This window comes from Colossoma macropomum, unplaced genomic scaffold, assembly GCF_904425465.1.
Source record: "Colossoma macropomum unplaced genomic scaffold, Colossoma_macropomum, whole genome shotgun sequence".
Classification (NCBI taxonomy): Eukaryota; Metazoa; Chordata; class Actinopteri; order Characiformes; family Serrasalmidae; genus Colossoma; species Colossoma macropomum.
The window spans coordinates 1,268,266-1,408,236 of NW_023496051.1; the positions used below are offsets into that span (position 1 = coordinate 1,268,266).

At 41.3% G+C, this 139,971-nt stretch overlaps 4 protein-coding genes across 6 annotated transcripts; 1 reads left to right on the plus strand and 3 right to left on the minus strand.

Annotated features, from left to right (window-relative positions):
• Positions 1-10,886: 10,886 nt before the first annotated feature.
• Positions 10,887-69,734, plus strand: tp53bp2b (tumor protein p53 binding protein, 2b). Of its 2 annotated transcripts, none has more exons than XM_036565215.1 (18): positions 10,887-11,203; positions 37,130-37,277; positions 38,690-38,803; positions 46,387-46,463; positions 47,186-47,287; positions 49,595-49,757; positions 50,982-51,157; positions 53,790-53,954; positions 54,453-54,627; positions 56,676-56,807; positions 57,915-57,994; positions 60,257-60,647; positions 64,337-65,016; positions 66,587-66,724; positions 67,768-67,901; positions 68,016-68,182; positions 68,322-68,521; positions 69,022-69,734. In XM_036565215.1, the coding sequence occupies exons 1-18, from the start codon at positions 11,195-11,197 to the stop codon at positions 69,061-69,063; spliced, it is 3,093 nt and encodes a 1,030-aa protein (XP_036421108.1). In that variant the 5' UTR covers positions 10,887-11,194; the 3' UTR covers positions 69,064-69,734. The 2 variants fall into 2 exon arrangements, with proteins under 2 accessions (XP_036421108.1, XP_036421110.1); XM_036565217.1 differs by having other exon boundaries at positions 54,456-54,627.
• An 8,249-nt stretch (positions 69,735-77,983) lies between these two features.
• On the minus strand, positions 77,984-103,876 carry gtpbp2b (GTP binding protein 2b). Its single transcript, XM_036565207.1, has 12 exons — positions 103,485-103,876; positions 97,086-97,112; positions 95,398-95,582; positions 92,293-92,404; positions 88,994-89,191; positions 88,006-88,180; positions 87,134-87,353; positions 86,017-86,152; positions 85,558-85,616; positions 83,857-84,028; positions 80,852-81,016; positions 77,984-78,835 (listed from the first exon to the last, which is right to left on the minus strand). Exons 1-12 carry the CDS (start codon positions 103,692-103,694, stop codon positions 78,641-78,643), a joined length of 1,854 nt encoding a protein of 617 aa, XP_036421100.1. The 5' UTR covers positions 103,695-103,876; the 3' UTR covers positions 77,984-78,640.
• A 1,878-nt stretch (positions 103,877-105,754) lies between these two features.
• LOC118804565 (epoxide hydrolase 1-like) lies at positions 105,755-116,805 on the minus strand. Its single transcript, XM_036565065.1, has 8 exons — positions 116,638-116,805; positions 116,024-116,204; positions 113,522-113,734; positions 113,118-113,247; positions 111,980-112,194; positions 110,527-110,635; positions 108,777-108,902; positions 105,755-105,962 (listed from the first exon to the last, which is right to left on the minus strand). Exons 1-8 carry the CDS (start codon positions 116,803-116,805, stop codon positions 105,755-105,757), a joined length of 1,350 nt encoding a protein of 449 aa, XP_036420958.1.
• A 6,813-nt stretch (positions 116,806-123,618) lies between these two features.
• cbx6a (chromobox homolog 6a) lies at positions 123,619-138,529 on the minus strand. Of its 2 annotated transcripts, XR_005007001.1 has the most exons (6): positions 138,271-138,529; positions 137,680-137,723; positions 134,888-134,953; positions 128,588-128,654; positions 126,647-128,330; positions 123,619-126,554 (listed from the first exon to the last, which is right to left on the minus strand). XR_005007001.1 is itself a non-coding variant. In XM_036565144.1 (5 exons), exons 1-5 carry the CDS (start codon positions 138,337-138,339, stop codon positions 127,119-127,121), a joined length of 1,458 nt encoding a protein of 485 aa, XP_036421037.1. In that variant the 5' UTR covers positions 138,340-138,529; the 3' UTR covers positions 123,619-127,118. The 2 variants fall into 2 exon arrangements, 1 of the variants encoding a protein (XP_036421037.1); XM_036565144.1 differs by having other exon boundaries at positions 123,619-128,330.
• Positions 138,530-139,971: the final 1,442 nt, after the last annotated feature.

Genomic DNA, 139,971 nt, shown 5'->3' on the forward strand with positions numbered 1-139,971 from the left:
AATACCATTAACTGATTTTATATACATATATATTGTATATACACACACATATAAATGTGTGTATGTAGGTGTATGTATATATATATATGTATATATATATATATACATCTTGTCGCAAACCTTGAGTAAGAAACCCCAACCACTCCCCCAATTTTCCTAAATTAAAATATTATATTTTAAAATGAATTGCTTCTGTCAATTTATGGCTTAATGATTTCTCTTCATTGTAATAAGCTGCGACAAAAGACTCAATAAAAGAAGAAGATTCTTTTCTTAAAAGACACTTAAATATGCTTTTTCTTTTTTTTCTGTTTTTCTTTTTCTTTGTTTTTTTTTTTGCTAAATGTAGTGCACAATGTAAATGTCTTTGTTTAAAATATTGGAAAACATTAAAACATAAATTTTATCCTTTATATTTGCACAGGGCCACATTTTGTGTTTTTTCTTTTTTCCAGTACACTACATTCAGCAAATACACAGTAACTGTGTGTGAAAATGTGCAGGAGCGTGATCTCTGTAGAGGATGTGTTCATTTATCTTCACCTAGAAAATCAACAAAGCATTTAAATTGACCAGAGGTGCCTAAACTTTTGCATATGACTGTAGATGCAAAACCACCAATACATCTGCAGTGGATAAGTTTGTTTGTTTGTTTGTTTATTTATTTATTTATTTGCTTGCTGTTGGAACAAAACCTCGTATCTCCAAAATGGTAACTTTACAGGAGAGGGAAAGAACACACTTTACTTTTAATATAAGTTTATATATATACATACATATATATATATATATATATATATATATATATATATATATATATATATATATATATATATACAGACCTTGAATCTCCATTTTTGTCATTTTCACTTTTTGACATACATTGTATGTAAATTTCATGATGAATGGACTAAAAGAATCAGCCCAAAATGACTTGGAAAAAAGTCTGGTTCCATTGACTTACATTAAAAGTAAAGTGTGTTCTTTCCCTCTCCTGTAAAGTTTTGAAGATACGAGGTTTTGTTGTGACAACAGCGATATACACACACACACACACACACACACACACACACACACACACACACACACACACGCACTCATATGGAAAGGTTTGGGCTTGCTTGGTCAGTGTTCATGCTTTTTTTATTTTCTAAGTGTATGTAAACACATCCTCTACTTTAGCACGTTTTAATGCACAATTACTGTTTATGTGCTGAATTTCACATATTGGGGAAAAGGAAAACATTACATGTAGCGTATGCAAAAATTATGATCTATTTTATGTTTTATTTTTTTGCAATATGTTAAACTCAGCAAATATAAAGAAACTGTGCACTAAAATGTGCCAGAAAATGCCATAATTAAGTTGGTCGTTAACTTATTTTCATTCAGAAAATCAGAAAGACGTCATTTGACTGAATGTGTTCAGACTTACACATACGAGTGTAAATCTTTCTGAAAAGCTGTGCTTGTGCTGTTTATGCGCCAGTGTCTCTCGGTTCTGGTGACTCGGCCTCCTGTAGCACACCTGACTCGGCTCATTACTGCCTGATCGTTACCTGATCAATCTGCAGAGCCACAGCAGGAGAAACAAAAACCTGTGCAGTGCATGTAAGACTGCAGTGCTTCGGTCACATCTACTGTTTTATTTTTTCATATTTGTGTTGAGCCTGTTGGTGTGATGTATATGATTTTAATCTAGATCAGGAGTCAGGAGAACAGATAAGGTTCTGTGTGAATTTATCTCTTCAGCATAAACATCAGATATCACATATTTGCTGAAAAGGTGGAAAAAAGTGTCAAACGTGCCCGCATCTGACCAGCGAAGCAGAAAACTGAAACAGCATAAAAAGACAGACAGACAGACAGACAGGCAGACAGTTAGACGCAGGGGGCTGTTTATGCTCTTAGCTCTGTCCTGTTTGAGCCTGATGTCATCTGGTGCTGGTCAATAACATGGCCTCCTGCTGAGCTCACATCAGCTCAACTGTCACAACATGTCTGGAGCTAGCAGCAAAAAAACACCGTCTGGAGGCCGACTGGTGAGTCCTAGAGCTTTAATCCGGCCTGAAATTTTAGTCCCAACTCGAATACAATCTTGTATCCAAGTCTGACCCGACAGCATGACCCAAGCCCAACAGAACCTGACCCGAACCCAACAAAATTGTCTTAACCCAAGCCAAACCACATCATCATGTTCCGAGTCCCAGCCTGACCAAAGCCCAAATTATGTCCAAGCCCGACCTGAACCACATCAAGCTATAAGTCCGAACTTGACCCAAACCCAACAAAATTATGTCTGAACCCGACCTGAACCACATCAAAAAGTTCTGAGTCTGAATCCAACCAAGTCCAGCAACATTATGTCTTAACCCAAGCTAAACCACACCATCAAGTTCTGAGTCCCAACCTGACCCAAGCCCAACAAAATTATGTCTGAACCCGACCTGAACCACATCAAGTTCTGAGTCCCAACCTGACCCAAGCCCGACAAAATTATCTCTGGACCCGACCTGAACCACATCAAAAAATTCTGAGTCTGATTCCAACCAAGCCCAACAAAATTATGTCCGAACCCGACCTGAACCACATCATCAAGTTCTGAGTCCGAACGTGACCCAAGCCTGACAAAATTGTATCTGAAGCACATCAAAAAGTTTGAATTCAACCTGAGCTCAACAAAATTATGTCCAAGCTCGACTCGAACCACATCATCAACTTCTAAACCTGAATCCAATCTGAGTCCATCAGATTTATGGCCAAACCTGACCCGAACCACGCCGAGTTCTAAGCCCGAACCTGACCTGAGTCCAACAAAATTATGCCCGAATCTGACCCAAACATGAGACCCCAGTGTGCCAGCTTAAAAACTGTACTGTAAGGTAATTAAAGCAGAGATGGATAATCAAGAAAGGAGTAAAACTAAAGCAGGTGGAAATACAGGAGAAATTCTGTTAAAAGTGGTCGCCGTGCTGTGAGAACCTGAACAGGAAATTTCAGATCTGAGCTCGACACATATTTGAAAAATTGGGTCCGAACCCAGTGTGAGTAATCGGTTCTGTCCAGTCTGGACAAATATGTTCAGTACATGATAGCCACAACACCAAAACCAGCTCTCTAGATACTGTTCAGGAGCTGTATTTACTATTATTATTACCAGAGTATCTCTGATTTTAGTTCTGTCCCAATCCATCGTGCTTGGAACTTTTTAAAGATGGCGATTTCTTGCGTCTGCAAACATTATAGACCTCTGAAGTTGTGTGCCACTCCGGGTCTTAACAGATTTTTCTTTGGGAAAATGAAGCTGATATATTTTTGTACACTTTTCCTCAGTTGTCACCAGATTCTCTGAAATACGAGGTTACTGAGCAGCTGAAATACAGACAGTGCTACATCTGTGCTACTAGCATGCTAACACACCCACACACTGAAATGATGTCACGGGATATTAAGACGACTATTAAATCAAAACACTATTATAAACTATTTGAAATGTGAGCTATAACTGCTAAAGCAACTTTACTGCCATGTTTGGTAAAGCTTGCTGGTTTGTGTGGGGTATTTTGGTGAGGTTTCCAGTTAAGATGTCAGTTCAGTGAGCAGCGGTGTTAGTTAGCATGTAGCATCATTCGTATTTCGACCCCTTAATGACCTCGTAATGCAAAGGATCCAGTGATATTTGGTGGAAAATGCCCATACGACAAAACATATCAATGGTAAACAGCAGCAACTTTTAGAAATCCATAGTTCCCACAAAACACTCCAATAGCACTGCTGTGTCTGATCCACTCGTACAAGCGCAACACACACTAACACACCACCACCATGTCAGTTTCACTGCAGTGCTGGTAATGATCCACCACCCAAATAATATCTTGGTGGTGGTCCTGTGGGTGTCCTGACCATTGAAGAATAGGCTAACAGAGCAGTATGGAGAGAAACAGATGGACTACAGTCTGTAACTGTAGAACTTCAAAGTGCACCCGTATGGTCAGTGGAGCGGACAAAACATTACTTCACAAACATATCCAATCCAAACAGTCCCACTAGGCCAAGAACAAGCAGGGATCTGGCTGAAGATGGAGGTCACTGTGTCACTTGCCTGTGTGACCAAGAAAGACCACTAGAGGGCACACAACATCAGTCCAGGTAGGGCCTGCTACTTCAGTAGTGCTGGAGAGAATATCCATAGATATACATACCTAGATGCCGTGTTGGGTCCAGCCAGGCACGTCAGCAGCGCCACCATTTTTAGGGAGGTCAACATCGCTGCTGGACTGCATTCAGTACCATAACAGAGCAGCAGTTTAATAAAGATACTGTCCAAAATTACACTGTTTAAAGAATATTACACTCAGAAAGTTGGATTGGATTATATAACGGAGGGAACGCAGTGATCCACGCTCATGTCTGTGTGATGAGTATTGTTTGTGTGATGTTTATGTAGATATGGCCGTGTGGTTAATGAGGCACAGAGAACCTGTTGATGTGATTGTTTTTCCTCTGGTTTTATATTAAGCTTATTTCATTTAATAGTCTATTCAGGGGATCTTAACTTTATGTAGTAGTTATTTATTTACAGTGATGGTTAAAGCTGTGTAGCTGGGTAAGTACAGCATTCCTTAATCCGTGTAGATATTCATAATAGATTAGCGTTAGAACCTTCTTACACCAACCTGAAGTGAGCTTCTTATTTGTCAGCTACTTGTTCAAATTTTCCTGTTCCACCTTAAATTCAGGCACCAGAAAGTGACTGCTGCACTATTTAAGGTGGAACAGGAAAATTCGAACAAGAAGCTGACGAATAAGAAGCCAACTTTAGCTTCGTCCTTCTTACTGTGTTTTGGGGGTTTATTTTATTGTTATGTGTATTAAGATTAGAAGTGATTCACTCATTGATGGATCTGCTGATGTGTGTGAGTTTGTGTGTTTTTAACGTCAGGTGCAGACTGAATACTGTCCTACTGGTTACAGCTAATTATCACGATCAGTTATTAAAGTAATAAAAGCTACCGAGAGCCGTCAGTGCAGACTAGATTAATCTGTGTCTGAGGATTATAACAAAACAAATCTGGTGAAAATCGGTTGAGTAATAAGGAAGTTGTGGCTGATTTAATCCTGAGACTCTTCGTCTCTCAATACAAGTGAGTTTGTTCACGAGCGGATCTTGACCTCTCCAACATGGCGGACACGCAAACGTATCGCCTCAGATAGAGAACAACAAACAACGCTGCATCTAGGTATGTACATCTATAGGACTATCCCAATTTCATCAACCTCTGAAATGATTACAATCCAGTTTCCAGGTTTGCAGTTGAATTATTACTCTCCTCTAGTCAATACAAGATGGCCGTCGAGTCCAGGTTCATCATTTTGCCTGAGCATGTTTGTTTCCGAGAGTCCGAACACAGATATAAATGAAGACAATATACAGTCAGTCACACTGCTCTTTCCACCACATCAATCATGGCTGTCCAAGGTCAAGAGCGATGGAGGAAGAAGGCAGGAGGGAGGGAACTGAGAAAAGAAGGTGGAGAGATGGAAAACAAGACAAGAAGGCAAAGAAGGACATGACACCATGCTTGTCATTGTGCACTGAGGCCTCGTTATGTTCAGCTCTATACTGTGGCCTCGGAATCCCGTTCATTTCAGGGATTGAGAACTATTGGTAAAGAACGTATTGGGGTCAGTTTTGCACTGTAGGGCCAAATGTTTCTGAGCACAGATGGTTCCAATGGCATTTCCACCTGAACACAGTTTGGCATGGAATACTTGCACACGTATGTTTCCACGGCACGGTTAGCTCACCATGCTCAGTGCAGAGCCGCTCGCTGGAAGAGCTTAGTGATGAATTTACTGATTGGTACAACTAACACTGTAAGACACACTGTAAATATATTCAGGCTTAAAGATGAACGCTAAGCTACATGACACACTTTGGCCCAATCCCAAAAAAAATAAATAAATAAAATAAAAGTTATTAACAGCTATTCGCGCTGCTCTGTAGGCGATCCGGCCCATCTTCAGTGATAGCAGAGGAGGGTAAAGTTCAGCTCCTCACTGCTGGGCTTTAGTTACATTTAGGGAATCATGTGCCTTTAAACAGGGAGATACAAGACTATTATTTATTATCGCCCACTGCTAATTCTTTGGTGATATGAAGCTGAAGTCAGATATTCACCAGCTTCTTGTTCGAATTTTCCTGTTCCACCTTAAATAGTGCAGCAGTTACATTCTGGCGCTTCAGGCGTCAGAACTGCTGGACTATTTAAGGTGGAACAGGAAAGTTAGCTTGCTAGCTACCGAGACATTAGCATGCTATTAGCCATTTTTATGCCTGTTACAAAGAAAATGACCATAATGCACTGAAACGACATTAAACTAAGATAATACAGTGGTTATTGTTATTTTTAACAGAGAAAATTCTCACATTTGTGTGTTTCTTTGGTCTCTTGTTCAGCCGTCTTGCCTGTTTTTCTTTTTTTCTTATAACACTCTGTTCGGAGTCTCTGAAAAACTGTTTGGAGGGCCATGAAGCCCCAACACTTCACCCTACCCCTCTATCTCAACAAGAATTGGGACACCCTACCCTTAGACGTGAACCCGCAAACAGAGGGCTAAGGGCTCAGTGGTAGGGCGAGGGGTGAAATGGGATTGGGCCTTTGACCGTTCTCAGGACCCTGTGTTCTCATGGTTCTATTTTCCCAAGGCTCTATGTACACAGTGATGTACATGGAGTTCTATGTTCACAGGATCCTATATTCCCAGGGTTCTATGTTCCCAAAGCTCTGTGTTCCCAGGGCTGTATATTCCCAAAGTATTATGCTCTCAGGGCTCTATGTTCCCTAGACAATATGTTCCCAAGGCTGTATGTTCTCAGGGATGTATGTTCCAAAGTTCTATGCCCCAATGCTCTATGTTCCCAGGGCTGTATGTTCCCAGAGTTCTATCCTCTCTGGGCCCTATATTCCCAGGGTTCTATGTTACCTAGACACTATGTTCTCAAGAGCCTATGTTCCCAGATATCTATGTGCTCACATCCCAATGTTACCAGGTGTCTATGTTCCCAAAGTTCTATGTTCCCAAAGTTCTATGTTCCAAAGCTCTATGTTCTCAGGGCTGTATGTTCCAGGGCCCTATGTTCCATAGACACTATGTTCTCAGGGCTGTATGTTCCCACAGTTCTATGTTCCCAGGGTTCTATGTTCCCTAGACACTATGTTCTCAGTTCTCAGGGCTCTATGTTCCCAAAGTTCTATGTTACAAAGCTCTGTGTTCTCAGCGCTTTATGTTCCCAGAGTTCTATGCTTTCATGGTCTATCTTCCCAGGGTTCTATGTTCTCTAGACACTATGTTCTCAGGGCTGTATGTTCCCAAAGTTCTATGTTACAAGGCTCTGTGTTCTCAGGGTGAGTTATATGTTCTCAGGACCCTGTGATCCCAGGTTTCTATATTCCCAGGGTTCTGTGTTTCCACAGCCCTTTGTTCCCAGGGTGCTCTGTTAATTGTATTTGCAACATATTGATGACCTCCATAGGGGTCACTGTAGTGAAATGACCTCCACAGGGGTCACTGTAGTGAAACGATTTCTGATCTAAAAATGATTTTCTCTGTTCTTACATTTACACTCTTCTGTGTTCACAGGCTCAAACACATCAACAGCCACTCTGATCAGACGCCATTCAAAGACTCCTCGGTATCAGACGCTGCACATTCCGTCCATGCTTCTCATACCACCCACTCAGAGTAGAGACCATTCACATCATATTAGTGATATCACCCACCTTAATGAGAGACCACTCTGTCTGTTCTCTATTCCTCTTCTCCCAAAAGGAGGCCAACAACTGTAGCAGCTCCTTATAAGGGTTTTAACTGTAATGCTTTTGGGAAACTGGGCCTTGATCCAGGTGAAAGCTGATCCTGGATCTGCAGGAAAAATGAATTCAGATCCATATGAGAGTCTGATACTCTGATAGTCTGATGTTGCGCTTATACTTAATTGTTTTGGTGGCTTCTCTTTAACCTCCTGGATCTTCTCAGGACTTCTCGCCTTTGTAAAGAAAAGCACCATAAAAACGAAATGAAAGCAAACTGAGTACAGGATAAAAGAAAAAAAATCCGAGCTCTCTGACACGATGGTTCACACTCGTTTAGCTAAGTGACTCAAATCTGTCATGAACCGGCGTCCTGAAATGACCCTCATGCGCACATCCTACTCAGTAACGTCACGTGAATGAATCACGTTCATCATCAGCACAAACTAACGAGCAGAACGAGCTTCGCTGAGAAGATAATTAACCCTGATCAGCTCTCAGCTTCATTATTAGAGCGAGATGAAGGAGAAAAAGGTGAGATGAGCTGCTTTTCCACCTTTTACAGGCTTTAACTTCTGTTCGGCGTTGTTGCCATGGTAACGCTGAATGATGGCTCACGCACAGTGGAAAAAAAGCAAATGAATTCCGATCTGAGCGTCACATTAAGGTCGCATGGCCATGAATCAGATACATATCCGATCTAGGACCACATATGAAAGGCTACGTTCACATTAGCAGGTTGAAGTGGCACGAATCCGATTTTTTGCCCTAATGTGACTCAGATCTGATGTTTTCAGGGCTGTGTGGACACGCAAATCAGATCTTTTCAAATCCAATCTGAGGCACTTTCATATGTGGTCCTAGATCAGATACCTAAATGAGTGTGAACCATCGTGTCAGAGAGATTGGACGTGAGCAAAAAATCGGATTTGAGCAGCGAGGCTTGTGATGTGAACGTACCTAAAGTGGCTGAAAAGAGTACTATATGGCACCAAACAAAGGTTCTGGTATTGTTACGATGTCAAGCTTGTAACAGCAGAAGAACCCTTTAGTGCTATATAGAACCATTTACAACACATTCTACATCAACGTGAAGAACCTTTTCACCATGCGAAGAACGATTTAAACATAAAATGGTTCTATATATGACTAATGGTTCCTAATTAATAAAACCATTACCTTAACTAAAGAACCCTTAAAGAACCATGTGTGTATATTCCAAATCTGCTCCCAGATCCTCAAATCCTCTTAGTGAAGAGGGTTCTATATAGTACCAAAAAGGGTTCTTTGGCTTGTAACAATAGCGGAACGCTTTTTGGTGCGATATAGAACTCTTATTAAAAAGCGTTCTATATAGAACCATATACAACACATTCTCCATCAATCTGAAGAACTCTTTCACCATACACATCATACACATTTAATCATGCAAAGGGTTCTTTGAGTGTTCATGGTTCCACATAGAACCATTGTATTTGCTAAAGAACCCTCAAAAAAACATCTTTTGTAGGGTAAAACAGCTCCAACCACAATAAAAGTCCAGAGAAGCTGAAGATCTGGAGATGCTCGCCTACCCAGATGTGTTATAGAGCATCTTTGATCATTAAAAACTTACTTCGAAACACTTCAGCTTTGGAATTTTATTTTTATTTTAGGGTATTAAATTTAGTTTTCTAATTTTATTGTAATTTTTAGCTATTATTGGTAACATTGGGTGCAAAACTCAATCTATTTGTTATTTTATCTCATTTTATTATCTGTCAATTTTCTTTTCAATTCATTTAATTAACAAAAAACGGGCCCACCCTTATTTATTTATTTTCTAGTCAAAAAACGACTTATTCTATTTTCAGGAGATATTTTTTGGGGAGATGTAATAAAGGCCAAGTGTGAAGAACACATGGACAAAATGTGATATTAAATTTAGTCGTTGAGGCTTCTGTGGAATTTTCTGTTAAATGTATGTTTTCTGTATTTTTCCCCCCAAAGCTGAAAAGTTGATAACCGAATGCTGGCGGTTTTGACTGGGAATTAAATAAACGAAAGGAGACTTTTGGATAGAAAAAACAGTTGTGAAAATGTATTTATTTATTTATTTATTTATTTATTTATATCTGCATATGACCAGATGCCACAAGATGTAGAAAAGTTGAATTATTTTTAAAAACATACCTGAAGGGTGTGTCCTACCCCACCCACCAATAACTTGCAGGAACTGGCTTTTTTTGACTAGAAATGAAATAAATGAAAGACGGTCTCTGACTTTTGGATAGCACCTGTTTTACCTGTGAAAATGTTAGACAAAATTGCAGTTTCAAAATTGTATTAATTAATTAATTTATTTATTTTTGCATTTTCTGCATATGACAAGATGAAAAAAAATGTATATATAAACGATTAGCAGCATCATTATTAAAAACATACCTGAAAGGCGTATCCAGCCCTGCCCACTCCGCAGGAAAAAAGTAGAATTATTATTAAAAATATACCTGAAAGGTGGGTCCAGCCCCGCCCACTCCGCAGGAAAAAAGTAGAATTATTATTAAAAATATACCTGAAAGGTGGGTCCAGCCCCGCCCACTCCGCAGGAAAATTAATAACATGCAGGAAATGTCTGTTCCCTACGGAGCCCCGTTGGTGACATCCTGTATAAATAAAAATAATGCGTGGCCACGACTTAGTAAGGCGTGGGAACGAGATCCTAATGCGTGGCCACGACTTAGTAAGCCGTGATCTCGTACCCACGCTTTACTAAGTCGGCCACGACTTATTTTTATTTATACAGGATGTCACCAGCGGGGCTGGAAATGAACTAAATGAAAGGTGGTCTCTGACTTTCGGATGGCACCTGTGTTACCTCTGAAAACGAAAATTACAGTTCCATTGTTTGTTTATTTATTTATTTATTTTTATTTTACCTACTTACTGACAAGATGTTATACCTAAAAAAGTAGAATCATTACAAAAAAAAATAAAAACAGAAATGAAGGGCGGGTCCTGTCCCGCCCACTCCTCCGCAACCCCGCCCACCACCCCCAGCGTGCGTGTGGGCGGGGGTTCGCATGAGTGGAGACAGCGAGCCGCTCGGGCTGAGTCTCGTAATTACTGCGCTCGGCTTTCGGTGCTAATATTTTAGGAGGACGAAGTGGCCGCAACAGGTTTACAGACGAAAAACTGGAACTGCAGAGCAGCCAGGCTGATAGAGAGAGAGCGATCGGGAGAGGAACGACAGGACGGGAAGGAGGAGGAGGAGGAGCGGAGGATTTAGACCGCAGAACATCCCACACTGCGCTCGCTCACTCGGAGGAATATCAGGGGGAGAAAGCTCGAGGAGCTCCAGCTCCGGCGCTGAGAATCTGCGAGAATAAGAAGACTCCAGTATGATGCCGGTGAGCTCACACGCTGTAAACACCCGCGAACCTGCTGACAGAACGCGTTCATCCTCTTTAAATGCTTTAAACTTGGCTGTGTCTTGTTATCTCGTTTACATCGCGTGTTAAGTAGCTTACAGACACGACGCGGCGACTTCTACGAGGGGCTTTTCCCTCACCGTCTAACGTGGAAGCTCGGAACCAGACGTGCGTGAGAACGTTGAGTACAACGCAGGAAGGAAAGGCGATGGAAAGAAAATCTATTTCGGCACACGTCACTCGTGTTTATCTCTTCTCGATCCCGCAGTCGTGCTCGCGTGGAAGACGACAGGGCGCGAGCTGTGGGCTCGTTGTTTTCAGCACCGAGCCGTGCCTGTAAGCCCTGCACGCGCTAAGCTCTGCACAGGTGCATGCACGGAACACCTTGAACCGTGTAGGGTTCAATTTTGGGTTTTAGAGCTTTATTAGACGTTCGGATCATGCAAAAATACAAGCAGGGGAAGGTGTTGCATCCCAACTGTGGCTGTAGCAAGTGTACATTGGGCTTTCCATTGTATAAGCGTGTTTTCCTCCCGGGCTGTGTATGTGCACTGCATACATTTGCCTTGTCTGGATGTGGATGCAGTGAATGGTCACCTGCAGAGCTGTGTTGTGCATGCATAACGCCTCTTTCCCCTGAAACGTGTCCAAATAGACCCCCAGACTGTCTGACCAACGCCATTCAAGTGCACTTCATTGTGATATGGCTCTAATAATCAGTGGAGTCCCTAGTTTTTATATATATATATATATATATATATATATATATATATATATATATATATAGGGTTTATATGTATGTACATGCATATATATGATGCTCCACTACTGTGTCTATCTGTAAAGCGTATCTGAGGTTTTGATCCAGGATCTAATTCCTTTTTTTGATCCTAAATTGTCCAGTACTAGCCTTGGGAACACCCATGCCTCACAGTTTAGATGCTCTGAAACATCTGACTGCAATGGCTACAGCATGTAAGTACAAGGCATACATGAAAATGCGCCAGGATCGTGACTGAAAGCCACTGGTCTTCAGTACCACACGAATGCTGACCAAGGTCATAGCTTGTCCAGCAGAAAATGAGAGCAGAAGCCTCATCCTTGTGGGCCACAACGCTTCATGATATGTCAAATGTAGGAAAATTGGTATACAGTTCTACAGTTACAGACTGTAGTCCATCTGTTTCTCTGCATACTTGGTTACCCTGTTCTTCAATGGTCAGGACCCCCACAGAGTGGTATTATTTGGGTGGTGGATCATTCTCAGCAGTAACACTGACGTGGTGGTGGCGTGTCAGTGAGTGTTGGGCTGGTGCGAGTGGATCAGTCGCAGCAGTGCTGCTGGAGTTTTTAAACACTGTGTCCACTCACTGTCCACTCTATTAGACACTCCTACCTTGTCAGTCCACCTTGTAGATGTAAAGTCAGAGATAGTAATGATGCTACTAGTGCTCAGTGTTCTTTTAGTGCTGACCAACTTTATACTTAATATCCACAATTTATTAGGATAATGATGATATATTGTCATATTTCCCACATCTGGAAAAAATATTTGAATTATATAGACTTCTATAACCATCTGTACTACTTTTGCTTCCTCATAATAATGTTCACAGCATGAATTCCAGGCTAGTTTATGCTGATCTGGTGCTGGTTCTGGGCACCCAGCATGGTCATGCTGGTTGACTAGCGTACCAGCATTCAAAACACAATATTTGCCAGTTTTGCTGGGTGACCAGCTATGCTGATACATACTATATTTTCTACCAGGGGTAGTATTTATCTGAATTAACTATATGATTCTTACAGGAGTACTGTAGAAATGCTTATATGGATCCTTTTTATCAGGAACATGAGCTCAAACGCGCTAGTTTGAAGAGCGCTAACTCAAGCTGCCTCAAATATTCAAAAAGCCCCACATGAAAAATGCAAAGTGGGGCAATAGACGTCGCGTCTACACATGGGTTACTGAAATAGCCACTCTGTGCAGTTTATTTGAATGTTATGTTACGGAAATACAGTTTTAAATGTGGGTAATTTCGCCTCTGTGTTGCTTCCTCTTGCTATTGACTGTAGCCCTCAGCTTGTTTATTACTCTATACTAGCATTTTGGGGAAGCTGTTTGGGGACAGTGTTGTAAAAAAGCACCATACAAATCAACTTACAATAATTAATTGTGGTTCTAGACCACTCTTAGGGTGAACAAATGGACCCCTGATAGCATTTAAGCTGTGCGCTGTAAGGGTGTTGTGTCTTTGCTATGGACACAGTTTGCTTTCTAAAATTAGCGTAGGCGTGTGGGGACACGTAGGACAATGCTCATACTCCGGACTGGGAATCAGACACTGTATAGAGCATTGAGACTGGGACTGGGTTGCTCTAGGATGAAGAGATTAGCAGGCTTTAGCATTGTGGGTCATAAGAAATCATTGTCAAAGCATATATATAAAGAAATAGTTTGTTAAAACAATAAATTTACTTCATTTTCTAAGTATAGTTTGATCAAAACGTGTTTTGGTGTCCAAAGTTTACATGTTTAGTTTCGTACTGGAGCCAAGAGGCTAATTTAGCCAATATTTGAGGAGTTTCCCTGGATCCTATATTCCCGTAGTTTTTAACATCCCAGATAGCGAGCATATATCGGTCCGCTGGTTTGAAAAGGTCGGCACCCCACTGACCGTTTGCCACTGCTGGTCCACCCTCGGACCACCCAGATTACTGTCCTCCATAGAAGCTGTACCTAGTTTTTAATCCCCTCAAACAGATTTTAAATGCACAGAGACTTTTCTTTTAGAAAATAAACTTATAGACAAATGTTACAAACAACTGAGAGGAAAAAAATAATGACTAGGCCTAAAATAGAATGATTTTATAGAAAACGTTGCTGACACTGTGCTGGATTAAAATGATTTACTAAACTAATTTACAAAGTGTAACTAAAGATAACAGTGAATTGGACTCTGAATGGAAAATGAGCGATGATAAATGAAGTTTTGCCTGTTGTTCTGCTTAACCGCTGGTGGGCCGCCCAGAAAACGCTGAGGAAAAAGCCAGTGGACCGCCAGCTCTGCCATCGGCGGGCCTACAGCGGTCCACTATCCACTCGCTATCAGGGATGATACGTTATCTCAATATAATACATTAAGATAACCTATGAAGCCCCTAAGGTCATGGTTAGGGTCCTGGGGTCACTGAAGGTCATACACAGTAGAACGATGAGCATATTTGGCGTAATTAGTGCTCAGCTAGGCTAAGCAAGGCTTACCTCAGTGAGCTAATTAGCTAGCTAAGCAAAATTTGTAATGCGAGCCATTTTTCTGAGACGTCAGAGAGTAGCGTGCTTAAACTTGGTGAATAATCAGAATATCAGAATATGCAATTTGGTAAAAATGACAGATTTTTCTTCAGAGAAAATTGATTGAGGCTGTATGGGGTCTCGAGGCTGTATGGGGTCTTGAGAACGCTGTTGTCTCGTGCGTTTTTAGCTCAACTCAAATACACTCGCTTATTAGAGATGTAACAGTACATTTATATTGAATTGTAGTGTAGTTTATCATTGAATTCACGTTATTGTATCACTGTATTGTGGCTAGCATGTGAGCTTGTGGCTAGTATACTACTTCGGTGCTAACATATTAGCATGCTAGAGCATGGATAGAGCTTTAGAGCCCCTATAAAGCACCGCTTTTGTTTATTATACTTTTATAAAGTCAAATGTCGACTTAACATCAGACACATTAGTCTCTCTTTATTATTGCTGTATCGGAAAATGATTAAATCTAGACGGCACTGTAATGAATCGGCTAATGAACTTTGTGAATCATTAGCTTATGTGGTTTCACTGCATAACATATTGTGGACAAAATGGAGGACAGTACAAACAAAATTCAGGCTTTAAGATGCCTGCTGCTACTGCCTTTAGCTAAGCTATAAACTCTGTCCATTTTTATAGATCAGAAAACATATACAAGCTGAAATATTCCTTAGGATCCGTCTCAAGCGCTTCATTCGGATATTTATGGATTCACATGTAGACTATTTCTCTGAAATGCCGCGTGGTCTGCTGGCTGACTTCTACTGAAGAGGAAATGCTGCTGAATTTGACTATTCAAACTCATAAGCGAGTCTGTTTAGATTATGTACATTTGATTTCTGACAGAACTGTTCCTTTAAGAGGGGTCTGTTCCTGTTTGAAGACTATGCTGGGCAGTGGTGGCTATTTAAATATACCTTTTGGACCACATATTGTCCTCACAGAGTGCTTATATTTATCTGGAAGGAGGAATACATTGTTTAGGCTGGAAATTGCTCAGACGGACTGCCATTGTGGTGAAAAAAGTAGAACTGGGGTTTCCCTGCTGGCTGACATTAGAGAACTAGCCTTGCATTGTTTCAACCTGAGACATTGTTTAAAAATGCATTTGCGATGACTGGGTATTGTTAGCACTTCCCTAGGGCAGCGGAACAGCTGGGCCGTGCCGGTCAGGGAGGGATGTCCCGTGCCCTGATGGTGCCTTCCTCAAGCCTCAGACAGCCACTTAAGCGGTCAGCAAGGCCCTGAATCTTAATTTCGTGAAGTAGTAGGCTTGACATGACAGCTGAATGGACGGGTGTCGTGCACAAGGCGGCTAAAACGACGTTAGTTTGTCGTAACTCGATTTTCAAAGCCTGGCCGGTTCAGAGGCTGCTCATTAGGAGCCATTCATTTCACTCGCAGGCCTGTCACGTTTATTATCATAGCAACATCTTAGCAAGACCTTAGCAACCACCAGGGATACCATAACAACAGCTTAGCAGCCACCTGACCCCATTTATTTGAGCTGACCGTGATTGAGCTGACATTATTTTCCACAATTTTTAGGCTTTCATCGTGTTTCTGCCACAAAAAACAAGGTTTTGAGCTTTGCGCTGGAGCTACAAGGCTAATGTAGCTAGCAAGTAAAACATATACCCAAGCAATTAGCATCGTGCTAACTGGATGTCTGAATCATCACACGTTTGCCTCAAACCGCATTGAGTTTCTGACATTCTGTCTACTCTATGATATACAGTGGCAAACCGTAACTATTAGAGCTATAATGCTAATTTCTTCTAGCGCCCCTATGAGATTTCTAATGTGGCGCTAAGCTAGCATTGTGTACATGAGTGTTTTTTGGCTGTTCTAGATTAACCACGGACATTTGAAGCATATAAAAGTCACTGGATATGCTTTATTTCAAGCACTTCGTCATATTCTTCATAACTTTCATATTTCATAAGCTGCATTCAAAAGGTGGGGGTCGTATGAGAGCTGTAACTGTCTTCTTTCCAGTCAAATAGATGGGTGATGTAATTGTAAACCCTTATAATAAAAGAAGCTGAATTCACAATTTGTTTTTCTACTGAAAGTCGACCCATTTTTCCACAAATCTGGGCTATAAACTATAAACAGATGGCGTCTCTTCAGTGATCTGCTCTGTAAAAAATTATTTTTATAAAAAAATACAAAGAGCTTCTAAGATTTTTGGCTTCCAGCAGTAAATTGTAAACATATAGCAATATGTGTATGATCATAAAACACATTCTGTTAATTTGAGGGGAGCTTTTAAAATAAAAAAAATAAAAAATGACATTTATTTCATGCAGTTACTGAATGATTTGCCTTACGATTTGGTTATGTAAATTCAGATGGACAATCCAAAATATACCCTGGCGAATAAGAGGTTAAAGCAGTTTTGCTTAGACTCTTTGAGTATAGATCTACCGCCCCTTTCCATTCCTAACAGCTAACCGGAACCTGGCTAGGCAACAGCTGTCAGTGACATATCTAGATCTTCCGGAAGGAACCAAATTGTCTGCACCCAATGTAAATTAAAATGTGATGATTTGTCAACTCTTAATTATGTTGCTAATTAATCTGATGCGTAAGGCCTTCAGTCCAGCTCGTAAAGTTTGAACCAATAGGAGAACTTGCTTAGCTGTATATACGGAGTTACCATGGAGAAAATAATTACTGATTGGTCAATGATTGGACAGTCTCTCATTGGTATTTCAAGATTTTAACCCTTTTGTTTCCAACCACAACTTAGCAATGAAACAGGAGCATTACTGTAATACTGTTGATTCTGTTTAATAAAAATGAGCTAAAAATCACAGGCGTGTATTTTTTAGTTCCCAGAAATCAAAAGGCCTTTTACTGAAGGCCCACAAGGCCCTGAGGATACATTATCTATAAAAAAGTTAATAATATAATGATAAATATATAATATGTATTACATATCGCTGTTGTCGGAGGAAAACCTCCTATCTCCAAAATGGTAACTTTACAGGAGACGGGAAAAAACCTACTTTACTTTTAATGTAAGTCAATGGAACCAGACTTTTTTCCACGTTGTTTTGGGCCGTTTCTTTTGATCCATTCTTCATGAAATTTACACACAATGTAAAAAGCAACAGGCATTTTCAAATTAAGTCAAAAACTGAAATACAACAAAAATGGAGATCGAGGTCTTCTTCCGACAACAGCGATATATAATATCTATTCCAGCAGCACAAAGTACAGTATAGAGCAAAACAAGAGCAAAGGTATTACTGTACACTATTATCCAGATGCATAAATAGAAACCGTGAAGATATATAATAACATATACTAAAATAACCATAAAATATAGTGTTCAATACAAAAATAAGTAAATAAAATTACATAAATATTACGCAGGTGACATCGCAGTGGTGCATATCAGGTCCAGTGAATGAACCGAGTGAGTGTACACTGTAAATGATTACATATGTTAATAGCTGTATATGCATGGATATATAAACAAAGTGGCAGCACATTATGCAATGTGTACAAAATGGCAGTGTATAGTAAAGAATAGAGATATAGCTCAGTATATATATTGTATTATACACAGTGTATAATATATATGGATGTGTATTTTTACCCTGTGATTATTCTTGCACTGTAATAGTGGACTAAGATGGACCAAACCAGACAATTACTTTGTTAATCTCAAATATTTATACAGTCATTAATCTTCATCTACAGTATCCTGGTTATTCACGACAGGCCTGCTCAGCCATTGGTGTTGAAGTCTTCTTCGCCAGAGGAGCGTTCAGCCACTTAGGTGACTGCAGAAGGCAGGTTACCGTAGTTACTGTTACCACGGCGACGCGGCACACAACAACACCCCGGCTACGCGGGGCGAACCCTTCTGGCTCCGCGGCCGGGAAGCGAAATACATTTCATTATAAAGCTCTTTGTGGTATTGGATATAAGGCCGGGTGCCCGAGTGAGAGGAGTCAGCTCCCTGTGAAACAGAGTGGAGTCAGTGCAGTGGAGCTGCTCATATACTGAACCAGATCACAGTGAGCCAGTTATCTGAATGGGGCACGACATCATGAGATACTGTTGATTAGTGAATATTTCTTTCTTTCTTTCTTTCTTTCTTTCTATTTCTATTTCTCTTTTTTCTTTCTATCTCTCCCTCTCTCTTTCCCTCTCACACACCTTTACTGTCCACCTTCCACCTTTCTTTTTGCTTCTGTCTCTTTTCTCGTTCTTTTTTCTCTCCCTCACTCTTATTCTCATTTCTTTCTTTCTTTCTTTCTTTCTCTGTCTCTCTCTCTGCCTTTCTCTATTTCTCTATTTCTTTTTCTCTTTTTCTTCTCTCTCTCCCCCTTCCTGTCTCGCTCCCACCCTTTTATATCTTTCTTTCTTTTTCTCCTTTTTCTTTCTCTCTATCTCTGCCTTCCTCTCTCTCCCTCCCACCCTCTCTCACATCATTACTCTCCATCTCCCACGTTTCCTTCTTCTTCTACCTTGTTTCTCGTTCTTTTTCTCTCTCTCTCTTTTTCTTTTTTTTCTTTCTTTTTCTATTTTTCTCTTTTCTCTCTCTCTGCTTTCCTGTCTCTCCCCCCCCCGCCTTCCTGTCTCCCCCCACTCTTTCTCTCTCTCTGCCTTTCTCTATTTATCTGTTTCTCTGTTTCTTTTTCTCTTTTTTGTTCTCTCTCTCTCCCCCCTTCCTGTCTTGCGTCCACTCTTTCTTTCTCTCTGTTTTTCTTTCTTTCTTTCTTTCTCTCTTTCTTTTCCTTTGTTTCTTTTCTCCCTTTATTCTCTCTCTCCCACCCCTTTCTTTTTTCTCTTTCTTTCCTTCTTTTCTCTCTTTATTCTTCCAGCCCTCTTCCTTTTTCACGTTTCTCTCTTTCTTACCCTCTCTCTCTCTCTCTCTCTCTCTGTCTCTCTCTCTCTCTCTCTCTCTGAAGTTAGTCCTTGAGAGGTCAGCAGTGGACAAGGGTAAGCCCCGATCCCTGCATCATGTGACTCTGTTTGGTGTGGGGGCCATATGGTCTCTCACACACTCACACACACACCCACACACACACACACACACACACACACACACACACACACACGCACACAGTGGAGTGACAGCAGGAGCGCTCCTCAATCCAGCTCAGCTTTTCCTGAGATCTGCTCAGCCACTGCGAGTGGAGGGTGTGTTTATATTTAGCTGTTCCTGGCTGGTCCTCTGCGGAGAGATCCCTGACTTAATGAAGGAAAACTCCTCAGCCTGCTGTTAAACTCTGCTGCCCGTTTACAGCGTGACAGACCCTCGTTTGTTATCAGGCTGAATTATTGATGGCCTCTGTGTGTGTTGGGTTACTGTTGTTTATGTTTCCATAGAGCTTCTCCTCACCTCTCCTGAAGAGGATTCCCGTCTACGTGGTGATCCCCACAGACAGCACTGGGAATTATGTTGGCAGCGCTCCTCCTTTTATTCCACCAGTCAGCCAAACTTCTCTTATGTCACCATCATACAACATCTTAGCAACCACCGGTGATACCATAGCAACAGCTTAGCAACATCTCAGCAACCACCAGGGGTACTATAGCAACAGTCTAGCAACATCTTAGCAACCACCAGTGATACCATAGCAACAGCTTAGCAACATCTTAGCAACCACCAGGGGTACAATAGCAACAGCCTAGCAACATGTTAGCAATCACCAGGGATACCATAGCAACAGTCTAGCAACATCTTAGCAACCACCAGGGATACCATAGCAACAGCTTAGCAACATCTTAGCAACCACCAGGGATACCATAGCAACATCTTAGCAACCACCAGGGATACCATAGCAACAGCTTAGCAACATCTTAGCAACCACCAGGGGTACTACAGCAACAGCCTAGCAACATCTTAACAACCACCAGGGATACTAAAGCAACAGCTTAGCAACATCTTAGCAACCACCAGGGGTACAATAGCAACAGCCTAGCAACATGTTAGCAATCACCAGGGATACCATAGCAACAGTCTAGCAACATCTTAGCAACCACCAGGGATACCATAGCAACAGCTTAGCAACATCTTAGCAACCACCAGGGATACCATAGCAACATCTTAGCAACCACCAGGGATACCATAGCAACAGCTTAGCAACATCTTAGCAACCACCAGGGGTACTACAGCAACAGCCTAGCAACATCTTAGCAACCACCAGGGATACTAAAGCAACAGCTTAGCAACATCGTAAGAACCACCAGGGATACTATAGCAACATCTTAGCAACCACCAGGGGTACTATAGCAACAGCCTAGCTACACCTTAGCAGCCATCTGGGATATCATAGCAAAAGCTTAGCAACATCTTAGCAACCACCAGGAATACCATAGCAACATCTTAGCAACATCTTAGCAGCCACCTGGGATATCATAGCAACATCTTAGCAATCACCAGGGATGCCATAGCAACAGCCTAGCAACACCTTAGCAACCACCAAGGATATCATTGCAACAGTCTAGCAACACCTTAGCAACCACCTGGGATACCATAGCATTAATATACCTTATATATTGTAATGATAGTTAACAGCTGACCTGTTGCGCTGGTCTATTATTTTATTTACCGTTTAATTGCGTGGCTTCATATTTATATTTTTATAGAATTATATTTATATTTTTGACTGTAACTTGGTGACTATCATCAGTTAAACCACATCCTCTCACTCACAGTGAAGTAACAGTGAAGTAATGCAGTAATACAGACCAATGATTAGAAAGCTGTGTTGTTCATTGTAATATGACTTTTATAAGACGTTGACCACACAAATGGTCATGATTGGACCATGGTCTGGAACATGTATGTGCTGTTCCATTGTGCTTGCATGATACAAAAGGGAAGCCCACGTGATTGACAGTGACTATTTGCATACCGTGACCTTTTACTGTGTCATACTGCAGAAGCCAATATTACACGAATGATATATTGGAGAGTTGCAGTGCAATCAATTCCAGAGCCACTGAGCTGAACTGAATGAAATTACTCAGTCCAGTTCAGTTCAATCTTATTGATATGGTCCTTTTTAGACACTGACCCAGAGCAGAAACACTGAGAAGAACCAGAACTCGCTGAATAGTGAAGCTATGATGCGAGTGGGACAGTTTTAGAAGGAAAATTAAAGGAATAGTTCAGATCAAAGTAATTTCTAATAGACGTGCAGTGCTTTATGGTCACGTTGTAGTCAAGATTGCAAGATCTGAGTCTGAGTCAGGACCGAGACCGGGACACATTGAGTCCGAATGAGCACCGAGACTATTAGTAGTTGAGTCAGAGTCAAAATCAAGACCAGGACACATCGACTCTGAGCGAACACCAGGACTTTTAGTAGTCGAGTTGAGTCAAAATCGAGATCGGGACACATCGAGTCCGAGCGAACACCGAGACTTTTAATAGTAGAGTCAGAGTCAAGACCGACACAGGGACACACTGGGTCCGAGTGAACACCAAGACTTTTAGTAGTTGAGTTCGAGTAAAGACTGAAACTGGGACACATTGGGTCCCTGTGAACACCGAGACTTTTAGTAGTCGAGTACAAGTCAAGACCGAGACCGGGACAATTTGAGTTCGAATGAGCCCCGGGACTGTTAGTAGTCGAGTCTGAGTCAAGACCAAGACCGGGACACATCGACTCCAAGCTAACACCAGGACTTTTAGTAGTGGAGTCAAGACCAAAACAGGAACACATTGAGTCTGAGTAAACACCAAGACTTTTAGTAGTTGAGTCTGAGTCAAGACTAAGACCGGGACACATCGGGTCCAGGTGAACAACGAGACTATTAGTAGTTGAATCCGAATCAAGACCGAGATCGGGGCACATTGAATCCAAACGAACACCGTTTCTGCCATTGTGGTGGCAAATGACGTCCCACAACTTTGGAACCATGGAAATAAGCTAACAGTGAAATAAGCTTAACACTCATTACAGACTAAGTTTATTTCAGTGATTTCCAGTCATGTTGTGCATAAAAAAACAGCGGGTCGCACCGGTGACTTCACGGATGCCGGAGTGTTATTTTTGTATGAAACAACTACAACCCCATTTCCAAAAAAGTTGGGACGCTGTGCAAATTGTTAATGAAAACAAAACGTGTCAGTGGTGAAACGATTGTGTCAGTGGTGCTACTCATGAAACATTAAGTGATTTTAAAATTTAAATAACAACATGGGTGCGCTGTTTGATTTTCTGTATACAGTGTGACTTTAAAGCTTGAGTGCCAGGGGACTGTATTTTAGAAAAGCTCAGATTGTCAGTGCTGTTCCAGGTCAGTGGTGTTACAACAACTACTAATGTCGCCCATTAGCACTTGAATTGCATCAACATTTACACTCCATTTGCCACCACAATGGTAGAAAGACCCGGAAAAAAGGTTTTTTCGAATGCTTAAGTTAGGATTTGGGAACATTTTACTAAATGTGATGGCGATTTGCGTCCATATTCAGCATTTCAGCCTGTATTACTGCAATATTAAAACAGAGGTTTGTTAGATTGGGCTGCATATTAATAGTAGCATATCAAAGCTTGTGTTGCTTAGTCTGTACTCTTTGTAGGTATGTATTACAGTCGCGACGTTCAGCCGTTAAAAGCCATTAAATCTGATTTATTTACGCAATACGCAGCACATATTTGTCTCACGGCGCTGCTGCTTCCGTGTCCAGCAGTGAACAGGTTTAGGATTACATCATATCCTGGAGCTCTATTCCAAAAGAACTCAGCCTGTGAACAAAGACTCGCACACAGGCCATTAGTTATTTCACCTCTGCTTGGGTGAAGTAGGTTATGCAACCGCCTGGAGAGTCTGAGCTGCTGGTTTTCCGTTGAAAGATGTGTGCATGTTCGTGTCCTCTCAAAGTGGGCTAATGAACAGTGGCCTAAAAGCGGAAACGGGGTCCGTTTAGCCCAGATTAAGCCTAGCAGGAAAAAAGACGTGGGATTTAACAGAGTTAGATGGAATTGTTTCATAACACAGATGCTCAGAGATACAGTCTTTAATATTCTACACTTTTATTTAAAGAGTTTGAAATGTGCACAGTTGTCTCCTCATCCCAGCCTAGACGTCTTCAGTTTTGCGCTGGAGCTAGGAGGCTAATGTAGCGCTAACAGGTAGTGGAAGCTAACTGCGTACCTAAATCATAACATACTTGGTTTAAACAGTGTTGAGTTGTTCAGTAATCTCAAAAGGACCTGCTCATGTGGTTTCTGACACTGTATAACATACTTTTATCTCTGAAAATGAACAAAAGGACAGACAAATTGAAGGCTTGAAGACGCTGCTACTGTTTTTAGCTATGCAGCGTTCTTCTGGCCAGAAACCTTTTTTGTCCTTTTGTGTCAAAAACCACAGATAAGTCGAACAATTCCTGCACAAATGGACAAAAATATGTTGTGTAGCTGAAAACAGTGATAGCAAGCATCTTCAAGCCTAAATTGTATGTTAGCCGTGGGACCTTCTTCGATTTAGTTTGATTTTCCTCTGTTTGTCATTTACAGCCAGTGTTAGCTTAGCTGAATTCAATCTAGCCTTCGTTCTCCACACTTGTGAAGTCCATAGGCCTGTTTTACTGTCTTGGTTTAAACTGAAATTAAAAATAAATAAAGAAAAAAGGTCAAGTAATGTTGTAGTTTTACATTAATCCCTCTTTTCAGACTTAAAGATAACTATGAATGTTACTGGATTAGCCTGTTAGCCTGTTAGCAGCTTGTCAAGGTGGTGGGTAAACCAGGCAGTGTTTTTATGGGATTTTATTCTGGTTTTATTGTTTTTACATGATAAGTGTGGCTTATAAGCTTATAACTGGAAACACGTGCGCCATTGAAATCGTTCATTTTATCGTCCCTGCAGCTGTTCGGCTACGCCAAGTCTAGGTGTGCGTGAGTTTATTTTCTCTGCTGGGAAAAACATGCATTCTAAACTGATCTAAGCTTGTCTAAACTGGTCTAGCCTGGTCTGGTGCCAGTCTAGGCTGGTCTGGTGCAGGTTTAGGCTGGTCTGGTGCTGGTTTATACTAGTCTGTGCTGGTATGGAGCTGGTTCATGCTGATCTAAGCTGGTTCAATGGCCTGTGTTGGTATGGTGTGGGTTTATACTGGCCTAAGATGGGTTATACTGATTTAGAGTGGTCTGGTGCTGGATTAGGCTGGTCTAAGATGGTTTATGCTGGCCTAAGATGGTTTATACTGGTCTATGCTGGTACGAAGCTGGTTTATGCTGGTCTAAGCTGGTTTATGCTGATCTGTACTGCTTTGGTGCTGGTTTATGCTGATCTATGCTGGTCTACTGTTGGTTTATGCTGGTCTACACTGGTTTATACTGGTCTGTGCTGGTATGGAGCTGACCTATGCTGGTCTGGTTTTGGTTTATCCTGATCTACGCTGGTTTATAAAAGTCTGTGTTGGTATGGTGTGTGTTTATACTGGCCTAAACTGGGTTATACTGATTTAGGCTGGCCTGGTGTTGGTTTATGCTGGTCTAAGATGGTTTATAAAGGTCTGTGTTGGTATGGTGTGAGCCTATACTGCCCTAAGATGTGTTATACTGATTAAGACTGGTCTGATGCTGGTTTAGGCTGGTCTGGTGCTGGTTTATGCTGGTCTAAACTGGCTTATACTGGTCTGTGCTGGGATGGAGCTGACCTATTCTGGTCTGGTTTTGGTTTATACTGGTCAAAGCTGGTTTATAAAGGTCTATGTTGGTATGGTGTGTGTTTATACTGGCCTAAGATGGGTTATACTAATTTAGGCTGGTCTGAGCGGGTTTATGCTGGTCTAAGCTGGTTTAGAATGGTCTGTGTTTGTCTGGTGCTGGTTTATGCTGATCTGTACTGGTCTAGTGTTTGTTTATGCAGGTCTAAGCTGGTTTATGCTGGTCTAAGATGGTTTATACTGGTCTATGCTGGTCTGGTGTTGGTTTCTGCTGGTTGTATTTAGGATAAGGGGAAATTGTAAATTGTAAGTATTTGTTAAACTGGCCCAGGTGCGTCGTTCAGATGAGAACAGACGTAGACTTGCTGTGTAAATACTGAAGAGCCTCGTGCTCTGTCTGCTGACGTCTTCCAATGAAGACAAGCCTGCAGTGGTGAGTTTGACTATTCAAACATGCTGTATTGCCACTTTGTTTAACCCTAGCCACCATGTCAACAGTGTCTGGTTACACCTGTGACTCAGCGCTGGGGCCATTCCTATGCCATGTGTTTGTTCAGAGGCTCTGACAGCAGCTTTTAGAGAGCTCAAGACTCCATTTAAGAAAAAATATATATATTTTTAGATTATTTTAGTCAGCACTGAGAGAGTCCTGAAATGGGTGTAATGGTTTCAAAACAGTATTAAACAATCTAAAAACAAAGCAGTGAACTTGGGGGCTTATGCTACAGTCGTGTGAAGTTTGCGCACACCCCAGTCATATAAGTGAAAATAAGTTAGCACATACTTTACAACAAGACTTAAATATGCCATTTTGTGCTAATTTCTGTGCACAATTTGTATTTATATAGTTTAACATATTGGGAAAATAATAAAAGCTCAAATATAAACGTGCCATAACTTTTGCACAGGCCGCATTTTATTATTATTCTTTTCTCCAGTATGTTAAATTCAGCAAATAAACAGTAATTATGTATTAAAATGTGCAAAAGTGTGTACTCTGTAGAGGATTTATGCTTATTTTCACTTCGACAAAAGATGGAATTCGACTATTCGGGCACCCATACTTTTGCACACGACTGTATTTAGGAGCCCATACTCAAATGACTGAGCTCTTTTTCCTGAAGGCACTTATAAATTGAGAAGTGAAGCACACTGTCAGTGACCAAACTAGGCATGGGGGTGGATCCTATCAGAATGAGTGGGCGGGGCTTATGTTATTCAAGCAGACATGCTGAAATGACTTTTTTCTTATTGCTTATAAATTCTAGCAATTTTTTTCTGTGTGATTTTTTTTTTAATGTAGGTAGTATTGTGCAGCATGGTAATGTATTTTAGAAGCAATTTGTGTATTGCATAATAAAAGCTCTGTAAAAATGCATTTTTTTTAAACACACTAAATATTTTGAATAATTCAAAATTGTGGGATTTTTTTGTTCTTTTTTATTACATTTTTTGCCAAACCATCACTTTCAAGGGCTGTAAGCAGAACAACCTCACACTCGGAACAGAATGACCCTCAGGCTTTTCCGGGAAGACAGTCCTTTTGCGGATTTGTAGAGCCGCTTTTCAGGAAGCCCCAGCTTTGTCCAGCAATGCTGGGGAGCTTTTCATGCTGCTAGCCTTTGACCCATATGTCCTACTTACACGTATCAGGCGGAGGGGGATGGGATGAAACATACTCACCACACACACCAATATTTTATTGGGACCAATATTCTCCCAACAAATTCTGTAACAAAAGCGTGGCATATTTTTCATCATAATTCATTAACAATTGAAAACTAGTAGGGAAAGATGAGGGCTGTCACAATTACTCGATTAGATCGATAACTCAATTAACAAAAATCATTTATTAAAACTTACATTCTCTATGAAACGGCTTAGTGAGTAGTAATTTGAATGATAAACAGGATAATCGTAGGATATTGTAAAGCCGTGTTCAGCTGGCTGAAGTTTCTCCAGAGCTGTTAGAACTTAATTTTCATCATTGAAAGAGAGGAAACCCACACCAGCAGGATCCCACTTATGTACATATGTTTGTTGTTACAAATTGTATTGTGTTTAAAGTGGAAGTGTGAATGAAGTAAAAAGTTTAATTTTAGGCCGAACAGCTTGTCATACAGCTGCCTCAACAGGCTCCTCCAGTAATATTTCAGTGTTTGGCTTTACCAAAGGATTCACTGTCAAACAACATACATGGTACAGAATATGCTACTTGAGTGTGTGTTTAAAATGCTTCAAGAGCTGGCCTTGGGGAGGCGCTCGGTTACAGATTCAGTTATGTTCGAGGCTCAAATACTGAAATCACTGTTTGGGCATTTGTTACGTTACATCATGAGAAGACGGAAAAAATATGCATGCTAACAAATTCAGTTCAGTGAGACGGTTTTGCTTGTATTTACAAGCATGTTATACTTTGCTACTCTAAAACACGAGTGCTTTAACGTGAGTGCATTGACAAGTGTGGATAGTCAAGGACGTGGTTGAGAACATGGTGTAGCGCAGCTTTGTCGCTACCTAGGCTAAATAGCTGGGGTTAACTAGGACCTCCATGGACCCACAGAGCAGGTACTTTTTGGGTGGTGGATCATTCTCAGCACTGCAGTAACACTGACGTGGTGGTGGTGTGTTAGTGTGTGTTGTGCTGGATCAGACACAGCAGTGCTGCTGGAGTTTTTAAACACTGTGTCCACTCACTGTCCACTCTATTAGACACTCCTACCTTGTCAGTCCACCTTGTAGATGTAAAGTCAGAGACGACAGCTCATCTGCTGCTGCACAGTTTGTGTTGGTCATCCTCTAGTCCTTCATCAGTGGTCACAGGACGCTGTCCACAGGACGCTGTTGGCTGGATATGTTTGGTTGGTGGACTATTCTCAGTCCAGCAGTGACAGTGAGGTGTTTAAAAACTCCAGCAGCACTGCTGTGTCTGATCCACTCGTACCAGCACAACACACACTAACACACCACCACCACGTCAGTGTTACTGCAGTGCTGAGGATGATCCACCACCCAAATAGGACCTGCTTTTTGAGGGTCCATGGAGGTCCTGACCACTGAAGAACAGGGTAAAAGGGGGCTAACAAATTATGCAGAGAAACAGATGGACTACAGTCTGTAACTGTAGAACTACAAAGTGCACCTATATAGTAAGTGGAGCTGATAAAATGGACAATGAGTGTAGAAACAAGGAGGTGGTCATAATGTTATGCCTGATCGATGTAACTAATCATGTAATTATATATAAATCATTGAATGTATAGCAAACCAAAAGTAATGAACTTCTAAGGGTTAAAATGTCGACATGTCGGCAGCTCGAGTGGGACGTGTTGTGGAGGATTAGGTTCTGGGAAGCGAATACTAAGTCACTCCATTCATTATATCCTAAAGCTCCGAGGCTGAGAGATAAAGTACGTGGGAAAGAGGGTGAAAGCTGAATCTCTTAGACGACTTCTAAAACAGTCCTCTGTCTTTTTCTGCTCTAATACAGTATCCGAGATCATGAGAGTGTTCCGAATGGACCGCATTGATCCAGAGGGCTTATAACTGTCCAGTAAAGTCCCAGCTAATCCTCCTGACCATTACTGACCATTCAGCACCATTGGCATGTTCACGACAAGTTTAAAGCCCCTTTTAAAGCTATTTGATCAACTCTTTTACTGTTAAAATGTGCTGATAGCGTTTATCGCCCTTGAACATCGATGAATCTTGGGCACCCTGTCGCCTCTCTTGGGTTGAACCTCCTCGGACCACTGTCGGTAGATACTCACCGCTGCTGACCAGGAGCATCCCTCAAGCCTTCCAAGACTTTCAGAGGTGTCTGGTTAGAACAGTTTGGCCCTCAGGTCTTCATAACTGCCCATTTCTACCACGTCCAACCTGTTGACTACAAGACCCGGCTGTACTTACCGTCAGATACACCCCAGACCTTGGACTGCGCCACTGTTACAAGATTATCAGTGTTATTCGCTTCAACTCTGAGTGGCAGTAGGTAAACCTCGGGGCCTTTTCAGAGATGGCGTAATGGAAGGTTTGTGAGTTCAGACCATGCCTTCAGAATGGTGGTGGTAGTATGAGGGAGAGGGGAGAACTCTGAGAACTTGGGCTGGAGTCAGACCCCCCTCATAGCTGTAGTAGGACTGATGTAGGACTGAGGAACAGGGAGGAGATGGGGTGGCAATGGGGATTGCGAACCCTTCATCATGGGAACGGAAGGAGAGAATATGAATTTGTAGGGCGTTAGATTGAAAGAAAGAAGGTTTTCATCCATGCCCCCCCCAAACTTCAGTTATATCATAACTACATATAAATACATATGTATAGTTTTTAGTTTATTTTTATTTAAAAGAATTGTGCTTGTATTTAAACTCTGCAAGTTTTAGAGTGTTACTCTTGTTTTAATGTTAAGGTTAGGATGGAAACAAAAGAGTTACGTTTTTCAAATGCTCAGAAGAAAAATTGGCCAATCAGGAGTTGTTGTTCTCTGTGGTATCTAGGTAGATGTAGCTAAGTGAGCTCTCCTATTGGTTAGGACTTCAGGAGCTGAAGAGAAGGCCTAACATGTTAGACTCTCAGCATAATCACGAAGCGACAGAGGAACCAATCTTGCTTTGATTTTCTTATGGATGGGACCAATTTGATGAGAAAAATGGCATTCTGGAAGTTCTAGACATGCCAGAATGTGACTGCTGCATCGTTTAAGGTGGAACGAAAAATTTGAATAAAAAGGAAAGTCGCTAGGGTCTGTTACCATGGTTACAGATCTAGATCCAGTGCCCAGATTAAAAAATCAGTGTGTGTTCAATAGAGGAGCGCAAAGCTTCTCAGATCTGCAGCTGTATGTGAGAACAGACGTTCTAGAGGTCAGACTGGGTTACATTACGAATGCATTAGCCCTACATAGGGGTCATATTTTAAAACCAGCTACTGTTTGAGGAAATATGCCAGCAGCAGATGTTTTGAAATTGCATTTGGCCCAGTGTTGCCCTGAACTCTCTCCAAAGCTAAAATGCTGCACTTTTAATTAACAGTAAAGCTGAATAGCAGCTTTTGTGACTATGATTTGGGTCGGTCAATGCAAGGCCTCCCAGTTGAGCATCTCAGAATTGCCCAGTGCTTTCAAGAAATAATGTTATCATGCCCAGTAGACAATGAGCAAAATATTATGCTTGTGTCTTTATAGTTTATAAGATAAAAATGTTTTAAAAAGTTGCCATTTTTCACCAAAAGTGGCATAAAAAGGTGCAAATTTTGGGAAGATTTGTAAATAAATAACTACTACATAGAGTTAAGATCCCCTGAATAGACTATTAAATGAAATAAGCTTAATATAAAACCAGAGCAAAACAATCACATCAACAGGTTCTCTGTTCTCACCAACCACAGGTTCTCACAATCAGGTTCTCACCAACCACACGGCCATATCTACATAAACATCACACAAACATGAGTGTGGATCGCTGCGTTTCCCTCCGTTATATAATCCTATCTCACTTTCTGAGTGTAATATTCTTTAAACAGTGTAATTTTGGACAGTATCTTTCTTAAACTGCCGCTCTGTAATGGTACTGAATGCAGTCCAGCAGCGACGTTGACTGCCCCAAAATGGCGGCACCATTGACGTGCCTGGCTGGACCTGAATCGGCATCTATGTATGTATACATATGGTCTGTATCTTTCGCTGGAGTTGGACATGTGGGACCATTCATTACAATCTTTAGGGGCTCTGCCGTGTCTTTGTAAGGGCCTGCTGCTTTTAGTGGCTAGGTCAGTTGTCAACACTATACAGAGCTAATAGGGTGGACAGTACTGCGTCCAGAGAGAAGGCGGTGGAGGATGAATTAATACTGTATTAAGAAATTAAATGATGAGAAGAATCAAAAGATTGACAGAGAACAGGCCTGCAGCAGCATGTAGTTACTGTACAGCTACTACTATTATCATTTATCATCATGTTTTTACTTCGGTTATTTATCTCTTCTACATTCATACTTTTTCATACCCTCTGTATCTATCGTCTCTCTCTCTCTCTCTCTCTCTCTCTCTCACAAACACATTCACACATAACCTTCCAAAGATCCACGTATCGGACAAAAACGGCTGAAGTCACCCTGGGTTACTTTTTGAACGAGACACATAGGCTGAGTTCACATTAGCAGGTTGAAGCGGCACAAATCAGATTTTTTGCCCTAATGTGACTCAGATCTGATGTTTTCAGGGCTGTGTGGACAAATCTGATCTTTTCAAATCCGACCTGAGGCACTTTCATATGTGGTCCTAGATCAGATACATATCCGATTCTCTAACTCTCTCTCTCTCTTTGTCTCTCTCTCTCTCTCTCTCTCCTTTTTGTCTTTCTCTCTCTATCTCTCCTTTCTCACTTTCTCTCTTTTCTCTTTTGCTACTCTCTCTCTATATATTTTAATCCCTCTGTTTATGTCTCTGTCCATCCCTCTCTCTCTCTCTGTCAGTCTCTCTCTCTTTCTCTCTCCTTTTTGTCTTTCTCTCTATCTCTCCTTTCTCACTTTCTCTCTTCTCTCTTTTGCTACTCCTCTTTTTCTCACTCTATCTGTCTACTACTCTCTCTATATATATTTTAATCCCTCTATTTATCTCTCTGTCCATCCCTCTCTCTTTCACTCGCTGTCTCTCTCTCTATGTCTCTCACTCTCTGTACCTCTTCCTCTCTCTCTGTCTCTCGCTCTTTATAACACTCTTTCTTTCTCTCTCTTCCTCTCTCTCTCTTTTTCTTTCTCTCTGTCTCTCTTGCTCTATCTTTCTATCTCTCTCCTTTCTCACTTTCTCTCTCACTCTCTGTAACTTTCTCTCTCTTCTCTTTTGCTTCTCCCCTCTCTCTCTTACTCTATTTGTCTACTACTCTATATATATATTTTAATCTCTCTATCTCTCTGTCCATCCCTCTCTCTTTCACTCTGTCTCTCTCTCCTTGTCTCTCTCCTCTCTCTCCTTTTCTCTCTCCTCTCTCTCCTTTTCTTTCTCTCCTCTGTCTTTCTTTCTCTTTCTGTCCTTCTATTTCTACCTCTCCTTTCTCACCTTTTCTCTCTCTCTCTCTCTCTCTGTATCTTTCTCTCTTATTTCTATTTTGCTTCTCCTTCTCTCTCTGTCTACTACTCTCTCTGTCCATCCCTCTCTCTTTCACTGTCTCTCTCTGTGTCTCTCGCTCTCTGCAACTCTTCCTCTCTCTCTCTTTGTCTTTCGCTCTTTATAACTCTCTCTTTCTCTCTCTCTCTCTCTGTCCTCGCTCGGCCCATCTGTCGTACCAGCCCACGCACACCCTCACACTCTGCTGCGTGTCTTCACACTCAATCAGCGGTGATAATAACTGGGCTTGTGGTGCGAGTGCGAGCGCCGTGCTGAGAGCGTCCGATCGATCCGGCTCTCTGTCGATGAGGATGATGTTTACTTCCGCTCTACCGAGGACGTTTCACTTAAGGGTGAATTCTCAATTCATTAAAGGGCCATATCAGAGAAAAAGCAGAATTCTCCTTGCTTTCTATAAATAAGAGTTTTCTAAACTCTATAGACATGGTTAAAATTCTCGAAGCGTGCCATCACTAACAGCCCATTTCTGTTCATCATGGTTGTGATGTCATAACCATAAACCCTGTTACAAACAACCTAACCTTCCAAAGATCAACGTTTCTGAAAGAAACTGCCGAAGTCACCCTGGGTTACTTTTTGAACTAGACACAAAGGTGCTGTTCACGTTACCAGGTTAATGTGACCAACCAAGAATGCCTTCAAGCCTCTTGTAAAGGCTACGTTCACATTAGCAGGTTTAAGTGGCACATATCTGATTTTTTGCCCTAATGTGACTCAGATCTGATGTTTTCAGGGCTGTGTGGACACAAATCTGATCTTTTCAAGTCCGACCTGAGGCACTTTCACATGTGGTCCTAGATCGGATACGTATCCGATTCATGGCCATGCGACCATAATGTGACGCTCCGATCGGAATTCATGTGCTTTTTTCCCCACTGCGCGTGACCATCATTCAACGTTACCATGGCAACAACGCAGAACAGAAGTTAAAGCCTGTAAACGGTGGAAAAGCAGCTCATCTCACCTTTTTCTCCTTCGTCTCGCTCTAATAATGAAGCTGAGAGCTGATCAGAGTTAATGATCTTCTCAGCGAAGCTCGTTCTGCTCGTTAATTTGTGCAGATGATGAACGTGATTCATTCAGGTGATGTTACTGAGTAGGATGTGGTCATGCAGGTCATTTCAGAACGTCGGTTTATCACATTAATGACAGATTTGAGTCACTTAGCTAAACGAGTGTGAAGCATCGTGTCAGAGAGCTCGGATTTAAGCAAAAAACGGATTTGAGCAACGAGGCTTGGAATGTAAACGTAGCCAAAATGGAGCAAAGGTTTTGGCACCCCAGGAAACACTTTTTTGATCTTTTATGTTCCTCTACAGAGAACAACCTGCACATTTTAGTGCACAGTGACGTTTAAATACATAAAATGCAGCCTGCGCAAGAGTTATTTTTATATTTTATGATTTATTTAAACTCACACTAAAATTGTTCTTTAAAATCAGCAGAAAATGCCTTAATTAAATAGGTTCCCTGTACAGGATGTTTCTTTCACTCAGAAAATCAACAAAAAATGATTTAATTGGTTTTTTTTACTTGTTTAAAGTTTTAAAGAAAGGTTGGAAAATGGTCAGGTAGAAATGAATCATGACTGCCCACACAAACACTGAAAGTGGACATTTAATTAAAAAATAAAATGCTGGAAAAATTTAGCACACAGGCCCTTTAAAAGCTTTTCCAAGCGCAGATGTTGCCAAGTGTATAAACAGTTCTGCCAGTAATTCAATAATTCAGCATAAACAGAAAGCGAAACCATTATTTATTAGGTAGATTTTATTTTTTGCTGTAGAAATATAATTTGAGATGCTCCTAAACTCAAACTCCTCCCACCACCACCATGCTCCCGCTGTACATCACACAATCAATTACGACCTCTTTTTGTCTCCGCTGACAAATCACCCCTCGCTGTGTTTTATTTTTGGGTCCGAAAACCTCTCAACATGACGGCCATCTGCGATAGCCTGTGTCCGAGCCAAGAGAGGAAGCCGCCACGTTTTCGGCCTTGTTTTAATACAGCGAGCTCACGGAGAGATACCGGAGAGCCGTGAGCCGCGTTCGAGTGGCCTGTTCTAGGAAATGGGTTTCTTAGATGTCTCGAGTTCACATTTAGGCAAACTTAAAGGGGCATTCTGGCCTCAAACTGGCCCATTTTAATATGTCTGTTGTGTTGTGTGGTATTGTTTGGCACAGCATTGTAGGGCTGAAAGATTAATCGCTTTTAGATTGAAATCGCAATTTAAGCTGCAGTTTTAAATCATAGCCTACACTCTTAAAAAAGAGAGTTCTTTAAGGTTCCCCAAAACAGATGGTTCTTTAGTAAAGACAGCCATTCTCTATAGAACCATGAACACTCAATGTCCCATTTGTATGCTTAAATGGTTCTCTGCATGGTGAAATGGTTCTTCAGATTGATGTGTTCTGTGTAGCACCAAAAAGGGTTCTTCTGTTGTTTACAACATCAAGCTTGCAACAGTAGAACATTTTGGTGCTAAAATAAACCTTTCTCAAAAAGGTGCTATATGGAGCCATCTATAACACATTCACTATAAATCTAAAGAACCATTCAAAGAACTTCTTAAGCATGCAAATGGAACATTGAGTGTTCATGGTTCTACACAGAACCATTGTCCTTACTAAAGAACCCTTGAAAAACCATCTTTAAGTGAGCACAATAGCAAAAATTTAAGTTTTAAGAGAGGAAGCTGCACCTAATAAGAGCTTATGAGCTGCCTGTGGATGAGTTAGACCAATCAGAGGCAACCAAACCTCCATGTGTTGTGACATCACAACCACAGCTTACTGGCGGTTTGGCACAGTACGTTCAGGGGTCGAGCCTCAAGCCAGAAAAGGTGGACATTCTGGTTTTCTTGGCCAAAATAAATCAGGCCTGAATCTCAGTTTATAGAAAAAAATCACAATTTAAATTGCAGTTAGAAAAATCGCGATTAGATATTTTCCCCAAATCGTTCAGCCCTGCAGCATTGTGTCCCTCAGCCTCGTCAGTTTGGCAGAATTTACGAATGTATCCACTTATTCTTATGCCTTATGATTCTTTGAGTAACCTTATAAATAGAGCAGGCAATATGTTAAATGCTAATGACGTCCTGACATGACACAAATGTGGAAATCAATAAAAATATATCAAATCTTTATTAATGGGATGCTTGAAAGCCACGCCGATGTTTGTAATCGATCAGTCGACAGAAACCTGAACCTGCAGGAGAGAAATCCAGAAAAACCTATTTCGCCTACAACGATTACACACGCTAATAAAGTCACGCTAATAAAGTTTAAACTCATTTAAACTTTTTAATTATGTTTGCACCAAAAGTCAGGTGGAAAAACCATAAAGCAATGCTGTTACGCAGCAGTGCCCAATGTAGAAGTCTATTTTTAAACCAGAGCTACGATGCTCCTCATCAAGGTATGTTAGCCTCAAGCTAGCAGGTTGAACTCTGCGCTATAATAAACCGGATATTTTAGCCGTAATCTTGAAACACAGTGGTCACGTGAAAATAAAGCAGATATAATTTTTATTTATTCCTTCATCATTGTTCTCCGACTACAATACCCAGGATGCAACCACTGGAAGTCCCTGTGGTGTCATCCTTACTGCTAGCCTAGCCACTGAGATATGGGCTAAGAAATACAACCAAGCTAACGTTAGTGTAACGTTTACCTCAGTTTTTGAACAAAAGCGCATTGAAAACAGCAGTTCCGTCTTTATTCAGCACAAAATAGACACCGGAGACCAGTTTTTTACCCTTTTTTCCTCAAAAAAAGAAGCTAAACTGAGGTAAAGTGTCTACGTGGTGAGGTAGACCTTGCTAACTTTAGCTTAGTTTTAGCTTAGCTTTAGTTTTAGTTTGTTGTGCTCCTCATGTCGAGTCATTTCTGACGTTTGAGTAATCAGATTATAAGCCTCTCTATTGTAATGATTTGAGAACTACTGAAGCACTGAGTTACCACTGCGGTAAGATGTTCAGCTTCCTAGCAGCAACGTTAGCCAGCAAGCTACCTGGCTTCCTTCTGCGTTAGCCAACTGGCGGGAAACCTTCACCCCACCTTCAAGATACGTCATCTACGGTGGATTTTCTTATTTTAGAGCAGAACATCTCACTCGAGACCCCTGCTGCACAGCTGTAGAGAAACTGTAGTGATTGAGTGACTGAATGATAGACTGAGGGAGTGATGGATCCATGCGGGTGGGATTTGTCATTGGAGACAGTAGGAGGTCATATTGATTGTATGATGTTCAGTAGGATCAGTCATGCTAATGGGAGCAGATAGTAGAGAGGGTTCAGTCAAAAAAAGACATTTTTAACAAGAATACACATCGTTTTTTTAGGTTCACGACATTATTTGATTTATCTGAACATTAAATATTATAGGCTTGACCTGCTTTCGGACCCCAAGAGATGGGCTCAAGCTGTAACGGAGATGACTTTTCAAGGTCAAGTTCAAGTTCACACATTAAAAAAAAAAACAATGTATAATTCTGTTTTGGTGTCTACCGGGTCTTCCAGGTGGTTGTTAGGAGTCACATTTTCATTTGGAGCTTTTAATATTTTTTTTGAACTCCAGTTTTGTTTTTTTCACCTTTGACTTTCTCTTTCTTTATGCAAGTGGCTTATCTCATATCTCACAAATATCTCCTGAAAAATGAATAACTTGTGCTTAATGGCTGTTTTGAATAGAAATGAAATACATAAAGGATGGTCTCTGACTTTTGCACAGTACCGTCGATAAAGTCACTGGATCACCACAAAATAAGCAGAGGAAGGCAGAAGATCATGTGCTGTATTCTGTTTGTGTGTGACAGATGTTCCTGACCGTGTACCTCAGCAACAATGACAAGCACTACACAGAAGTGCCTGTTACCCCGGAGACACTGTGTCGGGACGTGGTGGACCTGTGCAAAGAGCCCGGCGAGACGGATTGCTACCTTGCGGAAACCTGGAGAGGTTCAGGTGAGTGGCCCCCTGATATTACCACCAGTGTTTATAGAACACAAAATACTGCGGTCCCCAGACACAAAATCCTTCCTTCTTGCTATTTTTGGCTGACTTTAAAAGAATTACACAATTTTCCACTAGATGAAGTCATTTAACAGTGACAGCAAGCAGGTTTAGTGTGCAAATTTAGCTTTTTTAGAATTATAGCTATGCACCTCACATTGCTAGCAAACAGTAAAAGTCAGTAGTCACCCAAATAGCTTGTATGGTCCCAAGAACACTATACCCACAGTCACGTATGAAGGTAAGAGCATCAAGATATGGGTGGCTTTTCTGCGAAACAAATCTTTAATCTCCTGAGTTGAAATCCCAGTGAACATTTACGGAGGATTTTGAAATTGCATGTCTATCAGAGGGACCCTCGTAACCGTAGGTAATTGTGGATGGTTTGCCAAAAGGAGCAAGCCAGAACTGTGCCACAATGTTACCATAGAGGTCTCTAAGCTATAATTGCCAACAATTTGTTTTTTTGTTTTTTTTTACTCTCAAAAAATTACATTTTTAAAATCTTTGTTTATGCTTGTAAATACATATTTTTGGTTGATATTTATATGTACAAAGTCAAAAAACATTATGTGTGATTTTGTGATGATGCATTGGAAATATATTAAATAAAAAAAACAAAACTGTATTTAGAGAAAAGATTTGGGTGATTATTGACTTCTAGAATAGCAATGTTAGCTTCTCAGCTCCAGCGCTAAGCTAAAGAAGCAAAATTTGGACTCCAAACACTTCTTGGCTGCATCTGGATTAAGTGGAAAATTATGTAAACTTGATTTTATATTGCCTGTCAAAAGTTTGGCCTTTCAAAAAGTCATAATAAATAAAATGACCTAAAATGACTTTGAAAATGTTTTCAGAGTTGTGTTTGGATACACGCAACTGACTTTATGTATCTAGTTATTACCCTCCTATTCTGCATACACAGTGATCTACCTTTAGGCCACACATTTCCCAAGAGGAACTTTTGGAATCGGTCCATTCTGCCAGCTGGCCTGGGCAAGAGTGCTTTGACTAAACAAACGCAAATGGTTTTCAGCTGGAACTATCTAAACAGCATCTTTCACCATAAAGTTTCCCCAAACAGATCAAGGCCTGGTTTCCTGAGCCCATCACAGCATCTCAGTGACCTTAACTTTTAGAGAAATGTGTACAAAGTAAACATTCTTTCTTTGTTGGTTGTAATAGTTTTTATTTGTGCGAATATTCTTAAGTATTTTAGGTTTAATGCCACAGCCCACCATTTTCTCGCCTGTCATGATGTCAGCATTCATCCTCACTCACACCTTTTAAGTGTTTAAGCCACCTTCAGGCCAAAAGGGTTTAAATATGTGCTTTTAACAATTTGCCATCTCTTTTTATAACAGAGCGTGTGATTGGTGACAGTGAGAGGATGATTGAGGTGCTGCAGCGCTGGGGGCAGCAGAGGGCTGAGGTTCGATTCTTCCTCCGCCACGATCAAGCGCCCAACCACGAAACAGGTGGGAGACACAAAGAGGGGAAGCAAAAAAATACATTGTGGTAGCGCTGTCAGCTCAGTTGACCTACTGTGGGTTTTTGCTCAGGATGTGAGATTTAAGGATTGTGGTTTGTAAGTTTGAGTTTAGAAGATTGAGTTTAGAGGTTAGGTTTGAGAGGTTGACCTCGGAAGATTAAATTTGAGAGCTTGGGAGGTTTGAGGGAGTTTGGGCGTTTGAGAGGTTGAGTATAGGTAATTGAGTTTTTCAGAAGAGTTTGGGAGGTTGACTTTGGGAGACTGGGAAGTTGATTTTGGGAGGTTGAGTTTAGGGAGTAGCGTTTCAGTGGTTGAGTTTTGGGGGTTGACTTTTCAGGCTTAAGTTTAGGGACATTAACTTTTGGAGGTTGCAAGGTAGAGTTAGGAAATTTGGGAGATATAAAGTTGATTTTGAGAGGTTGAGTTTAGGGAGCTGAAATTCAGTGGTTGAGTTTTCAGGGTTGAGTTTGGGAGGTTGGAGACTGATTTTGGGAGGTTGACTTTGGAGGGTTGGGTTTAGAGAGCTGACACTGGGAGGCTGACTTTGGGAGACGGGGAGGTTAGTTTTGGAAGGTTGAGTAGGGAGTTGAGTTTAAGTGGTTGAACTTTGGGGAGTTGAGTTTTCAGGCTTAAGTTTAGGGACATTTTCAGAGGTTGAGAGGTAGAGTTTGGGAATTTGGGAGATTGTAAAGTTGATTTTAAGAGGTTCAGCTTAGGGAGCTGAAATACAGTGGTTGAGTTTTCAGGGTTGAGTTTGGGAAGCTGATATTGGAAAGCTGACTTGGAGACTGGGAGGTTGATTTTGGGAGGTTGAGTTTATGGAGTTGAGTTTAAGTGGTTGAACTTTGGAAGTTGAGTTTTCAGACTTAAGTTTAGGGACATTTTTGGAGGTTGAGAGGTAGAGTTTGGGAATTTGGGAGATTGTAAAGTTGAGTTTGGGAGGTTGAGTTTAGGGAGTTGAGGTTCAGTGGTTGAGTTTTGGGGGTTGAGTTTTCAGGATTGAGTTTGGGACATTAACTGTTGGAAGTTGGGAGGTTGAGTTCGGGGAGTCACACTTTTAGTGGTTGACTTTTCAGGGTTGAGTTTGGGAGGTTGGGGGATTAATTTTGGGAGGTTGAGTTTAGGGAGTTGAGTTTTAATGGTTGAGTTTGGGAGGGTACCCTTAGGAGGGTAACTTTGGAAGGTTTCAGAAGTCTGGGAAGTTGAGTTTGAGAGGTAGACTTCAGAAGGATGGGAAGCTGACATTGGGAGATTGACTTGGGAGGTTGGGAGGTTGACTTTAGAAGGTATACTTTAGGAGGTTGACTTTGGGAGGTTGAGTTTGAGGGGTTTAGCCTGGCAGGTTGAGTCGTGGAGCTGAGTTTAGTTTTCAGAGTAAACGCAAGGAATGAAAGAGTGGGGAGCTGGGAGATGGATTTGGGGGCTAGGTTTGGGGATTGAGTTTGGGGGGTTAAATGTGGGGGATTGAGTTTAGGAGTTTGGAGTCTGAGTTTTGATGTTTTGGAGAATGCAGAAAGTAAACATTTTATGGTTCATGGCTTTTGGTGACCCTAGTTAAATTAAATCACCCAACAAAAGGTTAATTGTGACAGAGGAATCTTCATTGGTGTTGCTTTTATGGCCAAAGCTAGGCCCACTCAGTGTCTAGAAAAATGGCTCAATGCACCCTGTTAAAATTCAGGTGCTGAGCAGTGGCCCTGGGATGTTTAATTACATGCATGACTGGAATGGCTGTCTCTTCCGAAGCTCTATTCATAGAGGGCGACATGCAATATTAGCTGTCTGTGGACGATCTGCATGAGTGTTTAATGAAACAGGATTTTGTTTAACCAGGAAAAATCTACTGAGGACATGTTCTCATTCAGGCAGGCTGTGTACAGCCATATGGAGGTTGGACCGCATCCGGACGCTGTGCATTGCCAAGGCAGTCATCCATTCAGTCACACACTCGCATGCCAGACAGTGCGGAGTCAATATGGGTACAGCTATTTGACCAACAAGGCAGCGGAAGGAGGGGGTTTACACAGATTATATCGCCAGGTTATGTCGGGATGCAGTGTGTTAATGCGATGGTTCAGCCAAAAAACATTTTTACACAGTTTCCCTCTTGATGCTGATCAACCAAGACATGTTTGGTGTCTCAAGTTTCCTTCTTTAGTTTAGTACTGCGCTCAAACCGTGTTGAGCTGTTAAGGAACATGATGTAAGTCTGGACAAATTTGAGGTTTTTTTTGGCTATTTAGTGTATTTTGTCCATGTAGCAGACATGCTAAGATATATCTACATGCAGTCAGAGTTGAAAATCCATTTCGGACTTTTAACTGACTTGGACTTTAGACTAAAATCCTTTTGCTTTGAGTGACCCTTTACCTTAAGTGTGTTTATTTTATTTAAACAAATGATAGAACTTTCCATTTTGTCACTACCAAAGCAATCATAACACTACCGAAACTTTACCAAATGTTTCAGGTGTGACTGTTTTGTGACAATTTTAGCTCATTTTGAGCAGAACTCAAAAACATGGCCAGTACATGACTAGCAAACACAGCTGTGAACAGTTATACACACATAAAGTCTTTATATTTTTCATTAAAACACAAAAGATTACCTAATTGCAAAAAAAATGTTTCGGGACTGACAATTCTTCAGTAGTGATTTCCAGACTTTGGGACACATTTACTTCAAAACAGTGGGATCTAACTGCTCACCATGTGGTCATGAGGGACAGGGATGCAGCCTCACTTCCTGCTCTAAAATGCAGTGGCGTGGCTAAAATAAGGCCCTGCCTACAATCTAAAACTCTGTGTTTCGGTAGTGACATGGAAATTGGGGACAGCATTTTTTGTTTAAAAATGAAACTCATGATGAAGTATTTTCACTTTAAAAGAAATACAAAGGATGTTTTTTAAAGGAGAAAAAAAACCAAAAATATTTAGTGTAATTTTCACAAGTTGAAATTTACAGGTTTGGGATATGATAATTTTATATATATTTAGTTTCCCAGATAGCGAGCATATATCGGTCTGCTGGCTTGATAAGGTCGGCACCCCTACTAACTGTACGCCACTGCTGGTCCACCCTCGGACCTCCCAGATTACTGCCCTGCATACAAGCTCTACCTAATCTTTAATCTCTTCAAACAGATTTTAAATGCACAGACTTTTTATTTTAGAGAAAAAACTAAGACAAATATTACAAACTGAGAAAGAAAAAATAATGACTAGGCCTGATATGAAATGATTTTATAGAAAATGTTGTTGCTGAAACTGCTAGATTGAAATTACCTACTAAACTACTATACTAAGTATAACTAAAGAAAAGAAAGAAGGAAAAAAGTACATTGGACTGTGAGTGGAAAATGAGTGATAGTAAGTGGAATTTTGTCTAATACTATGCTTAACCACCAGTGGACTGCCTGGAAAATGATGAGCAAAACACCACTGGACCGCCAGCTTTGCCATCAGTGGGCTGACAGTGGTCCACTATCCTCTTGCTATCAGGATTATGTCTCAATTAATGCTTTGGGTTTAAATAGATCATAAAATAATCCTTTAAAATATCTCAGGTGTGAATATTTAATTGTTATATATATATATATATATATATATATATATATATATAGAGAGAGAGAGAGAGAGAGAGAGAGAGAGAGCTCTGGAATAGCATTCTAGAGAATATTAGGAATTCAAGATTGGTGTAAATCCAGATTAAAAAATTTGATTAGCATAGCATCTGTGCCTAATATTGTGGCTTATTTTTGCCTATTTTCGTCCCTGGGCCCAGTAGCTACTAGGATAACACACACAGGCGCTCTGAAGTCCTTGTACTGAGGGGGTCATCTGAGGGTAATGAGCACAGACCAGCTCTGACCACTGTGTGTGTGTGTGTGTGTCAACCCACACCACCCTCTTGTGCCAAGCACTAGGATGTACATTACACACACACACACACAGCTGGATGGGTCAGCGCTTCCATTTCATTTCGTTTCCAAGAAAAAACAGAGTTTATAAACCAAACATTAAACTCATACTTACACATTAGCTCAGTGTTGTCTAAGCACCTCCTGAGGAAAGTGCTGTGGGTGTCCAGATGAATTTCTGCTCACACTGGGCTGGTGGACAGTGTCCACTACAGCTGTCGCTAGACTAATGCCCATTTCCATGAAAGCTAGAAGGCTTTGGCCTCGGTCATAAGCCGCTGAGAATCAGAGAGTTTGTTTTAAGAGCCGTCTGTTTGCAGGTTTGCTAATGCTTTTAGCCTTTTACGCAATGAGAACAGGCCGAATGCCTCAGGATAAAGAAGTTCAGGACAATAAATATGTACAGAATTTTCCCCTTTTCCTCCAAATGTGATTGATCAACTCGGACACGTTTGGTATCTGAAGTTTACTTCTTTAGTTCTGCACTGAAGCTACGAGCCTAATGTGGCTAACAAGAAATGGAAGTAGGCTAATATGCTACCACTGTTTTTAGCTGTGTGACAGACATTTCATCCATTTTTTAGATGACAGTATGTCGATTATTAGATTATTTATCTCAGTGTGATTTATAATATATAGTTCAGGCGATGATGATCAGTGTGGAATAACCATTGCCCTGAGGATAGTGGAGCACTGTTGGCCCACTAATGGCAAATCTGGCGGTCCACTGGCGTTTTGCTCAGCGTTTTCCAGGCGGTCCACTGGTGGTTAAGCATGGTATTAGACAAAATTCCACTTAACACTCATTTTCCACTCACAGTCCAATTTACTAATTTTTCCTTCCTTCCTTTCTTTAGTTACACTTTGTAAATTAGTTTAATAAATAATTTTAATCTAGTTCAGTTTCAGCAGCAACATTTTCTATAAAATCATTTTATATCAGGCCTAGTCATTATTTTTTTCTCTCTCTCATTTGTTTGTAATATTTGTCTAAGTTTATTTTTCAAAATAAAAGTCTGTGTGCATTTAATATCTGTTTGAGGAGATTAAAAACTAGTTAGAGCTTGTATGCAGAACAATAGTCTGGGTGGTCCGAGGGTGGACCAGCAGTGGCAAATAGTCAGCGGGGTGCCGAACTTATCAAGCCAGCGGACCGATATATGCTCGCTATCAGGCTGGCTGCTAGCTACATTAGCCTCATAGCTGTACTTTCATTCAATTTGAAATTTCAGGTAACACAGTTGTACTTTCAAGGTGACCTTGTAAGTTGCCACAACATCATCATTTTCGTCTTCATATGATCTCCAGGAAATGTGATTGTCAAAATAATAATGTACATTTTTCATAATCTATCATGAATGAATTGTTTTAAGCATTAGATGTTAAACACACATTAATGTCAAACGAATAAGAGTTTTGAAGTATTTTGATGATTATATTTAATGTAAAGTGTACTTACCCAGATAGCAAGCAGATATCAGTCTGCTAGCTTAATAAGGTCGGCACCCCACTGGCTGTTTGCCACAGCTGGTCCAACCTCAGACCACCCAGACTACTGTCCTGCATATGAGCTCTAACTAGTTTTTAATGTCCTCAAACCGACTTTAAATGCACAGAGACTTTAATTTTGGAAAATAAACTTACTTAAAAAATACTAGGCCTGATATAAAATGATTTTATAGAAAGTGTTGTTGCTGACACTGTGCTGGATTAAAATTATTTACTAAACTAATTTACAAAGTATAACTAAAGAAAGGAAGAAGGAAAAATCAGTAAACTAGACTGTAAATGGAAAATGAGTGATGATAAGTGGGATTTTGTCTATTACACTGCGTAACCACTGGTGGACCACCTGGAAAACGCTGAGCAAAACGCCAGTGGACCACCAGCTCTGCCATCAGTGGGCCGACAGTGGTCCACTATCCTCCTGCTATCAGGGTCTGGTGGGCTGGGATAGCCAAAAATTCTGTTTTCTAAACAGATTTTTATTAATTTTCTTTTAATTAAAGAGGTTTTTGTGAAGGAGATCCATGTTTAAACGTTTTACATGTGTGTTCACCTCGACTGGAGTAAATAGCCTAGCTATTACTTTAAAGGCTCCTATTAGCAGTTTTTCTAGCTCTTGTACGCAGTGAGAACAAGCGCTAAATGTCTTTTTTCTCTAAAAAGATTCTCCAGCCGTGTCTTTGAGTGGTGTCAAGTTTCCATGAAAGATCCTCTGTCACCATTAAGCCACAAAGCTCCACTGTTACACAACAGTGAAAGTGATATCAGTCCTGTGCGTGTAGCTTAGCGGCACTTCATTTTTTTCCCTGTCAAACAGAATTATGGACAATTACAGTAATCCTGGTTCATGCTGTACTGCTCTGAAAGCCTCGGTCTTGTGTAATCGGCCAATCTCTGATTAGCCCCCCTGCAGGCCTGAACACTGTGTGACTGTGACCCACGTTTTTCACTCACAGCCAGTTTATCTAGTAACCCACATTAGCAGTGGCGCTAACCATGCTGGTGAGGGAGTTGTGTAACTGTGTTTGCTGTAGAGGGTTTTTTTTTGGGCTTTTTTCTCACCTGGTCACTCAGCCATACATTGTCACTTGCTCCGTGGAAATCCACAGTGCATGACCTGTGCTGACAGAGCCATAGTGGAGGCCGAGTGAAGGCGAGACCGATGCTAACTAGAATCACAATGTTGAAACAGGCTGGGGAATCGAGTCTGGTGGCACAACATGTGGAATAATTTGATATAAACTTAGCATCCACTTTATTAGAACCGTTTTACCTCAGAGTTTGTTCGATAATGAAGTTATTCAGCTTTTTTTTCAATGAACGAAGCTTTAGCATTAGCTAGAAAACACTCGCTAATATAGCCTAGTTGGGTATTTTCAATGGAAATTCCATTGATTTTTTTTTTTCCATTGAATTGTAATCATAATTAAATCATTAAGATGTGGGAACTCATTCACAATGATTTGAAGTAAAAAACTCAGTTCCAGAGAAACTTCACTGAAACTTTACCACAGTGGTGGTGATAGGAACCAGACCTCCTGAAGAGTTTAATGCCTCTAAAAGCTCCCTCACAGAAAGTTATTACACAAATAGGTTCTAAATATTCTGCCTGGTGTCTGAGACATTATTTTATGATAGGTTTACAATTTTAGGTTTTGGCCTTAAACATTTTTTAATCCATTCATGGTGGAACAGTACATACATGCAATGTGCTGTGTGCAAAAGAGTCCTTATTTTTAAGATTAACCACTATTTTACCATCATCGACGTTAGATGAAGACGTGTACTTTCACTGGTGGTTTTGGATAGTAAGTATGTATTTGTGTTGTAGTCTTGGCGACACCTGGTTCCTATCACCACCATTGTGAAATATGAGTTGTTTTTCTGCAGTGAACCATTTCACATCAAACCACTCTGAATGACTTTGTTCACAGCTCAACCACTGAATTATGCAGAAATTCAGTGAAATTCACTTTTAAACGGGAGTTGATAGGGCTGAACAACATTGACACACCCTTAGGCCAACCTCAGTTTATTTATTATCAGTCACTTTAAGCACAAATTAAATTCCAAGCATATATTTTCTTTCTCTCTCTCTCTCTCTCTCTCTCTCTCTCTCTCTCTCTCTCGCTCTCACTCTCTAGGTGGTCTCAGAGGCCCAGAGCTTTTGCTGAAGAGGAACACTGTGAAATTGTCCGCAGAGAGACATCTTGAGAACGGGGTGAGTTTGGAAACCCTTTTTATAATAATATTTGACTCTTTAGGAGACGATTCAGTGCACCATGATATCATATATTTCACCACAATATGATAAAATTAGATTCTATACATATATAATAATACAGTACAATACGCCGTGATACAATACAGGGTAATTCAAAAAGATCCGATTTCAGAATGATTTGTTTCACTTGCAGTACAATGCAGTGAACTGTAAATGGTGTAAATGAGCATAAAATTTATTATGTAATTTTGCAAGTACTCAGTATGAACCTCCTCCAGATGTTCAGACAACATCAACGCCGTAGTCAAACTCATCCCATACTCGATTGAGCTTGTCAGGTGTCAGTGCGATTTTGGAGATCATCCGGTGTCGTTGGGAGTGGCACATAAACAGAATCCTTAACATACCAACGCAAAAAAAAGTGATGCTGGTGATGCTGGTGACCTTTTTCTTGGAACTGTTGGTACCAATGACGAACGCTCTGAGCTTTTGGAGGTTCACTGCCATACTGACAGTCAGAAACTCTATGACCCCCTCTTTCAATTAGATTGTGATTGGTTCCTAGACGCCTCACGGTTGAAAAAATATGGCGCTTTGAAATCGGATGAATCTTTTTGAATCACCCTGTACAGCACAATACAGTACAGAACGATACGCTCTGATACAGTACCTATTCCTACTTTCTGTACATACAAATATGGATGTGTTGCTTTTTGTAGATTGTCCCCCCTCGTATGGACATCACTCTGTCAGAGCTGCAGGAAATGGCATCGAGGCAGCAGCAGCAGATAAACGCCCAGCAGGAGCTTCTGGCTAACAAGGTGCACTTCTCGCCCTCGGAGACAGTGGGAGGGGCTTTTCCCCAAAGTGTTTCTAAAAGGCTCAGAGAGATTTATAGCATTTTTAGCTCCTTTCTCAGTCATAATACCGTGTTCAGACAGCATTCATAAAACCTGCGGATAAGCTTTCTGCGCTAAAGCACAATGGCTGAGAATGAGCCATAACCTCTACAGCCTTTTCTTTAGTTCTCCCACTGACTGGGCTGAAGATGGATTCAGTTTCACGCTGCTGAAATCATGGTGTGAACTGTTACACTTCATTTGTCTCATTTTCCATCACACTGTAAAGGGGAGATCCACCGATTTTTCAAAAATTCTGCAGAGTTCATTGGTTGACAGAGTCATTCTTAACATTATAGAGTTCATTGCACCTTTAGTGCACCATTTTACTGCTTATTTCACCTTTAACGCCACAACATTTTACTGCTTATTTCACCTTTAACGCCACAACATTATACTGCTTATTTCACCTTTAATGCCACAACATTTTACTGCTTATTTCACCTTTAACGCCACAACATTATACTGCTTATTTCACCTTTAATGCCACAATGTTATACTGCTTATTTCACCTTTAACGCCACAACATTATACTGCTTATTTCACCTTTAATGCCACAATGTTATACTGCTTATTTCACCTTTAATGCCACAACATTATACTGCTTATTTCACCTTTAACGCCACAACATTATACTGCTTATTTCACCTTTAACGCCACAAAATTATACTGCTTATTTCACCTTTAACGCCACAACATTATACTGCTTATTTCACCTTTAATGCCACAACATTATACTGCTTATTTCACCTTTAACGCCACATTATACTGCTTATTTCACCTTTAATGCCACAACATTATACTGCTTATTTCACCTTTAACGCCACATTATACTGCTTATTTCACCTTTAACGCCACATTATACTGCTTATTTCACCTTTAACGCCACAACATTATACTGCTTATTTCACCTTTAACGCCACATTATACTGCTTATTTCACCTTTAATGCCACAACATTATACTGCTTATTTCACCTTTAACGCCACATTATACTGCTTATTTCACCTTTAACGCCACAACATTATACTGCTTATTTCTCCTTTAACGTCACAACATTATACTGCTTATTTCACCTTTAACGCCACAACATTATACTGCTTATTTCACCTTTAATGCCACAACATTATACTGCTTATTTCACCTTTAACGCCACATTATACTGCTTATTTCACCTTTAAGCCACATTATACAGCTTATTTCACCTTTAATGCCACAACATTATACTGCTTATTTCACCTTTAACGCCACATTATACTGCTTATTTCACCTTTAACGCCACATTATACTGCTTATTTCACCTTTAATGCCACAACATTATACTGCTTATTTCACCTTTAACGCCACATTATACTGCTTATTTCACCTTTAACGCCACAACATTATACTGCTTATTTCTCCTTTAACGCCACAACATTATACTGCTTATTTCTCCTTTAACGCCACAACATTATACTGCTTATTTCTCCTTTAACGCCACAACATTATACTGCTTATTTCATATTTAATTCTATAGAATTATACAACTTGAATTACTTTTAATGCTTGATTCTAAAGTTTATTTTACCTTTAATGACATTATATAACTTTTTACACTTTTGATGCCAAATATTACACAGCATAGTGCAGCTTTAATGCTATAGCATTATGCTGCTTATTTCATCTTTAATGCCTTAACATTACACAGCTTATTTCACCTTTAATTCCATAATGCAGTTTATTTCACCTTTAATGCCACATTATACTGCTTGTTTTACCTTTAATGCCATAATAAACAACTTATTTCATATTTAAAGCTATAACGTTATACAACCTAATACACTTTTAATGCTTCATTATAAAGTTTATTTTACCTTTAATTCCTTAACATTATGCAGTTTATTTAATCTTTAATGCCATAACATTTTACAGCTTATTGCAACTTTAATGGAATGACATTATATAACATATTACACTTTTAATGCCAAACATTACATAGTTTATTGTATCTTTAATGCAACATTATACAGCTTTAGTTCAATAACATTATACAGCTTATCGCAGCTTCAATGTTGTAACGTTATACAGTTTACAGAACCTTCAATGCCATAACGTTACACAGCTTATTGCACCTTTAATGCTGTAACATGGCATTAAAGGTGCAATAAGCAGTATTTTTTGTAACTGCAGGATCTGAACATAAGCTGTATTTTTACCGTGGCCTCGCTGCATTTGTTCATTCGTGTTGCAGGAGCAGCGGCTGCGCTTTCTAAAGATGCAGGAGCAGCAGACGTCGGAGCAGGAGAAGCTGCGGCTGCTGCGAGAGAACGCCGAGAACCAGGAGGCCAAACTGCGGCGGGTCCGAGCGCTGAAGGGCCAGGTGGAACAGAAGCGCCTCAGCAACAGCAAACTGGGTCAGAACCTCCAGCACAGTACACACGGTCGGGGGTGGGGGGGTTAAAAGATAGAACGTTACAGGCTGTGGCTACAGAAGTAGTGAACCTTTAATATGAATTCAAGAATTTTTTAATCTTTAAGACAACAAGTAGTTTTGAGCAGCCAGTGTGGTGGCAAAGAGGGGCTACACTGAAGAATCTATAATAGAAGATTTGTTTGTTAGTCGCTGCTTAACTGCCGTGTGTTAGTTCATAGTTTTGATGTTTCTGGTGTAGCAAAAAACCAAGTGTAGATATTTTAGTCTTGTATTTGAGGTGGAAGCTCTGACTTGACTGGCTTGATATGATTCTAATAGCATCATTAATGAGGCTTAGCCAGCACTGAGCAGTTCATCAACTTCAGCAAATGAGATTTACAGCTAATGAACTGGAGAGAAAGTTTCATCATTACTGAAAACTCCCTTATTCTCTCTTTTTTGCACTTCATTTTTGCAAAAGAGGAAGGAAAGAAGGAAAAGAAGGAATTAATCAATGTTAAAATAGCATAACCACATTGTTAAAAGATCAAAGGAAAGTGAAAAAACAAGAGTTTCCAAAACTGGAAACTAGCAACCACCTGGAAGACCTGGTAGACACCAAAACTGCCCCCATCAGATAAACAGCACTTAAAGCTTTCATCTCTGAGAGAGAGGAGAAAATCAAGCTGCTTCAGATCTGAAAACATCCACAGGTGTTTCTGTCCATCCTTCCACTGTGAGAAGACGACTCAGCACTGTGGGTCTGAAAGGATGTGTAGCTGTTTGTGAAGAACCTCACTGAGAAAAGGAGACGGACAGATCAAACAAAGAAGCTGAACAATGGACTGACCACTCCAGAGTCCAGACCTCAACATCACAATGTGTTCGAAAGTGTGGGAAAGTGTGTGAGTCTCCTGAAAAGAATGGACGCTGCAATAAAGGCAAAGTGTGGATAAAGATTATAAAAAGCTGATGTAATATTTAGTGGTTGAGGCTTCTGTGTAATTTTCTGGTAAATATGTTTTCTGCGTTTTGCTGTCACTGAAAAATGAGTCATTTGTGCTTTTTGGCCGTTTTGACTGGAATTTAAATAAATAAAAGGCTTTTGCACAGTACTGTTTATATTTCACCAGCCAGATTTATGCAGTCATCTTTGATGGGTGGAGTCAGGAATCTTTCCTCTTACTCTTTCTCTCTCTCTCTCTCTCTCTCTCTCGCCCTGTAGTGGAGGAGATAGAGCAGATGAACGGGCTGTTCCAGCAGAAGCAGAGGGAGCTGGTGATGGCCGTGTCCAGAGTGGAGGAGCTGAGCCGGCAGCTGGAGATGCTGCGCCAGGGCAAACTTGACGAGAGTGGACACAGCTCGGCCGGGGAACTCGAGCGACTCTACAAGGAGCTGCAGGTCATTGATCCGTCCACTGAGACACTCTGATACTTCTCGTCTTCCTTGTTCACTCTTTAACTGGTTTATTTCAGCTAAGTTCAGTTAGATTTATTGGGGTAAGCATATTTAGACAAACAGTAGCTGAAGCATCAGTGACCGGTCCATTCTCTGAAAACAGCTTTCATTGTTACTGTTGTGAGATTAGACGAGAACCCATAGATATACATACCTAGCTGACGCGTTGGGTCCAGCCAGGCACAAACGACGGCGCCGCCATTTTGGGGCGGTCAACATCGCTGCTGGACTGCAGTACCATTAAGCTTATTTCATTTGTTAGTCTATTCAGGGCATCTTAACTTTATGTAGTAGTTATTTATTTACAGTGATGGTTAAAGCTGTGTAGCTGGGTAAGTTACAGCATTCCTTAATCCGTGTAGATGTTCATAATAGATTAATGTTAGCACCTTCTTACACAAACCTGAAGTCAGCTTCTTATTTGCCAGCTTCTTGTTGGAATTTTCCTGTTCCACCTTAAATGGTGCATCAGCCAGGTTCTTGTTGGAATTTTCCTGTTCTACCTTAAATGGTGCATCAGCCAGCTTCTTGTTCAAATTTTCCCGTTCCACCTTAAATGGTGCAGCTTCAGGCACCAGAAAGTGACGGCTGCACCATTTAAGGTGGAACAGGAAAACTCAAACAAGAAGCTGGCGAACAGGAGCCAACTTTAGCTTCGTCCTTCTTACTGTGTTTTGGGGGTTTATTTTATTGTTATGTGTATTAAGATTAGAAGTGATTCACACATTGATGGATCTGCTGATGTGTGTGAGTTTGTGTTTCTCGCGCTAAACTCGGTTTTTAACGCCAGGTGCAGACTGAATACTTTCCTGCTGGTCCGGACGGCTAATTATCACGATCACTTATTAAAGATATAAAAGCTACCGAGAGCCGTCAGTGCAGACTAGATTAATCTGTGTCTGAGGATTATAACTAAACAAATCTGGTGAAAATCGGTTGAGTAATAAGGAAGTTGTGGCTGATTTAATCCTGAGACTCTTCGTCTCTCAATACAAGTGAGTTTGATCACAAGCGGATCTTGACCTCTCCAACATGGCGGACGCTCAGACGTATCGCCTCAGATAGAGAACAACAGACAAGGTTTATCTGCGTATGTTTTTCTATGGAAGGACCATTCAACCTGTAGCACACAATGAATTTAAAGTGCATTATTCATTTTAAATGATATTCATTGTGTAATAAAGGTCGCAGTGTCCCGAGTTCAGTAGGCTACACACTTAAACAAGAGTTTTTCTCAAGGGTTTTTTTACTAGAGCTAATGGAACCAAGAGTTCTGTATAGAACCATTTCAGGCTTAAATGTTTTCAAAAATAGCACCAAAAGGGCTCATTATTGTTACAAGTTTGACATCATCATTATCAGTAGCAGAACACTTTTTGTTGCTATATAGAACCATTTCCGAAAAGGTTCTATATAGAACAATATGTAACACATTCCCCATCTGAAGAACCATTTCATAATGCAAAGAACCATTTTATAGAAATACAGCTCTATATATTCCATTGGCTCTACTAAAAAAACCCTGATCTTCTTTAAGTGTGTAGGGTGGTGGCAATGGCACCCCAGGTGGTTGCTAGGATGCAGCTTACATGTTGCTGTGGTATCTCAGGTGGTTGTTAGGCTGTTGTTAGGTGGTGTTCCAGGTGGTTGCTAGGGTGTTTAGGGTTGTTAGGTGCTTGGTGCAAATGTGTTAATAGGTGATAAGAGTGGAATCCTAGGGAGTTGCTAAATGGTTGTAGTAGTGTTCCAGGTGATTGGTAGGGTGTTGCTAAGTGGTTGCTCTGGTATTGCATGGTTGCTTGGTGCTTGGATTTCTGTGGGAAAAACTTAGGAAGAAACAGTTGCTTCGTTTGATGTCAATATTTTGAAATTTACAGGAGAAGTTATCAGACAAAGCAATTCAAAGAAGAATAGCAAACATAAAACAATATCTTAGAAACTACGCAAGATACCATAGCAACCACCTAGCAACCTCCTCACAAACCCATAAAAACACCTAGAGTGTTGTTGCTATAACCGGTGGTTATTCTGGTGTTGCTAGCTGGTTTGCAGCGATATTTCAGGTGGTTGCTAGGGCTTTGCGAGGTTGGTCCTCAGGTTATCCAAGGTCTTGGCAAGGGTCTTTCTAGGTGGGTGCTAGAGTATTCCTGGTCAGTGCTAAGTGGTTGCTGTGGTACTTCAGGTGGTGCTAGGGTGTTGCGAGGTGGGTTGCTATGGTATCCAAGGTGGTTGTTAGGGTGTTGCTATGGTATCCCTGGAGGGTGCAAGGCAGTTTTCATGCTGTTAGAAGTAGTTGCTAGGTTGTTATTGCAATGATAGCCCAGGTGTGTGCTAGGATGTTGATAACCAGTTGCTATGGTATCCCAGATGGTTGCTGAGGTGTTGCTAGGTAGTTGCTATGGTATCTCTAGTGATTGGGAGGGTTTTTTAGGTGGTGGTACCCAAATTTTAAGGCAGAGAGTGTCATCAGTGTGTAATCTCAGGATGTTTACATTGGCAACTATTGATTAAAATATTCTCTCTCTCTCTCTCTCTCTCTCTCTCTGTCTCTCTCTCTCTGTCTCTCTCTCTGTAGCTGAGGAATAAGCTGAACCAGGAGCAGAGTGCTAAACTGCAGCAGCAGAGAGAAAGCCTGAGCAAACGCACACAGGAAGTGGCCGCTATGGACCGTAGAGTGGCCGAGCTTCGCGAGCGGCTGTGGAAGAAGAAGGCCGCTCTGCAGCAGAAAGAGAACTTCCCTGTGAGTGGACAACACAGTGCTGCTGACCACGTAGGGAGAGTACAAGTTTGTTGCAGGGAAAAAATTATGAATGATGTAATGACATACATTGAAAAGTCCATAAAAATGTTCTTAAACGCAAATATTGGGGGGGAACAAGATGTTCTCATTTTTTTCTCTTTCAATTTTTTAAGTTATATAAGTTATGTGTTAAGTAGCCTGTCAATATCATTTATATTTTACAGCCAGATTGCTTGCTTTTTTAGTTGAATAACTCATGAGAATAAGTAATATTTTTGAGAAAATATGTTGTCATTTAGAGACAGTAAATCAAAATCTTTAGAAAATAATTCAATCTTTGACATATTAAGTCAAATATTAAGTCAAAAATTGTAGAAATTTTCCAAAGTCAGTGTTTTCGATATATTCTGGTCTGCTAGCACTCACGTCCATAAGACTTACTGAAAATGTGCATTTTCCTTTTTCACCTCCCTCTTTCTCTTGCTCTCCCTCCTCCAGCAGCCAACTGACGGCCACAGCTCTCAGCCTCCTGTCGGTCAGTCCAGAGTAGCCGCAGTTGGGCCATATATCCAGTGCCCCCCTCCTCCACTTCCTCCCAGACAGGAGGTCCTGATAAAGCCGGCCTACCCAGACGGCACTGCTACACTGCCCAAACCACTGGCCAAACCCACCGGTACGCTCCACAGCAGCGCTCTTCACTCCCAATCACACACACAGATACGGTGCAATGGTTAAGTAACAGTAGGGATGATCAGATGGCGATTCAGATACATATATGAGTGTCCAAACTCATATTGTTTACTTATTCGCATATTTGAAATAAGGCTTGTGCAGTTTGGAATTCAAAAATGAAATAAATAGTTTTTAACAAACAGCTGATAATGCAGCTCATCTTAAAGGGCAGTTCAGCCTAAAAGAAGCTTTAATGATATTTTCTTGTGTTACGCAATATTCTGTAGCACAGCCCTCGTGAATTTATATCTTTTATGTGTTTTTCATCCATCCATGCTGTCCCACTACAATACCCAGCATGCATTACGCATCATACAACCACTATCCTGACTGCTAGTTTAGCCACTAGAGGCTAATGCATACAGAGCTGATAGTCAGATCCTTAGCAGTAAGAATTTGTAAGAATATTATAATGTAATAAAAAATTTATAAGATTCTTAAACTTGTTTCTAGACATTTTCGACCGAAGTCATTTTATTTCGTGAAATTTTACTATAATAGTGGATAATGTTGCTTGTTTTAAGGAACAGTGCTTGAAACAAGTGAAATGATCTGCCAATATTGAGAGATACTTAATAGAATGTTGCTTGGTGGTTGCTATGGTATTTCTGGGGGAGGCTAAGTAGTTGTAGTGGTATTTCAAGTGGTTGCTAGGGGGGGTTGTTAGGGTGTTACTATAGTATCCCTGGTGGATACTTGGCAGGTGGTTCCAGATGGTTGCTGTGGTGTTTGTAGGTGGTTAATGTGGTTGCTAGAGTGTTGCAAGGTGGTTGCTGTAGTGTTCCAAGTGGTTGTTAGTGCTGTTCGTGGATGCAATGATATCCCCAGGTGTTTGCTAGGATGTTGCTATGGTATCCTAGATGGTTGCTAAGGTTTTGCTCTGTGGTTGCTATGGTGTCTATGGTGATTGCCAGCATTAGTACACCATTAAAAGGAAGGCAGGGAAGCATGTGTGTAATGTCACAAAAAACAGATCTCTAATTTAAGATTTTATGTTTTTTGTGATTTTGTTAATATTTCTCATTGTTAAAAGATTATTATAAGGTTATTTAATGTATTTCCGGACATTTCTTTACTTAAGTCACTCTATTAAGTCTATTTAGATTACAGCTTAATTGCCTTGTTCATACCAGTCTGTCTTTGTGTAGTTGTGTCATCACATAACAACATGGAATAGTCTATTATAACCATGACTTGGGGGGCACATTAAAATAAATATAAATAATCACTAAGTAACATTTTTAAAATGTCTATGTACACCGATCAGGCATAACATTCTGACCACCTCCTTGTTTCTACGCTCATTGTCCATTTTATCAGCTCCACTTACTATATAGGTGCAGTTTGTAGTTCTACAGTTACAGACTGTAGTCCATCTGTTTCTCTGATACTTTGTTAGCCCCCTTTTACCCTGTTCTTCAGTGTTCATGACCCCCGTGGACCCTTACAGAGCAGGTACTATTTGGGTGGTGGATCATTCTCAGCATTGCAGTAACACTGACGTGGTGGTGGTGTGTTAGTATGTGTTGTGCTGGTCTGAGTGGATCAGACACAGCAGTGCTGCTGGAGTGTTTAAACACTGTGTCCACTCACTGTCCACTCTATTAGACACTCCTACCTCGCCAGTCCACCTTGTAGATGTAAAGTCAGAGATGATAGCTCATCTGTTGCTGCACAGTTTGTGTTGGTCATCCTCTAGTCCTTCATCAGTGGTCACAGGACGCTGCCCACAGGACGCTGTTGGCTGGATATTTTTGGTTGGTGGACTATTCTCAGTCCAGCAGTGACACAGATGGACTACAGTCTGTAATTGTAGAACTACAAAGTGCACCTATATAGTGTATATATATATATATATATATATATACATAGAGGCTATTTTAATTGTAATTTATCACTTCTATTGTCATCGTTATTTCCATGTAAGTGTTGTGCCACTGTAAACCCCTCCCTCCTTTACCGACGGCTCCTTCCCTTTTTCACCCTCAGGTCTCCAGGCAGGCAAAATCTCCAAGCTCTCTGACTGGAGCTCCAGCGCTGAGGTGAGCAGTGTGGGCGGGTCCCAGCGTGGCCACGCCTCCACACTGCCGCGAATGAGTAGCCACGGCTCGACAGAGAAAGGTACCAGCACACACACATAAACAAACACGCTTAGAACACACAGTGGCAGAGGATGCTTCATGAAGCACAACTTATATCTGATCAAATTCAGTCGTCAAGACGTGTTTGGTGTCTGAAGTTGTCAGAAGATCGAGAGTTTGATGCCCGGCGATGCCACAGAGTCCCAAAAAGCATATTCTCGCTCTCTTTGGGGGGTAGGATGGTCCTCCCTCTCCCACCATCATCACCAGGCATCTGTTAGCTGACATAACAGAATTAGCGGTTAGCAGTCTCCTCCAAGCGTGTTGAGCTGTCCAGTGACGTTGCGTTAGCGGCAGTTTAAAAAGATGTGGTATGTTCACATGTATCAGAGGACACACATGCTAGCCTTCATCCTCCACTGTACACTCTTTTAAAAAAGATGGTCCTTCAAGGGTTCTTTAGTAAAGAAAATAGTTCTGTATAGAACCATGAACACTCAAAGAACCCTTTGCATGATTAAAGGGTTCTTTGCTTCATGAAAGGTGATGGAGAATGTGCTGTAGATGGTTCTATATAGCACTAAAAAGGACGATGTCAAGCTTGTAACAACAGAAGAACCCTTTTAGGTGCTACAGAGAACCCTTTTCAAAATAGCTTCTATATAGAACCATCTATAGCACATTTATGCACATTCTCCATCTGAAGATCCTTTAATCATGCAGAGTGTTCCTTTGAGTGTTCATGGTTCTATATAGAACCATTTTCTTTACTAAAGAACCCTTGAAGAAACATCTATTTTAGGAGTGTATGACACACTGTTATCTATAAAAATGGACAAAAGTACAGACAGAATTCAGGTTTCCAGGTCTGTTTTTCGCTATGCTGCCTACATCTGTCCATTTGATGGAAAGTTGTATGTTATGCAGTTTGTACAATCATCCAGTTACCTTGTTAGCTACATTAGCCTTGTAGCTCCAGTGCAAAACTAAAGAAGCAAACCTCAGACACCAGACATGCCTTGGCTGAGCTCCACTTGGGAAAACTGAGAAAAGCTCCCTGTGTGCAGAATGTCCATTCAGATCTATACTGTGGGCTGCAGCGGTCAACAGTTATGCAATGCTAACAGTGCCTTCCTCGTTTGTGCAGACCCTGAAGCTGATGTGAAGCCACCACCGCTTCCCTTACGGAAGAACCAGAGCAGTGAGGACCTCCTGAGGGATGGGCAGGTACTACACACAGACACACACACACACGCGTTTGTCTTGCTATACATATGAGGACATCCATGGACTGTTGATTTTTGTGTTACTGTAGCTATGTAACAGTACACCTAAACCTAACCCTAACCTTAACCTCAGTATCCAAAAGGCAGTTTTTCTGCTCTTTTAGTTTTCAAATAAACAAAGTAATTGTGGTGAAAACAACACATGCGCCAGTGAGGACCAGCAAAATGTCCTCACTTGAGTAATAATTTAATATGTTCCTATCATAGTGAGGACATGGGGTCCTCACAAGTATAGCACTACAAGAACACACACACACACAGATGAGATGTTCCTTTCCTTTGAGAAATGACCATCAAGCTCCATGCTGCTTAATGCCCAACTACTTAACTACCTCTGCTTTTGAAGTTACAGTCGTATGCAAAAGTTTAAACACTTTGCAGTCAAATGACGTTTTTGTTGATTTTTTAAGTGAAAACAAGTGAACACATCCTCTACAGAGAACACACTGCACATTTTAATATACAATTACTGTTTATTTGCTGAGCTACATTTCATTTTTTTTCTTTTTTAAGATGTCAAATTCAGCAAATAAACAGTGTTTGTATTAAAATGTGCAGTAGTGAGTTTTCTATACAGGATGTGTTGAATTATTTTCACTTAGAGAATCAACCAAACGCTATTTGACCAGGGGGTGCCTAAACATTTGCACACAACTGTATTTAACATGTTATAGAAACAGTTTTGTCTCAGGATTAAGCCAGATTAATGATTCATCTCACAAGACTAAACATAAGTGTACAATGACGTAGTAAACAAAGTCATTGGCTTTCTGCAAAATCGGTCTTCATAGAGTAACGTAGAGACACAGTGACTACGACACGAATGTAGCCATTTTATTTACTGTCTGACAGAGGTGTGGACTCGAGTCATATCACTTGGACTCGAGTCACGAATTTGCTGACTTTAGACTCGACTTGAAAACCGAGAAAGACTTGGGAAAGACTTTGACTTCAACACCAGTGACTCGGACTCTGACTCGCACTTGAGCGTCGTGACTCGAAAAGACTCGTGAAAGTGGAAGAATCGTGGAGAGTCTGACTGCAGACGGCTACACTGTCGGTTACTTTTCATATGAATGACTTCGTTTCCTGCCGTTAATTGAATGAACAGCACCGTCGTCAGATGTCTGTCACTGTGTTTATGCTCGGTTTATTTTATTTTGGAAGACGAGAGACGCGCTAGAGCTCAAGTTCACCTCCATAAGCTGGAAACAAGCGTCAGCATCAATTTGCCTTCAGCACTTTGCTGTTGTCAGAACAAAACCTCGTATCTCCAAAATGGTAACTTTTCAGGAGAAGGAAAAAACATACTCTACTTTTAATGTAAGTCAATGGAACCAGACTTTTTCCAAGTCATTTTGAGTCATTTCTTTTAATCCATCCATCATGAAATTTACATACAATGTAAAGAACAACAGGTATTTTCAAATTATGTCAAAAACTGAAAAACGTCAGAAATAGAGATACGAGGTTTTCTTCCGACAACAGCGACTTAAACTCTTACTGGAGAAACTTAGCAGGCGAAACAACTATTTTCCCCATGGTAGCAGAACAAAAGAAACACAGCGTCTCTGTTTGACTGATTTTAACAGCTTCTGCAGGTAAAACAAGTGAAACCTTCACCACAAGGCTGAAGTTGACTTGTTATACGCCAGCTTCATATTGGAATTTGCTGTTCCACCTTAAATGCAGCAGCAGGTAAGCGCCAGCTGCACCATTTAGGGTGGAATGGAATTCAAACTCAAATAAGAAGTTGTTGGCGAAAAAGTGAACTTCAGCCTCGTCATTCACCATCATTTAGTTGTCTTTTCTGTAAACTTTGTTCAGCTCAGTCGTTTTGGCTTCTGTTGTCGCCTAAATTCAATTTAAACTAGCGGCTGTTTTTAGTTGGCAGACCTAGTTTGTAATTTAATCCTATGCACCCAATGTTGCCACAAACACTTTTGATGGATTTCCTTATATTTTGGAAAATATTCAGAATATTCTGGTTCTATATATATATATATATATATAGATGCTAAAGCAGCTGCCCATTGGCTTCTGTTATAAGTGTGGTTGTAATAGGCTTTCTGTTCTCTAGGTACAGAAGACAGTACTGTGGTAATCGACTGTAATGCAGCAGATAGAAAACTGTACCTTTAAGGGCTTCATTCCCAAACTGCCCTCTGTAACAAAGCGTTGTGTTTCTTGTCTGTCTGTCCAGTGTGTTGGGAAGGTGCCTCCTCCGGTGCCCAGCAAACCAGCAAAGCAGTCCAACTTCACTAAGCCCTGCTTCAGCACCGGCACTTTCCCAGGCAAAGCCAGAGCAGCCCCCCAGCTCACGCCACCATCCACTCACAGCCAGAGGGCTCAACTGCCCCCATCACATCATGGCCTGCCCTTGCCCCTACCCCCCAAACAAGACACCCTGCCAGCAGCCACCGTGCGCCCCTTCAGTGTGGAGGGGTCAGCAGGGAAAGGAGCCGTCACCCCCCCGACCCTCCACAAGCCACAGACGCTGGCGGCCAGCTCCATCTACTCTATGTACACACAGCACAGCTCGCTGGCTAAGGGCTACCAGGGCCAGAGCACGCTGACCCGCTCCCAGCCCCGACGTGAGTACTGCCATCTCTGCTAACACCACAGAGTTTAAGATACAGTCAGCAGGCAGTGCTGCTAATGCTGCTAACACCTCAGAGTTAAAGATACAGTCAGCAGGCAGTGCTGCTAATGCTGCTAACACCTCAGAGTTAAAGATACAGTCAGCAGGCAGTGCTGCTAACAGCTCACACCTCAGAGTTAAAGATGCAATCAACAGTCTGTGCTGCTATCACTGCTAACATCTTAAAGATACACTCAGCTCATTTACTTTCACTTTACATTGGGAGGTTCAAGTTATCAGACTTTTCCTGTTTGTTTAAAAGGCCAGCTTTGACAAAAACACGGCAAAAATGTAAAAGACGTTTTTCTTTCTGTGGAACAACGAAGTAATAACACGAAATAATAACGTCAGATTATACTGAAATATCTGTGCTTTAATGCAGAGCAGGAAATATTTTATTATGATTGGATGAAAAGTAAAAATAGGTTACGGAGGTGACCCTATACAGTCAGCACCGGCGGTGCTGCTGCTGTTCTGTACGCTGAGCCGGAGTTAAAGACACTTCCTGCTGCAGCAGAGTTAAAGATGCAGTCAGTAGCGCGAGCGCTGTTATCGCTGCTGCCGTGCTGAGTTCAGGCGGTAAAGTCGGCCCTCCGGCAGTGACATTTTAATAACCGAGGAACAAAGAGCTCATTGAAGAAAGCGAGGCTGGATATTTAAAGCGCGTCTGCAATTCGCTTTACAGCATGAAATCATGAGCGTGACTCATCCGCATCAGCCAGCTGTTACTGAGTGGGAGAGAGAATGTGAGGCAGATAGAGAGAGATAGAGGTAGAGAAAGAGAGAGAGAGAGAGAGAGAGAGAGCAGCAAGAAGAGTAGATAGTGACATACAGTCTAACCGTACGTTCACACCGACCGCGACTTTTTGCCTCTTGTCGCCCAAAATGCTGATCACTCATCGCCTGTGGGTGTTTCTGAACTCTAACTGACCGTTGGTTGCCATGGTTTCACTGACACCAAGCACAAATCAGATGCATTCTCACCACAAATAAGAATCCTGGTGAGAAATCGCTGGTGTGCTTATTTTTATTTAATCCCTGTGTCTATTTGATCTTTGTTATTATTATCTATTTGAGACAAACGCACCACCACCATTATTCCACCTATAGTAGGAACAATTACCTAGGAACCAAAGATTGAGCATAATGTTTCACAGTGGCAGGGTTAAAGTGTGTACTACGCTGCTCAATTCCTATTGGTAATCGCCACATCGCTTCGCTCGTAAATCATAGCCGACACTCTTAAAAAGAGAGTTCTTTAAGGTTCCCCAAAAAAGATGGTTCTTTAGTAAAGACAGTCATTCTATATAGAATCATGAACACTCAAAGACCCATTTGTATGCTAAATGGTTCTCTGCATGGTGAAAGGGTTCTTCAGATTGATGGAGATTGTGTTGAATATGGTTCTGTATAGCACCAAAAAGGGTTCTTCTGTTGTTTACAACATCAAGCTTGCAACAGTAGAACATTTTGGTGCTAAAATAAAATCATTTTCAAAAAGGTGCTATATGGAACCATATATAACACATTCACTATAAATCTGAAGAACCATGCAAAGAACTTTTTAAGCGTGCAGATAAGACATTGAGTGTTTATGGTTCTACACAGAACCATTGTCTTTACTAAAGAACCATCTTTAAGTGAGCACAATTGCAAAAACAGAAGTTTTAAGAGAGGGACGCTGCACCTAATAAGAGCTTATGAGCCGCCTGTAGATGAGTTAGACCAATCAGAGGCAACCAAACCTCCCTGTGTTGTGACATCACAACCACAACTTACTGGCGGTTTGGCACAGTACGTTCAGGGGTCGAGCCTCAAGCCAGAAAAGGTGGACATTCTGGTCTTCTTGGCCAAAATAAATCAGGCCTGAATCTCGATTTATAAAAAAAAATCGCAGTTTAAATTTCAGTTGCAATATTAGTTGGAAAAATCACGATTAGATATTTTCCCCAAATCGTTCAGCCCTACTTAACACACATAAAAATGATTCATTATTAAATACTACATATGAATACTTTGGGCACTTTAGTATATTAATGCTATATGTAAACCCAATATATTACAACATTATAGTGTTTATAGATTTTTTTCCACCTGTAATATATAAAGCGCACTGTAAGTTATATTTAAAAAGCTGTTAATCTGGTCAGTAAGTGTTTAAAGCAATGTGCATAGGTGCCTAAGACTTGTGCAGAGTGTCGCAGAAAGAAAGAGGGAGAGAGAGAGAGAGAGAGAGAGAGACATTTCCCGACTGACTTTTTGTTTTTGCATATCGCTAAAGTAACGAGCACACAAGCAAATAGGTGGTTGCCAGATCAATGTGGTGTTCCTGCAGCTACATAGGGACATTGTGCCTCTGAGGGGAGCGTTATGCAATACTCCAGCTGTCTGTACGGCACTGCTGTTTTACATACTGCATCTACAGACTGTCATGAATGTGTATACAGGTGTTTGTTTACTTAATTGTGCATACACTGATCAGGCATTACATTCTGACCACCTCCTTGTTTTTACGCTCACTGTCCATTTTATCAGCTCCACTTACTATATAGGTGCACTTTGTAGTTCTACAGTTACAGACTGTAGTCCATCTGTTTCTCTGATACTTTGTTAGCCCCCTTTTACCCTGTTCTTCAGTGGTCAGAACCTTCATGGACCCTCACAGAGCAGGTACTATTTGGGTGGTGGATCATTCTCAGCACTGCAGTAACACTGACGTGGTGGTGGTGTGTTAGTGTGTGTTGCGCTAGTCTGAGTGGATCAGACACAGCAGTGCTGCTGGAGTGTTTAAACACCTCAGTGTCACTGCTGGACTGAGAATAGTCCACCAACCAAAAATATCCAGCCAACAGCGTCCTGTGGGCAGCGTCCTGTGACCACTGATGAAGGAATAGAGGATGACCAACACAAACTGTGCAGCAGCAGATGAGCTATCGTCTCTGACTTTACATCTACAAGGTGGACTGGCAAGGAGTGTCTAATAGAGTGGACAGTGAGTGGACACAGTGTTTAAAAACTCCAGCAGCACTGCTGTGTCTGATCCACTCAGACCAGCACAACACACACTAACACACCACCACCACGTCAGTGTTACTACAGTGCTGAGAATGATCCACCACCCAAATAGTACCCGCTCTGTGAGGGTCCACGGGGGTCCTGAACTACAAAGTGCACCTATATAGTAAGTGGAGCTGATGAAATGGACAGTGAGTGTAGAAACAAGGAGGTGGTCATAATGTTATGCCTGATTGGTGTAGTTGAGGCACTGAGTTGCCAGTCTGGTAAACATCCCTACCTTGTATGTACACCTGTCTTATTAGAATCACCTACCGCACTTTGTAGGTGTATAGTTACTGACTGTAACCCTGTCCACCAATGAAAAGGGACCCCCATAGGACTACTACTGACCACATATTATAGGTGATGGACCATTTCCAGAACCGCAGTGACATGAATGCTTTGGTCAACATCAGTTATTCATCACAGTGGCGTAAAGAAAAGCACAGAAATGACCGTTTTTAATTTTTTCATGCCACGCGAAAAGGAGCCACCCTCTAGTCCTTCATCAGTGGTCAGTTTCTGTACACATACTGCAGATCGGACACCCCTCACTATGTGTCTTATACTATTGTTCTGTTGCAGTGTATGGAAAGCCAGTCATACCGTCCACCGGCGGGCAGCACTCCCACTCCCAGGACAGCAGCTACCCTGAGCGAGCCGCCACCACGGAGGCAGACCAGGTGGACCACTGCGTTAGCGGTCCTGGGGAGGGTCCAGAGTCTGAGCGTGCGCCGCGGCCGCTGAGCCCCACCAAACTGCTGCCGTTCCTGTCGCACCCGCACCGGCTACAGAGCGACGCCGACCTGGAGGCACTGCGGAAGAGGCTGCACCATGCGCCACGGCCCCTGAAGAAGCGCAGCTCCATCACGGAGCCTGAGGGGCCCGCAGGCCCAAACATCCAGAAACTGCTCTACCAGAAGACCACGCTTGCTGCCATGGAGACACCCGACAGGGAGGGGTCAGGCAGTGCCCCGGGACAAGAAGACGAGGCAGGGAGGGCGCAGAAGGAGGACGACTCCGTCCCACCTCCACTGCCCCCACGCTCCCCTGTCCCGGACGAGAGTGGGAGGGCTGAACAGCACCCCCTGCTGGAGGAGGACGAGCAGGAAGGCGGCGGCCTCATTCCATCCGAACCGTATACAGAGGAGTATCCCCCGTACCCGCCACCTCCCTACCCCAGCGCAGGGGACCAGGATGGCCCAGGGGAGGACAGCGGCAGCATGAAGGCTCCGGAGGTCACGGGACAGGTCACACTACCCCCGGTACACCCTGCTGTGTTCTCTATTGCTCTGTTTTTCAAGCCTACACTCAATAGGTTCTCAAAGATTGAGAGATCTTTAGGAAAATCTTTGAGACGTAAGTACAGTAGAGAATTCGCACATCATTTGGCATAATAAGTTTTGGTGTTGCAGCATTTAGAGGCATTAAAGGGCTCATATCATGAGTCTTCCTCACGTTAAAAGAATAAACAAATAAATAAAGACATGGACATAGAAGGTAAACATTATTAAAATTTAAAAACATACAGTCTATACAGTCCATAAATGGAAACTAAGCCAAGTAGTGAATTCATTGCTTTTATGATATCATGGAAAACTGACATGTTTACAAATTACTGTCTATTCACCCTACAGCAGGTTAGCCCCGCCCATTCATGCTGAATGTGGGACAATAGAGGACAGCCAATCAGAACAGAGATCATTTAAATATGTAATTCTTAAAGGCACAATAACAAAAACAGCCTACTTACTTCTAATTAAGCGGTTGAAAAGTAGTCATGTAAAAATGACTTATGACAGTTTTTGGAACATAAAACCACACAAATGTCATAACTAGACTTCAGAGGGAAGAAAATAAAATGCGAGAAAAATGTAGGATGTGAGCCCTTTAAGTGCTTTAGACATCTGGTTCCTATCGCCGCCACTGTAAACAGTTCTGACTTGCCAAGTTTTTCAATAGAGCATTTCACTTCAAGCCGCTCTGAATGACTTCATTTACATCTTAATGATTTAATTATGCAGAAACCTTGAAACTCCCCTTTACACAGTCTTGGCGGTTAAGTGACTTTTTTGTATAGATTTTTAAAGATTTTACAGACGCACAGTGCTAACAATTTTCTATTCGTCATACCAAGAAACTTCAGGCATGTCCCGGCTGATCGACTACATCTGTGCTAACAGGAAAACAGTAAAGCCATGGCTTTAAGTGACAGTATTATCTTCACTCTCTGCTGAAGAGACAGAGGCGGACAGATTAAGACAGAGACAGCAATTGGAACTAATACGGAGAGAGCGAGAAGGAGCGAGTCGGGTCAGCACAGACTCAGATGAACCCTCCATTCTGGTTCCTTTCCGAGGCTGTTGCTTAGCAACTGACCACACTAAGATCCTAATCACTGCCTGCGGACTCATTAAACATTGAAGTGGGAGAGGAATGCCGGCCCGCAAGTGTCAGCAGTGTTTATTACTCCACTTAAAAGAATGAATCATCATTCGCTCACCCCCAAAACCTCAGCCTCCACAAAGTGGTCTCACACGCTAGACAGTGGGGATGCTCTGATACCACTTCTTCTTTTTCCGATGCCGATACCTGATCCTTAAATATCGGCCGATACTGAGTACCGATACCAATACTAACTCTGTTTAACATAGCTAGCTTTTTACATACCCCTCTATTAAATATTTTTTAATATTTTATTTTGATAAAAGCCGTGTGTGTCACAAATAAAACACACTAAGCTTGACCGAATGGAATTTGCTGGTTGGATTTATGCATCTGTCCATTTCTGCATGTGCCTGAACTCTGCTATGCATGTTCCGCCTCTCTCTACAGGGGAAGAGGACGAACCTGCGGAAGGTGGGCTCGGAGCGGATCAATCACGGCATGAGGGTGCGCTTCAACCCGCTGGCACTGCTGCTGGACGCTTCTCTGGAGGGAGAGTATGACCTGGTGCAGAGGATCATATACGAGGTGAGGACGAGGGTCAAGCTTTCAGACCCTCTGTAGTTGTGAGAATGTGAGTGCCGGCAAACATGCACTGACACTTTTGTTCGTCACACTGGATTCGGATGGCGAGGACGGTCGGACAGAACGCAGCGGTCACTCAAAAAGAGTTGCAGGTTGACCTGAAATCATCAGGAACAACAGTTACACAGAGAATAAGCGATCAACTGCACACCCTGTATAAACTCCTCTGCTAAAAAGTAAGAGCAGAGATGGACGTCTAAGATCTGCACCCAACAGTTTGGATGAATCAGAACTCATCTGGAGAGCTCACTTGTAGAGCAGGTACTATTTGGGTGGTGGATCATTCTCAGCACTGCAGTAACACTGGCCTGGTGGTGGTGTGTTAGTGTGTGTTGTGCTGGTCTGAGTGGATCAGACACAGCAGTGCTGCTGGAGTTTTTAAACACCTCAGTGTCACTGCTGGACTGAGAATAGTCCACCAAACAAAAATATCCAGCCAACAGCGTCCTGTGGGCAGCGTCCTGTGACCACTGATGAAGGACTAGAGGATGACCAACACAAACTATGCTGACACACATGAGCTGCTGTCTCTGACTTTACATCTACAAGGTCGACCAACAAGGTAATAGAGTGGACACAGTGTTTAGAAGAAACAGATGGACTACAGTCTGTAACTGTGGAACTACAAAGTGCACCTATACAGTAAGTGAAGCTGATAAAATGGACAATGAGCGTAGAAACAAGGAGGTGGTCAGAATGTTATGCCTGATCGGTGTATGTAGACCTGTTTTAAAGAAAAGCGCAGATATGACCATTTTTAATTTTTTCATGCCACGCGAAAAGGAGCCACCCTCTAGTCCTTCATCAGTGGTCAGTTTCTGTACACATACTGCAGATTTAACTGGACACCCCTCACTATGTGTCTTATACTATCGTTCTGTTGCAGTGTATGGACAGCCAGTCAATGTTATGCCTGATCGGTGTATATTAGTGTTTGAATACTTCTTATCGCTCACTGTTTATGCTTGTTTGTTATCTCTGGACAGGTGGAGGACCCCAGTCTGCCCAACGATGAGGGCATCACTGCACTTCATAACGCAGTATGTGCCGGACACACCGAGATTGTGAAGTTCCTGGTGCAGTTTGGAGTGAACGTCAACGCTGCTGACAGCGACGGCTGGTGAGAGGACGACGACTTTAAAGAATAAAGATCACATTTACACAGTTGTACTGGAGCCAGACTGTAGCGTAAACTGCAACACTAAACCACAGTGCTTCTCTCTCTCGTGATCAGGACCCCTCTGCACTGCGCCGCCTCCTGTAATAACGTACAGGTATGCAAGTTCCTGGTGGAGTCTGGAGCCGCGGTGTTCGCCACCACCTACAGCGACATGCAGACGGCAGCCGATAAGTGTGAGGAGCTGGAGGAGGGATACGCTCAGTGCTCGCAGTTCCTCTACGGTGAGCTTTGCTGATCTGATCTGGAACAAAGAGTAAATTCCAAGGAAAAAAACAGAACGTGGACACTTAATCCACACCTAACCATCCTCAGAGCACTGCTGTGTGGCGGGTGCTGAAGTGTGTTTGTTTGGTTGTGCAGGCGTGCAGGAGAAGATGGGCGTGATGAACCGGGGGGTGGTGTACGGTCTGTGGGATTATGAGGCCGAGAGTGCTGATGAGCTGTCCTTCACTGAGGGAGACTGCATGACCGTTCTGAAGAGGGACGACGGGCAGGAAAGTGAGTGGTGGTGGGCTCGCTGCGGAGACAACGAGGGGTACATCCCCCGCAACCTGCTCGGGGTGAGCGTCTGCATTGCACTCTGTCTGTTTTACAGATTCTAAATGAATCCATAAATTATTAGAAACACCCATCTTGTGCATCCCTTCACTGGCCACTTTATCAGAAACACCTATACTGTGCTTCCACTCACTGGCCACTTTATTAGAAACACCTATACTGTGCTTCCACTCACTGGCCACTTTATTAGAAACAGCTATAGTGTGCTTCCACTCACTGGCCACTTTATTAGAAACAGCTATAGTGTGCTTCCATTGACTGGCCACTTTATTAGAAACAGCTATAGTGTGCTTCCATTGACTGGCCACTTTATTAGAAACAGCTATAGTGTGCTTCCACTCACTGGCCACTTTATTAGAAACAGCTATAGTGTGCTTCCACTCACTGGCCGCTTTATTAGAAACTCCTACCTTGCTTCCACAGTGACCAGCTTATGTTTATGTTAACGTCCTCCTCTCTACAGTTATTATTTTACTAAAATAAGCTAATCTTCCCTTTGCAGCTGTATCTGCGGATCAAGCCCAGACAGAGGAGTTTGGCCTAAATCTCTCTCCAGGATCTTATGGTTCAGTCCCAAACCGGCGTGCCCTAATATCTCGTGCACACTTCACAGTGAAAGCAGTGTTACTGCACACTGGAACATTCGTGAGCTTCAACTGCTGTGACTGTGTTTTTTTGTCATTTGTTGACTTTGTTAATTTACAAGCACAACGGGAAAAACGATTGTAAGTGGGCCTCAGAAGCGTCTTCACTTCTTTTGTAGAAAAAAGGATTTTTTTCATGTAGCGAAGTCTAATAAAGGTTTGTTGATATTGCTAAAGCCTTTTGTAGATGCTGAAAGACAGGACTAACGTGCACAGCTGGGCTAAGTAAGATGTGGAAACCATTCATTATTTATATAACTCTATAAAATGATTTGTACAGATGTATAGAAGCGATGACTCCGGTGCCCTTCATCCACTGTGAGGACTTTATCAGGTTTCATGTTTGTGTGTAACGTCCTTGTCTCTTTAAATGAATGTAGCTCTGTGTCACTGCTGTGCGAGGCTCTGAGGCTCTGAGATGCAGGAGTTCTTTTAAAGGAATACTTCAGCGAATAATTCAGTTTACCCTTCAGCCCAAATGTAGTCAGTCAGCCAGGACGTGTTTGGTGTCCAAAGGCTACGTTCACATCACCAGGTTGAAGTGGCACAAATCTGATTTTCTGCCCTAATGTGACTCACATCTGATGTTTTCAGTGGACACACAAATCTGATCTTTTCAAATCCGACCTGAGCCACTTTAGCTATGTTCACATTACAAGCCTCATTTCTCAAATCTGATTTTTTCCCTCAAATCCGATCTCTCTGACACAATGGTTCACACTCGTTTAGGTAAGTGACTCACATCTGTCATTAATGTGACGAACCGGCGTCCTGAAATGACCCTCATGAGCACATCCTACTCAGTAACGTCGCGTGAAAGAATCACAATCATCATCACAAACTAACGAGCAGAACGAGCTTCGCTGAGAAGATAATTAACTCTGATCAGCTCTCAGCTTCATTATTAGAGCGAGACGAAGGAGAAAAAGGTGAGATGAGCTGCTTTTCCACTGTTTACAGGCTTTAACTTCTGTTCGGCGTTGTTTCCATGGTAACACTGAATGATGGTCACGCGCAGTGGAAAAAAGGCACATGAATTCTGATCTGAGCGTCACATTAAGGTCACATGGCCATGAATCGGATACGTATCCGATCTAGGACCACATATGAAAGTGGCTCAGGTCGGATTTGAAAAGATCAGATTTGTGTGTCCACACAGCCCTGAAACATACATCAGATCTGAGTCACATCAGGGCAGAAAATCAGATTTCATGTGCTTTTTTTCCACTGCGCCATCATTCAGCGTTACCATGGCAGCAGCGCCGAGCTGAAGCCCGTAAACGATGGAAAAGCAACACATCTCACCTTTTTCTCCTTCGTCTCGCTCTAATAATGAAGCTGAGAGCTGATCAGAGTTAATTATCTTCTCAGCGAAGCTCGTTCTGCTCGTTAGTTTGTGCTGATGATGCAGTGATTCATTCACGTGACGTTACTGAGTAGGATGTGTTCATGAGGGTCATTTCAGGACGCCGGTTCGTCACATTAATGACAGATTTGAGTCACTTACCTAAACGAGTGTGAACCACAGTGTCAGAGAGATCGGATTTGAGCAATGAGGCTTCTAATGTGAACGTAGCTAAAGTGTATAATTAAAATAATGACTTATGTCATCATAATGACTTACTCTCTTAAAATATTGACTTGCTACGTCAAATAATCGCTTCGTGTTTCATAATGACTTCCTATGTCAAAGTAATCACTTTCTGTGTAATAATTATCCTGAAATGATTATTTATTTTAGTAACTCGTTATTTTTACATCTCAAAAATTTCAAGGAAAAAGTCATTTTTACTTTAAAAGTTACTATTTCCAGAAAATCAGCCCTTTAATAAGTCAAAATTTTGGCATCCTAATGCTAAAAACAGAACGAACAGGCATTTTTTTTCTCCTCTGCCTGGCGGCAGTGAGCTTCCAGAGGAGCCACATCTGTTTCTTATTAATACTGTATTAAATATCTTGTATATTCCGTAAGAAAAGCTCGATACGTGTATCAATTTAATAACTGAAAAGCCCCCCCCAAAAAAAACCACCTTTTTAAAATGAAAATAGACGCTAACTCAGCTTTTATCACCTGGTACAGTCTGAGCAACCTTCGGTGCAAATGAGTCCTATGCCAATGCGTAGCTAGCACTCCGGAACAGTAGGAACCTCATTTGGACTGATACCGTCACCTTGAATTGCGAGAATCTCACAAACTAGCCAAATCAGAATCTCCACCAATTTCGGTGCGCTGAGCTACTGCATGCTACTAGAGACAAGATGAACAAGTGTTTGTTTCCCCACGGAAGCGCAGGGGTTCATCAAAGAACTAAACGTCAGTTAATCGAACGCCGTACCAATTATAGAATTTTACTGACTTTCTGTCTAAGCTTGCTTTACTTGTTAGCTACGTTAGCCTCGCTACAGAAAAACTACAGAAGAAAACTTCAGACACCAAACGTCTTTACTGACTTGCTACATTTGGGGTTCGAGAAAAACTGTGTAAATGAGATTGTTTGCCAAGATATTCCTTTTGTTCGATAGCGCACTGCCCGCAGTGACCACAGCTGGTCCTCAAACTCCAGTCAGGAACCTCCACAAATGGTAGCCCAGGTTTGAGTCACTGATTGAGTCTCCAACTGGTCAGTGTTTGTCTTCTAACAGCGATAAAATGACATTTAAAGGAATTTATCACTGGTGCTCAATGAGACGCAACCACAGAGCTGCGTGTTCACGGCCTCCTCAGATTAATAAATGCTTTCTACTCAAATCCTGCTTTTTGTGAGCCTCGATTTATTTGCAGTCGTCAAGTTTTTGGACTCTGTTTCTGTCTTTGTTCCGTTGGTCATGGACTTGTTAGCTTTGATTCAAAGGTTGTTGCATCTGTATTGGTTAAACCCACAACCCACTGAGCTCATACAGCATTCATCAAAGTTGTGTAAAAGAGAGCGCAGATGTAATGATGTACAGACTATTCTGCGTCTGATTCGAGAAACTTTTGTACGACGTGGAAACGATGATGATCAATCAGCTTTGGTGCGTGAAATCAAGCGCTGGCCTACCAGGCACCTCATTTATTTATCATTTACATGGAGCACGCCCTAATTCGTCCCTAATTTGGTAGGGAGCCAATAAAAAGACAGCACTCAGCTGCTCGTCAGCAAATAGCTGTGCTCGTAGGAGGAGTTTGAGGTTGCGCCACTCGCCCTACTGACCAAACTTTATGGTGATAAAATTACAACCACTGGAAACAATAAAACATGAAATAATAAATGAAATTTTTAAGACAGTACTTTGAGTGTGTAGTGGAAAATTTAATTTCCTTGCACCCGTCACCCGAGCCCCGGTGACCGTCACGAGAGCCGGCAGGAAGGCCTGGCCCGAATCCCAAACTCTGCCAAGGGACATGAGTGATGGCGTGAGGAGGACATCAGCGACCAGAGCGGGGACAGCGATGACGCCGACCACGAGAGCCACAAAGGCGGGATGCGAGTCCCGAACTCAGCCGCCCCGGCCCCGCCTCCTGTTCCATCAGCATCAGCTGGCTCTCATTAAGGGCGCCGTGAGCACCCGAGTCGAGAGGGAAAGAGAGCTCGTTGCTCCGCCTCCCCGTCAAAGCCCCCTCTCTGCAGCTCGGCCACCTGGGTCAAACGTAAGGCAAAATAAAGTGGCCTTGCTGTGGGACCGGAGGCGGCACCCAGGAGGCGGGGCTCGGGACTCCACTCGTGGACCTCCTCTCCCCGTCATCCTTGCGAGGCTTTGTCCTCCATCAGAGTTTGGGCCCCGCCTTCCTGCCGGCTCTCGCGGCTGCCATCGGTGCCTGGTGTATGAACACTGTATTACTGCAGTGTTTGACACCAGCTGTGTTCTGTATTCTTTATTTGGTGGGTGGAGTCAGTACTGAATAATAAAAGAACAGTGTAATGTCTTTAAATGGAACATGGAATAGTTACAGCGTTTGTTTATACCAACTAAAACAAGTACATCCACTTTTATACTGGGTTGCGATGTGCATGAATTATTCGTATTATTTTTATTTTCTATTTTTATTCTTATTACTTGTTTTGGTTAGTTAACCGCAAATCAAGCATTTCAGGTTAGTAAACTACTTCACTCAAATTTACACATTTCTATCGGACTTGAGTTTGATAGTACAGAAATGCCAAAGATAAAACTGATGAATAACAAAACTGGCTGAAATTTGCTTGTTTTACAATCTAATTTGATCATGCGCGACTTTGATGAATAAGATCTTGTGTCGCTTTATTTTTCAAAATTTCTCCAGAGTTAAATCTTGAGGATGTAAACCAAGTCATTCAGAGTGGTTTGGTGTGAAATGCCTCATTCTAGACAAACTTAGCGAGTCCGAATTGTTCACAGTGGTGGTGATAGGAACCAGACGTCCACCTCTAAAACCTCCCTCACAGAGTAATTACATGGAATGGTTATGAATATGTTGCCTATTGTTTTTAAATAAGATTTTGGCCTAAAACATACATTTTTAGATCCATTCATGGCAGAGAGGTGCATGCAGGGTGCTATAAGGCAAAGCAGTCACCAAACAAATTTACCACTGTATTCAGCATCATGTATAAATACTCAGAAATCACATGTAAGTTTACTGGTGGTTCTGGAAAGTGAATAAAATGACTATATTTGTGTAGTAGCCATGGCGAACCCTGGCTCCTATCACATATTTTCTGATGTAACTGATGTAATTTCCCCTTTAAAGGGACCAAAAGTAACCAAAGGTGGTCAGTTCGATTGATCTCCATTGCCCAAATACCTACTGCACTGAATACTGTACATAAAATGAGCTTTTCTTAGAAGCTAATCCACAATAAAACATCTCTTTATTACTTAAACAAGTTGCAGTGCATTTACAGTGCAGTCCACAGAAACCTTTCCCAGGATGCAAAGTGCATCCAGTTTCTTCATGCACGCTTCCATTATTGGATTCGCTTCTACAGAGCATGTAAAGCACAGCATGCAGTTATACCGGCCTAATGCTGTGCCACGGAATTCAAGACAGAAGGTTACTGGGATGAAACTTGTAGAAGGGTCATTCTATAGAAACGTCCATTTTTGTGTCCCTAGTGTTTACAAATATACTACACTAAAAAAAAACATGTTAGGGTTACAATTTCTTTACTTTTTCAAACAAAACAATGTTATTTTAACAATTACACCTTCTTGAGCCTCAATTTAGCAATATTGGTTTTTAAATCAATTATACAGAATTCCAAGCAACACAGAAGAGCTCGTCCTCTCAGTCATGTGTGAAGGCTGAGGCCATATTTTGAAGAAAAGAACGTTTTTCTCCAATTCTAACTACAATAATCTATACATGACTATGAAATATATAAATGAAATGACATAAAGAGAACAAATGTCAAGTAAATATTATAAAACATATAATGAAAGTTGTTCCCAGGAGTCGTGTCACTGGTGTTACCGCATAACAAAAAATCTCTTGAAATAAAAGTCACACTGATGACATCACTTGACTTCCTTTTACCTATTTTCTGAGGATCTATGAAGAAAAGCTCATGGTGAGTCCACTGTGTCTTTCAGTTATCAGAGATTTTCTCATTTAGCTCATGATTTCATATGAAGCTTTTAGCTGAAGTCACTGGTGTGACCGACTTTATTCTGAGGTAACTGTGAAAAAATAAAATACAAAAATAAATGACATATTTTAGTGGATGTTGCATGATTGACAACATGTGGTTTGATGCTCTAGCAGCCGTTTTGTAAAATGCATTTTTCATTAAAAATGTCTCTGGTGTTACCTTTCTTATGTGTAACACCGATGAGGATTGGTAACACCAGCAACTCCTATGGACAGACAGAAAAGTGGACGTTTTTGTAGAATGACCCAGAAAATGGAAAAAAAAAACTCCACAAGCTGGTGCAAAACCCAAGACCAAGCAACGCAAAGCGGACATCGAGGCCCATGTACAATACATTCAATCATTTTTGCTGATTAATTGCACAAAATCTCAAGAAGAAACACAAGGGGGAGGGCGGAGTTACAGAACACGTACGTACGACATCATCACTTGGACTTCTTGGGCATGCACAGAATCAGTCAAGAAACAGCTGCCGTTTGGTTTCCCCCATAAAAAAGACCCTCTCAGAGAAGACACATCAGCTAAACGTGCTAATCAGCCCCCAATACCGAAGAGTTCGCTCACCTCACTCGGTTTCGAGCGTTCGCACAGCCCTTGCTTGGCACAAACAAGCGAGAAACGTGTCTAAAGTCTAAAGCCATGCCCTCAGGCACAGAATAAAGTCGACTCCCACAGAACCATGTGCCTGCACATTCTGACTCCACCAGCCAGGGCTGGGCGATACAATGTTACACATCATCATTACGATATGAAATTAAATAGAAATATAAGTAGGACTTGGTCATACTGTGACCAGAACAATGTCTATTTCAGCACTGGTATTCAAAAGTAACCAGAAAGATGCACTAATAGTCAAAAGATTGGACGCACCCACTCAACAATCCGATTATAATCAGATTTCTGCAGTTGTCTGATTATTCAAATGGTCATGTATACAGCATACTCGGAGTAAGGTCTAGAAATCCGATTAAGAAATTTGATAAAGAGAGCTAGATTTTAGCTCAGTAATCAGATTTCTCAGTGCATGTGTACCCTTACTCTGATTTCTTTCAGATTTCTCAGTCTGCGCATGTGCGATAACGGACAGCGGTACCGGAAATAAGCGAGCGCCATTGACGCGAGACGCAGCAAAACACTTTTGGAGCGACGCTGCAACCGAATACATGCTTGACGAAATGAAGGATTTGAATATTCTTCATCCTCTAGATGATGTATGTTTAAAAAATCGTAGCTTAAGAGTGCTGGTGGTTAGCTAAATTATGAAGACTCTGCTGTATTAACGGAAAACACTGTTTTCAGTGTGGAAGGCATGTTATTATTATCGATAATTTTAACATGAAAATATCGTGTTTGTTCATTTTAGATATCGCCCAGGAATATTTAAGACATATACGTTTAAGACAATATGTATAAATGACCTCGTTTCTGACTGGCTTCAGTGTGAGTGGGCGGAGCTAAACTGATGTAGGCTGAACAGGTGGCTGTATATAAATGTGCTAGTTTCCATATATGATCTGTATAGAAAGTGAATGGTACGTTTTGAAACTTGAAGCAAGAAAAATTTGGTTTAAGACTCATGAAAAACACATTCGGTAAGGTGTGTCCAAGCTTTCGAATGCCTCTACCATGCGTAAACACAGAGCACTGACCCTAGATCAGCCCACTTCAAAGTGACTGGCCCTTCAGCGTTCTATAACTATCAGCCAGCTCTATTAGTCCTGCTAATCATCAGCTGCTGAGTGAAAACACAACAAATATCCCACCAACTAGTCGTCTGTATGAACCCAGCAAACTCGGCAGAGTCTTTCACAGCATTATGTAAACTAATCATATTAATAAAACCACCAAATATGGTGATATAAGATGGTTATAACTTGTAGCTTGTATCGCCCACCCCTAGCAGACGCCTGGAGTAGTTCCACTGTTTCCACAGAAGACTCCATCACCCATAAGACCCTGCAGTTGTAAGTCTCTCACTCATCAGGGTCAAGACTCTGTCACAAAGTTACAGTAGTTATTCTCAACACTCTGAAGGAATTCTAAGACGAACTCTAATGCAACAGATCTACAGTAACTAAAGACTTAATTCATTTTAATGCTTTAATGTAAACATACACCGTTGCCAGTTTATTAGGAACACCTACCTTGTAGCTTCTACAGCCTGAGCAATATGAAAATTGTGTTCTAATACTGATTTTAAGGGGATAAAATTTCTGATAACTGCTAATATCAGCCAATATAATTTTATGTTGTTGTCATTGTTGTCCAAAAAAAAACCTCAATTTTTGTTGATTTTTATTTTTCTACATGATTTCAACGGCAGCTGCCCAAATGTCATGACAAATGGCCAAAACGAAAAACTCCGAAATGACTACAAATTCATTCTTGTTACATTACCTTCCATTAATAGTTAAGAACGTTGTTGCCTTCCTTTATAAAGTTAGTATGTTACAAGGTTTTCATTGGACAGTGGTAATATTTTAGGTTTTAATTTTATATTCCAATAATGTTAAACCCCGTTTTATTGATGATATAACTGAGTTCTTAAATGTAAGAAAAGTCCTAAATATACAAATTGTGGTGCTTTAAATTTTTCTTGTATGCTAAACATTGTGGCTGGATACTTTTTACCTATTTGTTGTGTTTGTATTCTCTTTAATTTTATGTTAAAAGTCACCAGTTCAGCCTGTATTGCTGGTGTAAAGTTAAAACAGAGGTCATTCACATTGGCTTCCCTGGTGTCACGACTGCTTACGATTTCACCTTTTAAGCAGGAGGTTGTGAGTTTAAATCCTGGCAACTCAGAGATCAAAAAAAGTCCATAATATTAAGCACATTTTTTGCTGATACTGATAAAACCACAAGTCATTAATATTGACTGATATTACCCGACAAACCAATATATCGGTCAGGCCCTTTAGCTACACTTTGCTGGCTATTTTATCACCTATCCAACAGGTGCACTTTGTAGGTTTTTCATCTGTAGCTGCACAGTTTATCAGCCCCTCTCTCATCAATCGGAAAGGGAACGCAACAGAATCACTGACCACATATTCAATTAGTATATTAGACACAGTCTGTAAATGTAAACCAACAAAGTGCGCCCACAGTCATATGCAAAAGTTTGGGCTCCCTGGTCAAATGACATGTTTTGTTGATTTTCTTAGTGATAATAAGTTACACATCCTCTACAGAGAACACACAGATTTTAAATGCAATGCCTATTTGCTGAATTTAAGAAAATCATTTTTTATAATTTTTGTTTTATTTTTTCACAGTATGTTAAAATGTAGTAGGTAATTAAGAATTGTGCACTAAAGTTTGCAAAAAATGCCTTATTTAAGTGTGTTTTCTGTAGAGGATGTAACTTTTTTTACTTAGAAAATGACCAAAAAAACGTAATTTGACCAGCAGCATTCAAAATTTTGCATACAACTGTGTATGATAAAAAGGCAGAAGGTAGGTATAAAGTCAATGTGCTTAATAAACTAGCAACTCAGTGTATGAGAGAGAGACAGAGAGAGACAGAGAGAGAGAGAGAGAGAGAGAGAGAGTCAGTCTTGGCTCAAGTCAGAAAGTTTCTCTTATGTTAAGTGGTGGACAAAAAGCCATGTGTGTCTAAGTGAGAGAGAATCTCTGAGCTTCATCTCTCTCCACACACACGTCGTACCATTTCGTCCTCGTATCACCGCCGTCTTTCCAGCAGAAGCAAAGCGGCAGGCGATGCCACTGAATCTGTGACTGAGACGCAAAAATGTCCTTTTGCTCATCTGTGGGAAAAGAAAAGGCCACATACACAAATCACCGTCTCTCACATACACAGTCTTTCCTCCCCCTCGCTCTCTCTCTGTAATGGCGTCTCTCTCTAGTTGTGGTTCTGGTGGGGTTTGTGGTTCTGGTCCTGGCCGTGGTTCTGAGACGTGGGCAGCAGGTGGGTCACATGACCGATGCCTTTGGTCACGCCCTCTCGGAACAGCAGCTTGGCTCCGACGCGCAGGTATTCCGGGTGCTTCATGAAGCGGAAACACACCACGGCCCTCTCGCCCGTCCGCAGCTCCTCCTGTTAGACACAAATACACAAAAAGATTCACAAGTCTGAAAAATATTACTGTAAGTTGCTGATTTGCTATACATTCAGTGTACATTACATACTTATCCATAAGTAAATACGTAATTATACTGTTACTTTACATTTACATAAAGCTTAAACTGTACAGACAGGTTTGTGTCTGACTTTTTCATTTTGCTTCAATGTGAAAAAATGAGAAAGCTGACAAAAAAGAAAGACGATGCCCAACTATGACTTTTCATTAAATCCAAATCATAATATAATATCTGGGTCGTTCTTCAAAAACATCCATTTTTGTGTCCGTAGCGTTTACAGATCTATTACACTTCAAAAACATGTAATGAAACTCGTATCACTGGTGTTACTGCGTAACAAAAATCTCTTATTTAAATAAAAATCACACTGATGACATCACTTGACTTCCTTTTACCTGTTTTCTGAGGGTCTATGAAGAAAAGCTCATGGTGAGTCCACTGAGTCTTTCAGTTATCACAGATTTTCTCATTTAGCTCATGAATTCATATGAAGCTTTTAGTTGAAGTCACTGGTGTGACCGACTTTATTCTGAGGTAAATGTGAAAAAATAGAATACAAATGGATTGAATTACACATTTCAGTGAAAAACAGCAAACCACGATCTGCTGGGCAACAGGAGTTACACTGAATGTATATGAACATTGCCATGCTGATAGTAAGATAATTAAATATAGAAACTTTCAAACTCAAACATATCATGACGATAAAACCTAAATGTCGGGTTTATTTGCAGAGAAAAACAAAAAGGCTCATGACTCATGAAAGCCAAGCTGAAAACGATCAGAACCGGTTATCAAAAATTAATATTGATTAAAATAGAACTTATTAATGATTCTAGGAGGTCGTGACAACGTAGAGTCAACGTAGTACCGATTACTTCTGCTGTCTCGTCAACGTCGTCACAACCTCCTAGAAAGTTGTCAGACAACGTTCATAACTTTCTGAGGAAATACACTTCAGCGTTGTGACAACGTAGAGAGCACCAAGCAGACGACGCTGTGGCACCGAAACAGTACACTGTCACAACGTAACTGTGTTTGCACGGCCGTTAGGAATGAAACCTGATGGTTTTGCTTCCAAGCGGGAATTGGCTTGATGGTTGCTGTTAGAGGCCATTAGGAAACGATCAAATGTATCGGGAATCAGTCCCAGAACACCTGATTAAACCATCAGAATACTTTACACTGTGATATCAGCCCATCAGGAAACAAAGAATACCATTAGCAACTACTGAAAACCACTAGGAACCAACAGACACTTTTAATGGGTTCTATGATTTTTTTTTCAACAGGGAGGTACATTAAATGCAACTCTCTAGGGCTGAGAGTGCATCTGGCTGAGAGTGCATGTCTGCAGCCAGACTCTATTGGTGACTCCTAAGGATAGATAAAAAAAAGTGGACGTTTCTGTAGAATGACCTCCTGTTCTACTAAAACACCAATTTAGTACAGACTCAAGATTTAGAATCCACACTTTCGACAGATTTTTTTCTTCTCTTCTCAATGAAGTACAAGAAAAGAAACAATATAAAATTACTATATCGCTGCTGTCGGCACAAAACCTCGTATCTCCAAAATGGTAATTTTACAAGAGAAGCAAAAAACATACTTTACTTTTAATGTAAGTCAATGGAACCAGACTTTTTTCCAAGCAATTTTGTGCCATTTCTTTGGGTCCATTCTTCATGAAATTCACACACAATGTAAAGGACAACAGACATTTTCAAATTATGTCAAAAACTGAAAACGATTAAAAATAGAGATAGAAGGTTTTGTTCCCACAGCAGTGAAATGTTTTCACGCACAGTAACAACTAAGGGTTAGCTTGGGGTGTAACATGCCACATTTCAGAATCGTCCACCTCTCCCCTCCAGATAAATGGCCGCAGTTCTAACTGTGACTGAAAATCCTCATATTTTACATAAATAGTTTGCTTGAGAACAGGTGAGACAGAATAAGCTGAAAAATGCACCTTCCCCAGCAGGCACTCCACCGTGGCCGTCTGCCGGACGTTCCCCACGTGCACTGTGACCTGGAAGCCACGGCGGAACGTCTTGGCGTGGAACAGCAGGACGATGGCTGCCTCAAACTGCCAGCAGATGGTGGGGTTCATCTTCGGACTGACCATCACCATACCCTAACACGCAAACACAAACATTAGGCTTATGTGAGCTATGTCTCACTCTGTGACGTGTTTTATCAGAAATGGTATGTTATAATAAGTTATATGGACAGTTAGTACAGCAAGAGGGAGAAAAACAGTTAAATATGGGTGAACGGATCTGGTTTAAGGTTTAACAATTAGTAATATCAAGCTGGACTATTACAATTAACAGCATTTCATATTTACTTAAAGGAAGTGGGGCAGATCAACTATTGCTAACAACTGGTAGCTCTGGTAAGCTCAGTACAGACTGAGCCATGCTTCACCTGTAGAGATCAACAGTTAGCTATAATGAATGGGACTGAAACACATTTGACCTGTAGATAGTGACATTTAGCTGTAATAAGTGGAACTGAGGCATATCTGACCTGTAGCTAGTAACAGTTAGCTGTAGTAAATGGGACTGAGGCATATCTGACCTGTAGCTAATTACAGTTAGCTGTAGTAAGTGGGACTGAGGCACATCTGACCTGTAGCTAATTACAGTTAGCTATAGTAAATGGGACTGAGGCAGGTCTGACCTGTAGCTAGCAACAGTTAGCTCTAGTAAGTGGGACTGAGGCACATCTGACCTGTAGCTAGCAACAGTTAGCTCTAGTAAGTGGGACTGAGGCATATCTGACCTGTAGCTAACAACAGTTAGCTATAATAAATGGGACTGAGGCATGTCTGACCTGTAGCTAGCAACAGTTAGCTCTAGTAAGTGGGACTGAGGCATATCTGACCAGTAGCTAACAACAGTTAGCTATAATAAATGGGACTGAGGCAGGTCTGACCTGTAGATAGCAATAGTTAGCTACAGTAAGTGAGACTGAGGCATATCTGACCTGTAGCTAATTACAGTTAGCTATAGTAAATGGGACTGAGGCAGTTCTGACCTGTAGATAGCAATAGTTAGCTATAATAAGTGAGACTGAGGCATATCTGACCTGTAGCTAATTACAGTTAGCTATAGTAAATGGGACTGAGGCAGGTCTGACCTGTAGCTAATTACAGTTAGCTATAATAAATGGGACTGAGGCAGTTCTGACCTGTAGCTAATTACAGTTAGCTATAGTAAATGGGACTGAGGCATATCTGACTTGTAGCTAATTACAGTTAGCCATAGTAAATGGGACTGAGGCAGGTCTGACCTGTAGCTAATTACAGTTAGCTATAGTAAATGGGACAGAGGCATATCTGACCTGTAGCTAGCAACAGTTAGCTATAGTAAAAGGGACTGAGGCAGGTCTGACCTGTAGCTAATTACAGTTAGCTATAGTAAAAGGGACTGAGGCAGGTCTGACCTGTAGCTAATTACAGTTAGCTATAGTAAATGGGACTGAGGCAGGTCTGACCTGTAGATAGCAATAGTTAGCTATAATAAATGGGACTGAGGCAGTTCTGACCTGTAGCTAATTACAGTTAGCTATAGTAAAAGGGACTGAGGCAGGTCTGACCTGTAGATAGCAATAGTTAGCTATAATAAGTGAGACTGAGGCATATCTGACCTGTAGCTAAATACAGTTAGCTGTAGTAAATGGGACTGAGGCAGGTCTGACCTGTAGATAGCAATAGTTAGCTATAATAAGTGAGACTGAGGCATATCTGACCTGTAGCTAGCAACAGTTAGCTGTAGTAAGTGGGACTGAGGCAAATCTGACCTGTGGCTAGTTATAGTTAGCTATAGCAAAGTCCTTATAGGAAAGTCTGTCCACTCAGCAGCCATCTTGGCAACATCACCGGGCAGTTATTTCCAGTCATACACCAAGCTCCTAATTCTCTGAGTGGGGAGAGACCTAAAGCTCGTAACCGAAGGCCAGTTACTGGACAGGACAAATTACAAAAACGTTTGGCTCAATATCGCACAGAAATGTGTTTTTTGATTTGTTACAGCTATCGCACATGCGCAGATCTCCACGACTGAGCACAAGTGGAGGGGGGCCTTTTCCCACATGTGGCACAACCAACAAGCCAGTGGCTCTTTTTATTTAAGGGCTGGACTGGATTTTCCACCCAGTGACCAGTCACCTCCTTTGTAATGTGTCTGGCTATACTAAGTGGGACTGAGGCATATCTGACCTGTAGATAACAACAGTTAGTTCTAGTAAGTGCTTTGCAACGAATCATATCTTGGCAAATGAAATCACCTTAATTCTATGGGTATATTTGAAATGCTGAAGTGAATCAACTTTGTCTACAAATTATTTAACTTTTTTTTACTTTACTTATTTTAACGGGCCCATCACGGAATATAAAAATTTCCTCACCTTTTCTGCAATAAGAGGTTAATGTAGCATGTAAACATACTACACCCCCCCAAACAGTCCATTTATGAAAACTAAGCTGCAAAATCAGTCTGTTTTAAACTCACTGATTGTGTGATGTCGCGACATAACAACACATTTGCATATTTTTGCCTTTTCAGCCAACAGCTGTCAAGCTCCACCCATTCATGCTGAAGTTACAAGTAGTGTTTCAGCCTGAACTGCTTTCTGAATGCGGCACAGTAGAGGACAGCCAATTAGAACAGAGCTCATTGACATGTACCAGTCTAAAAGGCGCAGTAACAAAAACAGCCTGTTTACTTCTAAGACGTAGAGAGAGGATGGAAAATAGTCATGTAAAAATGAATTATGACTGTATTTGGCATGCAAAACCACACGTTGTAAGTGACCTTCTGGGGAAAAATAAAATACAAAATAATTTCAAGTGACATTATTATAGCCAATACAGTGGATAATTTCACACAACATGAAAATTACTGGAGATGTCGAGTAGATTTAAGATGATATCACTTGCCAACATATCATTATTTGCAGTGTAGGACGTACCTTGCGCAGTAGCGAGCGATCGAAGTTGCCCAATGCGAGCGTAGCGGCCTGTCCGGCTCTGAGCACGCGGCAGGCCGAGCGGTTCCTCTGCATGCTGCACACCTTCAACCGCAGAAACTTCCCCTCGTCTGTGGGGCCGACCACCAGACGGTCCCCCTCACGACATACACCACTAAACATACAAACAATGCTTAAACAACATGCAGAAATGCAGTAATTACTGTCTGGCAGAGTCAATCACTGATGTGTTTACAACCCCATTTCCAAAAAAGTTGGGACGCTGTAAATAAACACAAAATGCAATGATGTGAAATTCATTTAAACCATATATTTGATGAAAAATAGTACAAAGTCAACATATCAAATGTTGAAACTGAGAAATTTTATTGTTTTTTGAAAAAAATTTGCCCAGACTGCATGAACAAATAGTGCAACAATTCAAGAATAACATTTCTCAATGTAAAATAGCAAAGAACTTTTGCTTTTCATCATCTACAGTACATAATAACATTAAAAGATGGCCATGATCTTTGGGCCCTCAGGTGGCACTGCATTAAAAACAGACATGATTCTGTAGTGGAAATCACTGCATGGGCTCAGAAACACTTCTAAAAACCACTGTCTGTGAAAACAGTTCATCACTGCATCCACAAATACAAGTTAAAACTACTATGCAAAGAAGAAACCATATATAAACAGGATCCAGAAATGCTGCCACCTTCTCTGGGCCCGAGATCATTTAAAATGGACTGAGGTGAAGTGGAAAAGTGTCCTGTGGTCTGACGAATCAAAATTTAAAATTCTTTTTGGAAATCATGGACACTGTGTCCTCCGGGCTAAAGACCACTCAGCTTGTTATCAGTGCACAGTTCAAAAGCCAGTATTCATGATGGTATACGGGTGCATTAGTGCACATGGCATGGGTGACGTGCACATCTGTGAAGGCACCATTAATGCTGAACGATATATACATGTTTTGGCAACATATGCTGCCATCTAGACGACGTCTTTTTCAGAGATGATCTTGCTTATTTCAGCAAGACGATGTAAAACCACATTCTGCATGTATTACAACAGGATTGCTCCATGTTAAAAGAGTCTGGGTGCTAAATTGACCTGCCTGCAGTCCAGACCTGTCACCCATTAAAAACATTTGGTGCATTAGGAAGTGAAAAATATGACAAATGAGACCCCGAACTGTTGAGCAGCTGAAATCCTGTATGAAACAAGAACGGGAAAATATTTCACTTTCAAAACTACAGCTGATAAAAGAAGAGGTGATGAAACACAGTGGTAAACAGGCTCCTGTCTCAACTTTTTCGGAACGTGTTGATGGCATCAAATTCAAAATGGGCATATATTTTTCAAAAAACAAAATTTCTCAGTTTCAACATTTGATATGTTGTCTTTGTACTGTTGTCCTTTAAACTATGTTTTACATGATAAGCATAACACTGCATTCTATTTTTATTTACATCCTGCACAGCGTCCCAACTTTTTTGGAAATGGGGTTGTATTTATTTCTAATATGATTACATTAGTGAGATCAGCGAGGTGATGACTGCGTTAAGACAGATTAGGGGCAGTGTATTAGAGGAATGGGAAGGGGGATTAAGAACGTGTGATGGTGGTCCGTTAGATTAGATTGAGATGGGGTGAACAGGGCAGTGGGTCATGAAGTGATGTAGGTTGTTGACTCACCTGTACAGCGTTCCTCCAACCACTGTTCCTACATCTGGCACGCTGTAGATCTCATCAACCTGCAAAACCGATTATAATCACTTCTGTATAATTATAATTAAGATATAAACAAAGTGGTTTGATGTGAAATGCTGGGTTCTAGAGAAACATATCGAGATCACAGTGGTGGTGACAGGAACCAGACGTCTGAAGAGCTGAATAGCTCTCAAAGCCACACACAATGATAACAAACATGCTGAGATTATTTTAAAATTCTTTCGTTTTGCCATCAGGTTAAAGATTAAATCTACCCAATGCTGAGGGATACACGTGGGTCATAGGTCATAAAACGGCTATATTTGTGCTGTAGACAGGGTGACCCCTGGTTCCTATCACCACCACTATAAAGAAATCTAATTTTAATGTCAGTTTCTTTGTCTGTGTATGTCTGTATTTATGCGTCTGTATATGTGGGCGAACCTGGAACTCAGTGAGCTGCTGCATGAGCTCCTCCTGCTCCTTGCTGTTGCTGAGTGGAGGCAGGATGTTGAAGAAAACCTTCAGCAGGTCCAGGTTCTCCCCAGACACACTGGATAGCGTGAAGATCGGAGTGATGCTGTGGAGACAGCAATGCAGGGTTAAACCGGAGACAAACTTTGTTGTGCTGATGTTATGATTAGAAAAGAGGCCGAGAAATTAAAGCAGTCCCACCAACATCCACTGTACACATTCCCAACTCAGCCCTACTACTATAGGGAAAACATAGAGGTGAAAATCCTGCATGATGTAATAGTTATGATATATAGGCATTCAGAGTGGTTTGGTGTGAAATGGTTCTTTGTAGAGAAACGTAGAGACTCAGATTTCTTTACAGTGGTGGTGATAGGAACCAGGATATCCATTTTATTTACTATCCAAAACCACTAGTGAACCTACACATGTCTTCTGAGTTTTTATATGTAATGTTGATGATGGTAAAAAGTGGTACATCATAAAAAATATGTTTTCTTTCGGGACTACTTTGTCTTACATTGCTCTGTATACACCATTCTGCCATAAACGGCTTTTAAAAAATATATTTATTGACTAAATTTTATCTCAAAATGATTGCAAAACAATGTTTCAGGCATCAGGCTGCAGACTTTTAACCTTTTGATCTAATAACAGCCTGTATGGGAGCTTTAAGAGGGTATTAAACTGTTCAGACGTCTGGTTCCCATCATCACCACTGTGAACAATTTTGACTATTTTGCCTGCATATTGTTCTAAAACGCAGCACTTTTTGTCAAACCACTATGAATGACTTTGTCTACACCTCGAGGGTTTAATTATACAGAAATGTCTCTGAAACAAGTACAATTCCTTTTTTAATCTATTTAAAAAGAAAAACGATTTGGGCAAATATCAAGCATTTAGCACCACCATGTGGCCAAATTACAAAGTGCAGAATTAAAAGGATGTTTAAGTTTTTTTTAATTTAAAACATTTTTCAAATACTTACAATGTGCTTCACAAACATCTATACCCCCCCCACACAAAAGCTGTTACAGTGACAGCACCCACTCACTCCCACACAGTCACAGGTCCCACTTTCTACCTTGCAGACTGGGCAAACTGCTGGGCGGCGGTTACAGCGTCATCAGGGCTGGTGACCAGCATGGGCACCTTGTTGCAGCCGGGCTGTTTGAGCACTCTCTCCAGTTGCCGGACAGTTTTCTCCACCGTCCCACTGCTGCACAAGTCCACTTTACTCACTACAATGAAGATGGGCACCTTGAGCGCCATAGCCAGGCCCAGGTGCTCCCGCGTGGTCCCCGCTGAGGAAGAGGAGGAGACTTCCAGTCAAAACACAGAATCAGTATTTGTGTCACTGACCACCATAATTATGGAGGAAATCTGTCCTGCTTTGTGAATACCCATGACTGCTCATAGCAGTGAAGCTGACAGTGAATCATTCTGTGCTCTAATCCACAAGTCAGTGCAACCTTAATGAAGACCTTTGAGCAGGTTGAGAGAAGTTTGGGTGATGGGTTTTTACGGATTTGGGCTATTTGAGTTCTAGTGTCTGTTAGCCTCGTAGCTCCAGTTCTAAACTAACAAAGCAAAATTTAGACCCCAAACTTGTCTTGGCTGATCAAATACATCTGGGATAAATGGAAAGTAGAGTAAATTAGATTGTTTTTGCCAAACTACTTATTTGATTAAACTCAAATAGACTGTGTTATGTAGTTTCTGACACTGCATGACAAACTGTTATCTATAAAAATGGACAAAAGTACATTGCATAGCAAAAAACAGAGGTGGCAGCCATCCTGAAGCTTGAATTTCGTCCATACTTATGTCCATTTCTTTAGATAACACAATGTCATACACAATAAATATGTGCTGCTTTTAAAGAGTTAAAGAAATCAGCTTGCTTCAGACAGTAAACCTCATCAAATAAATACAGTGATTTGGACAGACACTCACCGATGCCCGTGTTGGCTCCCACTACCAACATGGCAAAATCAGGGCAGTAGCTGGTCAGGCCAAAGATGGTGGTCTTCAGGTACTTATAGTGACCAGCCAGGTCAATAAAGGTGATCATTTTAGACGAACTCTCACAGATTTCCTCAGCCGTGCGGGACTCACTGTAGTTCACCACCTGGGAAATAACAACACATGAGGTTCAGTTATGGGTTCATACACACATTTTTATTGTTACATAATCAGACTAGCAACAGCTTTGTTAAGGTGCCGGTCATTCAGCTGTTAATTATACAGATCAGGTGATTAGGAGTTACTGTTCATCAAATTAATTAAAAATTCATACTAGCCAGTTAAAGACGAAATGGCAGCCCAGCAACAGAAAACACCCTGGACACAGAAGATTCAGACAATCTGGCTTAATTTTATATGAATTATTTCTCACTCGCTCACTGAATGCAGGTAACGTAGCATAGCTGGCTAATGGACATCATTTAAATTCAGCTAGAGGTTGATGATTTAAGTGTTAAGCTATATTGCACTCATTTACGCTAACAACTTAATTTTAAGTAGGTTTCTCAGTATAGTGTCGTAATCGGTATTGGTGAGTACTAAAAAGACGTTCTCGTACTCGGACTGAAAAAAAATGGCCTCAATGCATCCCTATTAAAAACTAAAGTTAATACACCTGTTTTTATGTGCTACTGTAATCCATCTGCAGCAGTGAATACATCACTATTCGTCACATTGATGTTGCATGTGTTGTAAATGTGTAACTAAACAGTTATAAGAGATGCTTAATATAAAGTAGGACCAATAAACCTTTTATATATATATATATATACATATATATATATATATATATATATATATATATATACATACATGTAATTGATGTTTTCCTTTTCACAAAAGACTTGTTCTCCACTTGTTTCACCGAGCTATGAGTGATCATCGTGATAACTGCGTCTCCTGAGGGTCGTGGCCTCACCTCTCCTTTGCTGTTGAAGCCGAGGATTTCGAAGCTGATGCTGGAGGTGCGGCCGGTCTGGATCTCGTGAAGGTGCCTGAACAGGTTGAGCCTCGCTCGGCCGCGCCCGTTATCCAGCTCGCCCTGGGTCAGAACGCCCAGGAGAGTGGACTTCCCTGAGTCCACGTTGCCCAGCACGGCCACACGCAGGTCCAGAAACTACACGCACATGCGCAGAAGCAAAAATATGTGCACACAATTAAAAAACGTTATGGATTAGGCCACATAATGCACTGCATATAAAGAGCTGTGCAACTGCAAATAGATAGGAGGTGTACATACTGACCAGTAATATTTTTTTATTCCTGAAATGACTTAAGAACATATACTGCAAAGTTTTTTGTTAATGGGGGGTGTGGGGGGTGGGTTAATGTATTTATGCATAAATTTTAGGGTTGCACTTGTACTAATTTTCTCGTTGCACCATTTAAGGTGGAACGAGAAAATTGGTACAAGTAGCAAAATCGATGCAAATACTGGCATTTAATCACAGTATCGGTATCAGTGATGGGGATATTGATACCTCTGACCGATACCAGGAAGCAATTTCTGGTGCACATGAGCTCTGCTGAGGGAGGGAATGATAGAGAGTCATATGGAAGGAACTGCCGGTCTCTTAAAGCCTCAGCATAACTCTTGCGAAACGAAATTCTCAAGGGTTGCGTGAAACCGAAAGCGCCTTAGCGAGCTTACAGGCTTGCATACTTTCTGCGGTTCCGTGTTGCCTGTCGCAGATGCTCCACTAACGCGAGTCCGATAACTACTGGAAAACAATTCTATCCCAGTTCTCACAACGGCGACGTCCAGAATACTGCCACACTGTTAAAAATGAGAGGTCAACTCCACTCAAAATGATTGATATAGTAACTGATTACATGGCTTTTCTTGAGTTGACTCAACTTGAGGAACCAGGAGTTCACACAACTCAGACTTGTTAGTTGAGTTAAAAGTTCTCTTTATTTTTTAGTTCTGCATCTCACTTTGGTAAATAAAACCTGTGTTTTACACATAACTTCCCCACTAGCCAGGACTTCCATCACACAATCCTGCTGGACATCCTCTTGGGTACGCACTTACGGATGGCTGTGGCATCACCGGGGCTCAAACTCACAACCTCCTGTCGGGGTGACGGCTTAGTCCACTGCACCTCTCAGGAACACTTGAAACAACTTAGATTTGGTGTCTAGAAATGTTTAATACACTGGATGAAATATTTGTTGTTTTAACTTTAAAGTAAGGCATCGTCTCATGTGATGCAACCGTCTGATAATTCATCCCAGCATCAGGAGGTTGTGAGTTTGAATCCCAGCAATACCACAGCTGTCCATATCCAGAAAACCAAGAGTACAATCTGCCAGATGGGACTGTGTGACAGAAGGAGCGCCAGCTAGTGGGGAAACTAAAAAAAGCACAAACTCAGTTTTGTTTATCTAACTGAGATGAAGACCTAGAAACAGTAGCTGGGAGAACTTTTGACTCAATTAAGAAGTTTGAGTTGAGTGAACTCTGGTGTCCTCAAGTTGAGTCAACTCAAGAAAAGCCATGTAATCAGTTACTATATTATTTTAAGTTGAGCAGACGTCTCATTTTATACAGTGCACCACTGAAAGTGGAGCAAGAAAATTGGTACAAGCAGCTGGCAAAGAGGAAACCAACTTCAGCCTCGTCCTCTTGTGCATCTAAATTTAAGGTAATCTATATGTTTGGGTGCTTTCTACTAGTTAGTACTGCTGAATAATAGACTTAACATTTTATATTTAGGACGTATTTAACAGTGATATATTGGTGTCGCTGCCAAAGCGCTCAGCATACTTCTTGTGAAACAAAGCTCCTCAAAGTTCTTTGTTTTGTGGCACGCCTCTTTTTTACCAACCAATCACAGGCTTTGTCGCGTGGCGTCTTCGTCTGTGGAGTCTGCCCAGCTTCCCTGAGCGCGACACGGTGAACGAAGCCTCTATGACCGTCTGTGGTTGTTTGTTTTCTCATCAATTACGTCATACTGTTTGCTGAAGCCAGGCGAACGTCATCTCCGCAAGAAGTATGCTGAGGCCTTTAGGGTAATGATAGCCTTTAGCTTTGATATATACACACATGCCCAACAAGTAAATGCCAAATAAAGTATCTAAAAAGTGGAACTGTATAAATTAAGAGACTCTTATTAGTCCCACAATGGGGAAATTTCACCTCTGCATTTGTGCAGTGAAACACCACATACACACTAGTGAACACACACACTAGGGGGCAGTGAGCACACTTGCCCGCAGAGGTGGGTAGCCCTATCCAGTTAGGGGTTAGGTGCCTTGCTCAAGGGCACTTCAGTCACATACTGTCAGCTCAAGGGATTGAACCGACAACCTTACGGTCACAGGGCTGGTTTCCTAACCTCCAGCCCAGGACTTATAACTTATAAGCTAGTTATGTTAGGTAGAGTTTGTACTGGTATCAATACTCTGCATTAGCCGAAAGTTATTGATGAGGTATCAGTATCGGAAAGCAAAAACTGGTAGTAAATTTAGTGTTGTGACAAATTTCTCTCACTTGCCTCTTACAACAAACACTAACAGTGTGGTGGAGAGGTGTAGCTGGACTGAGGAGGAGACGAGAGCATATTTCAAAGGAATGCTGCAACTTTTCAGCTCTCACAGAGGGTGATGACCAGACAAAACTACGGCCTTTCTGAATGGAAAGAGCTCAAACAGCTCTATGGGTCAGAAAAATGGGATCTCGTGTAATGGTTCCCATGGGAAAATTCATAATAAATCGGAAAATAACGGAATTAACAGAATTTCTCCATCTGTAGGTTAGCAGTCAGGGACGTCAAAGGTACACAAGCTGTGATATCCATGAAATTAGACATAGAAACTGGTCAAATACAACTTTATCTATAAACTAAAACAGTATTTTTGCAGGAAATGATGTCATGTTGAGCGTTTTTATTGCCAAAAGTCAGCCAGAAAGCATTTTCATTTCATCGCTTGAAGTTTGTGCAGACAGTGGATAGCCAGTTATTATTGGTCAGGCCTACATCTCTACATGCGCATCCATATTGGATTTAGTTTGCTGATATCGCCCTTGTGTGAATGGATTAACCCTTAAAACTGCTGGCTTCTTCTTCACTTACTGATCTTAAGGCTCATGATTCAGTAACTGCTATCATCACATAGTCATAGTAAAGAGAGTGACGTCACAGTCAATGTCCCACATGCAGGATTGTGTGATTTAAATCAGTTCAGCAATAATAACAGATAATCCTGTCTCACCTGCTGGTCATCTGGAACTTTCCGCACGAGGACTTCGGCGATTTTCCGACGGGATCGATCCAACTCGTAGTCCACCTCCCTCTCTCTCAAGAGCGTGATATCAGCACCGACCCTGCATGCAGTCACACCAACAGATCTCATTAGATCAGTGTTTAATTCTGTGCATCGCTACCCATAGCACTGCACAGTTCTAACTAGGGGTGGGCAATATGATGATATTTTATCATTATCGTAATATATATTCTGTTATAGTTATAGACGATATGCCTTGGCAGTGCTTAAAGAACACTGATCCACTGTATGCTTGATTAAAATGAGGGCATAATAAATCCTGTTTAATTGGTTTTAGAACAATGCAAAATGTAAAATGTTGAATAAAAATTATTTTACCCAGAGTTTTTGATTAAAGCCTTAAAAACTAAGGCTTCATTCACACAGCAGGTAAAGGGGCCCAAATCTGCACAATATCTTTCAAACGTTAAACAGATCAGCTCCTAAACTGACCCGCATGCGCAAAAGAACAATGATTCACGTTGCTATCACGTGACTCATCCAGAGGTAAACAATTATAACTGCCGACGACCGCCAGTCACTCCCGGAGGGTTCAGCTTCACCTTCACCAGCGTCACAGGAAGATGGTTCTTCAAGGGTTCTTTAGTCAAGAAAATGATTCTATATAGAATCATGAACACTCCAAGAACCGCTGGCATGATTAAAGGGTTCTTCGCCTCGTGATCGATGGAGAATGTGCTGTAGATGGGTCTATACAGTACCCTTGAAAACAGTTCTATATAGCACCAAAAAGGGTTTCACTATTGTTACAAGCCAAAGAACCCTTTTTTGGTACTATATAGAACCCTTTTTGCCAAGGGTGTACAAGGTTCAGTTCCTTTTTGGCCAAGAAGTTCAGAATATCCACCTTTTCTGGCTTGAGGTTTCACGCTGAAATGTAGTGCACCAGACTGCCAGTTAGTTGTGGTTGAGATGTCACAACACATGGAGGTTTGGTTGCCTCTGACTGGTCTAACTCATCTACAGGCAGTTCACAAGCTCTATGTTATTAGGATCGTTCTTGAAACGTAAGACGTTTTTGATAAATCAGGCTATAATTGTAAAAAATTGCAGCTCTTGCGGTTTGAAAACTGCACTCGATTAAACGTTTTTATATAAAATCGATTCACGTTTCAGCCCTAATTTCGACAAGGAGTGAACGCCTATGCAAGGGGTGAAGAGTGCAAATGGAGTGGCGAGTGGCCCAGAGCAATAAGCAGCGTTCCCATACTGATCCATCCCACGGGTATTTTTCCATGAGGCAGAGCTGCAGTTTGCATCAGCCAGCCATGAATTCATGTAATCAATGCCAGAGTGGGTAATAACCGGTAGCGTTCTGGGACGGTTCCCATGAGCTAATGAATAACCTCAGCACAAAAACACTCAGACAAAGTATAAACGTTACATCCAAGTCTATATCTATAGTTATTTAGAGGTAAAACCAGCAGCCCCCACCTCTCACACAGTGGATAGGGATTAGATGTAGCTATCTTCAGCTTTGTATTCTCCCGTTACTCCTTAAACAATGTAGCAGTTACACTCAGATGCCTGTGCGGCTCTAGCATATAGCTGCTGCACTTTTTAAGATGGACTGGAAATTTGAATAAGAGGCCAACATCAGCCTCAAGAGATTAGCGTATCAAATTCAGCGTGACAGTGTTAATCTGGTGCTGGCTGACACAGCAGGCAGCTTTTCAGAGTTCACGTTCTGTTTTTTGCATTACCGGTGTAGCAATTTTCATAAGCAAATCATGTGAAGACATGATGAGAACTGCAAAAAAACAAAAGTGGCACCGAGAAGGCGATAATGAAAATCTATGGAGGATGAAGACATATCCGAGCAGGTGGGCAGTGAGAAATGCTGACCTTGGCTTACTCAGTAAGTATTACTTTGTAGCATGTAGGCTAGGGGTCTTTAATTAAAATTCAATAAGGCCGAGTTAGAGAAAATTTCCTCAAGCAAAGGTCCGGAACATCATAATGTCTAACTTGTATTATGATTCAGTGCCATATATTGTTTACTGAAGTAGCCTAGTAGGTATATCAACATCTTATACAGTCAACAACTGAATGTCAAATCAAATAAAGTCCAATTCAGTAATATTTCAACAACATTTATTGTCAGTTTTCTCTTTTTAGAGCACAACATGTGAAATAACCTCCATCTGACTCACTTTCTTCTCCAATTGCTGTTTCTTGCCTCGTCCCTCCCCTGTATGTGCGTCACTCGCTCGAGTCTCACTGCTCATCGTACTGCACAGATCTGACTGGCTGAGTAGCGTCACGTGTCATATTTAAAGCGCATGCAATTGGTCTATGAGTTTTCTGGGCCGCTAAACCGGTACCGTAAAGGCTAGAACAGTTACACAGATTAAAATCGGACCACCCCGTTCGAAATTAATAATTCTCTATAGTTTATCGGTTATAGGTCCAGGTCCGCACAGGACAGCGTCTGGGTCCAGACTCGGACCGCGGTCCGCCTATTGATGACCTCTGATGTAAGTCGACAGACCTACTGGAATATACCTGTATAACATGGAATGTTCAGCTAGTTTTTCGTAGTAATAGTATTTAATATCGGCCAACTATGTGACACTTAGTGAAGTGCTGATGTTCGAGATATATTAAATTAATAAAAATTAACAGTGAGGAGCAGACACTGAGCTATTTTTTTCTGAGTTGCACTGGAATGACTACCGAACTATTTGATTTCGGAGCAAAAATTGCTGACACTCCACTCCACTCATATACTCTTTAAGCTGGAAATGAATAACCATCAAACAGCTAAGCTCACTGCTTGTTATCATCCTTCACTACCATCTACCATGATTAGTGTAATATTGAAGGAATACTGACATTTTTCAACCTAATCTCCATCTGGCACACACGTACAGTCAGTCTTTATACTGAAAACCCATTGACTCATTACTGTGCTATACAGATGCAGCAGATAAAGATTAGGCTGAAAAACAGTGAAGTCTCAATCTGAGTCGACAGCCGTAAAGCAGATGAACTGGCAGATGGACTGATGTGTGGCCTGTATTCACTCCATACTTCTCAGCCATCCTTCGCAGGGTCTTCAGCGAGGCCTTCATGTCCTCCTCGGTGAGTCCCACCATCAGGCCGTTGTCCTCCACCCCGATCTGATAGACAGCCTCCCCGCGACCCTCCTGCAGACGCCACTTCAGCTGCGTGGCCAGATGCTCGAACCTGTACTGCGTTGGGTTCACCAGCTTCAACTGAGGACAGGACAGATGTGAGAGACATGCATGAAGTGGAAGTCTGAAATCTTTGTCTTTAATGATATAAAACTTTGTTGCGTGTACATTTATACAATGATTCTAATGTGATGCTAGACCGGTGGCGTTTCTACATTAGGGGCCTGGTCCCACCAGATGTCGCTGTGGAGCAGTGCACTACACGATCAATAATTCAGTATAACAACTAATATATATATTTTTCCTTCATAACTAACATTGTTGCGCATTTATTACATATGACAATGGTAGGACTGTCCAATGCATCTCGAATATCTTCCTGTTCCTGTTGTGTAAATGCCAGTAGCCGACCTACTTCTCCTAGCAGTCTTTGTCTGGTGAGTGTGGGGCTGGCCCGTCAGTGTTCGTCTAACTAAGTGAGCAGTTAAAAACACTCTGCGCATGTTTAACGCACTTTCACTAACCAGCTAGCCATTGTTCCTCATCAGTTGTGGTAGCCACTTATAATAGCAAGGCAATATAATGAGTCATAACAAAAATATAATGAAAGTTAAATTTGGTTCTAATTTTTTGATTAAACATCAGGGACCACAACAGCCAGAGGATTTCAACATCATTCAGTCTGGAAAGGACAAATACCGCTCCTTCAATCCAGAGAGGTTCAAGAGAAAAACATGGCTAACTGTGAGTGTAGCTAAAAACACTCTTCTGCTTTCCTTGCCTGCATTTGATGTGCTATCACTTGAATCCATTCACGGATTGGTGGACTTTGAGAGAAAAGTTTTTGAAAAGTTTGCCCAGATGAAAGATCATCGTGCATCTGTTCTTTTCGAGCAGTGGCTGTCACTGGTGAGACATTCTGCATTATTACAGGGCGTGTTATTCCTAAAGTCTGGAAAGTGTGTTTCCCTGCTCCGAAATGTTGCTTTGGATATGTAGTTGCAGACAACAATGACCGTTACTGCTAGATAACTTTGGATTTGTCCTGCCATGCTGTATAACAAGGTTTTGTGAGATCTAATGTCGTTATCATGTCACTCATATTCCTGTCTCCACTTCCATTCCTGCATTACGTTAATTTGTGAAATTTCACTGATGGGAGTGCTGGTTTGGATCAGATTTGTGTGTAGTTTCATTGAATAGTCGGTTGCTGCCCCTACAGTTTTTTGTGTCCCACCAGGCTTTCTGTGCCAGAGACGCCACTGTGCTAGAGCTCATACGACATCATTAGAAACTTGTAGAAAGCTGTAAAATAAAAAATGTTAGAACAATGAGGAGCAAAAGATGATTCTTAAGTGACTAAGAAAGCTTTGAGAATTAAATTATAATGCAACATCTGATTAACCGTCTTGTAATTGGTGATGATCTAACCTCATGGCAGACAGCTTGACTGATGACATAAACAGACAATTACAGCATATTATTTGTAATTTAAGAAGATCCTGTTCTCAAAAGAAATAGTGTCTAGTTTATTGCCATACACTGTATGTTATTACTGAGTAATATAACAAAATATAACCATACCTTGTACTCAATGTTGCCCTCCTCTGCCTGAAACAGATGAAAGTTGTCATTAAGAAATCTTAAATCATGCACACGCATTACTGACTTAATTCACATGCAAAGATTTCCATCAAGCCGAATGAATCCATTCATTATTTAGTGAATTCATCACATTTGGTATCAGCTAACTAACCTTCATAAACTCACTGTTTTTAGCTAAAAGGTTCGAGGTGAGGTCAGTTATGATGTGATTAGGCTGAGGTGAAAACAGACAATTAGCATTTGTCTGTTAAAAGCCCTACTGGAGCCGGATTAGTTTCACTAGAGTAGGTCCAGTAATGTACTCTGTGTGTGATTTGACTGGCCGGTTTGTATGGGATAAAGGATCTGTTTAACCTTCCCAAATTACCCCGAATGGCCTGGATCAAAACGTAATTGTGTGACATATTTCCGAACAATACACGGGAATGCTGCTAAATGTTCTCGATTTCATAAATAAAGTAAAATAAGAGAGTATTTTGCTAATATTTTTCAAACAATGCAGCATAAAATAATAATACTGATAATAATATACACTGATCAGGCATAACATTATGACCTTGTTTCTACGCTCATTGTCCATTTTATCAGCTCCACTTCCTATATAGGTGCACTTTGTAGTTCTACAGTTACAGACTGTAGTCCATCTGTTTCTCTGCATGCTTTATTAGCCCCCTTTTACCCTGTTCTTCAGTAGTCAGGACCCCCATGGACCCTCACAGAGCAGGTACTATTTGGGTGGTGGATCATTCTCAGCACTGCAGTAACACTGACGTGGTGGTGGTGTGTTAGTGTGTGTTGTGCTGGTACTGAGTGGATCAGACACAGCAGTGCTGCTGGAGTAGAGAATTATATGTAATGTAGAGAATTATGCCGTAAAATGAATAAAGTACAGACATATTTTGCACAGCAGCCCAGTGTTTCCTAAACGCTCTGCTCTTCCAGAGCACAATAATCAAATACTCTCATCGAATATGGTCAAATATAAACAGCTGTACAACGCCAATATTTTTTTTTTTTTAACAAATATCGGCCGATTTTCAGATAATTATCAGATATTTATCAGATTATCAGATAATTCCAAGGTATACAAGAAGGTTTTGTATTATAACTGATCGATTAATCCGATTATTAAAGGATTATTAGGCTGCACACAAACAGAAACTTTGCCCACTCTCTTCAAAACTCCATATTATCTACACTGGAACTAAACATCCTACAAATATGACTAGAAAATAAATGTCCATCATCATATCACTGCTGTCGGAACCAAACCTCGCATCTCCAAAATGGTAACTTTACAGGAGAAGGAAAAAACATCCTTTACTTTTAATGTAAGTCACTGGAACCAGACTTCTTGTCCAAGTCATTCTGCACCATTTCTTTGGGTCCATTCATCATGAAGTTCGCACACAATGTAAAGAGCCACAGCTATTTTCAAATTATGTCAAAAACTAAAAAACGACAAAAATGGAAATACAAGGTCCGGCAGCAGCGATATTATTGTCTGCGAGTAGAAGCTTCAGACAGCAAAGTCCGTACCAATCCTGGACTTTGAGGACTCCTGAACTGCACGTTCTACTGTTTCCTCTGCTGACACACTCATTTTAATCTAATAAAGGGGTTAAATTAAAACCTTGGCAAAAAATCTGACTTTGCTTCTTCAGTTTAGAACTGGAGCTACAAAGCTAACATTGCTAACAAACACTAGAACCCAATAGTCACCCAAATAGCCCAAATCGCTTCTGTTAAAAAAAATACATCCCCAAATTTCTCTCAAACCTTGTTCAAGTCTTGATTAAGGTTGTACTGATAAGCTTTAGAGCACAGTACTTTTGGGTGACTCTAGAAGAGTCAATGCCTCGAAGATGGGCAGAACAGCCGAGCAAGCTCCGAACTGCTTAGCTTAGCTGAGCTGACAAGAACACAGACTGACAGCCTGTTATTAGCCAGCAAGCCTAGCCTGCTAAAGATGCCACAGCTTGTTCAAAAGCAGCTATTCTGTTGTCTTAGAATGTGACAACGTAATGTTAACAGCCTAGTGCTGACACAACAGCTGTGGAAAAGCCACATGACGGTCAGCAGGGCGTGACCAAAAGTCCAGACACGTCCATTTTGAGGAATTCCGATGTTTTAAGGTGCAGCCACTGCTGACACAGGTGTTCAGGTGCACATGCAGCTTGTATAGTCTCCATGGAAAAGCACTAATAGAACGGGACGCAGGAGCCTTAGGTCCTGTCCAGTGCCAAGCGGGGGCTAGAGAGGGATAAAGCCCCCCCAGCACTGGTCTGTGGAGCAGTGGAACTGCGCTCTCTTCACTGATGGAGCTCCATCCAACACCTCTGGGATGAGCTGGAGTTACGTGTTTGTCATATGATGATATTTTGTGGTTACTGTGATACATTTTGCCACAATATGCTTTTCTAAGCATCAATACCAAAATAACACGGACTAACTCCATGTTTCATTAGTAAGTCGGCATAATGAAGCATGTTTAATTGGATTTAGTGAAGTGCAGTTTGTTAAACATGGAAAAAATCATTGTAGTTGTAGGTTTTTTACTATTATGACTGTTTATATGCAGCACTACAGGTTCTAATTTGGCTGTTCCAGCTTATTAAATATCGTGGTGCATTATCATGTATCGTGAAAGTATCGTGATATATTTCTGCCATATCAACCCCTATTTATAGTGACCTGACCTCACTAATGCTCTGGTGACTGAATGCAATCAATGCAATTTAACGGCTGAGGTGTAAACGAAGTCTTTCAGAGTGTGTTAATGTGAAACGTGTCATTTTACAAAAACCTGACAGCACAGATTGCTGTACAGTGGTGGTGATAGGCTGTGATGTCTACAACACAAATATAGCCATTTCGTTTACTATCTAGGCTAAAACAGTGAGTCAGACATCAGGCAGTGAATTCATAACCACTTCATGTCAAAAATTTCTGTGAGGGAGCTTTTAGAGGTGGACATCTGGCTCCTATCACCACCACTGTGGACAATCCTGACTCATAGTTTCTCTAGAACGCAAAATTACTTCATCATTCAATGGTTTAGATGTAAACAAAATCATTCAGAGTGGTTCGGTGTGAATTTTTGGAGAAATTTATCGTCAAAATTGTTCACCATTATAGTACTAGGAACCAGACGTCTGAAACATTTAATGGCTCTAAAAGCTACATCCCACTAAGTTATTACACAAAGCAGTTATAAATGCGCTGCTTGATACCTGAGACCCTGTTTTGTGATAGTTTTGTTATAAAGATTTGGCCTAAAATGTATTTTTAGTAAAAAATATTACTCCAGGGTCTCTTCCGTGTCTCAACTGAGATCAATGAGCACAAGCTATGTAGTTAGTACTCTGTAGCTTAACATGGCTAACGCCGGTGTTATAGCCGATTCAGTTCCCCCTCAAATTCACGTTCCCTTTGACAAATCAGGTCCTCGGGTGGCGCATTCACTGAACACATAACAACACCAAGCAACGCTGGAACTCTGGAAAGCAAAAAGGTTCATAAAAGCTTTGTACGGCAGCTGTATTCACCCAACCGGTGACTGCGCGTGCCCGAGGCCCCTTGTCTAAGACAACGTGAATTTGAGGGGGAACTGATCCGGATACAACACCAGCACTGAAGTAGAAGGATCCAGAGTGAATGGAAATTGACGGTGTCAACAGCAAACTACGTGCTACTCTGGTCACCAGTTTATGGGGTGGACAGTGAGGAGCAGCGCTCCTCTGATGAAGAATGTTACTCACATAAGCTCCGAGTTTTGGTGACTATGTGATGCAACACCGCCAACCCAAACAGCACAAACGTGCAGGGCGGAGAGGTACATGCAGAGCGTTCTAAGGAAACTATAGTGCTCAAAAAACATATTTTTTCGAATTTAGCACTATTTTACCACCAACAGTGTGGCATATAAAACCTTATAAGACACACAGTTCACTGGTCATTTTTAATAGTAGATAAAATGGTGATATCTGTAGTGTATATATACAGACGTCTGGTTCCTAGAACTACAATGGTGAACAATTCTGACTCTGTAAATTTCTCTAGAAAGGCGCACTTCACACCAAACCACTCTGAATGATTTTATTTACATCTAAACGGTTGAATGATTAAGTAAGTTTGCAAAAGCGGTGGAGTTTCCCTTTAATTGAGTAAAAAAAAATGAAAATATTGGTGGAACTGCCCTTTAAGTGATCAATGAAACACTGTGTGCATCTCATTGGTTGCTATGACTAAAACTTGAAAGATGTGTGAAGCTTTGTTTCCAAGACAAGGAACAGCTTCATATGAATGACCATTTTATCAAAGGACAAGTTCACCGTTTTTCTAGACTTTTAAAAATTGTAGTTTCTTGTCATTTATAATCACGTGCAGCGCAAATTTGCCAATTCTATATGTTTCTCTAGAATCAAGCATTTTACATCTAACCACTCTGAATGAGCTTGTTTATATATAATTGACCTGATAATGCAGAAATTTTGAAAATTGACAGAATTCCCCTTTAAACAATCGCAACTGTTTTATGCAATAAATAACCTTTTTTATAAAGGATCCTTATAGTGGAGCCCGTGCCTTCAGAGAGAGTTTGGGTTGACATACCTCTATATATACCTCTACTGTTTACTTCATTCCCCATATGAAACATTCCAAAATAACAAGAATATTAAAAATATCCGATGGTACATGGAACCAATCCTTAATGCGAATTTGGAAATCTTTCTCTTATTCACTTTTTCTTTTCATTCCTGAGTGACTGTTTCTGAAAATGTAGTGAAAGTAGCAATATTTTAGCATTTCATTAGCATGAACATACACATGGAAATGCATTAATGCCTTTAAGGGCTTTATTACACAGCAGCAACCTGAATTCAGCCTTTAATATGGAAGCCCATTTCCAGCACTGGAGAAAAATATATAGCATTCAGTAAATTATTATAATAAGTTTTCCATTATTATGACTTAGTATCTGACAATTAAGACAGAGCATCTCATTACTATGACTTGCTATCTCATAATAATGACTTAATGTTTCACAGTAATGAAAGTTTCTCATAATTATTACTTAATATCATATCTATTTACTATCTTTTAATAATGAGACATTTTCATAGTACTAAATCAAATTTCTGAGATGCTAAGTCATAATTATGAGTTATTAAGGCATAATTATGAGACTGAATCTCATTATTATGAAATACTAAGTCAGAATTGTGGGATGCTAAGTCAAGATTATGAGATAGTAAATCGTAGCAATGAGACTGTAAGTTGTAATTTTGACATAGTAAGTCATTATCATGACATACTAAGTCATAATTATTAGACATTTAAGTCATAATTATGAGATTGAACCTCATTATTATGAGACACTTATAAGTTATACTTATGAGATGCTAAAACATACGATATATGAATCTCATCATTATGAGATACTAAGTCATAATTATGAGACATGAAGTCATAATTATGAAACTAAATCCAATGATTATGAGATACTGCGTCATAATTATGAAACAAAATATCAATCATGAGATAGCAAGTCATAATTATGAGATATGAAGTCATAATTATGAAACTGAATCCAAAGATTATGAGATACTGCGTCATAATTATGAAATAAAATATCATTATCATGAGATAGTGAGTCATAATTATGAGATATTAAGTCATAATGATGAGATACTAAGTCATAATTATGAGATATGAAGTCATAATTATGAAACTGAATCCAATGATTGAGATACTGCGTCATAATTATGAGATAATATATCATTATCATAAGATAGCAAATCATAATTATGAGATATGAAGTCATAATTATGAAACTGAATCCAATAATTATGAGATACTGCGTCATAATTATGAGATTATATATAATCATAAGATAGCAAGTCATAATTATGAGACATGAAGTCATAATTATGAATCTGAATCCAATAATTATGAGATACTGCGTCATAATTATGAGATAATATATCATTATCATAAGATAGCAAGTCATAATTATGAGATATTAAGTCATAATTATGAGATATTAAGTCATAATTATGAAACTGAATCCAATGATTATGAGCTATTGCGTCATAAATATGAGATAAAATATCATTATCATGAGATAGCAAGTCATAATTATGAGATATTAAGTCATAATGATGAAAAACCTTCTCATTGTTATGATTTTCTAAATGTCTGTATACTTTTTCCAGTGGTGAAAACGGGCTTTCATACTAAAGTGACCAAACCTGGGTAAAGTTTGGTCAGTCAGGCTGCCTGGAGCCGTTACGCTAGCAGCTATGCTAAGCTAGCTACGCTATCCGCTTCTCGTTAACCGCACACGGTGACGTCATCCTCTAACGGTAACGGTACCTCCGGCGGTAAAAACGGCGGCGGCTCGTTTGCTTTTTTGCCCCGTCGTCTTCTCCCCCTCCTCCCTCTTCTTCTGTGCTTTCGCTTCTCTCCATTATCCGAGCCGGAGCCAGAACCAGAACCAGACCCAGAGCCAGAGCCGGAGCCAGGCCCCGGGCGGGGGGAGGGTTTGTGTCCGGGCTCGACGCCTCGGCGCTCGGCCACCTGCATAACGGCCGCCGCTGGCTTAGCTAACCAGGCAAAGAGCTGTCCTATCGCTCCCCGGTGAACGCGGAATAAAACCCCGAGTAAAAGCTGTGAGTGCGGCCTTTATGTGGCGAGCCTGTTCCGAGGAGAGAGCGACGTTGGCGCAGCACGAAGCGGGCATCACAGCCGCTCTGGCTGCGGCTCCTCAGCCCGACTCAGCCCGCCTCCCTCAGCGGCGGAGATCCATGACGACATGCAGAACTGGTCGTGGGAGTCGATCCCAAAAAGAATCGATTCCTCTATTCCAAGCGTTCGGGAATAGAGAGTCGACTCCAAAGCTTTCATGTTTTCCTTACACAGAGAGGACGATATTCTGTCATTGTCTGAAAGACACATCCTTCCCCAGCTCACACATAGATAGTCCAGCTGTATTTTACCTCAGACAAAAGTGGAAAACAAAGTAAAATAGAATATTTGTAACGAAATGCTATGAAACAAGAGAATCAGGTACTGTTCTGCCAGTGGCTGTTAGGTTTAGCTCGCGTTAGCTCTCCTAATTCTCTTGCTAAGATAAAAGATAATTAATATTGCACTTTATTGCATTTTCTCGTCTATGGTTGTTTTGGGGAATCGAGATGATCGACTCTTGAAATCGACTCAATCGATTCCCGTCACTTGGAATCAGAATCGGAGTCGACTCCATGATTTTTGTAATCGAAATTTTATGCACCGCTTTCTTCACTCACAGCTAAACGTTTACAAACAAAATACTGAAAACCCAAATAAACTTCGCCAACATCCTCATTTATAGGTGGTTCATTTTCTTATTAATAAGTGATGAACATTGATTTATACTTACACATTTAAAAATAGATTTAAATAAAAAAAAAATGCTCAGCGGTTGCTATGGTTTCCAGGGAGTTGCTAAGGTGTTATTAGGCCATTGCTATGGTATCCAGAGCATTGTTAAAGTGTTGCTAGGCCATTGCTATGGTATCCAGGGGGTTGTTTAAGTGTTGCAAGGCCATTACTATGGTATCCAGGGGGTTGTTAAGGTGTTGCTAGGCCATTGCTATGGTATCCAGGGGGTTGCTAAGGTGTTATTAGGCCATTGCTATGGTATCCAGGGCATTGTTTAAGTGTTGCTAGGCCATTGCTATGGTATCCAGGGGATTGTTAAGTGTTGCTAGGCCATTACTATAGTATCCCAGGTGGTTGCTATCAAATGTATATTGTAGTTGAACAAACACTGTAAGAAAACAATCCATGTGATCAGCCCCAAAAGCACAAGCACACTATGCCACTATAGCCTTCACAATCCAAAGTTTAGTGGTTCTAGATTGTGAAACCGGTACAAAAAAGTGCAATATAGTAGAATGAAGTACAGCCAACTTAGACTTCAAATATCATTATAGAGTTCACTTGTTTGTAAACCCCAGCTGTAGCTCCCACTATGTGTTCACTCACCGCTTCCCAGACACCCAGACGCTGCTCATAGACGGTGCACTTCACTGCTTCTGAAGAAACTCACTCACTTTCTTGGTTCTTCCTACTTGCTGAATGGCGAGCTTCCTACCAGCTTCACTCAGAGCTTCCTGACCACCATTAGTGAAGTGACCCTGGACCACAGGCAGGAACTGAGGTACGCAGCTCATCACCAGCCATTTAAAATGAAAGTCATTTTAAATCTCATCTTCCCATAAAGACTTTATGAAGATGGTACACAACTTTGAGCCACCAAAGAACAAAGCATTCATTAAAAACATCACAAATATTAAGTTATATTCTTAATGTTCTTGTGTCTTCCACAGATGACATGTCCAGAAGAAAAACTCTTTGAACACTCCAGACAGTTTGTATTATAATTTTATTCTGAAATTGCTCAAATGGCCACATACTGCAAGGATTCTACTGTCAGAGTTGGAATGAAGTAAGGATGAAGTACTGATAATACAACAGCAAATCAAATAAAAACAAAACAAAATAATTGAAAATAGAAGAAAACGGTGCTAGCTGAGCTATGATGGTTGTTCACCCCTAATAAATGTAATCGTTTCTCTCACACATTTTAAGGTGTTCAAAGTCTATTTCTTCAGAGCCTCCACTTTAGCCACAAACTGCCGGATATCATCAGCCAGGAGCTGCGGCTCCTCCATGGCAGCGAAGTGTCCTCCACGGGGCATGTATGAGTAGGACACAATGTTCTTGTATTTCTGCCGAGCCCACAGGGGTGGGCAATGGAGCAGGTCCTCTGGGAAGGCGGCCAGCCCAGTGGGCACGTATACACCTGTCCTGAGGGCACACAGACAAAGGCTCAACATTGCTCAGTTTTTTTTATGCTATAACTGTTTGTAAGTGGCCTATGTGTGTCATTAGTGTGTGCTAGGGATCTGCATTCTGACTAATATTGACATATTAACTAAATAAACGAATATTTGGACAACTAATTTTCACTTCAGACAAAATGAATGTATGGCTGTAGGCTCTCTTTTTAGGAAGCAGCACTGGTGTTGCACCAAAAATTAGCTGCACGCTAGGGACTGAGTATGAGTACGTTACTTGCCTGTACCGATAAAATTGGATAACCTACTTGGAATTAAGTAGTTATTAGCATAAATGAGTGCAATGTATCTTAACAGTTAAATGATGTGCATAAGCTAGATATGCTACATTAGTTACTTTTCTTCAAGTAACATTGCAGCGGAGAAGAGTGAGTTTTGTTCCACGTCAGATAAGCACTTCATTACAGCTGTAACTAAAGTACATTTCATAGTTTTGATCCTTATCTGTCTCAACAGTACAGCTGCTACAGAAAGCTCTGTCCATGAACAATTTAAAATAAAGCTGTTTCATTCAAAACAACTTGCTGTACACAAAGTACTGAATGAACATGCTGAGAAACTGAGCTACTGTAGCTTTGCTAACTTGTGCCACGCTGTGCACTGAAGCTAAAGCAGGCGGTGAGGTACATGGTAGGACAGTTCACTCTCTCTACAGCCTATTTTACAAAGACAACATAAGAAATCAACATATTAACATTTATATCTTGCAGTTCTATTCAGTCAAAGTCAACAAATATGGACTTTGGTAGCAAATGTTGACTTTTTTGCCTCCGTTTTGACGGCCTGTGTTTGTTCACCTTTGGTTTTCATGGTGTAACTGTGTGCTTAAAAACAAGCTAAAATTACATAGTATATGTCTGGTGGGAAAATGGCAAGGTGGAATGTTTAAAGTAGCCAATACCTTTGCGTTCAACTGCCGTAGAGTCAATAACACTTCTCTGTGTGAGGAGACCCTCATCCACTGCCAGCTTGAGCCGCTTGTTCATTAGCACGGCAGCGTTCACTAGGCTTACTTGTTAGCTGATATTAAATGTTGGCATCAGTGCATTAAATATGAGTATGAGTGAATCAGCATGGTATTGGAGAGATACTAGATACCAGTATTGGTTTCAATGCATCTCTACGGCACGCAGAGGAAAACATTTCAAACCATGTTTTTTTAATTCAAAAATAGCCGAGGAAAATTTTTTGTATAATTAATGTATAAATAATGTATAATTGTTCTGTAAACTTTGTCCACTGTGGTGGTTTTTGGTATCTGCTGTTTGTCCTGCAAGTATCAGTTATGCAGTTATGAGTTCACACATGTCTAGGTTCAAAGGATAACTATTAGGGGTGGGGGAAAAAATCGATTCTTAGATGCATCGTGATGCGGACGTGGATGATTCTGAATCGATTCACAAATGTCAAAAATCGATTTTCTAGATATTACATTTATAACGTAATGTTGACGGAACGCAAAAGGCGGAACTTGGAAGTGCGGAAGTGCAGCGCCCTGACAGTCTGTGGCGGCACATAACAAAAACACAACTGGATGAGCGAGAAATCCGACCGGCTCCCTCTGCATTAAAAGCTAGGTAAGGTCAGAAGTCGACAACCTAAACGTTAAGAAAAGACATTTTGTCCTTTCAACAAAAATCAAACCACCTTGGGAGCCACAACATTTAATGTCCAATATGTCTCAGTAATGTTCTAGTATAGGCTAAAAATATAAACGAAAACACACTTACTTCGCTCTGCTTTAAGCTTTACCTATAGCTGCTTTCCTCCTATCTCCGCCAGAAAACATTTTCTCAAAAGTAGATCAGTTTCTTGTAAAATGTCTCTCAACGTTCGACTGTTTTACGAGGCTGAAGTCGCTTCTTATTCTCCAGCTTCTTGTTAGAATTTTTCCCGTTCCACCTTAAATTCTGCCTGAGGCACCAAAACGTAAATGCGGCACCATTTAAGGTGGAACGGGACAATTGTAATGACAGCTGACTTCAGCTTTGCGACATCTTAAATCTCTCTCTTTGCCTTTCCGATAGCTACTAGCCAGGCGAGACTGTGCGTTGCTATGTGACCTGCAGTCTGCATGTCAGCCTTCAGGGAATTTACATGATTTAAAAGTATGTTTTAGTCCAAAACCTTCTCAAAACTATGTTAAAACAGTGTTTCCAGACATCAGGCAGCATATCCATAAACACTTAGTGTAGTAACCTTCTGTGAGGGAGCTTTTAGAGGTGGACGTCTGGTTCCTGTCACCACCACTGTGAACAACTCTGACTCTAAGCTTCTCTAGAACTGAGCATTTCACACCAAACCACTCTGAGTGACTCTGTTTACATTGTAACCATTTAATCATGCAGAAAATTTTAATCCTTTTAAGGAAATATAGAAGACAGCTGTGTTTGTTGGCTAAAGCATGCCGGCTTTATCTGTGTTCTTTTGAGTGTCATCTGTTCAGACTGATGGCACATACAGGCCATGGAAAAGACTGGACGGGTGGCAACCCTAGTGTGGTGGGAGGGGTGCATGTTGGCTCCTCATATACCCATAAACCTCTTCCTCGTCTCTATGCTACGTTTATATGCATCTTCACAGAGATATAAATCCACTTGAAATAGGCAAACTTTGGCCCCATACATGTTTTGGCTGAGCATTTGGGGTAGCGGGAAAGAAATGGGGTAAGAAATTTGAATTTGTAAATCGATTTTCGGCAGGACTTTCAGATGCTAGGCTCCTAACACCACAGGACTGAAACTGAGGCGTGTGAAGTTCTCACCTGGCGTCCTCCCTTTTCCAAAGGCTTCCTTTGAAGTTCTCTTTGTAAAAGCGCATTGAAGACACTATGGAACCCGTAGTCCAATAGATCATGACATTAGTGAGGAGGTCATCAAGGCAGAATTTCCTGGAATGGTACAGAATTCACAGCATCATGTGGCCATAAAAAGTATTCTTTCATTCATTTAATTACACGTCGATCTACACTTACTGTTCACTTCATTAGAATCCACTTAACTATGCTGGTGCATAGTTAGCTCATCTGTAGCCTGACCGGCTGACTTAACATTAGCTTAGCGAGCAGCTACAGACCCAAACAGATTCTGACTGAAACAAGTTTAGACAATGAAAAACTACTGTCTGAGAGAGTAAAAGTGGAGTGACTGGTGTTGGAGTGGTAGAAATCAAACCTGTTCTGTGGTGTTTGGGACAGTAGCATGTTGGCTAAGCTAATGACAGCTTAGATAGCAGGCTAAACGTGCCACAACCTACAGCGCAGGCCTGGTTCCCAGCTAACTGATGCTAAATGACACCTATTTAAAGGATGTCTCAGAGCTCAATGTGACTGGTGTTAGGAGTGAATGGCAAAATTGAACATGTTTTCTGGTGGCTGAGTTGCTATCATGCTTAATTTTTCTGAAATTTTTCCTGGCTCTGATTTCTCTTGCTACTAGCGCTGCCTGTCAATGAGCTTTCCCTTAATATAAGTTAAATCTAAAATATAAATGGGAGTTTATTTAGCTGTACAGACATGGAATAGAAATTTGGCACGTGTAATGGCATAATTTTAAAATACCAACATCATATTTGAAACACCTTAGTATACCTTATTACCAAATATACTGTCTAACCCTAGATCTATACGGTAGGTCAAGCTCATAAAGTGACCAGTGACTGAAAATACAAGATGCTGATAACAGAGCAGTAAAGGTGTACATACACTAATCAGCCATAACATTAAAACCACCTCCTTGTTTCTATGCTTACTGTCCATTTTATCAGCTCCACTGACCATATAGGAGCTCTTTGTAGTTCTACAGTTACAGACTGTAGTCCATCTGTGTCTTGCATACTTTGTTACCCTGTTCTTCAAAGGTCAGGACCCCCATAGGACCCTCAGAGAGCAGGTATTATTTGGGTGGTGGATCATTCTCAGCACTGACGCTGACGTGGTGGTGGTGTGTTAGTGTGTGTTGCGCTGGTGCGAGTGGATCAGACACAGCAGTGCTGCTGGAGTTTTTAAACACCTCCGTGTTGCTGCCAGCCAACAGCGTCCTGTGACCACTGATGAAGGACTAGAGGATGACCAACACAAACTGTGCAGCAGCAGATGAGCTATTGTCTCTGATCTTACATCTACAAGGTGGACTGACAAGGTAGGAGTGTCTAATAGAGTGGACAGTGAGTGGACACAGTGTTTAAAAACTCCAGGAGCACTGCTGTGTCTGATCCACTCACACCAGCACAACACACACTAACACACCACCACCATATCAGTGTAACTGCAGTGCTGAGAATGATCCACCGCTCTGTGGTGGTCCTGTGGGGGTCCTGACAATTGAAGAACAGGGTAACAAAGTGTGCAGAGAAACAGATGGACTACAGTCTGTAATTGTAGAACTACAAGGTGCACCTATGTAGTAAGTGGAGCTGATAAAATGCCCAGTGCATGTAGAAACAAGGTGGTGGTTTTAATGTTGTATGTGTTATATATACATATATGAGATACTCTGCTACTATAGAGATTTCACCTCTCAAGTCCTCCATCATGATGATGTACATTCTGAGGGTCAGTCCAGCTGGAAAACTTCTCCAGTATGTAAGCAGCCAAGCCAACAGGAGAGTCATTCAACCCACAGCCTGCAGGAGGCGCCAAAGCACTTGAAGTCACTCTATGTGAACTTGAGGTGTGAAGGTGACATTGCACTTAGTGCACCACTCCTACTATTCACAGAGGCCTTTGCTGGGTGGGGTGAGGTCACAAAACCAGCTTCAAATTCTCAGTGCTTGGACCAGTCTTTTTCAAACTTGACACACAGGTATACGAAGAGGGTTTGAGCCAGTATGCAAATCTTGAAAACAGCTTTATAAAAAGAGCTCAGGCTCCTGCATACATACCCAAACTGATACGTCGCTTAGAATCAGCATATGAATCTTCATCAGTGGGGGTCAATATATCATGTACATGAGTTTTCCAAGAGGCCAATGCATTTGTCATAGGGCTGTCTCTGTAACTGACATCTGGAACCAGTCCAAAATCTTAAAGACATTTTGATCTAAATGAGTCTGGGCAAAATGAAAAATGTTACCATCACTATATCTGTTGTGAACATGCTTACTTGCATCTTACAGTGGTGCTGTAGTATCTAGAGTGAGATATCCTGGGTTAAAAAGAGGGAAAACACCCTTCTGTTGACGCATTTTGAGAACGTTTTGAAGAGCTCAGCTCCTTTGGAGTGGACTTGCTAGTTGTTAGCTAGCGAATGCAGAAGGAAGCTAGACAGCTAATGTTACTGCTAGGAAGCTAAATATCTTACAACATCTGTATTAGTGTAGTAAGTGTCTTCATATCATCATTACAGTGGAGAGAATGAATAACTTGACAGAAATTACTCGAAACGAAGAAGACAAGCTAAAAGCTAAACGTTGACAAGGAAGCTAATTGGCTACATAGAAATCTTACCTCAGTGTGGCTCATTTACTTTTGGCTAAAAGGCTAAAAACTTGTCTCTGGTGTCCATTTTGTACTGAATAATGACAGAATCGCTGTTTTCTACAGGAATTTGTTCAACGACTGAGGTAAGAGTTATGCTAGCTTTGTATTTATTACCCTGTAGCTCAGGATTAGTTGACACCACAGGGATTCCCAATGGTTGTATGATGTATTTGTGTAATGCATGCTGGGTATTGTAGAAAAAGAACACTGATGAATAAAAACATGAAAATGTTATAAAATTATGAATTCTGTCGAAACGATAAGGCTGAGGGATACAGCACTGCTTTATAGAATGCTATATAACAGTAATAAAAACTGCCTGTTTAATACTAGGGGATAAAGGGAGGTCAGACAATGTTATGTGAACCTGAATTATGACCATTTTTGGCACATAAAATCACACAAACACAAGGGCAAAAAGAAAATACAAGAAAAATATAGGATATGAGCCATTTAAAACCATTTGTCATACAGTGGAGGCAGCTCACCCGCTGTGTCTGGTTTTGTGGCCTGGATGTGCAGGTAGCCGGTCTCCCTCAGCATGGAGAAGACATTCTTCTGTATGTAGGGGTAGAGGCGGTTGACATCCTCCTGGCTGAAGCCCACCAGAGAGGGGAAGTGGGAGCCCAATAGCAGAGACAGCAGCACGACCAGGTTTCCATTGGTAACGGGAAACATGTTGAGATGGAGGCCCTTCACACAGCTGTGGGGTTCAGTGCAATAGCAGTAGAACGCAATTGAGAGGGAACAATTACAAAGCTTATTCCAAAACGCTGGGACAGCAGAAAGTTTTTTGTTTCTTTTTTTAATATAAGCTTATTCCAAATTTGATGCCTGCTACACATTCCAAAAAAGCTGGGACAGGAGCACATTTACCACTGTGTTATATCACCTTTCCTTTTCACAGCACTTAATAAATGTTTGGAGACTGAAGACACCAACTGATCCAGTTTTGAAAGCGGACGGGCCTTCATTCATCTAGAGGTCTGGGCAGGCCAGTCTAGCACCCACACTCTCTGATTATGCAGCCATGCTGTTGTAACATGTGCCCAATATGGCTTAGCGTTGTTGTGTTGGAAAAAGCATGGATGTCTCTGAAAAAGAGTCTAAAAGGCAGCATATGTTGCTCCAGAATGTGTACATACACTTAATGGTGCTTTCACAGATATGCAAGCTACCCACTCATACCCTACTGCTGTTCCATGATAGATGCTGGCTTTTAAACTTGCTGGTAACTATCTGGATAGTACTTTTATTCTTTGGCCCGGACAACACAATGTCCATTATTTCCATAAACATTCAGACAGACCACAATACACGTTTCCACTGTGCATCAACCCATTTTAGAAGAATTTGAGCCCAGAGAAGTCGGTGGCGTTTCTGGACATGGCTTCCACTGTGCATAGGGCAGCCACAGTACAGCATTTGTGGATCCAGTGACGAGCCATGTTTCTTGACAATGTTTTGTCAAAGTATTCCTGATCCCACGCATGATTTCAGATGTTTTTTGAAGTCTTAAAATGCCCCATCCCAACTTTTTTGGAATGTGTCACAGGCATCAATTTCAGAATGAGCATATATTAACGAAAAACAATGAAGTCGATTAGGTAAACTAGCAGCTCTTACTCCGGTTTCATTTGAGCCATGTTGGTGGCGATGATGGAGCCCCAGTCGCCACCCTGCAGGTAGAACTCGGAATAGCCCAGACGCTCCATCAGCTTCAGAAAGACTCGAGCTGCATCCAGAGTGTTGAATCCTAAGAGAATGAGGGAACTTTACGGGGTTCGGGCAATAGATCTGATCTATGGAATTTGCTTCATTAGTTTTGCAGCAGGACTACAAGGCTGATGTAGCTAACAGGTAATAAAGGCCTATAGCTCCCAGTTAGCATCTTTCAAAGTGCATAGCTAAACCATCATACACTACACTGAGTTGTTAAGTCATCTTCAATAGACTTGCTTATGTGATGTCTGTTTGAATATTTAGCTTACATTTGAAAGATTAATCATTACTACAATATATTTCAATACCTTCAAGCTCTGGGGCATCAGAGTAGCCATAGCCAGGAATAGAGGGGCAGATGACTTCGAAGACCAGGTCGTCCTGATTGGTCAGCAGGAGTGGCAGCATCCAATAAAACTCGTAAAAAGAACCAGGCCAGCCATGCAGCAGCATCAGGGGTTTCCCAAGCTGGCCAGCAGCAGCACCAAAGGGCTTACAGTGGACAAAGTGTACATTTAAGCCTGCAATGGCCCAAAAAGGAAAAAACATGTACATATGCATGCACACATACATTATATGGCCAGAAGTATGTGGACACCTCCTATTTACTTAGTTCAGGTGTTTCAGCCACACTCATTGCTTACAGATGTATAAAATCAAGCACGTAGCCTTGCGATCTCCATAGACAAACACTGGAAAGTAGAATGTGTCGTACTGAAGAGCTCAGTGACTTTAAATGTGTCATAGGATGTCATTTTTGCCTTTTCATGAATTTCAGTCTTGCTGGATCTTGTAAGTGCTATTGTCCAATGTCTAGACATGAAAATGTAGGCCACCTTAATTCACAGAGCAGGGCTGACCAAGGGCTGAAGTGCGTAGTGCATAAAAATAGCCTATCCTCTGTTGCATCACTCACTACAGAGTGCTGTCAAACTGCCTCTGGAGGCAACAACAGCACAAGAACTGTGTGTCAGGAGCTTCAGGAAATGGGTTTCCATGGAGGAGTAGTTGCACACAAGCCTAAGAACACTATGCGCAATGCCAAGCGTTGGCTGGAATGGTGTAAAGCACACCACCACTGGACTGTGGAGGAGTGGACCGTATTCTCTGGAGCGATGAATCATGCTTCACTATCTGGCAGACTGACGGACGACTCTGGGTTTGGCAGATTCCAGGATAACGCTACCTACCAGAATGCTTAGTGCCAACGGTAAAGTTTGGTGGAGGAGGGATAATGAGCTGGGGCTGTTTTTCATGGTTTGGGCCCCTTAGTTCCAGTGAAGGGTGATGTTAATGCTACAGCACACAAAGACACGCCATGATATCTTTCCAACTTTGTGGCAACAGTTTGGTGAAGACCCTTTCCTGTTCCAGCATGACTGTGACCCTGTGCACAAAGCAAGCTCACTGAAGACATGGGTACAAATTCCCACAGACACTTTCCATAATCTTGTAGAAAGCTTCTCAGAAGAGTGGAGGCTGTTATAGCTGCACAAGGCCAACTCCTTATTAATGTCCCATGGGTTTGGAATGGGATGTCTAACAAGCTCATACAGGTGTAATGGTCAAGCATCCCCAGACTCTTGGCCATATAGTGCATATTCTTTGCCTGGAACAGTTTTGTGCCTAAAATTACATTGCAATATATGTAGTTTCTGCAGTTCCCGACAAATTCTCCATCCTCAGTCAATTCACAGTCATATGCAAATGTTTGTGCACCCCAGTCAAATGACATTTTGTTGATTTTCTAAGTGAAAATAATTTAACACATCATCTACAGTTCACCACTGCATTACTGTTTGTTTGCTGAATTTAATTAATTGGGGGGAAAATTTGACAAAAAATGTTTCCTGTGCAAAAGTTACAGCACATGATAAACTCAACTGTGCACAGAAATTTGCCAAAAAAATCTTATTTTCACTTAGCAAATCAATAAAACATGCATGCGACTGCATATGAATATGTTCAGGCATAACATTAAGAACACCTCCTTGTTTCTATGCTCATTGTCCATTTTATCAGCTCCACTTACTGTATAGGTGCACTTTGTAGTTCTACAGTTACAGACTGTAGTCCATCTGTTTCTCTGCATACTTTGTTAGCCCCCTTTTACCCTGTTTTTCAGTGGTCAGGACCCCCATGGACCCTCACAGAGCAGGCACTATTTGGGTGGTGGATCATTCTCAGCACTGCAGTAACACTGACGTGGTGGTGGTGTGTTAGTGTGTGTTGTGCTGGTATGAGTGGATCAGACACAGCAGTGCTCCTGGAGTTTTTAAACACTGTGTCCACTCACTGTCCACTCTATTAGACATGCCTAACTTGTTGGTCCACCTTGTAGATGTAAAGTCAGAGACAGCAGGTCATGTGTGTCAGCATAGTTTGTGTTGGTCATCCTCTAGTCCTTCATCAGTGGTCACAGGACGCTGCCCACAGGACACTGTTGGCTGGATATTTTTGGTTGGTGGACTATTCTCAGTCCAGCAGTGACACTGAGGTGACACTGATCTGCTCAGACCAGCGCAACACACACTAACACACCACCACCACGTCAGTGTTACTGCAGTGCTGAGAATGATCCACCACCCAAATAGTACCTGCTCTGTGAGGGTCCATGGGGGTCCTGACCACTGAAGAACAGGGTAAAGGGGGGTAACAAAGTATGCAGAGAAACAGATGGACTACAGTCTGTAACTGTAGAACTACAAAGTGCACCTATATAGTAAGTGGAGCTGATAAAATGGAAACAAGGAGGTGGTCATAATGTTATTCCGGATCGGTGTATATTTTGTGCATAAGCTCAGGCTGACCTTCGATTTTCGTTTTGAAGTGTGGGTAGCGGTTCAGGACGTTAACTTGCTTCTCCCAGTCAAACTGGTGCCTCCAGTAGGAGATCACTTTCCTGAGGTACAAGGGATTGAAGCCATAGTGGAAGCGGGAGTCCTCCAGAGGAGGAGAGAGTCGGGCCTTGTCCAGCCTCGCGTGGAGGTCCTGATGGGACAGGAGAGCATTAAGATCATCGGAACCATAAGAGACATTACAAGCTACAACACTTTTTGACAATCTGTCCCAAGATTAGATTCTAGATTTTAGTAAAAAAAAAAATAAATCTAAAGTATCTTCAGAAAAGATCTAAATATGCTGTTTTTCTTTACTTAGCTGTAGTGATGATTAAGGCATAGACTCCATAGTTAATGTTGGCTTACTACATGCATCACTACACACACTACTACTGTACTATCATGTCCAGTTCTTCCAGATTTGTAGTTCCCCCTCTAACTTCATGTCAACTTGAAGCTGGAATAGCCTAAAAGCTAAAGCCTGTTGAAAGAGTTTCTGGCTTCTTCAGTAGTCTGAGGTGGAATCGACAGGACACTTACCGTCCTTGTCTAATTTTAGCCAGTACTGCTCCACCTTCTCTCACCTGTATCTCCTCATCAGAGGTTTCCACCATAAAAGGTTGAATAGGAGGGTCATTGGCTGCTGGTCTCTTCTCTCTACTCCACCATCCGTCGCCCATGGCAATGGAATTCGCTCTCCTCTGGCCTCCCACTCGGCCTACTTGGCTTGCATTGGGACCACCAGCTGCCATGAAGACCCTAGGGAGCTTGAGCCCGGCTGTGCTTGGAAAACCAATGGCATGTCTGTAGATATGCAAAAAAGAGCATGTAAATGTCAATAGTTGTTCATTTATATAGCCATGCAACAAAGTATATAGTCACTGTCATTGTAACTTTCAGATTATTTAAACTATTTGAAAACACCAGCTGCCCTTTACATGTGAACGCTTCGTACTGAATGGACCAAATTACTTGGAAATGAATCTGATTACATGAGTAGATTCCAGATGTAGATTCATTTCATTAGCTTTTTCATTTTGTCTATGCTGAGATGCAAATACAGCCATGTGCCACTTGCAGATTTCATTATAACAATAAAACGTGCACGAAATAATCTGATAACTGCAGAAAATCAGATTTTGTCAGTAATTTATTCAACACATTTACATGCACTTGGGTAATCAGATAATGTTGAAACGCCGCGTCTGCATGAGTCGGAAGATAATCAGATTACTGCTTTGCAACTGGCCGATAAACTCACAGAAGAAGACGTGACATAAATGTAATGTAAAACTTAAAATATGCATCATCTAGAAGATGAATATTCAAATTCTTCATTTCATCAAGCATGTAGTTGGTTTCAGCTTCGCTCCAAAAGTGTTTTGTTGCCCTCTTGCAGGTGCTCTGCTAAACCCTGCTTGCTATATTGGACAGCGCTCTGTTTTCACACATGCACAGAATGAGAAAAAGGAAAGAAATCAGAGTAATGGTATACATGCACTGAAAAAGCTAAAACCCAGCTCTCTGCATTGGATTTCTAGGCCTTGATCTGGTCTAAGATATCGGAGTATGCTGTTTACATGATCACTTGAATAATCAGATAACTGCCAAAAACAGATGATAATCGGACTGCATGTAAAAGCACTCAATGTTTGATGCAATTATATCACTTTATAAGCACTGTTCTTCATTTGCTTAATGCTGCTAATGCTAATTTCTGGTAGTGGTGCTACATCGTTTTAAATGTTTTTTTTAGTGCAGTGCTAACAGTGGTGCACATAAGCATCTCATGGCAGCTGTATCTAAAACAATTGACTGGTGCTTGACTGTTGTAGTTTTACTTTGCATCGTTTTTATTGACTCATTTAGTAAAAAAAGTAAACTTAAAGCCTCTTAATAATTAACAAAGAAGGCTTTTAACCTGTTAGCTTTCTGCTGACCAGGACAGTCTACTCTGTCACGTTTTGCTCATGAAGTTGACAAATAAAGTGTAAGGCCAGCTTTACACAGTGAAACTTAAATGCAACTTTAATTTCTTGAAATTTATGTAAAACTAAATTGCTCTTGTTAGTCACACAATGTTGCATAAGATTCCTGCAACTCACTTGAAACTCAGTTGCAACAGTTGCAAGCGTCTTGACTTAATGAAGCATGTTTCATGAAACAGCCAATCAAAATGCCAGTAATGCATCACATGATCATGCCGAATTACATATTTTCAAACCACTGATTTCACCAGTTCAAAGGACAAGGAAAGGAGACCCTCCCAACTGACTCAAAATTTATTTTTCAATTTGTCAGTTTCCTAAGCCAATAGAACAAACGTGAGGTTCTTGAGGCTCAAGTCAGATGAATTACAGATATATAGTTGTAAAAAAAAAAAGATGAAAAAAAACATAAAGGTTGTGAATATGTAAATGCCACCTTGTGGATGACTTTATAGCAAGAACAATGCAGAGTATCAAAATATATGAACTGCTAATTTGGCTAAATGGAGGCGTAACTGAATGTGTTGCATGCAAAATTCATCTTTTTTTTAATTGCTTTGTGTAACTGTCAAGTTGCATGGAAATTAAGTTGCAAGCAACTCACAACATGCAACTAGTTGAAAGTTTCACTGTGTAAGGCCAGCCTAATGCTGCAGTCACATGTTTGCGTTGAAAAAAAATGTCATTCTGCATCTCATAGCGCTACGTGGCCAAGGGCTGCATTTTTACCCACGGCGCTGAATGAAATGGATGCTTATCAAAGGTGAGCTTTAGCAGTGTATATTGTCTACGATGGAGAGGGGCAGGAGGATGCTTGGTACTTGTTTATTTTCGTTGTACAATACTGGGTTCATCTAGAATTCAACAATGAGACATTTAGCATCCATAGCTCCCCAAAAAATCAACATCCGGTTTATTCCACTCCTGCAGCCCATTCGAAAATCTGATATATTGAAATGTGTGTATTTCAAATACATGACATACAACAGCATATATGGATTTCCTTTACATGCAATTTATATTAGTCACATCTGAACATATATGTGACATTTATGCCAACTTTTTTTGAAACTGACCATGTTCAAATTTGGGACATATATTTCAGCCATATGTGACAACGTACACACATATATGTGTAACGCATACTTACCAATATATAGCAGAAAACATTAATTAATAATTAACAATGTACAATTAATAAATGTACACAACTTATATGGCCATATATCAGATTTTTGTATGGGGTTCGATGGAAAAAGTTGGAAAAAACTGAACTATTGACAGATCGTTCCGCTCACCGCTTGCATTGGGAGAATTTTTTATTGTGGCTCCACTGAAAACAGAGGAATTTTCGGTTTTCCTTCGTTTGCCTACGGCCTACATGTGAACGCAGCATAACACTTTTAATGTGTAGAATTCTATGGGGAGAGCTGCTCACATTTGAGCATTTAAGCTTATAAATCACAAGACATAAATGCAGCCTGCTAGCTGAATAGCTAACAAGTTGCTATGACCAGCAGCAAACAGTGACTAAATGTGCTGCTTGAACAAAAACATTAAATGTTTGTAGGTTTCAACCTTTTCAAGGTTGGGAGGCCAGTGAGATAACAGCAGCATTCGGCGTCCGTTTAAAACTTTAAGCTGCTTCCAGTCAGACAGCATGGTGAACGGCTAATGCTAGCTGGTTTTTAATTGAACACTGTTGGGTTTTTCCGAGGATTAAATATTCCAGTGCTCTGGAATGATTGAGACGATGGGAAACTCTATTTGATTGTGTTACTCCTACATCTTTCTCTTTCCGCCACTGGAAACGCATCAGGGCATCACTATGGACCTTCCACGTGCAACTCATAGCGTCTCTTAAGCCAATAAAATGTGATCAATAGGACACTTACCTGAAAGACATCAGAGAATGCATTCCTGCTGTGTTCCTGACTCGACAGTGCAGTGAATGGATGGAATTTATCCACCCAGCTGAGCTCCAGCATAAGCCACTGTAATTGGGGCAGTGTGTGTTGTAGGGTTAGAAAGCTGCTGCAGAACAATGGTCATTTGTTTATATCAGTGGCTCCCAATCCCAAGTTCAGAGGAGCTACGACGTGGAGAGTTTTCCCTCTCTATGATGCCTGGTTCACCTTGTAGAGGGCCTAATGAGGTGGGATGGAGGGAAAACACTGGACTGGGCATTGGAGGGCGTCCAACACAACTGGAATTGAGAGCCAGTGGTTGCTAGAATGTGAAATTATGTCTTACTGGAAAGATGTAAACATTACCTCACTTTTGCCAATGACTGCACTTCTAGACTCACATTTTAAAGGATTTATATTGGCTACATAAGCCTCTTTCTGCAGGCCCACTAGAGCCCATTCCACTGGTGGAAGGGAAATGGTCACAGATAGTTTTAATTAATAATCAAACAAACCTCATCTTATTAACTGGGACACTGTTGTCTCTCTGTGTGTGAACTGTTGTGACTCCTCAATGGTCAGGACCCCCACAGAGGAAGTATTATTTGGGTGTTGGGTCATTCTCAGCACTGCAGTGACACTGATGTGGTGGTGGTGTGTTAGTGTGTGTTGCACTGGTGCGAGTGGATCAGACAGAGCAGTGCTGCTGGAGATTTTAAACACTGTGTCCACTCACTGTCCACTCTATTAGACACTCCTGCCTTGTCAGTCCACCTTGTAGACGTAAAGTCAGAGTCGACAGCTCATCTGCTGCTGCACAGTTTGTATTGGTCATCCTCTAGTCTTTCATCAGTGGTCACAGGAAGCTGCCCACAGGACGCTGTGGCCGGATGTTTTTGGTTCTCAGTCCAGCAGTGACACTGAGTTGTTTAAAAACTCCAGCAGCACTGCTGTGTCTGATCCACTCAGACCAGCGCAACACACACTAACACACCACCACTATGTCAGTGTTACTGCAGTGCTGAGAATGACCCACCACCCAAATCATGCCTGCTCTATGGGGGGGTCCTGGTATTGGATTAAGTCCCATCACTCCAGAGAACGCAGTTCCGCTGCTCCACAGCCCAGTGCTGGGGAGTTTGTCCCTCTACTGGCATTGGGCATGGTGATCTCAGGCTCCTGGGCGGCTGCTCCAGAGCCTCCCTTTCCATTAGCAATACATTTCTACTGAGTTTTTAAAAGTGCTTTGGGGGGGTGGTGGGTGGTCTGGATGATTTTTGCGTATGTTGAAGTGGAAACTGAACATGTATAAAAAAAAACCCAACAGCCACCTGCAATTCCGGTATTTAGATTGTGGATTAAGCTAGCTGCCTTTTGTGGGAACAGTTAGCTACCGCTAACATTCACACACTTAGCAGTAAGAATAACAGCCCTTTCAAAGCCAAGAGAAGGTAGGAGACCTCTGAATTATGATCATGGAATGCTCAAGACATCATAAAATAGTGATTTCCTACAGGCAGTCCAAAGAAACTCAAAACCCAGCAGTTAAGTGTTTTATTGTGATATTTTAAAGTATCAGTTAGCCTAGCATGCTCTACACTGGATTGCTTTTACTAGCTTTAATGTACTGGAAGTGTGTGCTGCACGGCTGTGTTATGTACTGAAATAGAAATGGGACAAAGGGCAAAAGATACAACATCCCTACCCACAATTTAATATCTAATTCTTAAACATGGAGACAGCTTTGTTCAACGTAGCCAACATTCCCCAGGCACTTTGTAATGTGAGTCTATTGATTGAGGTAAAGGCCTACAGCTGCAAGTGGATTATGGCGGGCTGAGTTAATGTAATGGACAGACTGTTTGGCTCCCTCCCTGAGCCGCTACGCTCTCCACACAAGAGGACGTACATTCTTTAGGTCACTTGGTTTAATACAGTGGGGAATCCTCAGGGCCTTCTAGGCCTTCAGGAAAGGCCTAAATTTCTGTAATTTTAGCTTGTTTATGTTTCATACAATCATCATGCCTGATGTGAACTCTGAAAGTGTTGCTCTACTACTGTATAGTTAAACCAATTTTTACAAAAACGATGCCTTATTAAACGGTTGAGATGTAAACAGAGTCATTCAGAGTGGTTTGGTGTCAAATTTTTAAATCTAGAGAAATTTACTGAGTCAGAATTGTTCACAGTGGTGGGGGCAGGAACCAGACGTCTGAAGATAGTAATGCCTCTGCAAGCTCACTCACAGGAAGTTAGTACAAAAAACGGTTATAAATACTCTGCCTGATGTCTGACACATTGTTTTGCGATAATGTTGTTTAATGTGTTTTAATCCATTCATAGCAGGATGGAGGGATACATGAAGGTAGTTGTTAGGTGAAATAGTCCCCAAAGGAAATATATTTTTTCGAATTTATGACTTCCATCATCAGCACTACATAAAAACTCAGAAGATGTGTGTTCACTGTTGGATCTGGATAGTAAATGGCTATTGTTGTAGGCATTGCAACCCCTGGTTCCTGTCACAACCGTAAAGGAAACCGAGTCTGTATGTTTCTGTACAATGAACCATTTCACGTCAAATCACTCTGAAAGACTGTCTAAATAGTTTAGAATTATCCTTTAAGTTTGGTCAGAAACAAAAAGGGTTGAAATCTTGACTCACCTAAAAGAAAATAGTCAAATCAAGACTTTTTTCCTGTGGTATCTATAGAGACAAAGGCGAGCAAGCTCTCCCATTTGTTAGGCCTTCAGGAACCGAACAAAAGGCCTTACACATTAGATTAACTACCAGCATAATTAAGTGACAGTGGAATCAATCAAGTTTTGAATTGCAATGAGCAGGACCAATTTCTTGTCACTCTTGGCCTTCTGGAAGTTCTAGATAAACCACAGACTGAGTACGAGCTGTACCCTAACCAGGTTTCAGTTAGTTGTTAGTAGTTTCTCTCTCGCTCTCCCTCCCTTTATTTGAGCCCCTGAGCGACAGCTGCCTGAGTCGCCACATGGGAGCCACCAGAGCTTCATCTCTGTTGGCTGATCTGCACCGTTTTGACCACCATGGAGTCTCATGCTGTACAAATCTGTGCAAACCTCACCTGCATGAACTGACCCTCCTGCTGCTGCATAAACTCAAACTATCTAATTAACCATTGCTCCACCTGTTTTTCCACGATTTGTATTGTAATATTTTATACTAATGCTGTTTGCTATCCGGTGTCGACCAGAGGAGGATGGGTTTCCCTTTGAGTCTTGGTTCCTCTCAAGGTTTCTTCTCTTGCTCTTAGGGAGTTTTTCCTTGCCCCTCATAGGGGCTTGGACTCTGTAAAGCAGCTTTGTGACAACACCTGTTGTAAAAAGCGCTATATAAGTCAACTTTGACTTGACTTGTTAGGAACGGAAAACAGTGGCGGCTCTAAGCCAGGACTATTTACTAAAAGAGTCGCTGTAAAACTCACACACATAGGTTCAAATGTATGTTAATGTCTGTTTCCGGCTTTCATACAAAAATACAGAAGCTTGTCCTTGTTTAATCAAGAACCACCAAAAAATTATGGGTCACTCACTTTAGCACAGTGCTAACATACTATTAGAAATCCCATAATGGCGCTAGCAGAAATGAGCATGTTTTCCTGTTTTCTGTCCCCAGAAATAGCAGCAAGAGATGATATGTCTTTGGGGTGATTTTTATTAAAAGCATCTTACAAGAGCAACACACAAAGCAACATCAATAATTGACATTTAAATGACCTGTACAATTAGGGTTTGCAAAACATGCATCAGATACATTACAATGTTATCATCATCATCGTCAACATTAATATTATCATCAACTTCATCAATGGCATTTACCTTATACATAAAACCATACAGACACATTTCATAAATCACACTTAGCTCGGTTTTTGGGTTTTCCATTCTCTCAAACCCAAACTGGACTATTAAAATAGAACAACAATGGCTATAAAGGAAAGGCGGCACTTAATCACTTCTACAGTACGAAAATTCAAATAAAAAGACAAGAAGCCCTCAAAGAAACGCTCCAGACAACCTTCTGCTATCTGAAGGTGCTAAGTTTTCATTTGTTTTTTTTTCATTTAAACAATAATCTCTTCTCATAGGCGCCACGACTGGCCCCGGTGGCTACATCCAAAAGAACTTCGAGCCCTATTGAAAATAAAAACGTAGGCCACTTGATAACTTAGTGCTGTGCTACCTCTGGACGATGAGCCACCTTCGCAAAAGCTGTTTTCACGCCATAGTAACTCCTACGGTTATTCGCTAGCATTACAGTACACGCGGGTAAACAGAGACTCAGCTGTCAGTAAAGTGGAACACTTCCTAAGTGAAGAGGGGTCACTAAATTGTGGAGTTCAAACACAGCTGTGGAAGGCAACACATGCTTCATTATACTGGATATAGTACAGATGCACCGCACGAGACGCCCTACGATGGGGCAGCACCAGAGAAGGGAGGGTCAGTGAGTCCGTTTCTCCCAGACCTGGGATAAACGTCACCTATGGAGCTTGGAAATACAACAATCAAAAGACAATAATAAGGAATAACTAAGCAAAATAACCTAACGGACAGTGCAACGCAGGTCTAAAAGAGTACATTTGGTCGCTAGATAACTAGGAATAATACTAGTGCAGAAATGGCAAGCGCCAGCTGCTTTGGAAACAAATGACTAGGCAGGTAAGATCAGTCTATTGCCCGAAATGAAAGAAACCTATAATCTATAATCTAGGAAGGTTAGATTAGGAAAGAAAAAAATCTGAAAAGTCATATCTATGCCATTTTCTCCCTTGTATCATGTAAAATGTTCCTTCATAGTATCCTCTCCCCAAAGTTCCCAAAGGCACAGTAATTAAGATTAGCAGGGATTCTGCGGTCATGCGCTGCTTAATTGAATTGCGCTCTATAATTAAATCAAGTGACTTTTTTTCATGTCCTACGGTAGCGTCTGACATTGTGTTATCCTTTGCCACAGTTGAGTTAGCTGCCATGTGAACTTTCAATGCCAAACTCCTTGTACCGCTAGCAGGACGCAATCTTGCCTACAGGCCCTACGGAAGGCCCAGGTATGAAAGATACCGGTGTTGCTTTCACGGATTATCTTGTGTATAAATAAACCATAAACACATGATCTGCTTTTACAATTGTACTCCATGGACAAGCCCAACGTTGAATATGAATTAATGTGAGCAACAGCGCATGCAAACCCCAAAACCCACAAAACCTAAATCCCTCAAGTTACATTCACACGAGCCCTTGTGCAAAAAGCTCTGAAAGAACATCTCTCAAAGAAAACAACTCATCTACAGTACTCAGCAAAAGTCAGAGACCACCCTTCATTTCATTCATTTCCAGCAGAGGCAGTTGCTAAGTATGAATTGTGCAATTATTAGATTAGATATAAGATACACAGATATAAGATCATCCTTGTGCAAAAGGGAGGGGAGCATCGACAGGAGTGTCTAAAACTGAAACGTTCCAAAAAATGATATGAAGAAAACAGGACAACCACCTGCAAGACCTAGTGGACCACCAAAACTGTCCCCACAAGGTACATCATATACTTCAAGCTTTCATCTTGTAGGTACAAGAATCAAACAAAGAAGCTGCTGGTGTTCTCAAAAACAACGGACCGCCAACTCTAGAGTCCAGTCAACACTGAATGCGTTTGTGAGAAGCAGGAAATGAAACCAACTTCTAAGACTGAACTTTGAAAAACTGAAAGTGGTCTTTTGCATTTTTCATGCTGCTGAAAAATGAATTACTGCCCATTTTGACAGGAAATGAAATAAATCAAAGTTGGTCTCTGACATTCGCGCTGCACCTCGGTAAGTGCAGTTTACCATGTAAGCTACGTGTTGAGAGAACCAATATGAATCATCACATAAAACAAAATGGACTGTTTGTTGTTTTTATCCCAGGTCTGATCTATCCATGCTAGCACCCAGTCGGACCAGAGTCTATTTCGCAGAACTGGTTTAAGATGCATTATCAGGTGTTGGCAACAGCCAGTTTTAACAGCCAAGGCAGGAACTCGTATTTGGTAGAACTGGGTGAAACAAGACAACCTTCAAGCTTCTTAAACCAACGCTACGAAACATCAACGTCTTATGAAAATAACCAAAAAGAGATCACACCAAACCAAACACAAACTCAGGTTAGTTCGGAAGGCAAACATGAATCCAGAAGACAGAGCGCATTATGTGAACGGGACGGGAACAGCGGTACAGTAGCAATCTTGAGACGCAGTCCTTGGCGTATTCACAGAAAAAAATAAAACACCGGCAGTTTAGAGTCTTGGTGGACGTAGTCCTTCGGTAATGGACGGGGTGGACAGGAGAGGTGGAGCAGATTTGAATCGTCTATGCAGCTTTTGCGTTGTGCGTGCATATAGGTCCAGTCTGGTGTACGTCTTGTGGTGGGATACGATCTCAAACCCTTCCGGGAGGAAAGCATGCTTTGGCTGCTGCCAAACAAGTGCAGGTGCTAAAGCACAATCTCTATGGATTTCATGGACTTCAAACGAAGCAGAATTGAATGTGTTCACACGATGACCCGGCATTCTTTATAAACCACACTGAGACAAGTAAACTTCAACTTGTTCTAGCAATTGGTTTCCGCTACAATGCAGTTTCACTTTGGATTTGACTTGACTGGAATCTAAGACCGTATGACCAGAAAACCAGAGTCACTTGGTCACATCTATGCAGGTATGGTTCAATACAGTGAAGGAGTGTATCTGAAATGTCCTCACGTTAGCTCTACACAGGACAGCTAATACAGGGCCTGTTGGATGCTAAGACGTTGTATACTGTAACCCAATAATGTAAAATTTGCGTGAAATCTAGATTTGGTAAAAATCCAGAATGCCTTATTTTTAACCAAACTGTCCTAAAAAACATAGGGTCATCGTAAACACCAAAAAAGATATTAATAAAGTACTAGAATCTCTTGTGTGGGTCAATGTGCGGTTGAAAGGAATATGCAGAGTCCAATCCCTCTACATCTCCACATATTACTTCCATATACATCTAAAATCCATTAAAAAATACTTTTCAATTTCATTGATGGCAACTCTCTTTTTGGGAAGCTGAATATTTTTATGGCAAGTTCTTATTGGGGTTACTGAGCGAAGAGTCTATTAGCTGGAGAGGCCTAGGTGGCAGAAGGGGTGGAAGAGCTGAGGTTCTTCGCTTGGGATGGGTACGGGGGTGTGGAACCTGTGGAACTGGCTCCAGTCTTGCTGTATTCCTTAATGGTGACAGTGAAGTGGTTGGTGGCCACGTCGGTGACTACCACATTGGCACAGCTGGGTGCCCGTTCAGGGCGCCAGTCAGGGTTGCCCCTTTTCAGGGCCTTCTTCTCTGTTGTCGGGCGAGAATTGGCACCTTGAGACGCCTGGAATCGTCGGCACGGCTTCCTCCTTCCACCCTTCGGAGGGGCGGGGAGTTTCTGAGCCCTCTCATCTTCATCTTCAGGTGATGATGATGACGAGGAAGAAGAGAGGGATGGTGAGGAGGGCAGGAAGGACGTGGGATTGGATGCTGATCCTGGCTTGGCACCACTGCTGCGACTCTGAGAAGCGCCAGAGCAACGGGAAGGAGTTTCTGGGCTCAGCACCGGAGGGGACGATGGGGCGGTCTCGGGTGGTGCCTGTGGAGGGCCAGGCTGGATTTGAGGTGGAGAAGGAGCGTCGCTTTCGGACCCACTGGAGCTAGAAGGTGAAGGAGGTGACTGGTATGGAAATTTGGGCTTTGAAGGACGGCCTGGGCCCCTGCCTTTAGCTCCAGGGGTAGCTCTTTTGCTAGTCTGGACTGAAACTGGCAGGCAAGGTTGAAGTCCAAACGGCTGGCCGTACATGGGGAAGCCAAGCATTTTCATGGGAGGCTGGAAGGGCCTGTAGGGCATGTCTCCCTGCCTCTTCCCAATGATGCGATTCCGGGATGGGAGCTGCGCCCGTCCCTGCTGTGACTGTGCTGGCCTTCTGTTGGCTGCTCCGCCACCGTATTTGTCGATAACCTTTAGATTGAGGATGATGCGACCCCGCTTGACCTCTCGTGGCTTGACTCTACGGTTGAGGATGCGCACAGTCTCAGAAAACGGAGAGATGGGCAGCCGGGAGGAAAAGGAGGAGCCGTCTGGGTCGGGACGGGGCAACGGTCGGCGAGACATCCGGTGGCAGCGATGGATGTCCTTCTTCAGCTTGTGAGACGCAGCCAAGGAGTGCAGTCTGGGGGTGGGAGCCAGGGAAGAAGAAGATGAGGATGATGGAGGATTGGGAGCGACAGCGGCTGAGGAGGAAGATTGCGGAGGAGTGTGACGAGCACTGGACCCTCGGGATGACGTTTCGCCTGTTTGAGCTCTGGCCTAGGGGGAAGAACAAAGGCTAAAATATACAGCAAACCCAACAAGAAACTAAAAATGTTATGTAATCAGAAATGCTATCTAAAATAAAGAGCATCGAATTTTAAAAATGGTGTTTAAAAACCATTACAGTTGAAACAGAAGAACTAAATATTGTGGGTCGTGAAAATGTCTTGAAGTATCGTGATACAATATTTTGGCCAATTTGCCCACCCCTAAACTGGAACAAGGCTAAAATAAGAACAAAGACAAGCTCAAACCTTGAGGAGAAAGTTTTTTGGTTTAGGTCCCCGCTTCTTTGGGCCGTAGAGCTCTTGCTCCCGCTCCCTATGAACAGGAGGGAAAAAGCGTCATTAGAACACAGAACAATCAGACGGACGGGACTTGAAAGCTACAGCGAAAAAGGGGACGTCTGTGGAGTGAGCGTTGTCCAGACTGATATGAGTGACTGGCCACTGTATGACCAGTGCGCACCCTGGGAGACATTACCGTTTACAAAGTGCTCCGTGCAAAAAGGAGAGAAAAACAGATGTAAGAACTTCTTCATGGCTGTTAAAAAATCTTTTTATTTAGAGAAAAAAGAACACTATAAATACTAAAAGCATATTGTCATTTTATATGAATCAGTTTTCATGTGATGCACATTGAAAGAAGCTGGGAAACTGGAAAGTGCAGATTCTACACTTTCAAACCACATTTGTGTTTGTAAGTAAAAAAGGAGATATTTTATGATTTGATTTTGATATAAATATTGTTCAGTCTTCACAATTTAGCCATGTTTCTGTTAGTGTTTGACTATATTTCTCGTTATTATAAATTACTTTACAATTAGTCTTTTCATGAGCATATTGTGGACATCTTCATTACTTAAATTCAACATGAACTGAAAATCTTCCCATTTTCCTTCTGTACCAGGACGTACAGTGGAGGCTGTACGTTCTTTTTTAATTCAATGCAAGTTTTTTCATTACCAATTACTTTATCGGTATAGCAATTTTAACATGAATGTAAGAATTTTATGTCATTTACCAGATCAAATCTTTTTTGATCACATTGGGGGCAGTCGTGGCCTGGAGTTTAGGGAACCAGCCCTGTGACCGGAAGGTCGCCAGTTCGATCCCCTGAGCCGACAGTACGTGACTGAAGTATCCTTGAGCAATACACCTGACCCACAACTGCTCCCCGGGCGCTGCGGATAGGGCTGCCCACCGCTCCGGGCAAGTGTGCTCACTGCCCCCGTAGAGTGTGTGTTTGTGTGTGTTCACTAGTGTGTATGTGGCGTTTCGCGGTACGGATGGGTTAAATGCACAGGTGAAATTTCCCCGCTGTGGGACTAATAAGGGTCACTTAATCTTAAATCAAGCTTCAAAAAAAACCCCCCAGACTTTATAACATCTCAGACTTCTGGACTGTATTTGTGAGCAAAACGCTGTGATAGGAGGGAAAAGCGGGAAAAAAAATATGATGTTAATATGCTTCAATTAAACATTGCATGAAAACAAGAATGTTGTCACTTTAAATCATTAGAGACTTTAAGAAACACCACACGCTGCATTTTCAACTCACTGTTAATTGGAATTATTAAATTCAGCGGCAATTAGGTAAAAACAATATTTATTATTATTGTGAAATTACATCACAGTATGTCAAAATATGCTCTTCTGTACATGTTGTGGATATCACTGGTACTAAAACACTTCCCAACTGTATTTAAGAGAGCAGTATTAGTTCTGTTTAACTGGATTTGGTGTAGCAGAGTCTGTAAAATATTGAATACAAATCACTGGATTCATAAATTTCATTAACTTTTGAATATACCAATCAGCTACCACCTTGTTTCTACACTCATTATCCATTTTATCACTAACCACTGATGAAGGACTAGAGGATGACCAACACAAACTGATGAGCTACTGTCTCTGACTTTACATCTACAAGGTGGACCAACAAGTTAGGCATGTCTAATAGAGTGGACAGTGAGTGGACACAGTGTTGAAAAACTCCAGCAGCACTGCTGTGTCTGATCCACTCGTACCAGCACAACACACACTAACACACCACCACCACGTCAGTGTTACTGCAGTGCTGAGAATGATCCACCACCCAAATAGTACCTTCTTTGAGGGTGTCCTTTGTATGATGTCATGATTGGTAGCTGATTAGTTCGGTCGAGTGCTTAAAACTCTACAGATTTTTCAAAATGTCCATGAAGAAAATGAACTGGGTTTATGTTTCTGGTACCAGAGGCGCTGAAAAAGTGGGCGGTCATTGCTTGGCTCCTCATACCTCCACTTAACCAAACATCGCTCGCTTTTTCAGTAAAACGTCGCAACTGGTTGGAACAACAGGACTGTCTGACTGGCTGGAGTCTCAACACAAGTGTTCAAACACTTTATGTCGAGCGGATGTGAAACCAGAGACCTCGACCACTAAGACCTCATGCTTATAATATTTATCAGAAAAACCCTCCTCAGGCCTTTACACACTGCCTTTCATACTAACTCTGACAAAGCCAACCAGCTGCCCACTCACACACACAAACTACACTGCACTACAGTGTAACTACTTAGTACACTGCACACAACACTGCAATCCACTCCAGTGCACGGCACACTCCACTACACTCAACACTGCACGTACACTCCAATCCACTCCACTACACATTCCACACTACACTGCACACAACACTCCAATCCACTCCACTCCACATTCCACACTACGACACACTACACTGCACACAACACTCCAATCCACTCCACTCCACATTCCACACTACACTGCACACAACACTCCAATCCACTCCACATTCCACACTACACCGCACAAAACACTACAATCCACTCAACTCCACTACATACTACACTCCTCTACAGTACACTGCATGTTACACTACACTCCACACCAGTACAATGCGCTACACTACACAGTACACTGCACTGTGCACAACACTACACTGCACACAACACTACACAGTAAAAACTGCACTGTACACAACACTACACTGCACACAACACTACACTGTACACTGCACACAACACTACACTGTACACTGCACACAACACTACGCAGCACACAAAACTACACAGTACACTGCACACAACACTACACAGTACACAACACTACACTCCACACTACAGTACACCACACACTACAGTACACTACGCTCCACACTGCAATACACTGCACTACAATACACTCCACACTACACATCTCTACAGTACACTGCACACTCCACTCTACTGCACACTACACTTCTCTACAGAGTATACTGCACACTCCACTCCACACTATACATCTCTACAGTACACTGCACACTCCACTCTACTGCACACTACACTTCTCTACAGTACACTGCACTATAGTACACTACACACTCCACCCCACTGCACACTACACTCCACAGCACTACTTGGCCAGACATTGTATCTGACATAGCAGCAGCGACGTCTCTGATTGGTGGAGCTTTCTTTAGGACGTATGGGTAACGTTTTTCTTTACAAGATTTAAAGGAGTAAAACGTGATTTTCCAAAAACAAAGTTGAAATCAAACTGCTTCATGGTTTTAACTGGAACATATCATCTCACAACCTCGTAGCTCATAGTAAGTCCATACTGGCTGGATAAAATGTTCTGGTGAAAATCAAGTTTCCTTTGGCCATTATAAATGGGATTTTTCACTTACGGAACCAGACTGAACGTACCTTGACCAACTGGCATAAAGCTGCCAAAGAAGTGTTGTCAGGATTGATGCAACGACTGGCTGGAGTTTTGACACTAATGTTTAAACATTTTTCGCTGAGCAGATGGGAAACCTGAGAGAGGTTTGTGGAGTTAAGAGCAAAAATAATTTGTTTGTGCATGTGAGTTTTGAATGTGAAGAGCAAGCTGTCAGGCTCTGAGTGAGACCAGAGTGTTTTGCATGTACAAGTTCTGAAAGGGAAACAAACTGCTGAGCTGGTTTTCAAGTTTAGAGTGTTTTGTTGAGCAAATCTGAAGGCGTTCAGCTGCACGCTTCGCACTGACAAGGTTCATCAGCTGCGTGCTCAGAGCACCGCAGTCCTCTCAATGTGCAATATTCCCTTCTCGAACATCACAGTCTTTTCTCAGACATTTTGGCAGAAAATTCCATATACATAAGGGTCATTCTACAGAAACGTCCACTTTTCTATCTGTCCATAGGAGTCACTGGTGTTACCGATCCTCATTGGTGTTACACTAAGAAAGGTAACACCAGAGACATTTTAATGAAAAATGCATTTTACAGAACAACTGCTACAGAGCATCAAACCACATGTTGTCAATCATGGAATATCCACTAAAATATGGAATTTCATCCATTTGTGTTCTATTTTTTCACAGTTACCTCAGAATAAAGTCGGTCACACCAGTGACTTCAGCTAAAAGCTTCATATGAAATCATGAGCTAAATGAGAAAATCTCTGATAACTGAAAGACTCAGTGGACTCACCATGAGCTTTTCTTCATAGATCCTCAGAAAACAGGTAAAAGAAGTCAAGTGATGTCATCAGTGTGATTTTTATTTCAAAATAAGAGATTTTTGTTACGCAGTAACACCAGTGACACGACTCCTGGGGAACTTTCATTATATATTTTATAATATTTACTTGGCATTTATTTTCTTTTTGTCATTTAATTTATAAATTTCATAGTCATGTACAGATTATTGTAGGTAAAATTGCAAAAAAATATTTTTCCTCAAAATATGGCCTCAGCCTTCACATATGACTGTGGGGACGAGCTCTTCTGTGGTGCCTGGTATTCTAGATAGCTGATTTAAAAACCTATATTGCTAAATTAATGGCTGAAGAAGGTGCAATTATTAAAATAACGTTTTGTTTTATTTTAAAATATAGATAAATTGTAACCGTAACATGTTTAAGTGTAATATATCTGTAAACGCTAGGGACACAAAAATGGACGTTTCTGTAGAATGACCCATACAACAAACATTATGGAAAATCTTTGTTTATGTTATGCATTTCCAAAGAAGAAAAAAAATAATATCAGCCGATATATCGGATTCTCAAATCCTCAAATATCGAAATCGGTCTTAAAATTCCCACATGGGTCGGGCTTTACTTTTAAGAGTAAAAAACTCTGGACTGTAATATAATATTAATGACAAGAAAAATACACCTGGAAAGAAAGGAAGACCCAAAATGAATGCAAATATGAGCAAAACTACAACAAATAAGAGCAGAAGTATTCGTCTGGTACCATTATTTGCATTTTTCCTGCTAATGTATAAAATTACACAAGCTCACGGTTGATCTCAGATTGTTTCATAGGGCCCATAACCTTGAAAAATGAATCTCTCACTTTTGTCAAATTTAAATATTATGATGATGTATATTCACACTGTTAAAGATTCAAAACAGACTAGCCCGCCCATACATTTACATGCACTGATCGGGCACAACATCATGACCACCTCCTTGTTTCTATGCTCATTGTCCATTTTATCAGCTCCACTTACTATATAGGTGCACTTTGTAGTTTTACAGTTACAGACTGTAGTCCATCTGTTTCTCTGATACTTTGTTAGCCCCCTTTTACCCTGTTCTTCAGTGGTCAGGACCCCCATGGACCCTCACAGAGCAGGTACTATTTGGGTGGTGGATCATTCTCAGCACTGCAGTAACACTGATGTGGTGGTGGTGTGTTAGTGTGTGTTGCGCTAGTCTGAGTGGATCAGACACAGCAGTGCTGCTGGAGTTTTTAAACATCTCAGTGTCACTGCTGGACTGAGAATAGTCCACCAACCAAAAATATCCAGCCAACAGCGTCCTGTGACCACTGATGAAGGACTAGAGGATGACCAACACAAACTATGCTGACACACATGACCTGCTGTCTCTGACTTTACATCTACAAGGTGGACTGACAAGGTAGGAGTGTCTAATAGAGTGGACAGTGAGTGGACACAGTGTTTAAAAACTCCAGCAGCACTGCTGTGTCTGATCCACTCGTACCAGCACAACGCACACTAACACACCACCACCACCAGGTCAGTGTTACTGCAGTGCTGAGAATGATCCACTGCCCAAATAGTACCTGCTCTGTGAGGGGTCCATGGGGGTCCTGACCACTGAAGAACAGGGTAAAAGAGGGCTAACAAAGTATGCAGAGAAACAGATGGACTACAGTCTGCAACTGTAGAACTACAAAGTGCACCTATATAGTAAGTGGAGCTGATAAAATGGACAATGAGCGTAGAAACAAGGAGGTGGTCATAATGTTATGCCTGATCAGTGTATATCCACCCTTTCAGCCTCCAGCAGTTTAGCTCCGCCCACTCACTCTTAAGTTATAAGGAGTGGTTTTGCCAAAAACTGCTTTTCGAATGAGACAAAAACAGAGCAGCCAATCAGAACAGAGGCAATTTACATGTATCATTCTTAAAAGCGCAGTGATAAAAATGGCCTGTTTAATACTAAAAGATAAAGAGAGATGAATAATGAATTTGATGTTTTTGGTACATGTAACTGTCATAAAAGGACCAAACGTAAGACAAATGGGGTCTGCTGAGCTGAACCTACTTCCGCTCGAAGGCTGTGATGAGCCGATCGTCCAGGATGTTTTCTTCTGGCTCCCATGTGCTGTGCCTGCGAGGTGTGCGCAAAAACAAAACAATACAGTCAAGAAAACAATGTGATAAAAAAAAAGAAAAGTCTACAATACTCCAGATGACGCTAACCCCTGAACCCCTTGACCCCTGGAGACCACAACTTTCAAACTGAATTCAGCTTTAATCGATCACTAAAATTCCACAGTGGGCATGACATTCTGCTCGAACTGGGCCCTCTGCCCATACAGTGGTCATTAAACTGGACTGTGGTGCACATTTTAGACCACAGAGCCAACATCTGATAGTCTCTTTACAACATGCCTTTATTATTGGGGATGCATCAATACGGATACTGATATTGGGCCAGTACTGTGCTCTTTTACTCGTATTTAAAATCACTGATACCAACATTCAGATACCAGCTGACACCCTGTGACGTAAGCCGAGCTGGAAGTCAGATTCTTCTTTGAATCGTCCCGTTCTACCTTAAAGGATGCAGCTGTTACATTCTGGAGCCCCAGGCATCATTTAAGGTGGAACGGAAAAATTCTAAAAAGAAGCTGGCCAATGAGAAGCTGACCTCAGCCTCAATTTAGAGGAAACTGTTCCACTTTTAAGGAAAAGTTTCCTGCCGGAGATGCGAGAAAAGCAGCTATAACTTAGCTAGAGCTTAAAGCAGAGCAAAGTAAGTATTCATTCATACAATTTTTTAGCCTATACTAGTACATCAGCACATACTGAGACATATTTACAGCCAAGATGGTAAAATGGACGTAAAATGTTGTGGCTCCCAAGGAGGTTTGATTTTTGTTGAAAGGAAAAAATGAGTCTTCTTAACATTTGGGTTGCGACCCCTGGGCTAGCCAAACGGAGGCGAAAAAGAAAAGTCGACATTTGCGACTGAGGCCTGTTTATGTGACTGTACTCTGTGTAACTGAACAAAATAGCGAGGTATAAACTAGGGCTGAACGATTTCAGCGAAATATATCTAATCACGACCAATATTGCGATTGCGATTTTAATTGTTTTCTATAAATTAAGCTATGGGCCTTTTTTGGCTAAAATGACCAGAGTATACCTTTTCTGGCTTGAGGCTTCAGAATTTCTTGTCTTTCTGTGGGGAGGGCGCTCAGACAAGACGACAGGGAAAACAGAGAGTATAAAACACACAGCAAGTTTCGGCTACGAATAGAAACTCTAACTCCCAGATCTCCTCAGAGATCACGACACAAACAGAGCTAAACTTACTGGACCTGTTTGTGCTTTTATGTGCAGCGCAAGTGTAAACTGGAGGTTAATATGGGTTGAGAAGCGCTGATACAGTGAGAGCTGGAGAAATACTTCACTGCGAACTGGCAGCTGAGCTGAAACTGTAAAGAGTGTTTTGACGTCTGGATCCAACGTTATAACCATGATAACGGCTCTTATCTACCTGTGTTTTATACACAGCTCCTCTGTCTCCGCTCCGCTGTTCAAACGGTGTTCATGTATGCCTTTTTCTCCACTCTTCTAGCTCTCTGATTGGCTGTTCGAATCATTCATTGAGTAAATCTCTGGCCTTCTCACACTACAGGACTTATTTACAACTCAAAACGTTCACATCAAACATGTTTGATAAAATCAGAGGGTTTCCAATCCTTTCAGGGTTTAATCGGAGGGCTAAAGATTCACTCATTTCTCCTCTCACACTGTTAGATCATCCGTGCCGCCATTCGCTCCTGATCGAGCTCCTGACCTATAAAATCGCTTCAGACTGGGAAAATTTGCCACAAGGGGCAAATCGAGGTTAAAACCGAGCAAAAAAATTTGTAGTGTAGGCCCAGCCTAACACACTGTGCCAGCCTGCCAGTTATTTGTGGCTGTGATGTCACAGCACATGGATGTTTGGTTGCTTCTGATTAGCTGAAGCTCCATGTTATTAGGTTGAATCTCCCTACTTAAAACTTACAACGTATCAGTGTTGTTGATAATAGACTGTAATAACACTATAATAAAAATTGCAGCTCTTGCGATTTGAAAATTGCGCTCTTTCAAATTACGATTCCAATATAAAACTGATACATCTTTCAGCTCTAATGTAAACATTAATACAGTGTTTTTAATTTGTCTTTGCAAAATAGGCTGTCGGTGTATATTTCTCAGCATGTTTGCTCAGTACTTGGAAGCGGAGCGGTATTTTGAATGAAACAGTTTTATTGATGTTTGTAGGGGCTGCATGTGAAAAAGACGTTTTCGTACAGTGTGAGTACATAAATGTAGCCTTTGTCTGTATGGGACGAAATATTTAAACGTGGTGTGAGCCACTAAAGAACAAGATTTCTAAAATCGCACAGTCTATGTCTGACTTTAGCGGACATTCGATCACAGTTTAACGAGCCAATCGAAAGTCTTCAGATGTATTAGCCTCGGATGTGGCTCCTGCTGTCGCTGTGCTGTTGTTGAGGATCAAAACTATGAAATGTACTTTACTTACAGCTGTATAGAAGCGCTTTTCTGATGTGGAACAAAACTCGCAATGCTACTCAATCTAACTAATGTTACATAGCTAATGCACATCATTTAAAATCAAACAGATTTTAATGATTGCAATGTAACGGTTTAAGCATTTACCTACTTACCAACTACTTTGTTCTAAGTAGGTTAATCAGTATGGCATCAGCGAATGTTAAAAACGTACTCGTGAAAAAAAATGGTATAGATGCATCCCTTATTATTATAATAATGATAAAAATCAAATGCATTAACACAAATCCATGCACTTACTTTAATGCCCATCCTTTCCATTTAACCAGATATTCAATGCGACCCTGCAGAAAAAGGGAACAACAGTTAACGGTGCAATAAACGATGCACAGCAATGCATGTTAACACTTATAGCCTTGCAGTTATTGCGAGTAGCCTGGTGTGTATTCTGCTCTTTGCACCATGCAACATTTTGCAATGCTCCTAATCTGCACACAACACGCTTGCAGCCGCTGCAGCCAGTTATGCATCGCGCAGAAAAGCATGCAAGGCAGCACACATCCATTCTGACATGGCTGCACGCCCCCCCTCTCGTGCATTTCGTTTATCTTTAAGGATGCAACAAACGACGCGGGCGATTAAACTAGAAAAGCATCGTGCACGCGCGCATTCGTATGTATATATGTGTTTTTGCTGTTGCACTGCGGTTTGCACGGCTAAATATGGACGGCTAGTGGCCGAGCTGCGAGTAGTAGGCCTCCCTCCTTCCTTCCCACCCCCCTTCTTTCACCCCTCCACCCTCCCTCCCTGTTTTTTTTTCCCTCCACCGTCCTCGTAGCCTCGCGCTCGGCGATCAAAAAGCCGCCCGTCCGCGCTACTCGCGCTCCTCACTTTCCGCACGCGCCGCTTCAGGATGGCTTCGGCGGCGAACACGCGGTCTCCCATGGCCGAAAGCTCCATCTCTGATCCTGATCCAGGGAGCTCCGAGCCCGCTCCGCCACCGCCTCCACCTCCGCTCCTGCTCCGGCTCCTGCGCTACTCCTCCCCGCCGTCTGGTCGTCGGCGACTCCGCTTCGGCAAGAAAAAAAACCGACAGCGGCAGCAGCGGGAGCAAAACAGCACGGGCTGCCGAAGAACCGACTCGTCAAAGAATCGCTCTGGCGAGCCGTTTCTTTGCAGTGAATCAATCGAACCGATTCGTACCGAGCCCTTAAGGTAACTACATGGAGGTCACAATTTACTATATTGAGGCTATAGATTACTATATTACTGCCACAAATGAATATATTAAGGCCACAATTTGCTATATTGAGGAAACAACTTAATATATCGAGGCCACTAGTTACTTAATATATCGAGGCCACTAGTTGCTATATTGAGGCCACAAATTATTGTATTGAGGATGCAAATTATTATAATGAGGCCACAAATTACTATATTGAAGCTAGAAATTAATATAATAATGAGGACACAAATTACTATATTGAGGCTACAAATTAATATATTGAGGCCACAAATATCATATTGAGGTTACAAATGAATATAATGAGGCCACAAACTACTATATTGAGGCCACAAATTACTATGTTGAGGACAAAAATTATTATATTAAGGGTACAAATTATATATTCCAAATTTGAGGCCACAAATATATTGAATATATACTATATTGAGGCCACAAATTACTGTATTGAGACCATGAATTATTATATAGTGGCCCCAATTTACTATGCACGCCTTATAAACACATAATCAGAGCTTCTGTAGATTCAAATGTGCTGGTGGAATGACACCTTTTCGTGGTGCCTATGCTAATGTTAGCCAAATTCAAATCAATTTTTTTCACACAGATTAGTCATAAAATCGCATAATGATATTTTAAGACTGTAAGAATGTGTCATTTTAATTCACTTACATTTTCTCTCCGTAGTCCCTGTACAATGTTTATGTTTAATAGGCTGAAAGCTCATAAAATTGTAAAATACCAAGGGGATTTTAAACCAGTCTGTTGAATTATTTCTGTGGCCAAAGGATGCTAATGAAATTCAAATGTGCAGTGGTCCAATGAATCAGTGAATCGTTGGAATCATTGAAAGGGTCAGTTGAAAAGGAATCGATTCGATAAACTGAATCGAACTCAGCTATCACTAGCCGCGGGAGAGAACTGGAGTCACGTGTCGCATCGTCCAGTCAGCCCCTCTTAGCAACGGGGGAGACCCAAATACCAACAACATAAACATACATAACAAGCATTTAATCATAATCTAGTACCTAAATAAAGATGAAAATGATGATAATGTAATAGTGTATCTTACCGGTTAAAATTGCTTTTAACATCTGTAATTGGTGAAAAATTCTGTGTGAAACTGTGTTTAGTGTGTTGTACAGTCCTTAATATATTAGACTTCATTCTGCAGAAAACATTTTTATATATTTATATTTTTTAAAAAACATCGTGCACAGGCTTCGCATCATTAAAGAAGAGTGGCATGAGACTTTTATTTTGTCAAAAATATTAGCTTGCTAGCTAGTTTTGCAAGGAATTTAAGATCTTAATCTGAATTTCGGTAAAAAAAAAACATCAACAGGCGT

What these genes read in the sequence shown, in the direction of transcription:
- cbx6a (XM_036565144.1), bottom strand. Translation starts at nt 138,339, where the DNA reads ATGGAGCTTTCGGCCATGGGAGACCGCGTGTTCGCCGCCGAAGCCATC. An exon ending in TGAAGCGGCGCGTGCGGAAA is followed by an intron (nt 137,724 to 138,270) that starts GTGAGGAGCGCG and finishes CTTTTTCTGCAG; the next exon opens with GGTCGCATTGAATATCTGGT. An exon ending in TGGAAAGGATGGGCATTAAA is followed by an intron (nt 134,954 to 137,679) that starts GTAAGTGCATGG and finishes CACACCTCGCAG; the next exon opens with GCACAGCACATGGGAGCCAG.
- LOC118804565 (XM_036565065.1), bottom strand. Translation starts at nt 116,805, where the DNA reads ATGGCAGCTGGTGGTCCCAATGCAAGCCAAGTAGGCCGAGTGGGAGGC. An exon ending in CTTCAAAACGAAAATCGAAG is followed by an intron (nt 113,735 to 116,023) that starts GTCAGCCTGAGC and finishes GGGCCATTGCAG; the next exon opens with GCTTAAATGTACACTTTGTC. An exon ending in TGGAAAAGGGAGGACGCCAG is followed by an intron (nt 105,963 to 108,776) that starts GTGAGAACTTCA and finishes GTGTGCCCTCAG; the next exon opens with GACAGGTGTATACGTGCCCA.
- gtpbp2b (XM_036565207.1), bottom strand. Translation starts at nt 103,694, where the DNA reads ATGCAGGTGGCCGAGCGCCGAGGCGTCGAGCCCGGACACAAACCCTCC. An exon ending in CGCCGTTTTTACCGCCGGAG is followed by an intron (nt 97,113 to 103,484) that starts GTACCGTTACCG and finishes CATCTGTTTCAG; the next exon opens with GCAGAGGAGGGCAACATTGA. An exon ending in AGGGCAACATTGAGTACAAG is followed by an intron (nt 95,583 to 97,085) that starts GTATGGTTATAT and finishes TCCTGTCCTCAG; the next exon opens with TTGAAGCTGGTGAACCCAAC.
- tp53bp2b (XM_036565215.1), top strand. An exon ending in ACCACTGGCCAAACCCACCG is followed by an intron (nt 54,628 to 56,675) that starts GTACGCTCCACA and finishes TTTCACCCTCAG; the next exon opens with GTCTCCAGGCAGGCAAAATC. An exon ending in TCCCCCGCAACCTGCTCGGG is followed by an intron (nt 68,522 to 69,021) that starts GTGAGCGTCTGC and finishes TTCCCTTTGCAG; the next exon opens with CTGTATCTGCGGATCAAGCC.